The 144,179-nt window shown below is 43.0% G+C and overlaps 1 protein-coding gene across 2 annotated transcripts; it reads left to right on the forward strand.

Moving 5' to 3' along the window:
• The first annotated feature begins 28,116 nt into the window (after nt 1–28,116).
• LOC129814828 (protein TMEPAI-like) lies at nt 28,117–114,970 on the forward strand. 2 transcript variants are annotated; one of them, XM_055867889.1, is made up of 4 exons: nt 28,117–28,786; nt 100,976–101,130; nt 102,581–102,634; nt 103,381–114,970. In XM_055867889.1, the coding sequence occupies exons 1-4, from the start codon at nt 28,681–28,683 to the stop codon at nt 103,981–103,983; spliced, it is 918 nt and encodes a 305-aa protein (XP_055723864.1). In that variant the 5' UTR covers nt 28,117–28,680; the 3' UTR covers nt 103,984–114,970. The 2 variants fall into 2 exon arrangements, with proteins under 2 accessions (XP_055723864.1, XP_055723865.1); XM_055867890.1 differs by lacking the exon at nt 28,117–28,786 and adding an exon at nt 92,601–93,118.
• The last annotated feature ends 29,209 nt before the right edge of the window (nt 114,971–144,179 follow it).

Below are 144,179 nucleotides of genomic sequence, written 5' to 3' on the forward strand. Positions count from 1 at the left end.
GGTCTCCTCATTACGACGATCGTGACACTTACGAGGTTTGATGAGGAAGATGTCAAGGGTTTTTATACAGAAAGTAACTCCTCTCATGATTTTACAATATGCATAATACAAGTAATTATTATTTTCATTCTACTATGTCAATATTTACCTTTAAGGACATCCATTTCTGCCGACTCCATCCATGAAGTATCCAAAAGCAGTCGCTGCTTTGTTGTTGGCCGCAGTGTCCAGATAGAACATCTGAACAAGAGGTAACCTACGCTTAACACCAGACTGGTATTGTGGTTGTTCATTAGGTAATGGGAAATGTGCAATATGCATACAAAATAACATACTTACCTTCCTTCAAAATCCATCTATACCGCCAAAGATGACAATGTTGTATCTTGAAAAAAAGCATTGGAAATAAAAGTGAAATGTTTAACCTATTAACCGGCTTCATTTTTTTATGTATTAGCAGTTGATGAAGAACAACACCATACATCATTGAAAATTTGTCTATGAATAAGTAGGAATAAAAAAGTGAAAATAACTTCTTAGGTTTGATGGAGACATTATACATCTTAGTACCTTATTCATTTATGATTTGTATCAATGTGGACAAGAGACAGGGGAGCAGGAACAGAGTATTTTTGCCAAGCAATGCAACGAAGCTAGATCATTCTGGCAAATGATACCTGCACCATCTACACGCTGCAAAGACTCCCTAACTCATCACCATTGTACACGATGGCCCGTTGCTTGGAGACTTCCTTTGACCATTCTAAGGCCTGCATGGGACATCCTTGCCTTAATGACCCTGATTTTCTGGTCTAACTCTTCATCTGACATATCAGAATAGCATTCCCAAAAAGCTAACCGTTACACTGTCATGAAATATGATTATATATGAAACAAATAGGGCATGGCCTGCTTATGAGTTGCCATGAAGAAAAGTTAGATGAATTCAACTGAAAATGGCGAGAACAGGCGTTCGTAGCTAAATGTTTTTGGTTAGCTTGAGAATAATAATTGCATGATTTATCATTCTACGGTATGTATGTATGTAATATAGTAGAATGTTATGAACCGACACTGAATCGTAGGAGCTAAATACTAGCTATGTAGAAGTTGGACGGAAGAACGCCCAGTGCCGCTTACCTAAGATGCCATCATCACACAGTCCTTCGTAGGTGTCCGCTATGGCTTCCTTTGTGTTGAAAGAAAGGCTGTATTGAACAATATTGGTTGTAGCCAAACTGACACTCAAAAAATTGCCAAAATGGAGGGTGGTTGATAGCAAAATTAGAGTTTTGTTTACCAAATACATTTTTTGTTCTCTAAATATTTTTGGGGGAATAAAATGCTTAAAGATTTGCGGTCTATTACAAAATATTTGATTGCAAAAAATATCTGTTTTACTTTGAAGCCTCGTTTTTGCTTTCAGAACAATTATTGTTGATTGAAAGTAAAAAAGCTTTGCTCTCGACCAAAAAAACATACATTTGTTGCGAGTTGGGGAGGAGGGCTAATAGCTGAACAATAGACTATTCAACCTTTACTGAAGAATAGTCTAATAGCCGGGCTCGGTGTGAAAAAACCCTGTCCTATCACAGACCAGATTTGCCCTAATGACCAAGGGTGAGTTAGAGCACTGATTATGCTTTTGGGTCCCAATGCACTACTGTGTCTCTAACTGACAATGAATGGGCAATACAAACCAAATAATAAACGGATAATTGTGCACGACATCAATGGTAGCTGTGGTCAGTAGTTGTGGTCTGTAGTAGTCAGTATTTGTGGGGATTCTTTTTGTGATGGTGGTTAGAGCTGTTGCTGTGAGGTATTACCACCACACCGGCAGTCATGAGTCATGATTGCAGTAAAAGGTCAGGGTAATCTCCTCTGTTGCACTCTGGACATGTGTTGGCAGTATCCAACTCATTAACGGCCATCAGGTCCTAATGGGCTCGTACACAGAGCTCTATTGTACACTCTGACATCAATGCAAATGCAATCGGATATCACAGCAAACACTTACCATCAAAACAGTGTCCTGCTTTTAAAACTCACCTCACTGTGATGATTCATTTGAAAAAAGAAGTTCAACAGCAGGTTGAAACTGAGTGTAAAACATTGTAGTTGTGGATGTTGTTTTTAAAGCCTAACACAATGAAATGGACAGCACTTTCTAAGGGGATGATTCATTCAAAACATCCATATGCATATTAGAGCTTATGCATAGGCTTATGAGCCCAAGCCCCCCAAAAAATATGTATTAAAATGATGATTGTGCCATTATACAATATACATAGCCTACCGCATATTAGGCATGTCAGAAAAACAAAAAATAAAACTGATTTAAGATGTCTTTGATACATAATTGGTCTAGCCTATACTCGAGTAATCACCTTTGAGTGTGGACTGTATTATTATGCATACTGGATGGACTGGTTACATTATGCTACTGTCCAAAATTTATATCCATGAATATGGGAGAGAACTTATGTCCCTAGGTGATGCTGTTGGTTCATTGATTGTGCAGGGCGGCTCACAGTTAGCCTACAATTATAGTGCATTTTATTCTCATAATTAATTGGGTGACACATTACCTTTAGCTATAGAGAATAACTCACCGGTGTGTTTCCATCTCCTCCTTTCTCTCCTCTATTCATTTCTCGAGCATGCAGAGAGCCTGTCAACAGTTTAGTAAAAAATGCTTAATTGCAGATTTCACTTGGTTTCCCAAATGAAGCACTGGGTACCTGCAGGAACAGGGTTGGAGAGCCCATGGCATACAGAGTACTGGGTAGCTGTAGGAACAGGGTTGGAGAGCCCATGGCATACAGAGTTTGGGCGGAGTATCACCTGTCGTGCAGCGAGAGCATGCTCCACAAACAGTGGTTGATGCATGGAGTGAAATAAGTGTTGTTATATTTACATATCAGCTGTTCATATTAAGCATATACTCCACTATTAAACTGAAGTAGCCTATCCAGCATTATTGAAAAACGGACCGGCAGGAAAGCATTGGCCTCCATTCGCTTTTCGAGTGCATACCGATGACATGCGCACCAGAGACACATGCTCTGCGGGAAAATCTCGTCAACAAAGGCCTGGAAAACTGATGGAGCATTCATCAACCCGTACGGCATGACAAGGTACTCATAGTGCCCTGAGGTGGTACTGAAAGCCGTCTTCCACTCGTCCCCCTCCCGGATACGCACCAGGTTGTAAGCGCTCCTGAGATCCAATTTTGTGAAGAAGCCCCGTGCATTGACTCGATGCACTGGCAACGAGAGGCAGCCGGTAGCTGTACCTCACAGTGATCTGATTGATACCTCGATAGTCAATACACGGGCGCAGACCCCCATCCTTCTTCTTCACAAAAAATAAACTTGAGGAGGCAGGTGAGGTGGAGGGCCGAATGTGTCCCTGCCCCAAGGATATATTTCCATAGCCACCGTCTCCTCCTGTGACAGAGGATACACGTGACTCCTGGGAAGTGCTGCGTCTACCAAGAGATTTATCGCACAATCCCCCCGTCGATGAGATGGTAATTTAGTCGCCCTCTTCTTACAAAAGGCGAGAGCCAAATCGACATATTCTGAGGGGATGCGCACGGTGGAGACCTGGTCAGGACTTTCCACTGTAGTCGCACTGATGGAAACCCCCACACACCTCCCTGAGCACTCTCGTGACCACCACTTGAGAGCCCTCTGTTGCCACGAAATAGTGGGGTCATGACAGGCCAACCAGGGTAGGCCCAGCACCACGGGAAACGCAGGAGAATCAATAAGGAAGAGACTGATTCTCTCCTTATGACCCTCCTGCGTAACCATGTCTAGTGGAGCAGTGGCCTCCCTAATCAGCCCTGACCCTAATCGACTATCTAGGGCATGCACAGGGAAGGGTAGATCCACAGGAACAAGGGGGATCCCTAAACTATGGGCAAATGAACGGTCAATAAAATTCCCAGCTGCGCCTGAATCTACGAGCGCCTTATGCTGGGAATGCGGGGGAAACTTAGGAAATGAAATAAACACATACATGTGAGCAACAGGGGGCTCTAGGTGAGCCTGGTGCCGACTCACCAGGGGTGACACGATAGTGCCCTGCCTGCTGCCTCGACTCCCCGAGGAACCCCCCCAGCATCGACCAGCAGTGTGCCCTCTGTGGCCACAGATGGTGCAGGGAATGGCCCCTCCTCCAGTCGCCCTAAGCGCAACACCTCCCAGCTCCATGGGCGTCGGAGCGGAGGTGCTGGGGAATGGAACTGACAGGCCCCGATCCGGACATCCTCGGGCAGTCAGCAGGTTGTCCAGCCGGCTGGACAGGTCCACCAGCTGGTCCAATGTGAGGGTGGTGTCTCAGCCGGCCAACTCCCAACGGACGTCCTCGCGCAGACTGCACCGGTAGTGATCGATCAGGGTCCTGTCGTTCCATCCCGCGCTGGTGGCCAGGGTCCGGATGTCCAATGCAAAATCCTGCGCGCTCCTCGTCCCCTACCTTAGGTGGAACAGTCGTTCACCCGCCACTCAACCCTCAGGCGTGTGGTCGAAAACAGCCCAAAAGCGACGGGTGAACTCTGCGTAATGGTCCAACGCTGCGTCTCCCTCACTCCATACGGCGTTGGCCCACTCCAGGGCTTTGCCTGAGAGGCAGGAGACGAGGGCGGACACGCTCTCACGTCCCGAAGGAGCCGGGTGGACGGTCGCCAGATAGATCTCAAGCTGGAGTATGAACCCCTGGCCTCCGGCAGCCTTCCCATCATACTCCCTCGGAGCGCGACCCAAATCCCGCTGGAACCAGGCGAAGGAAGGTTGACAGTGGGACCTGCTGTAGTGGGGCTGGTGGAGGCGCTGGACGACCTCCTCCTCTCTCCCAACGATCCATCTTCTGCAGAACGCGATCCATGGCGTTGCCCAGATGTTGCAATATGGTCACGTGCTGCTGGACGCGCTCCTCTATCTCCACAGGGAGGGCGTCTGCTCCTGCTGACTCCATTCTTCGGGTGAGTGATTCTGTAAGGGTCCTGTGACATAAGGCCGGTGACGTCGACCGCTGAACGCCGCCCGAACAAGGAGAGGGACCGACTTCGGTGGAAGTAGTGACAGATATGTTGTCAGCTAAGTGAACAACCTAAAGCCTATGGCAGAGAGCATAGCCAGATAGCATACAGTAGGCCAACTCATATTCTGAAATACATATCTTCATATCATGTTTCTTTAGACCTGACTAAAATAAATAATGGATTTATTGTGATGATGTATTGTATATTAAATTGATTTAATATGCTTTTTATAAAAGGCGGCATCAAAGGCTTGTATAAAGCTTGTATGCTTGGAGGCCTGGATATGCTAAACCTGTTTACGTTAATTAATGGTCAAATACCTTGAGGCTGACGAAATGTCATGACTTCCACAGCCCTAGCTGCGGTCAGTAATTTTGTGGTTGTGGTCATTAGTTACGTGGTCCGGTAGTTGTGTGGTCAGTAGTTGTGGTCAGTTGTTGTGGTCAGTAATTATGGTAGTTGTGTTGTTGTGGTCAGTAATTGTGTGGTCAGTAATTGTAGTCAGTAGTTGTGGTCTTTAGTTGTGGTCAGTAGTTTTGTGGTTGTGGTCAGTAGTTGTGGTTTAGTAGTTGTGGTCAGTAGTTGTGTGGTTGTGGTCAGGAGTTGTGTTCAGTAGTGGTTAGTAATTGTGGTTCAGTACGTGTGGTCAATAGTTGAGTGGTTGTGGACAGTGGTTGTGGTCAGTGTCTAAACTACAGTTGTTGCGTGTGAAAACGAAGCGATCGGGTGAAATTAAGTGAGTGAATGAAGATAGCTTTGCTCTCTCCAATCAGAGCAGCAGGATCAAGGTACAGCCTGCCCTGCCCTCTTTACAGACAGGCACACTTCCAATTTAGTTATTTAGAGCACAGAGCATGATTTTGAGGAGGAGGATGAATCTAGTGAGCAATATAAATATTCTCTGTATCATTCCAGGTTATCCATACCGGGGAAGTATTATACATCTTAGTGCTATCTATTCGGTCTGAAACAGATTCACAAATCATGGGAATTTGTCGCGCTATGAAGAGTTGCTAGGCAAAGGTTACCATGGCACGCCTGCTCCCTACATGGCTAAAGCCAATGTGAGAAACATACTAACAAACGTCTGTGCTATGAAGATTTCATACTATAAAGGCACAGGGCGAGACTCAGATGCAGACACGGGAGGCAGATGGTTTGAGTCTCTGATATTTAATAGTATCCAAGGGGCAGGCAAGAGAATGGTCGTGGACAGGCAAAAGATCATAACAAGGTCAGAGTACAGGAGGTACAGAGTGGCAGGCAGGCTCGAGGTCGGGGCAGGCAGTATGGTCAGGCAGGCAGGTTCAGAGTCAAGCCAGGCAAGGGTCAAAACCGGTAGCCTAGCAAAAAACAGAGAAAAGGAAAAAGCAGGAGCACGGTGTAACACGCTGGTTGATTTGACAAAACAAGACGAACTGTTACAGACAAACAGAAAACACAGGTATAAATACCCAGGGGATAATGGGGAAGATGGGTGACACCTGGAGGGTGAGGAGACAAGCACAAGGACAAGTGAAGCAGAACAGGGTGTGACACATACACTAACTTTTTTCCTAACTTGTTGGCAGGGTTGGGGATTAACGGATTACATGTAATCCGTTACATGACTCCAAGTGTTTATTCAAATTGGATAATCTTAAAAGGAGCAACCTGTAGTTGCTACATCCATTTTTGAACTTATAAATTATATATATATATATATACAGTTGAAGTGTCACGTTCCTGACCTGTTTTCCTTTGTTTTGTATTTATTTAGTATGGTCAGGGCGTGAGTTGGGTGGGTTGTCTATGTGTGATTTTCTATGTTGGGATTTTGTGTTCGGCCTGGTATGATTCTCAATCAGAGGCAGCTGTCAATCGTTGTCCCTGATTGAGAATCATACTTAGGCAGCCTGGGTTTCACGTGTGTTTTGTGGGTGTTTGTTTTCCGTGTCAGTAGTTGTGCCACACGGGACTGTTTGTCAGTTAGATTCTCTTTTGTTATTTTGTTTCGTGTAGTGTTCAGTTTATTTGATAATAAAACATGGACACTTTCCACTCTGCGTCTTGGTCCAATCCCTACACCTCCTCTTCAGAAGAAGAGGAGGAAATCAGCCGTAACATGAGTCAGAAGTCTACATACACTTAGGTTGGAGCCATTAAAACTCGTTACTAGGATTAAATGTCAGGAATTGTGAAAAACTGAATTTAAATGTATTTGTCTAAGGTGTATGCAAACTTCCGACTTCAACTGTATATATCCATTGCTTCTTGAAGAATATAACTTATAAATGCCTCATGAGCTTAGTTCAACTGTCACACTCCGTGAAAACCCAAAATATAAGCTTGTTTTTTTTAACCGATTTGTTATTGTTTTATCTGTGGATTTGCCCTTTAAACAGCTGCATATTATCAAGATATCAAAGTGTCACCAACAAAAAGGTAAACAATAGGCCTATAGCAAATGCAGCATATGGCATTCATTTTTCACATGTAAATAGCACTTTTCAGTAGTGCTCAAAGCATGCCATTAAATGAGCGCAGCATTTATTTTAAAACTCAAATCAATGATCCCATTCAGTCCTCCATGACAAAAAAAATCATAAAGAACGGAGTAGGGCTGGCTAATAAATCCTTAGTTTTGGGGTCAAACTCAGGTAAAACAATTTGGCTAATCTTCCATATTTCCAAGTCCTATTCTTGAAGAAAAAGGGACATAACATTATTATTATTATTTATTACATTTATTGGAATGACTGGAATTCTAATAGAATGTAGTCGTATTATTATATGTAGTAGAAAGCGATGGGTTAGAAGAAGCCTACATAACCAACTCATAAAGTCAAATTGAACATCCATATATGGCCAGCGATGTCAACTTTAACATTGAGTTATCCTGCAATTGATGTCGTTCAATTGGTAACATACATTTGTGTCTCCTTCTAACATTAGCTCATCATATTCACTTTCAGAAATGTATTTTACATACATATTTATGCAAGAACCGGAATGCATTTTTTGTCAACAGTACCTGAAAAACGTGAACGATCCGGCACCTCTCAGATTTGACCTTGTTTGTTCCCGCACCTATTTACCCAGCTTCGGTACCTTGGCATTATTTATACAATTTGTTCACTGTCTGCACTGTCTTTTTTTTTTTAAACGATCCGAGTTAAATCAAGTTGCCTCCTGGTTATTTCTCCCGCCTCACAGAAAAACCATCATGTAAAAGTGCAGTGATCCTTCTCTGCAATCATCCTAATCCTTCCACACTGATTTCAGACCTGCTCTATTAGTTGTACATATAGGTTATGGAGCGGGCCGGTGAGGTAAGTAACTGATCTTGGAACAGGTCTTGGCAGTGGTGGTCAGCTAGTGAAGAGTGATCATGTCACGTAGCCTAGGATAGTCGTATCCATACTGAATTTGAAACTGAGGGAAAGCCAAATAAAAAAGGAATTAGAAAAGTGCATCCACGGACGAAGTGCCCGAAGCAGGTGCAATTTGGACGGGGCTGAGTTCAAGACTAAGAGAAATTATAACCCCTGGCTTGTCAAGCAAGATTCAACATGCAAAAAGATAGGGAATTTGGGCCCGGAAAAGACTGGAGAGATTAAACTAGCAATGGAGTGGGTGGAATGTACAGTAGCATCCTCTGCCTCCGATGTAAAAAAAGCAACAAAGAGCAGTTCGAAAAAAGGTTTTGTAACATGCCTAAATCAAGGCATCTAGCACCAGAAAGCATTGTAGACAAGGCTAAAGGGGACACCTTAACACAGGTTGTAGTTAACACTCAAAATAAAAACAGACACTACAGCCAGAGCCTTCCTGACAGCTTACAAAGAGGCTAAACGTCACTGCTCACGATTTTGAGCAATACATTGAGTCAGGAGTTAAATGGACTTGACATGGGGAGAATTCTCCATTTCAATGTTGCTTGCTCCAACATACAGCAACATACAAAGACTATTTGAAAGAATAGTACAGTGCTCTCCCGAAATCAGCCTAATGCTCGATGAGGCTACTAGTTTGAATAAAAAGTACCATGCTCAAATACATCAGCTCGCAGATCTGGACGTACCAGCAAACATTTTTGCTGATCTTGTGGAACTGGAGGATTTCTCTGCTGGGGGAATTGTCCGTAATCTGTTATCTACATTAGAGGGTGTAAAGTTTACTGAGGCCGTGTGATGGTGCGTCTGTCATGCTGGGACGCAAGAGCGGAGTAGCAACAAAGCTCCGGGCCCTCTTCCCTAATAACTGCTCTGCACACAGGCTTGAGCTCGCACTAGGTGATGTGGTAAAAGAGATGGGAGCTATCAATCATTTTAAAATACTTATGGACAAGCTATATGCGCTTTATAGCGTATCCAACAAAAATGGAATGCAGCTGAGGGAGCGCACAGAGAGTTTAGACATTATATATAGTTAAATGCACTAAAGAGGAACAACGGGTACATATCGAAGATACACATGCTGATCCCCAGAATCTTTTCTGGTGTCTAATTTCAAAGGATAAAGCTAAGACCATTAACCTGTCTAGGATCAGCGTGCCGCTAGCGGCACACCCCCCCCCCCCCCCCCCCCCCCCCCCCCCACTGAAAAACCAGTGCCGCGAAATTCAAAAATTTTTTTTTTTTTAAATATTTAACTTTCACACATTAAAGTCCAATACAGCTAATGAAAGACACAGATCTTGTGAATCCAGTCAACATGTCCGATTTTTAAAATGTTTTACAGGGAAGACACAATATGTAAAGATGTACATCTATTACCTAAAAACACATTAGCATAATCCACCATCTTTTATTTGTCCACCAACACCAGTAGCCATCACCAATTCGGCTAAACTAAGATATTTATAGCCCCTAACCAACAAAAAAACTCATTAGATGACAGTCTGATAACATATTTATGGTATGGGATAGGTTTTGTTAGAAAAAAGTGCATATTTCAGGTAGATGGCATAGGTTACAATTGCACCCACCGTCCCAAATGGAATAGAAAAACTACTTAGAGCAACGTGTTTACCTACTTACTAATCATCAAACATTTCGTAAAAATACACAGCATACACGAATCGAAAGACACAGATCCTGTGAATACAGACAATATTTCAGATTTTCTAAGTGTCTTACAGCGAAAACACAATAAATCGTTATATTAGCATAGCACATAGCACATAGCAGCCCAGCATTGATTCTAGCCAAAGTGAGCGATAAAAGTCAACATCGCCAAAAGATATTAATTTTTTCACTAACCTTCTCAGAATTCTTCCGATGACACTCCTGTAACATCATATTACACAATCCATATAGAGTTTGATCGCAAATGTTTATATTTAGCCACCAAAATCATGGTTAGACAATGTGAAATGTAGACAAGCTGGTCAGAAAATGTCCTTGCGCCACTTAGACAGTGATCTACTCTTATACATAAATACTCATAAACGTGACTAAAAAATATAGGGTGGACAGGGATTGATAGACAATTTAATTCTTAATACAATTGCGGAATTACATTTTTTAATTTATCCTTACTTTTCAATACAGTTTGCGCCAAGCGAAGCTACGTCAAAAAACATGGCGTCCTAAGCCACTAAAATGTTTCGACAGAAACACGATTTATCATAATAAAAATGTCCTACCTTGAGCTGTTCTTCCATCAGTATCTTGGGCAAAGGATCCTTTCTTGGGAGTAATCGTCTTTTGGTGGAAAGCTGTCCTCTTGCCATGTGGAAATGCCAACTGCGTTCGGGATGAACTGAAAAGCGTGCCCAGCTATTCACATCGTTTCAAAAATAAATGTCCCAAAATCGCACTAAACGGATATAAATTGCTATAAAACGCTTTAAATTAACTACCTTATGATGTTTTTAACTCCTATAACGAGTGAAAAGATGACCGGAGAAATATAACAGGCTAAACTAACGCTTGGAACAGGAGCGGGTCGGTGTCCAGCACGCGCGTTACGCACCAAGGAAAGACTTGCTAGCTACAGGGTTTTTTAATTTATAGGGCCTGTGAACGCGCAATCGACCCCATTGGAATCGTCATCACGTAAAGGCATCCAGGGGAAGACGTAAGAAGTGTCCATATAGTCATAGCAATATCAGTGCCCTTTTAACTGACTTCAGAACAGTGGCCAACATTTCTGAAATCTGACTCCATGTCAGGGAAATTGCTGTAGAATGGGCTCTGTTCCACTTAGAGACAAAATTTCAACTCCTATAGAAACTATAGACTGTTTTCTATCCAATAATAATAATAATATGCATATTGTACGATCAAGGATTTTGTGGGAAGCCGTTTCAAAAATTACCCAATTAGCATAAATAGTCTAAACAGCGCCCCCATCCCCAACAGGTTAACTTCATAGCTAACACTATAACAATATGGAAAAAAATTCAACATATTCTACAAGAACCAATATCACTGTAATGTGTACGCTAAGAATCGGGAGAGAAGTACAGGGAGTGAATTTAATAAATAACGGCACAAAACAAGAGCAGCGTACAGACATGAAACACAGAGCAGCGTACAGGCATGAAACACAGAGCAGCGTACAGGCATGAAACACAGAGCAGCGTACAGGCATGAAACACAGAAACAGAGTCAATAATGCCTGGGGAAAGAACCAATGGGAGTGACAGATAGGGAAGGTAATCAGGAAGGTAATGGAGTCATGGAGATAAAGTGAGTCTCATGAGGCGCGGGTGTGCGTAACGATGGTGGCAGGTGTGCGTAATAATGTGTAAACTGGTAACGTCGAGCGCCGGAGAGGGGGAGCGGGAGTAGACGTAACAATCACTCACTAAAAGCACAACCCTATGGAACAATTCTTGGTAAGCTTTTCAGAATTCATAAAATTGGTCCACATGGAAAACTAAAGGCATAGAAACCATAAATCACTTGGCAATAGGAAATACATTTATTTCCTTGACAGAATTAAAAAGCAATTTTGGGCAGACCAATGTAGATATTTTCAAATACATGAAACTTTAATATCAAGACATTGATTTGAAATCTTTTGGACCTCAGAGCAATCTTGAGGAAATCTAATTTGAGTCAGAGAAGGATATTCAGATGGTAAGATACACTACCGGTCAAAAGTTTTAGAACACCTACTCATTCAAGGGATTTTCTTTATTTGTACTATTTTCTACATTGTAGAATAATAGTGAAGATATCAAAACTATGAAATAACACATATGGGATCATTTGGTAACCAAAAAAGTGACATCTTTGCACACTCTTGGCATTCTCTCAATCAGCTTCACGAGGTAGTCACCTGGAATGCATTTCAATTAACAGGTGTGCCCTGTTAAAAGTTAATTTGTGGAATTTCTTTCAGTCTTAATGCGTTTCAGCCAATCAGGTGTGTTGTGACAGGGTAGGTGGGTATACAGAAGATCTAAAAACCATCAAGCGCTATGATGACCGCCACAGGAATGGAAGACACAGAGTTACCTCTGCTGCAGAGGATAAGTTCATTAGAGTTACCAGCCTCAGAAATTGCATTGCAAATAAATGCTTCACAGAGTTCAAGTAACAGACACATCTCAACATCAACTGTTCAGAGGAGACTGTGTGAATCAGGCCTTCATGGTCGAATTGCTGTAAAGAAACCACTACTAAAGGACACCAATAATAAGAAGAGACTTGCTTGGGCCAAGAAACATGAGCAAGAGCCATTAGACCGGTGGAAATTTGTCCAAATTAGAGATTTTTGGGTCCAACCGCCGTGTCTTTGTGAGACGCGGTGTGGGTGAACGGATGATCTCTGCATGTGTATTTCCCACCGTAAAGCATGGAGGAGGAGGTGTTATGTTGTGGGGGTGCTTTGTTGATGACACTGTCTGTGATTTATTTATAATTCAAGGCACACACAGCATGGTTACCACAGCATTCTGCAGCGATACGACATCCCATCTGGGTTGGGCTTAGTGGGACTATCATTTGTTTTTCAACAGGACAATGACCCAACACACTTCCAGGCTGTGTAAGGGCTACTTGGCCAAGAAGGAGAGTGAAGGAGAACTGCATCTGATGACTTGGCCTCCACAATCCCCCGATATCAACCAAATTGAGATGGTTTGGGATGAGTTGGACCGCAGAGTGAAGGAAAAGCAGCCTACAAGTGCTCAGCATATGTGGGAACTCCTTCAAGACTGTTGGAAAAGCATTCCAGGTGAAGCTGAATACCAAGAGTGTGTAAAGCTGTCATCAAGGCAAAGGTTGGCTATTCGAAACATATCAAATATAAAATAAATGTTGATTTGTTTAAAACTTTTTTGGTTACATGATTCCATATGTGTTATTTCATAGTTTTGATGTCTACACTATCATTCTACAGTGTCAAAAATAGTCAAAATAAAGTAGGTGTGTCCAAACTTTTGACTGGTACTGCATGTCACGGCAGCATCCCTTCCTCTGCATATACAGTGCCTTCAGAAAGGATTCATACCCCTTGACTTATTCTACATTTTGTTCTTTTACAACCTGAATTTAAAATGGATGAAATAGATCTTTTTTCCCCCTCACCAATCTACACACAATACCCCATAATGACAAAGTGAAAACATGTTTTAAGAAATGTTTGCAAATGTATTGAAAATTAAATACAGAAATACCTCATGTATTCACACCCCTGAGTCAATACATGTTACGATCACCTTTGGCAGCGATTACAGCTGTAATTCTTTCTGGGTAAGTCTATAATAAGTGCTCTGCACACCTGGATTGTACAATATTTGCCCATATTTAACAAAAAACAATCTTTAAGCCTTGTCAAATGGGTTGTTGATCAATGCTAGACAACCATTTTTAAGTCTTGTCATACATTTTCATGCAAATTTAAGTTAAAACTCAGGAACATTCACTGTTTTCTTGGTAAGCAACTCCAGTGTAGATTGGCCTTGTGTTTAAGGTTATTGTCCTGCTGAAAGGTGAATTCATCTCCCGGTGTCTGGTGAACAGCAGACTGAACCATGTTTTCCTCCAGGATTTCTCCTATGCTTAGCTCCATTCCGGAAATTATTTTTATTCTGAAAAGCTCCCCAGTCCCTAACGAATACAAACGTTCTCATAACATGATGCAGCCACCATTATGCTTGAAAATATGAAGAGTGGTATTCAGTGATGTGTTGTATTGGATTCATTTTCACTCTGTCTGTTTGGTTGGTATTGTGGAGTAGCTACAATATTGTTGATCCATCCTCAGTTTTCTCTTATCACAGCCATTAAACTCGAACTGTTTTAAAGTCACCATTGGCATCATAGTGAAAATCCTGAGCGGTGTCATTCCAGAATGTATTTAGGCTTGCCATAACAGAGGGGTTGAGTACTTATTGACTCAAGACATTTTAGCTTTTCATGTTTTATGAATTTGTTAAAATATTGAAAAACCTAATTCTACTTTGTCATTATGGGGTATTGTGTGTAGGCCAGTGTCATTATGGGGTATTGTGTGTAGGCCAGTGTCATTATGGGGTATTGTGTGTAGGCCAGTGTCAATATGGGGTATTGTGTGTAGGCCAGTGTCATTATAGGGTATTGTGTGTATGCCAGTGTCATTATGGGGTATTGTGTGTAGGCCAGTGACCCAAAAAATCTCAATTTAATCCAAGGCATGTGAATACTTTCTGAAGGCACAGTAAAGTCACTGGCAACTAGGAGTGCCGCCTCTTGATGTGCATTTTCCTGTTTGCTGATGGCCTTATACAGCTCATTGAGTGGGACCTTACATGCTGACCAGACTGCTCGCGCATGTGAGTCCTCCATTGCGCGCATGTTGATTTTGTCCACCCATACCAGGACACGCAGGTTGAAATATCAAAACGAACTCTGAACCAACAATATTCATTTGGGGACAGGTCGAAAAGCATTAAACATTTATGGCAATTTAGCTAGCTAGCTTGCTGTTGCTAGCTAATTTGTCCTGGGATATAAACATTGGGTTGTTATTTTACCTGAAATGGACAAGGTCCTCTACTCTAACAATTAATCCACAGATAAAAGGGTAAACTGAGTTCGTTTCTAGTAATCTCTCCTCCTTCAGGCTTCTTCTTCTTTGGACTTTATATGGCGGTTGGCAACCAACTTTAACGTCCATTACCACCACCAACTGGACTGGAGTGTGGATCTCAGTTCATCTTTCAATCACGCATGTGGGTATATGCTCCTGAAAACCAATGAGGAGACTTGCAGCGAGCCAAGCGTCACAAATAGAACCAAGTTATATTTTAGCGCCTGGCTATACAGACGCTAGTTGACGCGCGCGAGCAGTGTGGGTGCAATGATTGAATAACATGCATGTGTACATGTATTTTGCAACGCCCGCGCATGTGACACGAGCGGTGAGGTCAGCATGTTAGCGCCATCATCGGTTTGTGGTGGTAAATAGAAAAATATAGATAAACTCTCTTGGTAAATAGTATGGTCTGCAGGTTATCATGATGTATTCTAACTCAGGTGAACAAAACCTTGAGACTTCCTTAACATTAGAGATAGCATACCAGCTGTTGTTAACAAAGAGACACACACCTCACCCAAAGCTGCCGTCCGGTCTTGGCGATTTTTATTTTATTTATATTTAACTAGGCAAGTCAGTTCAGAACAAATTCTTATTTACAATGACGGCCTACCCCGGGCCAATTGTCAGCAGCCCTATGGGACTCCCAATCACAGCCAGATGTGAACCAGCCTGGATTCGAACCAGGGACTGTAGTGACGCCTCTTGTGCTGAGATGCAGTGCCTGCGCCACTCGGGAGCCCGATGCCTAGATAAAACAGCCAGATGTTTATTATCCATGTCCTTGTTCAGCCACGACTCCAAGAAACATAGGATATAAAAAACTCCTTGATTTACTGTGTACAAAGGCAAGAAAATGATCAGACATTCTGAAATGTATTTAAGCATTTTACCATTGTTGTTCTGCTATAGGTACATTTATCCACAGTTCCCAAAAAATGCTTGTACTTACTTGATTGAGAAAACTGTAACAATTATATATGTATGCATATCTTGAATCTCTGGCATGCATAGTGGATTTTAAATGAAGAAGACAACAGTTTGCCTTTAGGGGAACACTGGGGTGTGTTTGACCATTTCAGCCAAACCTACAAATTAAACATTGTACTTAATACCAGGGTTTGGAGGAAGCATTTAAATTGTCTAGACATGGTGTGTCATATGCCATATATAAACAAAGGCTGCGTCCCAAATGGCGCCCTAAATAGCTATTTTAATGCATTATGCAATGCTTTATTTGATGTTGGTTGAAGCAAGCTTTCCTTGCCTCAAAATATGAAGCAATGTTGACATGACTTGTGGCATTACTGGCCTAATATAAGAGGTAATGTCACGTTCTGACCTTAGTTCTTTTGTATTTTCTTTGTTTTAGTGTGGTCAGGGCGTGAGTTGGGTGGGTAATCTATGTTTTGTGTTTCTGTGTTGTATTTCTGTGCTTGGCCTGATATGGTTCTCAATCAGAGGCAGCTGTCAATCTTTGTCCCTGATTGGGAACCATATTTAGGTAGCCTGTTTTCTGTTGGGTTTTGTGGGTGTTTGTCTTCCGTGTCAGTGTTTGTCGCCACACGGTACTGTTTCGTTTGTTCACATCGTTTATTGTTTTGTTTAGTGTTCTGAGTTTAATTAAAAACATCATCATGAACACTTACCACGCTGCGCTTTGGTCCTCCTCTCTTTCTCCCGAAGACGATCGTTACAGGTAATGGTTGTTTATACTGCATGTGCAAATACTGTGTGCCTCTGTGTGAAAATAGGGCATGACAGAGATGGTTTGACATCCATTGCATTGCAATGCCGATACAGTACATCAATAAGAAAATACTAAACAACCAAGAGATGGCCATGCTACATTCTGGATGAGTTTCATTGTGTCAGAACCTGTGGTGTATTCATTAGTGCACACCATTGCAAACCGTAGCAAGACATTTTGAAACTGGAAATATTTTGTATCAAAAAGTTCAGGTTAGTCCCTCCCTATTTCGGTCTGTTTGCTTCCATTCGGTTCCTACTGAATACACCCCAGGAGATACTCTGAGCCTACAGGTAAGTAACATTCATACTTTTTGTCAGCAGTCAAAATGTTACACATTTCACTTAAATTCACATAAAGGATCAAAATGCATCATATTACATTTCCCCCTTAGAAAATGGTGTATGTAAATACCTTGTCTTTCCATATTCTCCATTGGAGGGCAGTTGTTCCTCTAGTCTGAAGTAACTCATGAGATTTAAGTTGAGCAATGTTTAAGCCCTACAACCTAACATGATCTGCAATGATAGTCTGTCTGTACATTACATACAGTGCTTTCGGAAAGTCCCCTTGACTTTTTCCACATTTTGTAAGGTTATAGCCTTATTCTAAAATTGACTAAATTGTTTTTTTTTACCCCTCATCAACCTACAGACAATACCCCATAATGACAAAGAAAAACGTTTTTTAGAAACCTCCCCTAGTACACTGGAGGTCGAGGCTAGGCCCCCCTGTCCATATACAGTGGCAAGAAAATGTATGTGAACCCTTTGGAATTACCTGGATTTTAGCATAAATTGGTCATCAAATTTGATCTGATCTTCATCTAAAGTCACAACAATATACAAACATAGTGTACTTAAACTAATAACACAATACTTTTTGTATTTTTATTGTCTATATTGAATACATAATTTAAACATTCACAGTGTAGGTTGGAAAAAGTATGTGAACCCCTTGGCTAATGACTTCTCCAGAAGCTAATTGGAGTCAGGAGTCAGCTAACCCGAAGTCCAATCAATGAGAAGAGATTGGAGATGTTGGTTAGAGCTGCCTTTCCCTATAAAAAACACTGACAAAATTTGAGTTTGCTATTCACAAGAAGCATTGCCGAATGTGAACCATGCCTTGAACAAAAGAGATCTCAGAAGACATAAGACCTTGATGCTCATCAGTCTATGGTAAAACAAATTGTCTATAAATGGAGAAAGTTCAGCACTGTAGCTACTCTCCCTAGGTGTGGCCGTCCTGCAAAGATGACTGCAAGAGCACAGCACAGAATGCTCAATGAAGTTAAGAAGAATCCTAGAGTGTCAGCTAAAGACTTACAGAAATCTCTGGAACATGCTAACATCTGTTGACGAGTCTACAATACGTAAAACACTAAACCAAAATGGTGTTCATGGGAGGACACCACGGAAGCCTGCTGTCCAAAAAAACCATTGTTGCAAGTCTGAAGTTTGCAAAAGTGCACCTGGATGTTCCACAGCGCTACTGGCAAAATATTCTGTGGACAGATGAAACTACAGTTGAGTTGTTTGGAAGGAACACACAACACTATGTGTGGAGAAAAAAAGCACAGCACAAAATGAATTCCCAAGTTTATCAAGACATTTTGCAGCCAATTGAAGCTCAACAGAAGTTGGGTGATGAAACAGGACAACGACCCAAAACACAGAAGTAAATCAACAACCGAATGGCTTCAACAGAAGAAAATATTCCTTCTGGAGTGTCCCAGTCAGAGTCCTGATCTCAACCCGATTGAGATGCTGTGGCATGACCTCAAGAGAGCAGTTCACACCAGACATCCCAAGAATATTTCTGAACTGAAACCGTTTTGTAAAGAGGAATGGTCCAAAATTCCTCCTCACCGTTGTGCAGGTCTGATCTGCAACTACAGAAAACGTTTGGTTGAGGTTATTCCTGCCAAACGAGGTTCAACCAGTTATTAAATCCAAGGGTTCACATACTTTTTCTTACCACAGTAAGAATTCAGACCCTTTACTCAGTACTTTGTTGAAGCACCTTTTGCAGTGATTACAGCCTCGAGTCTTACGAGTACGACGCTACAAGCTTGGCACACCTGTATTTGGGGAGTTACTGTCACGTCTGCTCGAGCATCATGCACTCCTATCATCCATTACGCACACCTGCCTTCCCTCGTCACGCGCATCAGCGATATTGGACTCACCTGGACTCACTCATCACCTGTTATTACCTCCCCTATATTTGTCAGTTCCCCAGTTTTGTTCCCCACTTCGGCATTGATTGTCTTTTGTTTGTGTTACTTGTTTGTTGACGCTGTTCCTGTCTCGTTCCATGTCCGTTCTTTATTAAATGTTTTAATCCCCGTACCTGCTTCGTCTCTCCAGCGTCATTCCATGTGACAGAATGCAGAAGCCACCACACGAAGCATCGGGGAGTACTGGCGTTTCGGTTGGTATGGTGGCATCGGCTCTGGGTCGACACCGATGGAACCGGGGGTGCCTAGCTCGTTGGGCTTCCACACCCTAGCTTGCTCGAGAGGTTTCCTTGTCCTGGTTGGTTCGGATGGCGCCCATCCCATGTCGGGCCTCAGCCGGCTCGCAGTTCTTGTTCGCCCAACTAGTCCAGGAGTTTTTTTGGTTTTGTTGGTGACGTCGGGGTGGATTCCGCCACCGATGGAACCGGGGGTGCCTAAGCCAGCCCGTCGGGCTTTCACGCCCTGGCTGGCTCGAGAGGTTTCCTTGCCTTGGTTGGATCGGCAGCTTCCCGTCCCACGTCACACTCCACCGGATCTTCGGGCCCCCTCTCTGCAGCGGGATCGACAGGCATCTTGCCTCAGCCAGATCGTTGGGCTTCCATGCCTAAGCCGGCTCGCCAGGCTGTCACGCTCCTGCCAGTTCGCTGGGCACCCACGCCCCATCCGGCTTGCCCAGCGCCCATGTCTCTGCCGGTTCGCCCAGGTGGGATGCCAGGTGGCGCCCAAAGAGAGGGGGGGGGGTCCTGTCACGTCTGCTCCCGCGCCCCCCCTCGGCGCTTGAGGGCACCAGGCTGCATCATGCCCTCCTATCATTTATTACGCACACCTGCCTTCCCTCGTCACGCGTATCAGCGATATTGGACTCACCTGGATTCACTCATCACCTGTTATTACCTCCCCTATATTTGTCAGTTCCCCAGCTCTGTTCCCCGATTCTGCATTGATTGTCTTTTGTTTGTGTTACTTGTTTGCTGACGTTGTTCCTGTCTTGTTCCATGTCCGTTCTTTATTAAATGTTTTACTCCCCGTACCTGCTTCGTCTCTCCAGCGTCATTCCATGTTTCTACCATTCTTCTCTGCAGATCCTCTCAAGCTTTGTCAGGTTGGATGGGGAGTGTTGCTGCATAGCTATTTTCAGGTCTCTCCAGAGATGTTTGATCGGTTTTAAGTCCAGCCTCTGGATGGACCACTCAAGGACATTCAGAGACTTGTCCCAAAGCCACTCCCGCGTTTTCTTGGCTGTGTGCTTAGGGTTGTTGTCCTGTTGGAAGGTGAACATTCTCCCCAGTCTGAGGTCCTGAGCACTGGAGCAGGTTTTCATCAAGGATCTCTCTGTACTTTTCTCCATTCAACTTTGCCTCGATCCTGACTAGTCTCACATTCCCTGCCTCTGAAAACATCCCCACAGCATGATGCTGCCAGGTTTCCTCCAGATGTGATGTTAGGCATTCAGGCCAACGAGTTAAATCTTGGTTTCATCAAACCATAGAATCTTGTTTCTCATGGTCTGAGAGTCTTTAGGTGCCTTTTGGGAAACTCCAAGCGGGCGGTCATGTGCATTTTACTGTTGGCCACTCTACCATAAAGGCCTAATTGGTGGGGTGCTGCAGAGATGGTTGTCCTTCTGGAAGGTTCTCCCATTTCCACAGAGGAACTCTAGAGAGCTGTCAGAGTGACCATCTGGTTCTTGGTCACCTCCCTGACCAAGACCCTTCTCACCCGATTGCTCAGTTTGACTGGGCAACCAGCTCTAGGAAGAGTGTCGGTGGTTCCAAGCTTCTTCTATTTAATAATAATAATAATAATAATTAATACTGCAGACCTTTTTTTGGTACCATTCCCAAGATCTGTGCCTCTACACAATCCTGTCTCGGAGCTCTACGGACAATTCCTTCCACCTCATGGCTTGGTTTTTGCTCTGACATGCACTGTCAACGGTGGGCCTTATATAGACAGGTGTGTCCCTTTCCAAATCATGTCCATTCAATTGAATTTACCACAGGTGGACTCCAATCAAGTTGTTGAAACATCTCAAGGATGATCACTGGCAAACAGGATGCACCTGAGCTCAATTAGAGTCTCATTGCAAAGGTTCTGAATACTTGTAAATAAGATATTTCTGTTTTAGGTTTTTATAAATTAGAAGAATATTCTAAAAACCTGTTTTTGTTTTGTCATTATTGGGTATTGTGTGTAGATTGCTGAGGATTGTTTTTCTTTTATCCATTTTAGAATAAGGCTAACTTAACAAAATTTAGAAAAATGCAAGGGGTCTGAATACTTTCCGAAGGCATCGTATAGCAACTAAAATAAGCTAATATCTTCAGAAATAAATTAAGCTATTATTTCTCTGGGTCACTGAACTGTTATGCAGCTTTTGATATGTTGCCAAGTCATTGTTAAAACCACAGAACGGTGACAATCTATTGGCTTTAGAGTAGACAAGAAGCAAATGAGGCTGTGGGAAAGTTAGATTTAAAAAAAGATACTTATAGCCTACCCATATGCGGTATACACTGAGTGTAAAAACATTAGAAACACCTACTCTTTCCATGACATAGACAGACCAGGGGAATTCAGGTGAAAGATATCTCTTATGTAGATGAAGGGGAGGAGACAGGTTAAAGAAGGATTTTTAAGCCTTGAGACATTTGAGACATAGATTATGTATGTGTGCCATTCAGAGGGTGAATTGGCAAGACAACATATTTAAGTGCCTTTGAACAGGGTATGGTAGTAGGTGCCAGGTGCACCGGTTTGAGTGTATCAAGAACTGCAACGCTGCTGGGTTTTTCACACTTCACAGTTTCCCGTGTGTATCAAGAATGGTCCACCACACAAATGACATCCAGCCAACTTGACACAACTGTGGGAAGCATTGGAGTCAACATGGTCCGGCATCTCTGTGGAACACTTGACACCTTGTAGAGTCCATGCTCCGACAAATTGAGGCTGTTCTGAGGGCAAAAGAGGGCGCGACTCAATATTAGGAAGATGTTCCTACACTCATGTTTTGTACACTCAGTGTATATTCTTGATTAAATAGCAGTGACGTGCAGACAGGGTAGGCCGTTCCTGAGTCCAGTCACTATCAATGGACAGGGTCAGCATGGACATCGCTGCTTTGTCTAGCCTTCTTTAGTTGCATTGAGACAATTTAATATTTTGCACATGTATTGGGAAAGGGGATACCTAGTCAGTTGCACAACTGAATGTATTCAACCTAAATGTGTCTTCTGCATTTAACCCAACCCCTCTGAATCAGAGAGGTGCGGGGGCTGCCTTAATCAACATCTATATACAGAATACTTTTTCAAATGTCACTGGACAGCTGCAGATTCCCCCAAATCTGGAAAAGAGCAACTATTGTGAATAATACCAAATACCTGAATGACTATCGTCCCCTATGCTTGACCTCGGAATAATCAAATGCTTGGAGCGCATTGTCCTTGGACACCTTCTCTGACACACGGAGAGCCTACTGGACCATTCCAGTTTGCATATAAACCAAGCCGTGGCGTTTAAAACCTGTTGAGGACAGAGGGCGCTGTTGTCACTTTGGGGGAAAATCGTGCCCAATTTAAACGGCCTCGTACTCAATTCTTGCTCGTACAATATGCATATTATTATTACTATTGGATAGAAAACACTCTCTAGTTTCTAAAACCGTTTGAATTATATCTGTGAGTAAAACAGAACTCATTTGGCACAAACTTCCTGACCAGGAAGTGGAAAGTCTGAAATCGAGGCTCTGTTCTAGGTCCTGCCTATAAATGGGCATGATACTTATTAGTATACATGCACGTCATACACCTGCCCCTGGATGTCAAGAGGCAGTGAGAGAAGAAATGGAGTGTTTATCTTGATCTGAAGTGGAATAAATCCTCTTGGAATGACGTGTCACCCATTTCCTGTTTCCAGGAAGGCGCGAGAAGGAACCGGGGATTGCTTTATGAAAAGCTGTCGTTATAGGCGACTACTATCTCCGGCTTTGATTTTATTTGATACATGTGACCATATCATCGTAAAGTATGTTTTTTCAATATAGTTTAATCAGATTATTGAAATTTTTTCGGGAGTTTTGCCGTTTTCCGTTCTCTTCCGTTTGTTGACATGGAGAGATTCGTGCCACTTGGCGAGTGTGCTTGCTAAATCGAGAGGGAAAAAGGCCATTCTAAATCCAAACAACGATTGTTCCCGACAAAGGACCCCTTGTCCAACATTCTGATGAAAGATCAGCAAAAGTAGGAAACATTTTATGATGCTATTTCATATCTGTCGTACATGTGAACTAGTCGTAGGCACCCAGCTTTTGGGTACTCTCTAGCTATACCGAAGCTGTATGTCACGTTCCTGACCTGTTTTCTCTTGTTTTTTGTATGTGTTTAGTTGGTCAGGGCGTGAGTTGGGGTGGGCATTCTATGTTATGTGTTTCTATGTTTAGGTCGCCTTATTAGCCTTATATGGTTCTCAATCAGGGACAGGTGTTTGACGTTTCCTCTGATTGAGAACCATATAAAGGTAGGCTGTTCACACTGTTTGTTTGTGGGTGGTTGTCTTCCGTGTCTGTGTATGTTGCACCACACGGGACTGTTTCGTTGTCGTTCGTGTATGTAGTCTGTTCCTGTTCGTGAGTTCTTTGTGTATTTATGTGAGTTCCATGTTCAGGTCTGTCTACGTCGTTTTGTTATTTTGGTAATCATTTCAAGTGTTTATCGTGTTTCGTCTGGATATAATAAATTCGTTATGTCAAACTATCACGCTGCGCTTTGGTCCAATCCCTACTCCTCCTCTTTCTTCTGAAGAGGAGGAGGACGACCGTTACACTGTATGTCGTAATGAAGTTATTTTTAGAATTCTAACACGGCGATTGCATTAAGAACTAGTGTATCTATCATTTCCTATACAACATGTATTTTTTAGTTATGTTTATGAATAGCTATTTGGTCAGAATATGTGTGTCAGAAAAAGTGTCAGAAAAATATCCGGACGTTGTGGGAAAAAGTAGCTACGTTAGCACAATGTATAACCACTGATTTCAGCTCTAAATATGCACATTTTTGAACAAAACATAAGTGTATGTATAACCTGATGTTATAGGACTGTCATCTGATGAAGTATATCAAGGTTAGTCAAAAATTATATATCCTTTGCTGGTTTGTTACGATCGCTAACTTTTGCTACTGGGAAATGGCTTGTGTTTCTGGCTATTGTGGTAAGCTAATATAACGCTATATTGTGTTTTCGCTGTAAAACACTTAATAAATCGGAAATATTGGCTGGAATCACAAGATGCCTGTCTTTCATTTGCTGTACACTATGTATTTTTCAGAAATGTTTTATGATGAGTAATTAGGTATTTGACGTTGGTGTCTGTAATTATTATGGCTGCTTTCGGTGCAATTTCTGATTGTAGCTGCAATGTAAACTATGATTTATACCTGAAATATGCACATTTTTCGAACAAAACATAGATTTATTGAATAACATGTTATAAGGCTGTCATCTGATGAAGTTGTTTGTTGGTTAGTTTGGTTGGTTCTTGGTTAGTTAGGTTGGCTTTGTGCATGCTACCTGTGCTGTGAAAAATGTCTGTCCTTTTTTGTATTTGGTGGTGAGCTAACATAAATATACATGCTGTTTTCACTGTAAAACATTTTAAAAATCGGACATGTTGGCTGGATTCACAAGATGTGTACCTTTCATTTGCTGTATTAGACTTGTTAATGTGTGAAAGTTAAATATTTCAAAAAAATATATTTTGAATTTCGCGCTCTGCCTTTTCAGTGGAATGTGGGAGGAGTTCCGCTGGCGGAACGCCAGAGCAGTACAGGTTAAGATGCACTGCTCTTCCTTCTTCATAAAATCTACATGGACCTGGATAAACCACATTCATATGCCAGAAAACGTTTTGATGATTTTTCATCTGCCTTCAACAAATTATATCCTGTTATTTTGGTGAACACACCTGCAACCATGGGCGTCAATGAGCATCTCATCAATTGGATCCGGTGTTTTCTCACCAGTCGGGTCAGAAGAGTGGTTCAATGTGAATACATCGGACCCACTAACCTACAATATAGGGGTACCCCAGGGCAGTGTTTTTTTCGACAGTTCTGTTCACCCTTTGCACTAACGGTGGCGCCCAAATAACATCAGAATGTGCAACAGTAAAGTATGCAGATGATACAGCAATTGTTGGTCTAATAGAGGGGTCAGAGGATGACTACAGGACAGAAATAACACACTTCACTGAATGGTACAAGGAAAACAGACTCATTCTTAATGTAAAAAAACAAAACAAGGAAATGACAAACTTCAGAACTATAAAAGACGACACCAGGCCCATCCACATTGACTCATTGAACTGTAATTGACTCAAAACTCTCCTGGACTGCAAACACAACAGATATACATAAAAGGACAACAACGACTGTGTTTCATGAGATGAAATAAATATCAGGTCAATAAAAGAATAACAACCATAGTCTACACGTCCTTTTTTTCCAGTGTTCTCACTTTCTGTTTCCAAGCCTGGTACAATCAGCTATCCATCGCAAATAAATATCAACTACACAAATAGTAAAGCTGTCAAGCAAAATCAGTGGCATTAATCTCAAGAACATGGAAGCGCTGTTCTTGGAAAGAGTGGTGAGGGCAGAAGCGAGAATTGCCACCGACCTGACAGTGCCAACTCCTACCATCAGGCCGTCGAAATAGAGTCCATCTTTACAAAACCGCCAGAGACCCATAAATCATTCATTCTCACAAGTATAAGTCAATTGAATAAATAACTGCTCAACCCCCCCCCCCCCCCCCTCCCTCCCAGAATTTACGAACTGAATTACAAACTGTATCCACATGTGTATTTTCCTGTAGTTATTGCTTGTGATTGATGTATTTATGCACCTATTGGGGATGCTGTACAGTTGTTTGTTGAGATGCAAGACAAATTTCCCAAAAGGAACACACAATAAAGAAATGGAGCAGTTGTTGGGGGTTAACTGCCTTGCCCAAGGACAGAACGGCAGATTTTTCCACCTTGCAACATTTCAGTTACTGGCCCAACACTTTTAATAGCTAGGCTACCTGCCACCCTTATTGCCTAAAGATGTTGTGTGGGTAGAGTAAGCTGTGCACATTTGGGTGTCTCTACTTAACTTGTCGCTCGCATCCTTTTAACTGAACAAAGCTAGCTATCTGCAAAAAAACCAACCTGACAAATGGACACTATTGGACCACAAAAAATATCCAAGAATAATTTAGTGCGCCGTTTTGAAGGTTTGAAGAGTGGAATGTCAACTATAATGAAAGTTTAGACCCGACAGAGGCAGAGGCAGTAAAAAGATATGTTTTATTGTCACATAGACCGGATAGGTGTAGTGAAATGTGTTGTTTTACCAGCTATAGTAATATTAGGGTTATGTGCCTTGCCCAAGGGCATATCGACAGATTTTTCACCTTGTCAGCTCGGGCTATGGCTTTAACCGTTAGGTTACCTGCAGCCCATACAGAGGCTCTACATACAACACGTGACATGACAGGAAACCACCATCTCCCTAGCTGTCAGGCAGGCGAACAGTGAGTACTGGACCATTTGTCTGAAACGTCATTACCAATTAATACTTTTCAACTGCACTTTTACACATCTTGGACATTTATTTTTGCTTTGTGGATGGAATGGGAATTACTTTTTGTGTCCGAGTGAAAATGGAACCAAAAGTGGCCTTGTGAATGTGTCTCCCTGCTGTGTGCATGCACAATAAATAATGGACATGGGGTTCTGCTGTGACTTCTACAACGCTCTCACCGAGAGATTCACCAGACGAATGGACTTAAGTAAAGGCCTAAATGCATTTTCCTGAGCAATTTGAGGGTTATTCTATGGTTGAATAATGAGAATAGACAGCATCCCTTCGAATGCATTTGATTCATCAAGCTAGAATTTAGTTTTGATGAGACACTGTGTTTTTCAATGATTTAGATTGTTGATATGGACATTTCGTTAGAACCTTAGTTATTAAATATGTGTTTAATAATATTTCACATAACAATATTATGTGCGTGTTTGTGTATTTGCAGGTGCTGCACGTTGGAAGAATTGTAAATCCATTGTGAAAGGGTATGGAGTTTGCAATGCGAATTATTCGGATTAAATGTGTCCATAAATTGGTATTTTAGTGCCGCCTTGTAACTCTGGATGCTACATCGGTCTATGGCTGACCTGAGCTCAGTTGAATAGTGTCATTTTTTCAGATTATGTGAAATATGCCACAATCGAAAGCTAGTGTATCTTGGCTACATTGGTATTTACATTTGTGTGTTTTTTACATTTCGTATATTAGCCCATGTCACTGGTTGTTGGAGCTATCTGTTGTATGGTGAATTTGGGCTTCATCAAGGTTTATTTGTGAGTAAATCTGGCTTTGATAATAGCCAGTGCTTACCCAGCCACCGACCTCACCGCACGTCATTGTTAAATAGAGCAAGTCACTACTGTATTTGAGCACTGAAAATATATTAAATAAATCAGCGTATGACTGACTGACTGGTGCAGTTTCCCGTTCAGATTGAGGGGATTCGATTAATGCCCCGGGCGGACCGGGCTAGCGTTGGTCGCATTCGCTTTGGAACAGAGCTGCCTCCTGGGCGTGAGCCAGGTGCCCCGTTTTGGCTGACAGCGAACTCAGCTCAAAGGAAAAGTGACGTAGAGTAATGAGTAAGATTCTGTGTTTTCACATGAAATTATAATTGCTTTTGATTAAAAAAGCCTTTACGTGCCATCCCAATGAAAACTAGTTTGAAAATTCTAAAAAATATTTTATGGAAAACGATGCAACGGGCTGCTTTGTTGACGCCATGACCGAGTGGGCAGATTACCGTTCGATTTGAGGAGGTCGCTCCTCCCTCACCACTTTTGCTAGTACGTCACAGGCCATAGCCCGGTGCACTTAATCGAAATCCCTCAATTGCTACGATAATAAACTGCGTCAACTTCAGATTTTGCGATCCGATTGGCCAGACATCCTGTCACTGTTGCCTGTTCAAGTCTGATGTTGACGTAATCCTGTCTGCATCCAAGCCCCGCCCCAATAGACAAAATGCTATTTGGATCTTCGGGACGTCCCTACCCTAAATCCTAACCCTAACTCCTACCCTTACCTGACCCCAACCTTAACCATATCAATATCCATAACCCTTACCTAACCCTAACCTTAATCCTTGCATTAACCTATTTAAATGTAAACTTCAATGGGGGGGTAGGGACGTCCCAAGGATCCCAGATAGCATTGACCCCCCCCCAATAGGAGCTCAGCTGACTTGGACTTGAATGAGGTGGTGAGCTCAGAAGCCCAGCAGACAGACTGATACAAAGTAGCACAAGCTGTCTGTTCACTAACATCAGGGATACTGGAGTACCGACGGCAGGCTGCGGTCCGGGTAGGGGGAGGGGGAGGACGAAGGCAACTGAGACCCTAGACAACTGACTTCCACCCGCAGAAGACTTTACCGAGAAATAAAATATCGTATGTTTTTTTGGTGATTCCTGCCCCGCCGCGCGCATGAAAAGTGAACTGGATAGATACTCGAGCCGTTTTTCGTTTAGATTTCCAGATGTAAATGTTCAACTTCATGGGTCTAATAAACGGTACAGCGGCCATACAGACCAATGTATCCTGTACATGTAACTGCAAACGCTCGACTTCATTCCAAAGCATGGAGATCAGTAAGTACTTTTTTTGTAATGTTCAAGCGAACTATTGCTACTTTTCTGCACGTTTCTTTCCCACTTGGACTGACCAAGCCTGATTGGGTCTATTAGCTCGCACAGGCTTCCATTGCGTGGCAGGTAGGCAAACTATTAGATATCCCACCTCTTTATACTTTCAATTCAGCACAATTTCTGGCTGACTGCCCTGTTTTTTGTGTGTGCAACGTTTGTCAGCCATATCATGAGTTAACTCCCAGCAAGCAACTTTTAGTCCTTATTAACATTGGGATTTTCTGAACTGAACGTCTCAACTGTCTGCCATTGTTTGACATGATGAAACGAACGCTTATCTGGTCGTCACAACAAAGTTTATTTTTGTGCAAGCCAGACGTCTGGCTATCTCTGATATACACTAATTGCCCCTAAATAAGGTCAATTACACTTCCATAAAAGGTGTCTCAGTGAATATGTTTTATACTACGAACCTTGTAAATTAATTGTGTATGTCTATAGGCAATAAAAGCAAATTCAGGTTATTGAAGTGAGCTCTATTCACAAGTGAAATCTTGTTCATACCATGTGATCCAAAATCTTCAACGGTGGAGTGACAGCGAACAGTAGTATTTTGGATATTTAAATCAATAGATTGATTTTTCAGACAGGGACGAATAATTTAATTAATAAACCCAATAACATTGGGTAATAACTATAAATATTTTTTTATTAAATAGTGTAATTAGAGTTGAGGGGACATTTATTAAACATTAACAACAATACTAATACAATTATTTCCCCATCTAAATCCACTTGGACATGTCTACCTACGTATGATGTGTGGTCTATTGATTGACTCATATTTTGGCAGGGGCAAGTGGAATTAATGTATCATCTTTGATGAATATTACTCTGACAGACCCTCTAGTCCCAAAAAGTAATTTAGGAGAAAAGAGGAATTTCCTCTGAAGACAGTTAAACTAAGCTCTGCCTGCAAGAGCTGTGTGATGTTTTGTCTAGAGATGGAAGGGATAAAAACGAGAGATGGAGATGCTCTTTCGTTTGATAAGAGTTTCCCAAAGGAGACAACCGGTCTATATATCTTAGAGAAAAATCTGAACATTTTGAATACCTCTAAGGAATGGACTGTGAGCTCCTGTCTCCTTCTGCGTACAGTCTCCTCTTTTCCAGAGAAATATTTTCTGCAAGGAACGAGCCAAAATGTCTGTATTTTTAGTGCTTGTGCAGCGATTATGGAATTTCGAATGTGATCTGCTCTTGGCTTCCCCATAATTAGGGTGCCCTCTTGTATCCTGTCTGAAGTGCTTTGTTTTTCTGTGGTAGGGCAATTTTCAATTGAAGATGAAGTGTAAAGTGCACGTCTAAATACACTGTGAAGTCACTTCCTTTCGTCTAGACAGCCTGCCAAAACAACGAGATGTGGTGGATGCCCAAGCGAGCTTCAAAATCAGAAAATCGAAATACCACTGCCAGAATGAGGATATTACCTCTGTTTGCCTCTGTTAACCAACAACTCAGTCTATTTGGGAATGCTCTCTGTCTTTCTCTCTCTCTCTCTCTCTCTCTCTCTCTCTCTCTCTCTCTCTCTCTCTCTCTCTCTGCGCATTTAAAATAATATGTTAACATCTATTTCAACGCTTATTATCTGACTGTGTGGGTGGGGTTGGCGGGGAGCTCATCTCAAGCTTTGATTTGGCGCTGTCTGGCGTTCTAAAGAGCACACATTTGGCAGGCCAGTCGAATGTACAGTTCTACATGGGATGACAGAAGTGAAAGCTATTGCGAAACGCACACTTTTCTCAGGATGGTATTTGGTCACATTAGGCCTATACAATGCAGTTATTCAGTACACAATCTTCTCTTTCCCCCCTAACTTATTCAGTAACGCTTTAGCCTATACACTGAGAATAGCCCCCCACCCCTTTTCCTCTCAGAACAGCCTCAATTTGTCGGAGCATGGACTCTACAAGGTGTTTTTAGTGTTCCACAGAGATGCTGGCCCATGTTGACTCCCAATGCTTCCCAGTTGTCTCAAATTGGCTGGATGTACTTTGGTTGGTGGACCATTCTCGATACACACGGGAAAGTGTGGAGCGTGAAAAACTCAGCAGCGTTGCAGTTCTTGACACAGACCGTTGCGCTTGGCAGCTACCGCCATACCCCTTTCAAAGGCACTTCAATATTTTGTCTTGCCCATTCACCCTCTGAATGGCCCACATACGTAATCCACGTCTCAACTGTCTCAAGGCTTAAAAATCATTTTTTAAACCTGTCCCCTTCCAATCATCTACACTGATTGAAGTGGATTTAACAAATGACATCAATAAGGGATCATAGCTTTCAGAGCAGGGGTTCTTAATGTGTTGTACACTCAGTGTATGTCTATGCTTCCAATACTGCTCAACACTTAGCCTATTCATTAGATGCAATGATGATAAACACTGGTGGAAAATAGCTTTTGATGCACTATACCAAATTGTCTATGTCTATCATAAATAAAAAGCTATTACCTTTTATGGCTATTTTGCTGTGCCCAGACTAGAAACCAAAAACATTGTGTGTTTCTTGATGTGACAAATTCCTGTTGATGATCATTTGATTCTGTCGAGGCTCTGATTCCTTCCCAGCAAGACAGACTCGGAGAGGAATCAAAAAGAACTTCCCTCAGTTCGAGATATCGACATCGTGATACTGTAATTAATTGTAATATGATACTCTCCCATTATACAAACATGAAGGGCAGAGGTTCAGGTTTTCTTTTAATCTGTTTCTCTCTCTCTCTCCCCCAAAATATAAATATGAGTTTGCCTTTAATAGGCATGGCAATGCTATCAGGGGTATAAGCTAGGGGTCGACAGATTATGATTTTTCAACGCCGATACCAATTATTGGAGGACCAAAAAAAGCCGATACCGATTAATCGGACGATATAAAAAATATATATATCTTTTTATATATATATATATATATATATATATATATTTGTCATAATGACAATTACAACAATACTGAATGAACACTTATTTTAACTTAATATAATACATTAATACAATCAATTTAGTCTCAAATAAATAATGAAACATGTTCAATTTGGTTTAAATAATGCAAAAACAAAGTGCTGGAGAAGAAAGTAAAAGTGCAATATGTGCCATGTAAGAAAGCTAACGTTTAAGTTCCTTGCTCAGAACAAATGAAAGCTGGTGGTTCCTTTTAACATGAGTCTTCAATATTCCCCGATAAGAAGTTTTAGGTTGTAGTTATTATAGGACTATTTCTCTCTATATCATTTGTATTTCATATACCTTTGACTATTGGATGTTCTAATAGGTACTTTAGTATTGCCAGCATAATCTTGGGAGTTGATAGGCTTGAAGTCATAAGAAGTTGCGAAGAGCTGTGGGCAAATACAGGAAAGTGCTGTTTGAATGAATGCTTACGAGCCTGCTGCTGTCTACCACCGCTCAGTCAGACTGCTCTATCAAATCATAGACTTAATTATAATATAATAACACACAGAAATACGAGCCTTTGGTCATTAATATGGTAGAATCCGGAAACTATCTTTTCGGAAACTAAACGTTTATTCTTTCTGTGAAACACGGAACCGTTACATATTTTATCTAACGGGTGGCATCCCTAAGTCTAAAAATTGCTGTTACATTGCACAACCTCTAATGTATGTCATAATTATGTACAATTCTGGCAAATTAATTACCGTCTTTGTTAGGAAGAAATGGTCTTCACACAGTTCGCAACGAGCCAGGCGACCCAAACTGCTGCATATACCCTGACTCTGCTTGCACAGAACGCAAGAGATGTGACACAATTTCCCTAGTTAAAAGAAATTCATGTTAAAGCAGGCAATATTAACTAAATATGCAGGTTTAAAAAATATATACTTGTGTATTGATTTTAAGAAAGGCGTTGATGTTTATGATTAAGTACACATTGGTGCAATGACAGTGCTTTTTTTGCGAATGCGCTTGTTAAATCACCCGTTAGGCTGTGATTCAATGATAAATTAACAGGCACCGCATCGGTTATATGCAATGCAGGACAAGCTAGATAAACTAGTAATATCATCAACCATGTGTAGTTAACTAGTGATAATGTTAAGATTGATTGTTTTTTATAAGATATGTTTAATGCTAGCTAGCACCTTACCTTGGCTCCTTGCTGCACTCGGCATAACAGGTAGTCAGCCTGCCACACAGTCTCCTGGTGGAGTGCAATTAATCGGCCATTCCGATTAATCGGTCGACCTCTAGTATAAGCCAGAGTAAATGCTCCTCTACAACCAACTAACAGCAGTTTGGTGTATACCTTGGAGGTGCAAAACCAACAGAGGAGTCTCGCCAACGCTAATGAGGCTTACAGACGTTAAATCCACCTTAAATGCTCCCGAGGTTTAGAAACAAGGAAGGGTATTTGGCAAGGGATGGTTGTCGCACTATTTTCAAAGGGAAATTAATTTCTCAATCAATTGTAAACTTTAGATACCAAATATGATATGCTGTGGGTTCTGTCCATATTCTCGGCCAAATTTTGAAGAAATGATGGCTCCAGTGCAGTGAAGATGGGCATAATAATTTGTAGCGAAATAATAAAAAAAGAAAATAGACTTAGTATTGTGCCCTCTATAATTCCATCTGCAGTTTGGACTTTTTTTTTTAAAGGCAAGGGCTTTTATTGTGAAAAGAGAACACACACACACACACACACACACACACACACACACACACACACACACACACACACACACACACACACACACACACACACACACACACACACACACACACACACACACGTACATACCTGTGAGCCAGGCTGGGAATCAGGCAGGCAAAATCATTATTCTGTAGCCTCACTTTGGAGATGGGCAGGAAAACAGAAGGTGGGAACGTACCCAGCCACAGACCGGATCCGGGTATTTGGCCGGATCCGGTACATCTCGTGGCATGAAAAATATTTGCTTACTTTTTTCAATGTAAAAAATGATAATAAAAGCGATCAAAGTTCATTCGTTAATTATCCTGCCCCAAAAAAACAATGTAAAGAAGTAGATTTTCAGGCCTGGTCTGATATTCTAAGAGTTGATTCGGGTTGGGTTGGCCCGGACTTATGGTTTGCGCTACATTGTAACTAGAGATGCACCGATATTACATTTTTGGCCGATACCGATAACTGATATTTTCCTTGCCAAAAAACCCCCGGATACCGATATTTAACATTTTAGCAGCCTTTTAAGCATTCCAGTACAGTTAAATAGTTGAAGCAAAGTGCCATATGTTAAGTTGTTCAGTTAGGAACAGATTGTTTAATAATTGGTAAATTAGAAAAATTACACATCCATGAATGTATTTTATCGCACAACAGACACATATTTCAGCTGCCCCGCATTACAAAGATGGTTAAGTGGTTGGTGGCTCGTCTTACTATCCAATCTTGACCGTATGGAGAAACTTAAAAGCTTTGAAATAAATATTGGTTTAAACTAAAATGCAGTTAATCATTTTAGCTTTAACTGCTTGAAAAAATGACTGTCTCTCGGCTGTCATAAACCCCTATAAATGGCACAACTTAAACTTTTCAAATGTGCTCAACTGATTTGACTAGTAAAATGAGAGCAAATGTACAACACATCTCATCTTTCATTTAGGAACAAAACAAAAACAAACACAACTGCTTTGTTTTAAATGAAATGAAAATCGTGACCTATACCAGCCATGAATGAACAACAGAAAAGCCATTGTGCTCAGTAAACATTTTTTCCAGTGACTCTAGATGGCTGGGTTACAATATGACTTTTACAATTTACAATTGTAACATTTGGGGGAGGTTTTTCTTCACAAAGAGGACCTGCTCGGCTTTGTCACAAGAGAGTCTGTTTTTTTCCCCCGTCTACAATGTGTGAAGCTGCACTGAAAAGGAGCTCACTGTCCACACTAGTACAGGGAGAACCAAGATACTTGCGCGCAGCTTTAGCTAGGATGGGGAAACCGTGCTTGTTACTTCTCCAGTATCCAAGTGCATCTTCATTCCTAGGAATAGTAGGTTCTGTCAGGTATCCTAGTATCTGCAAATAATGGGAAAGGGGGGGGGTAGTACATTTAATACAACATATTGCATTATTCTTGCATTCCAAAGGATCATTAGGCATAGATCAACATTGGAAATGTTGGCCGATGTAGTAACAGAAAATGAAAATACAATGCGTCTTTCTCTCACAGAGACACACACACACGGACTAAAAAGTTATTTTGTTGGCATTTACGTATGTCCCCATTACCAGTGAAACATCATCAAAAACAATTTCTTTCAATTTCTCCTCTCCTCGGGAAATAATAGCGTCACAAACATTGCAAATGGCCTTTTTGTTATCTTCCTTGGAAACTTCAAAATAGATCCACACCGCAGACGTTGTGGACTAGGTTAGGAATGCCGTGTTGCACGTGTAAGCGCTGTATTTTTTGTGACGTCATTACGTCACCTATCTACGTTATATAGGTATGCACTTCAGCTTTGACACCGGTTTTCCGATATTCTCACCGATATATCCCGAGACCAACGTGTGGCCGTGGTTATGGGAGAAGGAAAAAATGTCAAATAATTCAGAATAGCCTACTACACCATGATGAGGCCCATAATGTAGCCACAGAGGATCAATAGTTTCTTTAAAAAAATAGCCTAGCTGTGGATTGTGTGTAGCCCAATAACAGGGCATAGCCTACTGTCGGGAATGTGTGGCAAGTCTGTCAGTGAACAAACAACATGCAGTCAAAGCAGGCCTTTGGCAATATTTCACATACAATTGCGGGAAAACACAAACTCCCGCAGAAAAGAGAAGACTAATCTTTCTGCCGTAGACTACCAAAATATTTGATCAACTTCCAAATATTGTTTTGCAAAGTGAAACGCGTCAGCGAGTGGGTCAGTGAAACTGGAAAGTATTTTTAGGACAAATATGTCCTCCTCATATATGTAGCCGACAACATGTCTCCACACACCTAGGCCTAGGCTATCGATGGATTCAAGACAAGGTATTTTTTTATTGATATTAGATTCTCAGTTTGTCAGTGTCAAAGTAGCCTGTCATTTCGATCATTACTGCTGAATTAAAAAAGTTTCTGCCAAAGTAGCCAGTCATGAAAAACGACATAGTATTGCATGAAATGCATTTATAAAAGGCCACATTCTTCTCGGACCCTAGGCTACTAAAAATGTTCCCCATGTGTGCAACTTCTGTAAGTGCCTCTGCTCTATGCCACTATGCAAATGCAATGCTTTATAATAAAAGGGATTTTTTTCTTTTTTTTCTCATGTGTTCTGGTACCTCAGAGCTCCCCAGGTCAACTCCCTCTCACGCTCACTCTTTGTTCCGGCACCTCCCGATTTTACAAATTTAAGCACTGGGCAAGAAGCCGGTCTGTCTGACTAGCTCTCATAGGTCTGAACTTCAGGTGACTGTCTGCGCAGAACTGAGAACAGCAAAGTACAGAGAACAGCTGCAGGTTGGCAGGAGAAATAATAACCCATTCCCCCGTCTATGGAATCAAAGTGTTGCCGCTGAGAGGTTCAGATGATTTAGATTCAAATCTGTTCTGCTCTTTCTCATTGTGAACTAGTGTCTTGATTGTGATCAAATTAGACTTGGGAGAGGAACAAAGACTGTTATTTCTCTCTGTTTTTGGCGACCACTAGGCCTATTTTAGTGTGTTTCTTGCCATGCTGTAAATCTCTTAAATTATGTGGAAATACTTTTCAGTGTCTCCTGGGAACGTCACCACAATGGCTGAGAATTCTCATAAGAATATTTACCCTGTACTACATATAGCCTACTATTTAGAACATACTGTTAGTAAAAATGTATGCAGTAAGCTACTGCATGCTACTGTTATGTACTAGGTCTACATGCTACATGTTGTCAAGCGCCATTTTTCTCACTTTTCTTTTTACAGCCTGTCCCCTTTTCTGGTTGCATTCAATTGTGGGTCTAAAAAGGATCATTCCCTTCACAGAGAATTCCTGTGCAGTGAATTCCTACTTTATGAAAATACTAAATGTAACGAGTGACGCTCTCCTCATCCTCGGATGAGGTGAGGAGAGAAGGATCTTCAGACCAAAACGCAGGCTCAGGGAAATAAGCCATCTTTATTAACAACGATGATGGCAAACACGAAACGAAACAAAACACTTTCCAAACTACAAAATAACAAAACGACGTTGACGAAACCTGAACATAAACTTATATAACTAAACATAAACTTACGTACAGGAAACAGACGACATCGAAACGAAAACGAAACAAACAAACGCTACAGTCCAGTGTGGTACGAACAAACATACTGACACAGGAGACAATCACCCACAAACAAACAGTGAGAATGCCCTACCTAAATATGACTCTTAATTAGAGGCAAACGCAAACCACCTGCCTCTAATCAAGAGCCATACCAGGCAAACCAAAACCAACATAGAAACAGATAACATAGAATGCCCACCCAACCTCACGTCCTGACCAACTAACACACAAAAACTAACATAAATAGGTCAGGAACGTGACAGTACCCCCCCCACAAGGTGCGAACTCCGGACGCACCAGCACAAAGTCTAGGGGAGGGTCTGGGTGGGCATCTAACCACGGTGGTGGTTCAGGCTCGGGGCGCGGTTCCCACCCCACCATAATCCATCCTAACTTCCTCCCTCCAAGAATGTCCACCCTCTTTTGACCCCCACAAAATTCCCTTAACAACATATCTAATAGGGACAACACCGGGACAGAGAGATAAATCAAGAAAGAGGGATAGATAAGAATATAGAGATAGATGAAGATAGAGAGGGAGATTAGGATAGAGGGGCAACTCCGGACTGAAAGGCAGCTCCGGACAGAGAGACAGCTCTGGACTGATGGGCAGTTCTGGGTATCCAGCCTTTTCAGGCTGAAGGACAGCTCATGGCTGACTGACGAATCTCGATGCTCATGGCAGGCTGACGGCTCTCGACGCTCATGGCAGGCTGACGGCTCTCGACGCTCATGGCAGGCTGACGGCTCTCGACGCTCATGGCAGGCTGACGGCTCTCGACGCTCATGGCAGGCTGACGGCTCTCGACGCTCATGGCAGGCTGACGGCTCTCGACGCTCATGGCGCTCTGACGGCTCTGGCTGCTCATGGCTCTCTGACGGCTCTGGCTGCTCATGGCGCTCTGACGGCTCTGGCTGCTCATGGCGCTCTGACGGCTCTGGCTGCTCATGGCTCGCTGGCGGCTCTGGCAGATCCTGTCTGGTTGGCGGCTCTGGCAGATCCTGTCTGGTTGGCGGCTCTGGCAGATCCTGTCTGGTTGGCGGCTCTGGCAGATCCTGTCTGGTTGGCGGCTCTGGCAGATCCTGTCTGGTTGGCGGCTCTGGCAGATCCTGTCTGGCTGACGGCTCTAGCGGCTCCTGTCTGGCTGATGGCTCTAGCGGCTCCTGTCTGGCTGACGGCTCTGTAGGCTCATGGCAGACGGGCGGCTTTGCAGGCTCATGGCAGACGGGCGGCTTTGCAGGCTCCTGGCAGACGGATGGCTCAGACGGCGCTGGGGAGACGGATGGCTCAGACGGCGCTGGGGAGACGGATGGCTCAGATGGCGCTGGGGAGACGGATGGCTCAGATGGCGCTGGGGAGACGGATGGCTCAGATGGCGCTGGGGAGACGGATGGCTCTGGCCGGATATGGCGCACTGTAGACCTGGTACGTGGTGCCGGAACTGGAGGCACCGTGCTAATGATAAGCACCTTCCTACTAGTGCGGGGAGCAGGGACAGGGCACACTGTATTCTCAAAGCCTACTCTATCCCTGATGCGTGGTACCGGCACTGGTGACACCGGGCTGAGGACAAGCACATCAGGATTAGTAGGGGGAGAAGATACAGTGGGTTCAGGGCTCTGGAGACGCACAGGTAGCTTAGTGCGTGGAACCGGAACTGGAGGCACCGGGCTAGATACACGCACTACAGGGAGAGTGCGTGGAGGAGGAACAGGGCTCAGGATACGCACTGGTAGCCTAGTGCGTAGTGTATACACTGTAGGTACTAGGCTGGGGCGGGGAGGTGGTGCCGGAAATACCGGACCGTGGAGGCGTACTGGCTCTCTTGAGCATTTAGCCTGCCCAACCTTACCTGGTTGAATGCTCCCGGTCGCCCGACCAGTGCGGGGAGGTGGAATAACCCGCACCGGCCTATGTAGGCGAACCGGAGAAACCATGCGTAAGGCCGGTGCCATGTATGCCGGCCCGAGGAGACGCACTGGTGACCAGATGCGTTGAGCCGGCCTCATGACACCTGGCTCAATACCCAATCTAGCCCTCCCAGTGCGGGGAGGTGGAATAACCCGCACCGGGCTATGCACTCGTACAGGAGACACCGTGCGCTCTACTGCGTAACACGGCGCCTGCCCGTACTCCCGCTCTCCACGGTGAGCCTGGGAAGTGGGCGCAGGTCTCCTACCTGCCCTTGGCCCACTACCCTTTAGCCCCCCCCCCCAAGAAATTTTTGGGAGTTACTCACGGGCTTTTTCGGCTTCCGTGCCAGACGCGTTCCCTCATAGCTCCGGTTCCTCTCTCCGGTAGCCTCCGCTCTCCTCAGTGCCTCCAGCTGTTCCCATGGGAGGCGATCTCTACCAGCTAGGATCTCCTCCCATGTGTAGACACCCTTTCCATCCAGAACATCGTCCCAAGTCCACGAGTCCTGATTATTTGGTCGCTGCTCGTAGTCACACTGCTTGGTTCTGGACATTTGGTGGGTGATTCTGTAACGAGTGACGCTCTCCTCATCCTCGGATGAGGTGAGGAGAGAAGGATCTTCAGACCAAAACGCAGGCTCAGGGAAATAAGCCATCTTTATTAACAACGATGATGGCAAACACGAAACGAAACAAAACACTTTCCAAACTACAAAATAACAAAACGACGTTGACGAAACCTGAACATAAACTTATATAACTAAACATAAACTTACGTACAGGAAACAGACGACATCGAAACGAAAACGAAACAAACAAACGCTACAGTCCAGTGTGGTACGAACAAACATACTGACACAGGAGACAATCACCCACAAACAAACAGTGAGAATGCCCTACCTAAATATGACTCTTAATTAGAGGCAAACGCAAACCACCTGCCTCTAATCAAGAGCCATACCAGGCAAACCAAAACCAACATAGAAACAGATAACATAGAATGCCCACCCAACCTCACGTCCTGACCAACTAACACACAAAAACTAACATAAATAGGTCAGGAACGTGACACTAAATTAACTAGGACATCCTGGCATTCAACGCATATTCCATGTTGACAGAAAAACCGACTAAATAGGACATAGTATGACACATTGGATACACCCATTGTGTGTGAGGCATAATACTGAAGCTGTGGTCATCCTAAGCGTTGCCTCAGAACTATCAGGCGCTTTCTTTTCAGTGAGGCTAACTAACACGCCATCTTGTGTTTGTTTATTGGAGTGGCACTTCCTATTTACTTTTGGAGAATCAAACGATTATGAAGTGTACCCGTCTGGACGGCATAGAACTGGCCCAGGCAGTGACAAAAAAAAACGAATCTGCTCCTAATTAAAAGGAAACGACATGGGGAATATTCCTCCGGACAGGATACAGGTTTTGTCCAGTAACCCTTCCCTCCTGAAACGAAAATAAAGTGGTTGGATTGAAATGTTTTGAAGTGGCCAATCACAAGTGAATGGTTAAATTAGGCTACCATTAGATATTATGACTTCTCCTACACTTGTTCTTTTTAAAAATGGAAGAATATATTTTTTCCTTCAGAAGCCAGTCAAAAGTAACATATAGTTACAAAAGGCATCAAACAGGGTTTAATGATCATCAGGGTCATGTTCAGTGGGCATGGAACGTACGGAAACGCTCTGAAACGGAGAGGTACTATCTGAACATGTAGGACAGGGAGAAAGTAAGGGTGTTGTACGATCTCGTTTTTAGAGTGTTTGTGACTGCTTATTGGAAACCATTTTTAATCAAACCCTAATTTCCATATCGGATTCCAGGAGGCTAGATCGTTGACTCAAGTTGAAGGACTGTAACTTTGTGGAGTTTACTATTTGCTTATACCTTCAAATGTACTCCCTCCCCGGATCTTGTATGTACAGTAATTGCAGGGTAAGATTATTTTAGTCACTCTCCATAACCCAGAGTGCACACCCTTCCCAGCCACCTACCCACATATCCGTGGGTTAGCAAGCTAGTGGTATTGATGATCTCATCAATACCGTTCACTCCCCAGCCATAGAGAAAACACAGGCCTCTGCCCTTTGAAGTCTTCACTCATCTGCTCTGACACACTAGCTAGCCAAGCAGCTTCCATTTGCATTGGAAATGAGGTGAAGTCACAAGACCTGGCAAAACCTCGCAGCAACACAAAGGGGGGGGGGGGGGGGACGACGACTTCACAAAGGGAGTCCTGACCGCGTACCTTACTCATTCACTTACTCCCTCGCCCTACTTATCAAGCCAATCTGGCTTCTTCATCAACTCCCTTCAGCTCTCCCCTTACGGCTCTCTCCTTGGGTCCCATCGGGCACATGTGAGGACTTGCCTGTGAGGGATAAGGGTGCATTTTAAGGCTTTGCGAGCAAGCAGTTTGAGCTCCGAGATGTATGATGCTTTATATACCCCCCCCTCCATCCCGTCTGTTGGTATCAGTCTAGTCCCGGTAGGGCTCCAGAATGTGACCATTTAGTCGCATTTTGTGACCCTTTAACTTGGCTGTGCGAGTATCACATGGTGCGAGCTGCACATTCTACCTGGTCACCTCGATCAAAATGTCTATTTTTAGGGGGGATAAAACCGTGAACTTATTAAACAGTAAAGTGCATTATCCTCATGATTCCTGCAATAAAAGTGTCTGGCTTGCCTGTTTCGCTGGGGCCCGCGGCTGTAATGAGCGAGCCTCTCACATGCTCTTTCCACCCTCATGTGCCCCTCGTGATTTTATAACATTTCAAAAATGCAATTGCGGGGAAAAAACACAACTTTGGAACCAACTAGTTGTCCATATTAAAGCGTCTCAGCTTTATGGATAATAGTTATTTCTCTAGGGGATAGGCATTAACATGCATGCCCTTTGTTGTGTGATGCTGGCCAGAGTGCCAGACTGGAGACTCATTTGGGGGGAGTTAGCATTTATTTGGGTTATTCAGTTCTGGGAAAAGAGGGACAGGTAGAAGCGAGAGAGGCTATCCGTGTGTGTATAATGTTTGCGTGTGCATGTGTTCGTGTCACTTTACGTGTTTGTTTGTTTTGATTGTGTGTTTGTGAGAGTGCACGCACACACGTCATGTATACGGTACACATGCTAGTAAGTGAGTGTGTGTGTGTGTGAGTGTGAACAAGTGTTTGTGTGTGTGCACACGTGCTTGACAGTAAGTGCGCATCAAGCCCGCACAGTCAAACCCTTCTAGCTCACACACATCACCTCTCTCTCTATGACGTACTGTGGAATACCTCGTGTATTCTGAGAATCATGCCACTGTGTACCCCTTATCAACTCTCCCAACGGTCAATATCCACAGTGTGAAACTTTGTGCTAAAGCTCTTCACTGGAGATCTGCCTGGCAGCTTGCATGTCCAGTGTATAGCGGAGGCGTTGAGTGAGTGGGCACATGCCTAGAGTCATATCTGTTCCATCTTGTTTAAGGAGCTTTATTAAATGGCCCGTAAGTGGTTGCATGAAGCCAAGGCTAACGCAATTTGTGCAGTTGAGATGCATTTGTATTTATTAAGGATCCCCATTAGCTGCTGCCAAGGCATTCTTCCTGGGGTCCAGCAACATTAAGACAGTTATATACAATCACAAATATTCCATGACGTTACATTTCATAACACCTTTCACAATACATTAAGTGTGTTCCCTCAGACCACTACTCTACTACCACATATCTACAATTCAAAATCCATGTGTACGTGTGTGTTTTTATCGTGTGTGTTTAGGCGTGCGTGTGTGTGTCTCTTCACAGTCCCCGCTCTTCCATAAGGTGTGTTTATTTATTAGATTTTTTAAAATGTGATTCTACTGCTTGCATCAGTTACCTGATGTGGAATACAGTTACATGTAGCCATTGCTCTATGTAGTAATGTGCGCCTCCCATAGTCTGTTCTTAACTTTGGGATTGTGAAGAGACCTCTGGTGGCATGTGTTGTGGAGTATGCATGGGTGTCCGAGCTGTATGCTAGTAGTTTAAACGGACAACTCGGTGCATTCCGCATGTCAACACTTCTTACAAAAACAAGTAGTGATGAAGTCAATCTCTCCTCGATTTTGAGCCACGAGAGATTTCCTTGCATATTATTAACGTAAACTCTCCGTGTTCATTTCTGGGCCAGTTTGTAAAGGTAGTCATTGTTGTTCTCCCCCTTAGACGAGGAGGAGCATGGATAGGACCAAGATGCGGATTGAGGGAAATAAGCCATCTTTTAATGAAAACAGCAAACAAGACACTACAAAACTACAAAACAACAAACGCGACTAACCTTCAACCGTCCATGTGTGGACACAGGAACAAACACCCACAAAACACCAGTGAAACCCTGGCTGCCTTTGTATGACTCTCAATCAGAGACAAACGATACACACCTGTCTCTAATTGAGAATCATACCAGGCCGAACACAAAACCCCACATAGAAATAGAAAACCTAGACTAACCCACCCAACTCACGCCCTGACCAACTAAAACAAATACATAACAAAGGAAAACAGGTCAGGAACGTGACAGAACCCCCCCCTTAAGGTGCGAACTCCGGGCGCACCAGCACAAAGTCTAGGGGAGGGTCTGGGTGGGCGTCTGTCCACGGTGGCGGCTCTGGCGCTGGGCGAGGTCCCCACCCCACCATAGTCACTCCCCGCCTCCGTATCCCCCTCCCAATGACCACCCTCCAACTAAACCCACCTAAATGAAGGGGCAGCATCGGGATAAGGGGCAGCACCGGGATAAGGGGCAGCACCGGGATAAGGGGCAGCAGCTCCGGGCTGAGGGACTCTGGCAGGTCCTGGCTGAGGGACTCTGGCAGGTCCTGGCTGAGGGACTCTGGCAGGTCCTGGCTGAGGGACTCTGGCAGGTCCTGGCTGAGGGACTCTGGCTGGTCCTGGCTGAGGGACTCTGGCTGGTCCTGGCTGAGGGACTCTGGCTGGTCCTGGCTGAGGGACTCTGGCTGGTCCTGGCTGAGGGACTCTGGCTGGTCCTGGCTGAGGGACTCTGGCTGGTCCTGGCTGAGGGACTCTGGCAGGTCCTGGCTGAGGGACTCTGGCAGGTCCTGGCTGAGGGACTCTGGCAGGTCCTGGCTGAGGGACTCTGGCAGGTCCTGGCTGGCTGGCGTCTCTGGCAGCTCCTGACTGGCTGGCAGCTCCTGACTGGCTGGCGGCTCTGACAGCTCCTGACTGGCTGGCGGCTCTGGCAGCTCCTGACTGGCTGGCGGCTCTGGCAGCTCCTGACTGGCTGGCGGCTCTGGCGGCTCCTGACTGACGGACGGCTCTGGCGGCTCCTGACTGACGGACGGCTCTAACGGCTCGGGACAGATGGGCGGCTCTAATGGCTCGTGGCAGACGGATGGCTCAGACGGCGCTTGGCAGACGGATGGCTCAGACGGCGTTGGGCAGACGGATGGCTCAGACGGCGCTGGGCAGACGGATGGCTCAGACGGCGCTGGGCAGACGGATGGCTCAGACGGCGCTGGGCAGACGGATGGCTCAGACGGCGTTGGGTAGCCGGGCAGTTCAGGCACCGCTGGGCAGACGGCAGACTCTGGCCGGCTGAGACGCACAATCGGCCTGATGCGTGGTGCCGGAACTGGAGGTACCGGGCTGAGGGCACGCACCTCAGGGCGAGTGCGGGGAGGAGGAACAGGGCTCTGGAGATGCACTGGAAGCCTGGTGCGTGGTGTAGGCACTGGTGGTACTGGGCTGGGGCGGGAAGGTGGCGCCGGATATACCGGACCGTGAAGGAGGACACGTGCTCTTGAGCACCGAGCCTCCCCAACCTTACCAGGTTGAATGGTCCCCGTAACCCTGCCAGTGCGGCGAGGTGGAATAGCCCGCACTGGCCTATGCAGGCGAACCGGGGACACCACCTGCAAGGCTGGTACCATGTATGCCGGCCCGAGGAGACGTACTGGAGACCAGATACGTTGGGCCGGCTTCATGGCACTCGGCTCGATGCCCAACCTAGCCCTCCCAGTGCGGCAAGGTGGAATAGCCCGCACTGGGCTAAGCACGCGTACTGGGGACACCGTGCGCTTTACCGCATAACACGGTGTCTGACCAGTACGACGCCCTCTTACTCCACGGCAAGCCCGGGGAGTTGGCTCAGGTATCCAACCCGGCTTCGCCACACTCCCCTTTATCCCCCCCCCAAGAAATTTTTGGGTGAGCCTCTCGGGCTTCCGGCCTCTCCTATGTGCTGCCTCCTCAATCCACCGCTCCTGGGCTGTGGCTGCCTTCTTCTCCTCCCGCGAGCGGCGATTCACACCAACCTTAGCCCAGGGTCCTTCTCCGTTGAATATTTGTTCCCAACTCCATTCCTCTTCTCTCCATTGCTTTAGTTCCTTTTCTCTCTCCTCAATCCGCTTGGTCCTGTTGTGGTGGGTGTTTCTGTAAAGGTAGTCATTGTTGTTCTCCCCCTTAGACGAGGAGGAGCATGGATAGGACCAAGATGCGGATTGAGGGAAATAAGCCATCTTTTAATGAAAACAGCAAACAAGACACTACAAAACTACAAAACAACAAACGTGACTAACCTTCAACCGTCCATGTGTGGACACAGGAACAAACACCCACAAAACACCAGTGAAACCCTGGCTGCCTTTGTATGACTCTCAATCAGAGACAAACGATACACACCTGTCTCTAATTGAGAATCATACCAGGCCGAACACAAAACCCCACATAGAAATAGAAAACCTAGACTAACCCACCCAACTCACGCCCTGACCAACTAAAACAAATACATAACAAAGGAAAACAGGTCAGGAACGTGACACAGTTGTAATTCTCTGAGGTGCCTCTTTGTGGCACCTGACCACCTACGACTGAACAGCAGTCCAGGTGCGACAAAACTAGGGCCTGTAGGACCTGCGTTGTGGATAGTGTTGTTAAAAAGGCAGAGCAGAGCATTATTATGGACAGCCTTGGCTGGAATTGGGTCAGAGACCTTGTTTAATTGTGTGTGCGTGTGTGGGTGCGTGCGCGAGGATTGAGCTCAGCTGAGGGCAGCTGCAGCAAGCCCAGACGCTTGCTGCAGGGGTTGTCTGTCTGTCGAGCCCGCAGGATTTGTGTGTGCCTGTGCGTGCGTTTGTGCGTGCTGGAACTGGGTGTGTTGGGACGGGGTGGGGGACGGGGGGGGGGGGGGGGGGGGGGCTGTTTGACCACATCATGTAGGGTTATTGTGTCTGGTTCTAAAAACACACTTTTGCACACACACACACACACACACACACACACACACACACACACACACACACACACACACACACACACACACACACACACACACACACACACACACACACACCTTTCAAGCTCATCTTACTCTCATCTGGGAATTTTTATGACAAAAGCATTTTGGTACAGCACTGTATCAACCACGAAACACAGGTATTTCACCGTCCTGCAAAAGACCCTAAACAAAAACACAATTTCTTCTTTCCCCTCCAGTCTCTCACTCACCATCCTCCGTTTTTGTTTCTCTCTTTCCTTGCCACTCTGAACATTTTGTGCCTTTTTATGTGGCTGCGGGATCCAGAACTGTTCCATCAACACTGTAACCACAACACCGAGAAGCAGTGATCTGTGTGCTTCGCCAGTTGCCTTTCTCTCTCCATCTTACACAGCCCACTCCACACCATAACAGCCCTACTTTCTCTATGAAATAGTTGTCTCTCTCTTCAAAACAACCAAACGGAAGAAGAGTGAGAAAGGGAGGACGAAAGAGAAGGAAAGATCTCAACCAGGCGGCACATTATTGTTCTGCGAGGGCCTCCATTTTACCATCTTCTTTTTTGGATTACTATATTTATATAGCAATACGCAAACCACATCACAGGCTTTTGCAATCTCACCCCGGCCAAGGAATCTAGGCTCTCTGCTTGCTGCACACAGCTGTTTTACAGGCCGCTCTGCTCTGTAATTCTGGCTTTATTTAGCCTGCCTGCACACACACAAACACTACGGAGAAGCTCCCCAACCTGTTTGGAAGAGATCCATAATATTAAACAGAATGTTGCTCCTCTCTCTATATCCCCTGAACCCAGTGAGAGATAATGTAGCAGGCGTAAAATAAGTAGAGAAGGGGCAAGTAGAGATGCCTGCTGACAGTGGGCTTGTGAGATGCCGGACATAAGGCACTTTTTTGGAACGTCCCTCGCCTCCTGCCCTGTCAACAGACATCCCCCCCCAAACAAAAAAACCTGACTCACAGGGAATGAGTGTACAACTGGTAAATAGTCGCTGATATTCAGTCAGGTGGCTAGCTAACATTCCCTAGCTGGCTAGAAGGGGGAAGTTTATAGATAACGTTAAACAGAGCCTGACCTCAACAGGAGCGTTGTCTGAAATTAAGCTAGCTGTAGTCTTAACAAAAGAGGGTCATATACACTACCGTTCGAAAGTTTGGGGTCACTTAGAAATTCCCTTGTTTTTTAAAAGAAAAGCAACCTTTTTTTGTCCATTAAAACAACATCCAATTATTAAATTAACTAATTAAAAATTGATCAGAAATACAATGTAGACATTGTTCATGTTGTAAATGACTATTGTAGCTGGAAACGGCTGACTTTTTAATGGAATATCCACATAGGCGTACAGAGGCCCATTATCAGCAACCATCGCTCCTGTGTTCCAATGGGACGCCGTGTTAGCTAATCCAAGTTTATCATGTTAAAAGGCTAATTGATCATTAGAAAACGCTTTTGCAATTATGTTAGAACTGGCCTTCTTTAGAACCAGAATAGAACCCGCAAAACACCAGGCTCAACGTCAACTCCGGGATGCTGGCCTAGGCAGAGTTACAAAGAAAAAGCCATATCACAGACTGGCCAATAAAAAGAAAAGATTAAGATCGGTTAAAGAAATCAGACTCTGGACAGAGCAACTCTGCCTAGAAGGCGAGCATCCCGGAGTCGCCTCTTCACTGTTGACGTTGAGACTGGTGTTTTGTGGGTACTATTTAATGAAGCTGCTAGTTGAGGACTTGTGAGGCGTCTGTTTCTCAGTCTAGACACTAATGTACTTGTCCTCTTGCTCAGTTGTGCGCCGGGGCCTCCCACTCCTCTTTCTATTCTGGTTAGGGCCAGTTTGGCCTGTTCTGTGAATGTACCAGATCTTCAGTTTCTTGGCAATTTCTCGCATGGAATCGCCTTAATTTCTCAGAACAAGATTAGACTGACGAGTTTCAGAAGAAAGTGCTTTGTTTCTGGCCATTTTGAGACTGTAATCGAACCCACAAATGCTGATGCTCCAGATACTCAACTAGTCTAAAGAAGGTCCGTTTTATTGCTTCTTTAATGAGAACAACAGTTTTCAGCTGTGCTAACATAATTGCAAAATGGTTTTGTATTGATCAATTAGCCTTTTAAAATAATAAACTTGGATTAGCTAACACAACGTGCCATTGGAACACAGGAGTGATGTAGATATTCCATAAAAATAATTTCCAGCTACAATAGTCATTTACAACATTAACAATGTCTACACTGTTTTTCTGACCAATTTGATGTTATTTTAATGTACAAAAAAAGTAATTTTCTTTCAAAAACAAGGACATTTCTAAGTCACCCCAAACTTTTGAACGGTAGAGTACTTTGCTTTGCAGAAAGTATTGAGACAGACAGTGGTGTGGCAGACTGCAATGCAGGAGGCAAAGGATACACATAGAGAGGAAGCAAGCAGAGAGAGAGGTTAGTAATGCAGTGGTTCCCAATCTTGGGATCGGGGACCCATGTGGGGTCCCCTGCAATTGAATGGGGTCACCTGAGAGAATCTGTTATCTTAGCAAAAATATGAATAAGTAGTTTCTCTTTTAAATTGGTATGGAATGTAACATTTTCGAGTCAACTAAGGGCCTTTTGCACTGTAAGAATGAATGTCTTTATGTGTTGGAACAGCCTGCTGGACCTAATCTCATGTATATACATCTCTCATGTATTAAACTGCTTAAAATAGAGTAGTGACACAGTGGTGAGGCAAGCTGCAATGCAGGAGGAGATAGATGAGACAGAGAGAGGAAGCAGGGTAATATTGAAAGTTCGAAAGTGCTAGACCACCCAGGGGGTGAGATCTCTAGAAGTACTTACATTTCTATGTACTCACTCTGAAGGGCACATGACAAAAATTTGTTTGCACGGCTGAAGGATTAATAGACATCAATTAACTTTTTTGTATATTCCCTTTATACCGGGATATTTTACCACATTTCTTTAGTAGATCCTGGATCTCTGGAAGACGAGATAAGGGGTCAAGTAGCATGTCATCCGCATAAAGTGACACTTTATGCTCTAAGACCCTTCTGCTATAGCTAACGGCTTAATTGGGAAATAGCAGAGGGGACAGAAGACAACCCTGTCTTGTCTCACGTTAAAGTTGGAAATGTCTTCATATGGGAACTGCGCATTTTAAAGGGTTGTAGAAAAATATATAAAGTAAAAAAGTCAAACGACCACCCCTCATCACTGTCAAACACTCCCTAAAACACTTCTGCGAGCAGGCCTTTCTAATTGACCTGGCCCGGGTATCCTGGAAGGATATTGTCACGATCGTGTGGCGGATTGACGGACCAAAACGCAGCAGTTGGAAAATAAGCCATCTTCTTTTATTTTAAAAGATGACAAACAATAAACACGAAACACTTTAACAAAATAACAAAACGACCGTGAAGCTACAAACGTTGTGCACATACATACAGGCTACAAACGTTCTACATAGACAATTACCCACAACCAATGAGAGCCTATGGCTACCCTAAATAAGGCTCCCAATCAGAGACAACCGAAATCAGCTGTCTCTAATTGGGAACTCATTCAGGTAACCATAGACTCTCCTAGACAACTAAACATACATAGACAACACTAGACACATGCACTACACACAAACCCATACAATACACCCAACACCCCCTTTACCATATAATCACCCAAAACAACAAAACACAAACATTCCCCATGTCACACCCTGACCTAACTAAAATAATAAAGAAAACAAAGAATACTAAGGCCAGGGCGTGACATAACCCCCCCCTTGAGGCGCGAACTCCGGGCGCACCATACACAGTCTAGGGGAGGGTCTGGGTGGGCTCCCCTCCACGGTGGCGGCTCCGGCTCTGGTCGTGGTCCCCACTTCACCACAGTCCCTAACCACCTCCTTAGCTTCTTCAGAATGACCCCTCTCCACATTAACCCCATTGCATTAAGGGGCAGTTCCGGACTAAGGGACAGTTCCGGACTAAGGGACAGCTCCGGACTAAGGGGCAGTACCAGGGTAAGGGGCAGTACCAGGGTAAGGGGCAGCACCAGGGTAAGGGGCAGCACCAGGGTAAGGGGCAGCACCAGGGTAAGGGGCAGCTCCGGACTGAGGAATGGCAGCTCCGGACTGAGGAATGGCAGCTCCGGACTGAGGAATGGCAGCTCCGGACTGAGGGACTGCAGCTCCGGACTGAGGGACTGCAGCTCCGGACTGAGGGACGGCCCATGGCTGGCTGACAGATCTGGCTGCTCATGGCTGGCTAACGGATCTGGCTGCTCATGGCTGGCTAACTGATCTGGCTGCTCATGGCTGGCTGACGGATCTGGCTGCTCATGGCTGGCTGACTGATCTGGCTGCTCATGGCTAGCTGACGGATCTGGCTGCTCATGGCTAGCTGACGGATCTGGCTGCTCATGGCTAGCTGACGGATCTGGCTGCTCATGGCTAGCTGACGGATCTGGCTGCTCATGGCTAGCTGACGGATCTGGCTGCTCATGGCTAGCTGACGGATCTGGCTGCTCATGGCTAGCTGACGGATCTGGCTGCTCATGGCTAGCTGACGGATCTGGCTGCTCATGGCTAGCTGACGGATCTGGCTGCTCATGGCTAGCTAACGGATCTGGCTGCTCATGGCTAGCTGACGGATCTGGCTGCTCATGGCTAGCTGACGGATCTGGCTGCTCATGGCTGGCTGACGGATCTGGCTGCTCATGTCTGGCTGACTGATCTGGCTGCTCCTGTCTGGTTGGCGGCTCTGGCAGATCCTGTCTGGTTGGCGGCTCTGGCAGATCCTGTCTGGTTGGCGGCTCTGGCAGATCCTGTCTGACGGACGGCTCTAGCGGCTCCTGTCTGGCTGGCGGCTCTAGCGGCTCCTGTCTGGCGGACGGCTCAGTGGGCTCATGGCAGACGGGCGGCTTTGCAGGCTCATGGCAGACGGGCGGCTTTGCAGGCTCATTGCAGACGGATGGCTCAGATGGCGCTGGGGAGACGGATGGCTCAGATGGCGCTGGGGAGACGGATGGCTCAGATGGCGCTGGGGAGACGGGCAGTTCAGTCATCGCTGTGCAGACGGCAGACTCCTGCCAGCTGAGGCGCACTGTAGGCCTGGTGCGTGGTGCCGGGACTGGTGGCACCGGGCTGGGGACACGCATCTCAGGGCTAGTGCGGGGAGCAGGAACAGGGCATACTGGACCCTGGGAGCGCACATTAGGCCTAGTGCGTGGTGCCGGAACTGGTGGCACCGGGCTGGGGACACGCATCTCAGGGCTAGTGCGGGGAGCAGGAACAGGGCATACTGGACCCTGGGAGCGCACATTAGGCCTAGTGCGTGGTGCCGGAACTGGTGGTACCGGACTGGGGACACGCATCTCAGGGCTAATGCGGGGAGCAGCAACAGGACGCACAGGACTCTGGGTACACACAGGAGGCTTGGTGCGTAATTTAGGCACTGGTGGTAAAGGGCTGGAGACACGCACCATAAGGCTAGTGCGTGGAGGAGGCACTGGTTGTATTGGGCTGGGGACCGTCACAGGAGAGTTAGTACATAGGGCTAATATAGGAGGTGCAGGACTAGGGAGGCGTACAGGAGGCCTGGTTCGTGGGACTGTCCTTTCCAGACGGTTAGTACGTACATCAGGACGAGCATGGAGAGCTGACTCAGGTAAACTCACATCCCGCACACGCTCTGTCGGGTGGATCTTGTGCCTCACGCACCAACACAGCAGCTCCCTCATTTCACTCTCTTCCAACCTCCCCAATAAATCCTTAACAGTCTCTGCATCATTCCCATTGCTCCCCTCCAATCTCAGCCCGACTGGCTCAGGTTCCCTCTTAGAGGAAGCACGGGAAGCACGGGAAGTTGACGCAGTTCTCCCATCTGAACTCGCCACATTCCCCATGAGCCCCTCCCCAAGAAATTTTTGGGTATTACTCACGGGTCTCCAGCCTTGCTTCCTTGCTGCCTCCTCATATCGCCTCCTCTCGGCTTTCGCTGCCTCCAGCTCTTCACGAGGGAGGCGATATTCTCCCGGTTGAGCCCACGGCCCCTTTCCTTCCAATTCGTCCTCCCATCTCCAGAAATCCTGTGTAGGTAGGTCCTGTTGCCGCCTTCCATGCCGCTTGGTCCTATGGTGAGTAATTCTGTCACGATCGTGTGGCGGATTGACGGACCAAAACGCAGCAGTTGGAAAATAAGCCATCTTCTTTTATTTTAAAAGATGACAAACAATAAACACGAAACACTTTAACAAAATAACAAAACGACCGTGAAGCTACAAACGTTGTGCACATACATACAGGCTACAAACGTTCTACATAGACAATTACCCACAACCAATGAGAGCCTATGGCTACCCTAAATAAGGCTCCCAATCAGAGACAACCGAAATCAGCTGTCTCTAATTGGGAACTCATTCAGGTAACCATAGACTCTCCTAGACAACTAAACATACATAGACAACACTAGACACATGCACTACACACAAACCCATACAATACACCCAACACCCCCTTTACCATATAATCACCCAAAACAACAAAACACAAACATTCCCCATGTCACACCCTGACCTAACTAAAATAATAAAGAAAACAAAGAATACTAAGGCCAGGGCGTGACAGATATTGACCTCATCCCGTCAGTTGAGGATGCCTGGTCATTCTTTAAAAGTAACTTCCTCACCATCTTAGATAAGCATGCCCCGTTCAAAAAATGCAGAACTAAGAACAGATATAGCCCTTGGTTCACTCCAGACCTGACTGCCTTCGACCAGCACAAAAACATCCTGTGGGGCGGACTGCAATAGCATCAAATAGTCCCCGTGATATGCAACTGTTCAGGGAAGTCAGGAACCAATACACGCAGTCAGTCAGGAAAGCAAAAGCTAGCTTTTTCAAGCAGAAATTTGCATCCTGTAGCTCTAACTCCAAAAAGTTATGGGACACTGTAAAGTCCATGGAGAACAAAAGCACCTCCTCCCAGCTGCCCACTACACTGAGGCTAGGTAACACGGTCATCACGATAAATCCATGATAATCGAAAACTTCAACAAGCATTTTTCAACGGCTGGCCATGCCTTCCTCCTGGCTACTCCAACCTCGGGCCAACAGCTCCCCCCCCCGCAGCTACTCGCCCAAGCGTCCCCAGCTTCTCCTTTACCCAAATCCAGGTGGCAGATGTTCTGAAAGAGCTGCAAAACCTGGACCCATACAAATCAGCTGGGCTTGACAATCTGGATCCTCTATTTCTGAAACTATCTGCCGCCTTTGCCGCCTTTGTCGCCCCTATTACCAGCCTGTTCAACCTCTCTTTCATATCGTCTGAGATCCCCAAGGATTGGAAAGCTGCCGCGGTCCTCCCCCTCTTCAAAGGGGAAGACACCCTGGACCCAAACTGTTACAGACCTATATCCATCCTGCCCTGCCTATCTAAGGTCTTCGAAAGCCAAGTTAATAAACAGATCACTGACCATCTCGAATCCCACCGTACCTTCTCCGCTGTGCAATCCGGTTTCCGAGCCGGTCACGGGTGCACCTCAGCCACGCTCAAGGTACTAAACGATATCATAACCGCCATCGATAAAGGACAGTACTGTGCAGCCGTATTCATCGACCTGGCCAAGGCTTTCGACTCTGTCAATCACCATTTCCTAATCGGCAGACTCACAACAGCCTTCGTTTCTCAAATGACTGCCTCGCCTGGTTCACCAACTACTTCTCAGACAGAGTTCAGTGTGTCAAATCGGAGGGCCTGTTGTCCGGACTTCTGGCAGTCTCTATGGGGGTTCCACAGGGCTCAATTCTCGGGCCGACTCTTTTCTCTCTATATTTCAACGATGTCGCTCTTGCTGCTGGTGATTCCCTGATCCACCTCTACGCAGATGACACCATTCTGTATACATCTGGCCCTTCCTTGGACACTGTGCTATCTAACCTCCAAACGAGCTTCAATGCCATACAACACTCCTTCCTGGCCTCCAACTGCTCTAAAACGCTAGTAAAACCAAATGCATGCTTTTCAACCGTTCGCTGCCCGCACCCGCACTGTACGCTTGTTTATTCCATGTGCTTTGCTTTATCTTGGCCGGGTCGCAGTTGTAAATGAGAACTTGTTCTCAACTAGCCTACCTGGTTAAATAAAGGTGAAATAAAAAACAAAATAATAATAATAATAAAGTTGTGCAAAGTAAAGCACGCCCTTCTTTTGGGGTAAAGGTGCAAAGAAATTATTAAATAAATGCAATTTCAGTAGGAGCTCGCTAGCACCCCCAAAATGTCATATTTTGGGTCATATCGGTGGTTTTTCGTCTTATCTCGATCGCCCACTGGAGTTTATAGTTTACCCACTTTTTGGCCACTACATCACTGCTGGCACTAATAACAGTGGTGAGTGCTTGTGTGAGTGTGTGCGTGCGATCTGGGTGAGTAGAGTCAAAATTCCTGCTCGCATTAGCGAATGCCACCAGCACATCTTGCCAACTTGGAAAAGATCAACGTTAACTGACGGGCTTTTCTTTCCTTTAACGAACAAACTTTCACAGAGATACGTCTTTCTTTTATCTCCCATCACTCGGTTGCAATTATTCCCAAACAATACCTTCAAAGATGCCAGATGGACACAGACACTGTTGTTGCAACACATTTTGTAATCAAAACGTAATCACCCGGGGCCTCATTTTTAACCGATGTGTACATTTTAAACTAAATATCGGCGCATGCCATGCATACACGTTTCCCATTATCAATCACACACGTTTCCCATTATAAATCAGACCTGTCATAAAAATGTACGCCTATGTACAAGCATTAAAGAAAAGCCCTCCCGTTCACCTTTTATGGTGACAATAATGCCCTTTATAATTTGGTGCTATTGGATTTAGGCCACGCCAGTTTGTAAAATAAAGAACAATGGCATATTTGATCACATTCCTGTAGAGGTGTGAGCACAATGTTTTTATATTTTGCAGTGACTTTTTCAAACTAAACATGCATGCTGCCTATAGTAAGTGCCTGTCCGGGCATTCTGCAAGATTGATTGTTTATTGGAAACTTTTTAAAAGTAGGCTACTATATCCCCCTACGCGAAGGATAGACTTTATTGTTGTTCAATATTTTGTTCGTCAATAGATTATTTTATTTCTATGTCTTCCCTTGGTATAGACTGTGAGATTAAATAGGTTTATGGTGTTGTGCACCTATTGCACAGCAATACTTTAACCTACCCATACTACATAAGCTACCGGTCTATTTACTGTGTTGGCAGAATCTTGTATTTTTGTTGTTTTCAGCAGCACGTTTGAATTCAACAATGTTTTGCATCGACTTTTCCCTGAACCTAAATATGTTGGACTGCCCGTGAATTCTGAAACATTGTCTAAGCTACTCAAAACAAAATTTTTAATTACAGTAGGCTACATACAGTAGTAGCATAAATACTTCACAGTAAAAGATCACCTCTCGTGTTCACCAGTCAAATTCGTCTGTAGCCTATAAATGGCGCTGCCTATGGGATCACATACAGCAAAACTTTAAACACGTAGCCTATATGTTTACATACAGTGGTTATTCCTTTAAAAGTTGCGTCATACCATTGCACACTTGATGAGTGCTGCGGAATGGTATGCCATGTTGGAGTGCATGACGTCATAGGATTTTACTGTCAACCATTGTTGTTATTAATACTAGTTGGACGACCAGAGGGCATCTTTGAGAAGCTAAGTTATTGAAATGACATGGAGCTGTAGGCCTAAGAGTCTTGTTTTCTGTAGCTGTTTTAGTGTAACTTACTTATTGGCATAAAGGCCGACTACAATGTACAGTACATCAATCAATCATTCATTCATTTGTGTATGTCATCACACAGCATACGAGTCATCCATGTCTTTTAAATACAGTCAAGCATTGTAGTTATACAACAAAATAACAAAGGGAGTCTTGAATAATTAAACAATGAATAAACCGCAACGTGTCGGTTTAAGGGATTGAATTCACGAATGCCTTTGACTGTTTTTAATATTGGCTGTACTAGAGACTTTCAAACCTTTTTTTGTTAGAACAGACTATATGCGATTGATTATTGTGTTTGTTGTGCTGTTTATACTGTTATAAATGTAGCTGAATTACATGTATTAATATTATGGTGTTTCTATTCCAAGAAAAATGAAAATGCATTTTACAGTAGCCTAGGCTAAAAATATGGCTCTGTACAGCGTGACAGGTCGGGAGTAGGCCTAGGCTACTAATCGATTGCGAGTGAAGAGCAAAATAATAACAACGCTAATTGTAGTCTAACCAATACCCAAACAGAGATTCCGTGAAAAGAAAAATCTGTTTATCAAGACCATTCCCCATGCTGGTCTCAGAGCAGCGCGAAACGGTGCTGAAATAGTTGACCACACTATTGCTATTGCTTCAAATCCTATTATAACAAATGGATGACTTTGGGTGTTCCAGTAAGCAACAATTTGTTACCTTCGCTAGCCTACTTTGTTCCATATTTCTGTCATTCAGTCATATTTATTCCCATAGTAATTTGTTATGGATCCATCGAGATGTGGTTAGAAAACAATGCATGTGGTGGGCTGTGCAAAGAGATGGATGAAGTTACATGCCTCGCAAACATCCATTAATACACTTAAAGTCCCTAAACTCAGCAAGTCTATGGTCCCGCTGATAGCGCATCAAGGGTGGATGGCTTATTTTGTATTCCAATTTATTGGAAAGGCTGCTAAACCATTTACACCTGGCCCACAGCTTTGTTGCGTATTTACAGTACAGTGCACTTACACTCCATTATCCGCCTGACTCTCTACCAATGCCATCAGATTATTACTTTTATTGTTATCTATTCGGTAACATTCCACAAGTAAATGCAATAAATAAAACACCTACAATAAATAGCTCAGGTCTTGAAAATCTGGGAAACCTTTTAGATTTTTTTTGTATCTGTTTAGTTGCGGAGGCTGTATGGCTTCGCCATCAACTTGTTCATTTAGCAGATATCACTTGCCTATATTCAGTCAACACATATATTTGAAGAATATAATGGACTATAACAGACAATTTTCGTTTCTCTTAAGAAAAAACCTTACAGTGTAACAACAGTTTTAGTAAGTAATAAGCAATGGTCCAGTTACAGCTTCTTCTGATAAAGTACAAATAAAACCTTTTTTGTTGTTGTTGAGTGGACAGAGGAAGAGCAATTGTTACACTCTTGTTCTAAATTCAATTACTTTCTTCTTCTTCATCCTCGCCATTCAGTACATTCAAATTCAATTGTAATACATTTTGTCCTGTTCAACAACTCGAAATCGCTTTTGCATGTGCTCCAAAGGGATAACTTGAAATTACATGATTTAGGTAAATTAAATAATTGAAAGGAACATTTTGATTATTTATTAGCCTCATGTAAAAATCATTGTCAAAAGTGCAAGAGATATTTTTGCATGACAAACTGGTGCTGTTAGATTACAACATAATTTATCTGCCAGTTTGGAACAATGTAAACAATACTAAATCAAGTATTAGTAAAACCAGAGGGTCTGGTCTAATGAAACAAAATGGTAAAGCCTTGTACAGCACAGCAACGTTTGAAAACAGACGGATTTGTGAAATTGCTTTATCTGACATTTTGCGGTTGCATGAGGCTCGGTGATCACAGAATCAGTAGGATATTAAACTAACACTCAAACAAGCGACAGAAGCAGGAACAGCATAGAGCTGAGTGACTCACTCATTCCTGGCTTTCATTCAAAATAAGTTGTATTATAATGCAGGGTTAAAGACACATTCTTTCTGATTGTTCGTAGCATGCAGTATCTCATCTCCCTACAGCTCATTTTGTTTGAATTATTACGTGGATTATAATAAATGTATATATTTGTAGGGGTTGATGCATTTTCTGTTAGGGTAAATCTGGTCTGTGATACTGAATTAGAAGTAAAACTTTAGAGTACTTAAGCATCGAATACATTGCAAGTTTGCCCTTTTTTGGCCATGAGGCTACACTTTACAATAGGACTCAACTCTGACTGAGCACATCATCTATTGGTAGTCTAAACTGTGGCACAAATTGGGGGATTTTTCACACTTAGCCGAGCTATTAGACTACCTTTTGTAAATTAATGAAGGTGTGAATGTTTCAGTCACTCTCTCCTATCGCACTAGAGTCCTGCGTCCCGGAGTTGAGAGAGAACTTGGGTAAATACAATGGCGCAATTATACTTGACACGTGGACAGACGATTTTCGAAAAATAGGATACTTCTGCCTTACAGACCATTACATAAACGAAGAGTGGGTTTTATCCACCACGAAGTGGGACAGTGCAGCTCCAAACTATAGATAACATAAGGCCGGCTATTGTGAAATAATACGTGTGGATCTTGTTGTTTTTCTCGATCGTTTCAAGAGGCCTACTGTCCACCTGGTAATTGTGTGGTCCCAAAGGATATAGTGTCACCTTCAGATGGATGTGTGGTTTCAGAAAGAAGCTAGCTGCACATTCTTGTCTTGTGAGCCTTCTTCTGCGAGCCTATGACCAGGCACAGTGGATTACATCCTTTTACTGCACAGCAATTTGAAGAGATCCAGTCATGAATGGACTTTTTGAAGTTATTGTTTTAGCATATTTATTTGCTGTCTAATATTAGAAGGCTCTTGAAAGCGATTTGAGTTGTCAATGTGCTGCATTGCGTTGTGAAAAAATAATATTCATCTGTTCTTAATTCATGGCATGGTTTCTTTTTAGCCAAATGTTGAATAGACATGCAGGAAAATAGGAATAATATCCTGCTGTCTGTAGTCATAAAAACAATTAGGCAAAATAAATTGATATTATTTTGTTGGGTAACGAATCGGCTCTCTGAACTTTTATCTTCAATATAATCATTAATTCGGAAGGTTAAACCGATAGTTCTTAGCCCTGCAGTAAATTGAAATTAGATCACCAGGTTCATTTTTCATTGGGTTATAATAATCCCTGCCCTCTGGGAATGTTATAAACGTTATGGGTGGAGTTCGAAATGTTGCTGTCAGAAGTATTACAATGGAAATGAACTTTTAATCCAGCTGTCTGCGTTTTTCAAGACATGACATAATAGGGTACAGCGAGATGGGTTGGTCGATACTTTCCTCGTCAATCACCTTGAAAAAAAGATATATTTAAAAAACTGAAAATCAACCAATGTCAGCCTTTAAATGCTTTATTATCCAAGTGTTGAAAGTGCGTGTGGGCGACAGAAAGCAACAAAATGGTGCAGTTTGAGACCATGTGGTGGAGAGTGATGCTGGAGATGGGGGTGTGAGCAGGTGGGTCTGGGCAGGTGTGATGTAGTTGTTATTTGTATGTGTATGTTTTGTATTGTCTGAAAAGATCAAATAAAATCTTACCAAAAAAAATGTAATAAGGAAAAATTACAAGCTTGCAACACGCATCTGATTATTCTTTTTTAATAGAATTTATTCAATTTATTTAGGTGACATTTTTCATTGTAACCACAATGTCACAAATAATTGAACGCACACAACTTGTGCAGATTAACTTGGTCAAAATGTTTATTTTTTAAAGACCATCAGAATTTTTTTTGGTACTTATTTATTTTTGATCCAAAGCCACGAATTAGTTTGTCACTCAGTTTTTATGCTGACAAATATAGCTTTATGCTGCGAAATAGCATACTAAATTGACCAAGCCTAAGCAAATATATTAAATTGCCTAAATGAACTAGTACACTTCATAAATAAATGAAGTAGCTCAGGTCTTGAAAATATGGACAACCCTTTTCCCCTCCCTATCCTCTCTGGACTCTCTTTCATTCAGTTTTAGAAACTCACTTTATATAGAGGGCCTGTCATTCTTTCACACTGTGGTAAATAAAGCCAGTTTGTTATTTAGAATTTATTTTCGGTCTGGTTTTAGAGGGATAGAAACCGAAAGTCCACAGTGCCTATATTTTGAAAATCGTCAGTCCACATTTGTATTTACAAGTTCTCTCTCAACTCCGGGACCACCCGGCAGCTGATTTTTTTTGTTACTGCTTGATGCAGGACTCTAGTACCAGAGAAGAGAGACTCTTGGACTGAAATATTCACTCACATTTGCGAAAAGATATTTCAGACTACCCATTCCAAAAATCATCTAATGGCAAATGCCTGAATCTTGTTATTATGTTTCTATGAATAAGCGTGTCATCATATCCCCTATTTGCACAAAATATTTAGGTCTACTTGCCTGCTTTCAAGACAGTTCTTCAACCACCAGAAGACGTGTGAATGCATGGCTTGCTTGGAGGAAATTATATTATCACGTCAAGCTCAGTTTTATATATTTTTTTATACATGAGGCCCCTGAAGAATTTAACTATCGACAGGACAATTTTTTTGTGTCTGTCTGTTGGCAGTGCTTCGGCTCAGTCGAGTCCTTTCAGTACACTATCCACAGGATTAGCTTAGAAGCTAGTCTGCAAACCCAGAGTCCTTTGGCCTTGTTATATTCTGTGTAGCTAGGGCTCTTGGTTTAAAGGATTCTAGGTCGGTAGGACACACAAAAAGCACCCCCATGCGGAAAGAGTGGCAGCTGAACCAATGAGGACACAGGGGCACCTATATTCAATGCGGTGCCCCTTTTTAAAGCGACAAGGCCCACCCCTTTCTCTGTACATTTAAAACCCAAAGGATCCTTCACTGCCCATCTGGCACGAGTTCTCACACTCGTTAAGCAGAGGTTCTCCCTCTCTATAAATACAAACCCCCCCTGTCACTCCAACCCCCCTCCCTACCACCCCTCCCTCCTCTACAGTGTACACTCATAGTCACACTAACCTTCTCTTGCCGCCCAGTGTAAAAGTCACGGAGATCACATGGGGGCCCTCACTATTTTTATACCCATTTACAGGTGGTGTCTCTTTTTGTCATTTAGTTATTATCCACAGTGGCTGGCTGGCAGCCCCGTAGTCCTGTCTGAAACTGGCCAGAATGAATCAGACAAATGTCTACTAATTTAGGGTGGTGGTAAGGGTTAGGATTGAATATAGGTAAACTGAGTGTAGGCTACTGCAGATCTCTATTTAGGGATTCTTTCTACTTTATGTGCACAATGTAGGACCTTGTAGTATAGTAGATTAGGGCAGAAGATGGCTGCCGTTTTACGGGCTCCAAACCAAAGGTACTATGTTGTGTTTTTTTGCCTTGTTTTGTACATAATGTTTCTGCTACTGTCTCTTATGACCGAAAAGAGCTTCTGGGTTTCAGAACAGCGATTACTGACCTCAAACTGGACAAATATTTTTTCTTGAACGAGTCGGACGCGAATGATTTACACCAGATACCCGACAAGGCCTAGATCCCTGTCATTCGCGTGAAGAGAATACGCAGATAGAGGGGACGCAAGTCCGGGTGCCTTGTGAGAATTTGTCGGCGATTGGGTAACCCGCCTCTACCATCCGTCCTATTGGCCAACGTGCAATCATTGGATAATAACCTGGATGAGCTCTGTTAAAGACTATCCCACCAATGAGACATTAAAAACTGTAATATCTTATGTTTCACCGAGTTGTGGCTGAACGACGACATGGATAATATACAGTTGGCTGTTTTTTGCAAGACAGAACAGCTGCCTCCAGTAAGACGAGGGGTGGTGGTCTGTGTCTATTTGTCAATAACAGCTGGTGCGCGAAATCAAATATTAAGGAATTCTCCAGGTTTTGCTCACCTGAGGTAGAGTATCATGAGTATCATGATAAGTCCCAAGAGCGTTTTCATCTATATTTTTTGTACCTGTCTATTTACCACCACAAACCGATGCTGGCACTAAGACCACTCCCAATGAGCTGTACAAAGCCATAAGCAAACAAGAAAATGCTAATCTAGAAGCGGCGCTCCTAGTGGCCGGGGACTTTATTGCAGGGAAACTTATATCCGTTTTACCTAATTTCTGCATGCATTGTACATGTGCAACAAGAGGGGAAAAAAACTCTAGACCACTATTTTCTATACTCCCGATTCCTGCTTACAAGCAAAAACTAAAGCAAGAAGTACCAGTGACTTGCTCAATACGGAATTGGTCAGATGACGTAGATACGAAGCTAGAGGACTGTTTTGCTAACACAGGCTAGAATATGTTCCGGGACTCATCCGATGGCATTGTTGAGTACACCACATCAGTCACTGGCTTTATCAATAAGTGCATCGATGACATTGTCCCCACGTTGACCGTACGTGCATACCCGAACCAGAAGCCATGGATTACAGACAACATCTGCACTGAGCTAAAAGCTGCCACTTTCAAGAAACCCGGACACATAAGAAATCCCAATATGCCCTCAGACGAACCATCAAACAAGCAAAGCGTAAATACAGGACTAAGATGGAATTCTATTCGACTGGCTCCAACGCTCGTGGGATGTGGCAGGACTTGCAAACTATTATAGACTACAAAGGGAAGCCCAGCCGCGAGCTGCCCAGTGACACAAGCCTATCAGACGAGCTAAATTACTTATATGCGCGCGTCGAGGAAAGCAACACTGAAGCATGCATGAGGGCACACGCTGTTACGGACAACTATGTGATCACGCTCTCCGTAGCATTCTGTAACATTCACAAGGCTGCAGGGCCAGACGGATTACCAGGATGTGTATTCCGAGCATGTGCTGACCAACTGGCAAGTGTCTTCACTGACATTTTCAACCTGTCTCTGGACGAGTATGTAATACCTACATATTTCAAGCAGACCACCATAGTTCCTGTGCCCAAGAACACCAAGGTAACTTGCCTAAATGACTTCCGACCCATAGCACTCACGTCTGAAGCCATGAAGTGGTTTGAAAGGCTGGTCATGGCTCACATCAACACCATCATCCCAGAAACCCTAGACCCACTCCAATTTGCATACTGCCCCAACAGATCCACAGATGACGCAATCTATATTGCACTCAACACTGCCCTTTCCCACCTGGACAAAAGGACCACCTATGTGAGCTAAGCATTCAACACCATAGTGCCCTCAAAGCTTATCACTAAGCTAAGGACCCTGGGACTAAACACCTCCCTCTGCAACTGGATCCTGGACTTCCTGACGGGCCGCCCCCCAGGTGGTAAGGGTAGGCAACAACCCATCTCCCTGTTCCCAAAGCACGACTCCAACACCATCATTCAGTTTGCCGACGACACAACGGTGGTAGGCCTGATCACCGACAACGATGAGACAGCCTATAGTGAGGAAGTCAGACACCTGGAAGTGTGGTGTCAGGACAACAACCTCTTCCTCAACGTGATCAAGACAAAGGAGATGGTTGTGGACTACAGGAAAAGGAGGGCCGAGCACGCCCCCATTCTCATCGACGGCGCTGTAGTGGAGCAGGTTCAGAGCTGTCCACAACACCAACAAACTATCATGGTCCAAACACACCAAGACAGTCGTGAAGAGGGCATGACAAAACCTTTTCCCCACTCAGGAGACTGAAAAGATTTGGCATGGGTCTTCAGATCCTCTAAAAGTTATACAGCTGCACCATTGAGAGCATCCTGACTGGTTGCATCACCGCCTGGTATGGCAACTGCTCGGTTTCCGACCGCAAGGCGCTACAGAGGGTAGTGCGTACGGCCCAGTACATCACTGGGGCAAAGCTTCCTGTCATCCAGGACCTCTATACCAGGCTGTGTCAGAGGAAGGCCTTAAAAACTGCCAAAGACTCCAGCCACCCTAGTCATAGACTGTTCTCTCTGCTACCGCAGGGCAAGTGGTACCGGAGTGCAAAGTCTAGGTCCAAAAGGATTTTGAACAGCTTCTACCCCCAAGCCGTAAACCTGCTCAACAGCTAATCAATGGCTACCCAGACTATTTACATTGACCCCCCCCCCCCCCTTTTTGTTATGCTGCTGCTACTCTCTGTTTATTATCTATGCATAGTCACTTTACCCCTACCTACATGTACGTATTACCTCAATTACCTCGACTAACCGTAACCCCCGCACATTGACTCTGTGACGGTACCCCCTGTATATAGCCTCTTTATTGTTATTTTGTTGTTGCTCTTTTATTTTTTACTTTAGTTTATTTAGTCAAATAAAAGTTTTTCCTAACTCTTATTTTTCTTAAAACGGCATTGTTGGTTAAGGGCTTGTAAGTAAGCATGTCACGGTAAGGTTTTGTTTTCGGCGCACGTGGCAAGTAACACATAGTTAGAATGGCTAGGCTAAGTGTCGCTACACTCTCCAGCTCCCCTCTTTGAATGTTAGCCGGCCACAAAGACTTTGGCCTCTTAATCAGTGGTTTGCAGGTCCCCTGAGTCAAGCCAGCCCCACTATAAACAGAACACCACGTGTTACAAATAGAGCCCAGTGGTGCTATTCATCACACCACCTCCCTTATTCTTTCTCTCTCGTTTTCTCCCTCTGTTAGTGTTCGTCCCGTCCTCTCCCTGCCCTGTTGTAGTAGATCCTCCTTGAGCCATATGTTGTTCTCCCAGTGACTTTGGTTTTTGGCAGCCCGTGTTGAAGTTCCACGGAGATCAGCTTTGTTTCTGTGCTATTCAGCACTTTGAGCTGGCTGCTGGCATTTGCCTATGGATTTACAGTCCATAAGTCAACTTGAAGGCAAACCTAGTAGGTTTTTACAGGCTGGAGTTGGGGGGTATTTTTTTGGCACAGGCTTTTGACAAAGAAGACGTAACATATTATTTGATATTCCCATCATCTTTGATAAGGCACGAATAACTTAAGTTGTAGTTTTGGTATGGTGTCTTTGTAAGGTGTACCCTTAAGCGAATCTAAGTTGTGTTAGCGTTAGCAAGGATTTTGGCAAAGGTGTACTGTATATTTTTCCTGAAGGGTCATAATTTATCTTGGTCAGTCACGCCATTCATTGAAAACATGATTTTAAAAGGTCTCATGTCTCACCTGTATAAATATTATCCTAAACCTTAGTCGTTTCTCCTCACAAAGGGGTTATTCACTGCGGTGCCTGGACAGTGGAGTGGGTCATGGGAAGAAGTGGAGATGGGAGGGACGTATGTTGGCACAGAAGAGGGCACCTTCCCATCAGAACAAACCAACCCAACCCCCCTACCATTAGACCATTCTGGTAGTCACTCCCCATGACTGGTTGCCACCACTGTTTCAGGAGGGTCGGGGGTTGGGCTGTGGGGTCTGGGGTGGGGTAGCTGTCTGTCCCTCGGTCTCTGCCTCCCCCTCTCTCGCTCTCTGTGTCGTATTGAGCCATATTGGCCCTGGATAGTGCATATGTTCACTTCTGGGAAAGCCCGGAGAACAATGTCTAGCACTCCGGCATAAAATGTCTCTGGCATCCTGGGAGGCTCCTTCAGTTCTGAGTCATGGAATTGAAAGTATGATGTATCTTAGCAAAGTGCGGGCAATCCTCCTCGACTGTGTGTTAACTTTTGTCATCTGCATTGGGTTGTGTGTGTGTGTCATATTGCCCTGGTTTGCAGTTGAACATGTCCTGAGAAAGGATGTGGGGGACATTTCTCTCCCAATGAAAATATGTTGCACAACTTGCACTGGAGCTCGATGTATCTGAGCTTTGTAGCAACAAAAAAAAGCGCACGTTTTATTTTTTGGGGACCGCATTGTATCTGTTGTGGGGGAAAAAATTGGACCAACCATGCGGAAAAATTATATAGTTACATTCAGTTTAACAACATGTATGTGCATGTATTTATGTACACGTAAATCACAGATACAGTGCATTCGGAAAGTATTCAGACACCTTGACCTTTTGCATATTTTGTTAAGTTATAGCCTTATTTCTAAAATGAATTTCTTATATTAAATCAATCTACACACAATACCCCATAATGACAAAGCACAAACAGGTTAAGAATGTTTTTCAAATGTATATAAAAAAAAAACTTCAATATCACATTTACATAAGTATTCAGACCCTTTACTCAGTACTTTGTTGAAGCAACTTTGGCAGCGATTACAGCCTTGAATCTTCTTGGGTATAATGCTACAAGCTTGGCAGACCTGTATTTGGGGAGTTTCTCCCATTATTTTCTGCAGATCCTCTCAAGCTCTGTCAGGTTGGATGGGGAGTTGCTGCACAGCTATTTTCAGATCTCTCCAGAGATGTTCGATCAGGTTCAAGTCCGGGCTCTGGCTGGGCCACTCAAGGACATTCAGAGACCTGTTCCGAAGCTACTCCTGTGTTGTCTCGGCTGTGTACTTGGTGTCGTTGTCCTGATGGAAGGTGAACCTTCGCCTTAGTTTGAGGTCCTGAGCGCTCTGGAGCAGGCTTTCATCAAGGATCTTTCTGTACTTTGCTCCGTTCATCTTTCCCTTGATCCTGACTTGCCTCCCAGTCCCAACTGCTGAAAAACATCCCCACAGCATGATTCTGCACCACCATGCTTTACCGTAGGGATGGTGCCAGGTTTCTTTCAGACATGACACTAGGCATTTAGGCCAAAGAGTTCAATCTTAGCTTCATCAGACCAGAGAATCTTGTTTCTCATGTTCTGAGTCCTTTAGGTGCCTTTTGGCAAACTCCAAGCGGGCTGTCACGTGACTTTTACTGAGGAGTGGCTTCCGTCTGGCCACTCTACCATAAAGGCCTGATTGGTGGAGTGCTCCAGAGATAGTTGTCCTTCTGGAAGGTTCTCCCATCTCCACAGAGGAACTCTGGAGCTCTGTCAGAGTGACCATCGGGTTCTTGGTCACCTCCCTGACCAAGGCCCTTCTCGGCCGGGTAGCCAGCTCTAGGAAGAGTCTTGGTGGTTCCAAACGTCTTCCATTTAAGAGTGACGGAGGCCACTGTGTTCTTGGGGACCTTCAATGCTACCCTTCCCCAGATCTGGACACAATCCAGTCTCGAAGCTCTACGGACAATTCCTTCCACCTCATGGCTTGTTTTTTGCTCTGACGTGCACTGTCAACTGTGGGACCTTATATAGACAGGTGTGTGCCTTTCCAAATCATGTCCAATCAATTGAATTTACCACAGGTGGACTCCAATCAAGTTGTAGAACCATCTCAAGGATGATCAATGGAAACAAGATGCATCTGAGCTTAATTTTGTGTGTCATAGCAAAGACTCTGAAAAAGGTATTTCAGTTTATTTTATTTTATATACATTTACAAACATTTCTAAATCACTGTTTTTGCTTTGTCATCATTGGGTATTGTGTGTAGATTGAGGATTTAATTAAAATATATATATTTTAGAATAAGGCTATAATGTAACAAAATGTGGAAAAAGTCAAGGGGTGTGAATACGTTCCTAATGCAATGTACAAAATATTAGGACAGACTGACCAGGTGAATCCGGGTGAAAGCTATTATTGATTATTGATTGAAGCCTTATTGATGTCATCTGTTAAATCCACTTCAATCAGTGTAGCTCTGTAATGAACATGATGGGAGACAGAGAGCTGCTTTCAAGAGCGCAGGGCGCAGCAGGTGTGTATTTGTGAAGGACCACAGGAGGCAGCAGGTAGCTGGGTCCAGGGGCAGGCAGAAGGTCATACACAGGGGGCCAAAAAAGGCAACAGTACATGCAGGGAAAAGCCTAGTAACGTCGTCCGGGAGATCAGGCAATAGGTTAATAACAGGAAATCCGATAGGCTAAAGTACAGGTAGGGAATAGACAAAAGGCATCGTTAGTGAGGCAGGCAAAAACTATCAGACACAGGGGGATTAAATTACGGGAAACACAGCGCTCCGAATAGAAGTGAGTCACAAAACAAACAATACCTCACAATGATGGGGTGCAAAGAACTGAAATAAATAGTGTGTGATGATGACATACAGGTGTGTGAACAGGTGATCAGAATTCAGGTGATTGGGATCTGGAAAGTGAGCTGCGTTCAGGGGATCTATGTGTTTGAGAGTGTGAGCTGGAAAGTGGGCTGGAAAGTGAGCTGCGTTCAGGGGAACTATGTGTTTGAGAGTGTGAGTCTGAAGCAGACGTTACAAGATGAAGAGAGGGAAACAGGTTTAAGAAGGATTTTTAAGCCTTGAGACAATTGAGACATGGATTGTGTGTGTGCCATTCATAGGGTTAATGGGCAAGACAAACGATTTAAGTGACTTTGAACAGGGTCTGATAGTAGGTCCCCAACGCTGCTGGGTTTCTTCACGCTCAACCGTTTGCTTTGTGTCCACCACCCAAATTACATCCAGCCAACTTGACACAACATGGGCCAGCACATCTTGTAGAGTTCATGCCCACACAAATTGAGGCTGTTCTGAGGGCAAAAAGGGGTGCAACTCAAAAAGCCTTATGTACATATATTTAAATATATGTACAAACATACATGAGCATAGTGGAAATTGGCCTTTTCATATATCTCTGGGAAATATTTTAAATATTTAAGTACAGTGAGGTCGAACTGTATTTGGACAGTGACCATTTTTGTTCGTGCTTTGGCACTGTACTCTAGGACTTTGGATTTGAAATGATACATAACCTGAAAACTACTTATTGTTGGCAGAGAGGTTTGAAACCCTCTTTATCGTTCTATTAATTTCAGCGCCTGATGTCGCTAGACAGGCCAAAATTCCACCCACGCAAAACAAGCAGAAATTTCAGTAGTAGCAGTGCGTGCGTGGGTGGGTAAACTCACCGGGGAAGCCAAGTCAGGAAAAAAATAATAATATTACAACCCATGTGTGGTGATAATTGCGTTGTTTGCTCTAAAACCGGTTAGTTCATATCAATCAATCAATCAATCAATCAATTTTATTTTATATAGCCCTTCGTACATCAGATAATATCTCGAAGTGCTGTACAGAAACCCAGCCTAAAACCCCAAACAGCTAGAATGCAGGTGTAGAAGCACGGTGGCTAGGAAAAACTCCCTAGAAAGAACCATATGCCTTGCTACCGTGATACAGTATATAGGCCTAAGGCCGAGACAATAAGAAGACATAGTTGTAGAATAAATTCAACCACACCTTTGTTTCATCACAAAACCGGAGAACAACCTCTGTCAGGTGAAGTCCACAAAGCATGTTGCATGTAACAAACAGTTTCATGACCAAGCAAGTTAATGTTTCTGACATTTTCAGACTACTAAACAACTATTGATTTAGAACTTCATTGAGTTACCGCAAGTCTCAATTCCAGCACCATTTCAAGATCATCAAATCACCTCTGCTTAGTCTAATACAGTGACAACCAAAAGATACCAAAAATTATTTAGTCAATGTAAGCTAAATATGATGTGACTGTCCATGTTTCTGATGTGTGTGTGTGTGTGTGTGTGTGTGTGTGTGTGTGTGTGTGTGTGTGTGTGTGTGTGTGTGTGTGTGTGTGTGTGTGTGTGTGTGTGTGTGTGTGTGTGTGTGTGTGTGTGTGTGTGTGTGTGTGTGTGTGCAAGTAGAAAAACATGTTGACTCACCCTACTTGTCGATAAACGGCAATGCCATCCTTCTCTCTTTCATGTTGACCACACTTGTATTTTTTGTTGGCTGTATCATGTTATGGGTATATTTGTTATTGGCATGGACTAGGGAGTGTTTTGGGATTAAAAGAAATGGAATAGAGCTAAGCACAGGCAAAATCCTAGAGAAAAACCTGGTTCAGTCTGCTTTCCAACAGACACTGGGAGACAAATTGACCTTTCAGTAGGACAATAACCTAACACACAAGGCCAAATATACACTGGAGTTGCTTAACAAGACGAAATGGAATGTTCCTGAGTGGCCTAGTGACAGTTTTGACTTAAATCGGCTTGAATATCTATGGCAAGACTTGAAAATTGCTGTCTAGCAATGATCAACCACCAACTTGATCGAACTTAAAGAATTTTAAAAAGAATGTTGCAAATATTTTGTTGCAAAGCTCATAGAGACTTTCCCAGAAAGATTCACAGCTGGTATCGCTGCCAAAGGTGATTTCTAAAATGTGTGAATACTTGTGTAAACGAGATATTTCTGAATTTAATTTTCAATACATTTGCAAACATTTAAAAACAAATCTGAGTGCAACACAACAAAATGTGGAATAAGCAGTGACGTGTAGTCATGGATGTCAAGGGAAACCAGGCTTTCCCAAATCATTAACTAAGTAAAACAACATACAAAATAATTAATTTTTCGTCTCTCTGTGTTTCATACATTCAGCCTCTTGCAAATTGAAGGAAATGTATCTCACCGGGGAAAGCATCTGAATGAAACTGCGCCCCTCTGTCTCAGTATGTGTAGCCCAACTATCTGATGCTGTCTGGTCAAAAAGAGTATGACATTGTTGCTGCCCGTAGCATTGAATGCAAAGGAAGCCAGCGAGCATTTGGCCTCCCTTGATAATTTTTTCAATAAAATTATAGCCACTCAGTGTTGAGCTAAACTGAGTGAGCTCAGCTGTGATTGTTCCTGGCTCACCCCAAAAGAGTGTCAAGTGAAGCCAGTTTGGCTTTAGCTTTCACATCTATCATATCACCAGAATCCAAACATCATTGACACAAAAAAATAAAATAAATTGCATCCAGTGGTAAAATCGTCACATTCCTAAATTAGCCATGGATGGAGATAGGTATTTGGGCTTGTGGTTTTACTTAATTTGGCCAATGATTATAACGCCAATTCTGATGCAACCATAAATGTATACATTGTGCCCCTGGCCTGAGAGGATAGTTAAACATGTAGCTAGATGTAGTAGGCCTGGCGTGTCGTTGCCCATGAAAGGAAGTTAGGCTAGCATTTTAGCCAGGTAGCCCAGGACAATAAAAATGAATAGCGTGTACTGTATGACAGAGTCATAGACCGTTTAGGCAACCGGATAGAGGAGAAAAGCATTGCTGGCATTTCTCTACAAATAGGGTGAGTCAACATGTTTCTTTCTACTTGCAGGCATGCACGCACACACAGACAGAAATCCATAGCAAAAAAAAAAAAAGATACCAACTGTAACTGTATTAGCTGAGTTAGTGGAGGCAGCACCTGTTTTCTTTGCGACTTGCTGTAACTCTCCATGGTTCTAAATCAATAGTTTAGTCGTCTGAAAATGTTGGAAACATTACCTTGCTTGACCATGCTGTAGGTCATGTTTGTTACACGAGGACATCACTGGACAGATGCTGCTCTTGTAAGGGCTGTTGTCCTCCTCTTCCTCAGACGAGGAGAGGAGAGAAGGATCAGTGGACCAATACGCAGCAGTAGGAAAATAAGCCATCTTTTATTGAATAGGACGGCAAAACGAAAACAAAACACTTACAAAACTAACAAAATAAGAAAACGACGTAGACGAAATCTGAACATGAACTTTACATAACTACACGTAGAACTCACGGACAGGAACAGACTACATCAAACGAACGAACAGCCAAACAGTCCCGTATGGTACAGACATCGACGACACAGGAGACAATCACCCACAAACAAACAGTGAGAACACCCTACCTAAATATGACTCTCAATTAGAGGAAACGCAAAACACCTGCCTCTAATTAAGAGCCATACCAGGCAACCCAAAACCAACATAGAAACAGAAAACATAGACTGCCCACCCAAAACTCACGCCCTGACCATCATACACATACAAAAACAACAGAAAACAGGTCAGGAACGTGACAGCTCTCTGGTTTTGTGATGAAACAATAGCTTGGTTGAATTTATTCTGATACTGTGTCTTCTTATTGTCTCGGCCTTAGGCCTATATATCACGGTGTCGAGGCATATGAACAGGTTATAGGTGATTTTACCCTTGCACCGCTACTGGGAATAAGTCAAGGGGTACGAATACTTTCTGAAGGCACTGTGTGCCACCACCCCAAAAGGGCACTTGGTGAATGGGAGGGCAAAGCGGCAGCTGCTCGGGCACAGGAGGACTCCTATCTGTGCACGTGCCTGCTAAAGTGCAACCATTTTGGCTGCATATGCTCCTAGATATTTTTGTATTTAAAAAAAAAAAGAAATCACCCAGATAATAATTGTTGTAATGATAGGCTTCACTGTGCAGTCGTTTCAGAATGCCCTACAAAAAAAATTGGGGTGCAGATCTGTTTAATCCAAAGCCTACATGTAAAGAATATTAAAGATTGCATCAGTGATTTTTATTTCTTTCTGAAGACGTAACGGCATGGGAATGCCTGTGTCTACCACTTTTGCGTAGCCAGTTAGCGATGCCGAAACAGTCATTTTTAAAGGCTTTCCAAATGAAATGTTAACTGCAAAGTAGGTTTACCTGGCAGAGTGATATGATCTTATGAAGATTTGTATCAATCAGGTGGTCTTTTGTTTTGCAAACTACTGTTGAGCATGCAGTACAGAAATACCACCAGCCAAACACCAGTCTCTTGAGGTTCACAATTTAAAAAAAATTATTGTTTTCTTCCCCTGACCTCAAAAAGTGTCTCCTGATCTGGGTTAAGCATTGTTGTGGACTTACATAATCCAATTTAGTTGTTTTTCAATTTAAGAAAAATTGATTTTGAGAGTGAAAAGCTGTAAAAAAAGACTCCGAAACCTGGGAGAAAAAAAAAATCCAGTGTTTTCTGGTGTTATTATGGTGAATAAAATGATTGGTTGGTAGATTTTATCTGGCTGGTGGACCAAAACATTTGTTTCTAGGCCCTGTTCAGCCATGTCCCAGGAAGCCTAATATTCCACAAATGACTTTGTATTTTCAGTTACAGGTTTTTGTATCAACATTTTAGCTTTTTATAATAAACTAATGTCTTTACAGGGTTACATATTTGTTTCTAGAGCACAGCATGTCCTTCAAAAGTAACTACAGTTCAATATGCTATATCTCAATCAATACAATTATTTTTTTTTGTCCTGGTACTAGATTTTATGTTGTGCTCCTGAACATGTTCATTTAGATCCCTGATTAGAGCAACTAATGAGGTCGAAAACACGTCATGACTCTCATTTTAACTGGCTGCACACACAGAACTACTGTAATTCTGTTTTTCTTTTGTGTTATAACTTTGTATGAATGTATGTATATAAGATGTACACAGTCCATAGGACATATCCATTTTACAATGGTGTGCCCGTACATGCCACATTATTCTGTACTTGTAACTCAAAATGGTAGCAATAACACATATAGATGAGCGTTATAAGGCCTATCCAGTTTTACAGCCCTCTGATATAGTGTACTAGGCTGTGAACATTCTTCTCCTATGTGTGGCTGTGGGCTGTCACCTAATAAAACCCAGCTGGACACAAAGACCAGCTTGGAGACCCCCAGGTTACACCTCCCAGTCCCATCCACCATCCCCACTATAATGATTGGAATTCAGATTTATGTAAATGCGGTTTTGCATATGAAACCAGGCTTGGCGTGCATCTGCAGGGAGATGGGAAGGGCCGGTGGGAGTCTCCCGGCAACCTGGCGATGTCTGAGTGGTGAAGGTCAGAGGGGAAAGGTCATTGGTTATTAAGGGGTGGCACCCCTGCACACAAAGCAAAGGGTTCATTGTCACAAAGACTGGGGGTGGGGGCAAGCAGTGCTGGTGTGGTGGGGGTAGTTATTGTTGCCCCAAGACAACAGAGCTAGCCTGAAATCAACCCTACCACCCCCACACACCATCCGTTTTTTTTACCCCTGTTATTAATATTGCACTCACAATTGCGGCTGTCATTTCAGACACACTCTAATTTTAAAGGCATTCTGCCCCCCCCCCCCCCCCCCCCCCCCCCCCACACACACACACACACACTAAATGTCCCTTTCAGTTTGGTCCTCCCAATGGCTGCCAGTTATACATGACATGGGACCAAGTGTTCCTCGATACTAGTCTGCGAGAGATATGAGGATTATGGTAGTCAGTCGCTCAAGTTTTGCCCCAGCTTCCCCCCCCCATCCAAACTAAAGTCATCTGAACCTGAGTCTCAGGCGCCGACAGAGTTGAAAGTAAAGCCCCTTTTTCTCCTCCGCTCAAACTACGCTATAAAAGTAGAAACCCAGGAAGCAGTCCTCTGGGTCTGATGTGCTCTTCCTGAAAACTGCTTGATGTGCCTCCGTCTGGAGCAGAGCGGGGCTGCTGGCTGAGGTGTGTGTGTGTGTGTGTCTGTGTTGGTGTGTGTCCATGTCTGTGTTGGTGTGTGTCCATGTCTGTGTTGGTGTGTGTCCATGTCTGTGTGGGTGTGTGTCCATGTCTGTGTGGGTGTGTGTCCATGTCTGTGTTGGTGTGTGTCCATGTCTGTGTGGGTGTGTGTCCATGTCTGTGTGGGTGTGTGTCCATGTCTGTGTGGGTGTGTGTCCATGTCTGTGTGGGTGTGTGTCCATGTCTGTGTGGGTGTGTGTCCATGTCTGTGTGGGTGTGTGTCCATGTCTGTGTGGGTGTGTGTCCATGTCTGTGTGGGTGTGTGTCCATGTCTGTGTTGGTGTGTGTCCATGTCTGTGTGTGTGTGTGTGTGTCCATGTCTGTGTGTGTGTGTGTCCATGTCTGTGTTGGTGTGTGTCCATGTCTGTGTGGGTGTGTGTCCATGTCTGTGTGGGTGTGTGTCCATGTCTGTGTGGGTGTGTGTCCATGTCTGTGTGGGTGTGTGTCCATGTCTGTGTGGGTGTGTGTCCATGTCTGTGTGGGTGTGTGTCCATGTCTGTGTGGGTGTGTGTCCATGTCTGTGTGGGTGTGTGTCTGTGTGGGTGTGTGTCCATGTCTGTGTGTGTCCATGTCTGTGTGGGTGTGTGTCCATGTCTGTGTGTGTCTATGTCTGTGTGTGTCCATGTCTGTGTGGGTGTGTGTCCATGTCTGTGTGGGTGTGTGTCCATGTCTGTGTGAGTGTGTGTCCATGTCTGTGTGGGTGTGTGTCCATGTCTGTGTGGGTGTGTGTCTGTGTGGGTGTGTGTCCATGTCTGTGTGTGTCCATGTCTGTGTGGGTGTGTGTCCATGTCTGTGTTGGTGTGTGTCCATGTCTGTGTTGGTGTGTGTCCATGTCTGTGTCTGTGTGTGTCCATGTCTGTGTGGGTGTGTGTCCATGTCTGTGTTGGTGTGTGTCCATGTCTGTGTGTGTCTGTGTGTGTCCATGTCTGTGTCTGTGTGTGTCCATGTCTATGTCTGTGTGTGTCCATGTCTGTGTGGGTGTGTGTCCATGTCTGTGTGGGTGTGTGTCCATGTCTGCGTTGGTGTGTGTCCATGTCCATGTCTGTGTGTGGCCATGTCTGTGTTGGTGTGTGTCCATGTCTGTGTGGGTGTGTGTCCATGTCTGTGTGGGTGTGTGTCCATGTCTGTGTGTGTCCATGTCTGTGTGTGTGGGAGTGTGTCCATGTCTGTGTGGGAGTGTGTCCATGTCTGTGTGTGGGAGTGTGTCCATGTCTGTGTGTGGGAGTGTGTCCATGTCTGTGTGTGTGGGAGTGTGTCCATGTCTGTGTGTGTGGGAGTGTGTCCATGTCTGTGTGGGAGTGTGTCCATGTCTGTGTGTGTGGGAGTGTGTCCATGTCTGTGTGTGTGGGAGTGTGTCCATGTCTGTGTGGGTGTGTGTCCATGTCTGTGTGGGTGTGTGTCCATGTCTGTGTGTGTCCATGTCTGTGTGGGTGTGTGTCCATGTCTGTGTGGGAGTGTGTCCATGTCTGTGTGGGTGTGTGTCCATGTCTGTGTGGGTGTGTGTCCATGTCTGTGTGGGTGTGTGTCCATGTCTGTGTGGGTGTGTGTCCATGTCTGTGTGGGTGTGTGTCCATGTCTGTGTGTGTGTGTGTGTGTCCATGTCTGTGTGTGTGTGTGTGTGTCCATGTCTGTGTGTGTGTGTGTGTGTCCATGTCTGTGTGTGTGTGTGTGTGTGTCCATGTCTGTGTGTGTGTGTCCATGTCTGTGTGTGTGTGTGTGTCCATGTCTGTGTGTGTGTGTGTGTGTGTCCATGTCTGTGTGTGTGTGTGTGTGTGTCCATGTCTGTGTGTGTGTGTGTGTGTGTCCATGTCTGTGTGTGTGTGTGTGTGTGTGTCCATGTCTGTGTGTGTGTGTGTGTGTGTCCATGTCTGTGTGTGTGTCCATGTCTGTGTGTGTGTGTGTGTGTCCATGTCTGTGTGTGTGTGTGTGTGTCCATGTCTGTGTGTGTGTGTGTGTGTCCATGTCTGCGTGTGTGGGAGTGTGTGTGGGGGTGTCTGTGTGGGAGTGTGTATGTCCCAGTTCCTAACCTACCCAACTGGGACATTGTGCAGAGTGCAACTGAACAGACTCACCCAGCCCATCCTGTCATTGTACTGTACAGCATGTTTAGCTGGCTGTGTCCAGTGTGACAGATCAATCTCATGAGCAATAGTCATACGCATCCACTTCCTGTGTTCTCTGCCCTATGGGATTCACTTGGGTAGTTGACTTGGACCATTTGTGAAGGTTTACTCTCTTTCCAGTGATGCAACAAAACCATGATCCTTTATATATTTTTTTATTATAGCTTGAAACTATTGGAGGAAGCGACTGTGTGAACCTTTAACCCGGCACTATTTATTAAGTGCAACATGGTTGTTGAAACCTAATGAAGTTTAGTCCAGCCGCGCAAGGAGAACGTCCTCTGAAATCTTAAATGGCAAATTTTTGCACGGCACCGGCTCCCCGATGTCCTAGCTTGACAACTGTACATTTATTATCAATGGTTTTTTTTTTAGCACTGCCGGCTTTGCCACTGTCTAAATGAATGTCCTTGTCAATTACCATTTAGGCTGTCTGCAGTTAGCATCAGCAGCTAATGTGCCACCTAAAGAGGTTGGAGTACGTAAGGTAAAGTGCTTACAACATTATACAGTATGTTTATTTAGAAAGTAATCTCTCTAAATGTATTTTTCCTGGTTTTATTATGTCTTTTGACTTTCATGTCTAAAGAACTGTGCAGACGGAGGCCTGACGCTTGTTGTATCGAGTACTTATTCCCCCCCCACTTTTAAGCCGCTTAGTCTGTGTTGTGGCCAACTATAATAGACTTTCCAGACAGTCACAAAGGGAGGGAACTTTAGATCTGGGTTTTTGTTGCTTTCTGGGTGATTGTTATTGAGTAGGATTTTGAATTTGATGTCGATTGAATCAAGTCAATGCATGTATCACTCCTGCTCCCTCTGTGGAGTGAAACACGTAACTTCATACTTTGATCAAACGTTGTTGAATTCTGCATTGTTTTTTAAGAGTTTGGCTGCTGTCATCTAGCTGGTAAGCACAGTAGCACACACACACATCTTAAAGCCTGTTAATAGTTGGCTGTGAGGGGGAGGGAAGAGGTGGTGAAAATGTTGAATGTTTATGTCGGTGATGGTGTGTGCTGGGGCTACCCTCCGGTCTGAAGTGGTCATTGTTAGCGGCCTTGTCTAGACTGGCTGCCGGCTGGGTGTTCTTGCTGATGCATGCAGTAAACAATGCAGCATACTGGTCCTGAATGTTAATGTGTGTGTGTGTGTGTGTGTGTGTGTGTGTGTGTGTGTGTGTGTGTGTGTGTGTGTGTGCGCGTGTGTGTGTGTGTGGCCCCATAAAGAGGGGTGTGTCTCCTTTACCTAACCTCGAAATAGGAAACAGCTGGGTCTGTTCCGATTTAACAGTGCATTCGGGAAGTATTCAGACCCCTTCCCTTTATACACATTTTGTTATGTTACAGCCTTATTCTAAAATGGATTCAATACACATTTTTCCTTATCAATCTACACACAATACCCCGTAATGACAAAGCAAAAACAGGTTTTTAGATATTTTTGCAAAGGTATAAAAACAAAAAAACGGAAATACTTGATTTACATTAGTATTCAGACCCTTTGCTATGAGACTCTAAATTGAGCTCAGGTGCATCCTGTTTCCATTGATCATCCTTCAGATGTTTCTATAAATTGATTGGAGTCCACCTGTGGTAAATTCAATTGATTGGACATGATTTCGAAAGGCACAAACCTGTCTATATAAGGTCCCACAGTTGGCAGTGCATGTCAGAGCAAAAACAAGCCATGAGGTCATGTTATTGAAGGAATTGAAAAAAATTATCCTACATCTGAAGAACTTACAATGTGCAATATATTTTTTTACAAGAGACACACCTGCCAGATAGTGGTCACCTCAAGCTCAATAAAACCTGGGCTAATCAGGTGTTTTTTTTCATCACATAGTTCTGAGAGGAGACGGGAGTAGCTATTCGGATACACAGATCTACCCCGTTTTGTTTTGCATGATGAAGTAAAAGCTAAGGAAGGGAGATGCATATTATGGAACTGGTCCATTGCGTGAGTGCATGTCTCAATGTGTAATGTAGATGCACCTAATGAGGATAAACCTGAGTTAATAAGGCTGTTTGATTTATGATCATGTAAAGGGGTTGTTTTTGATGGGAGGAGACTAACTGCATTCTATCCGGTCCTGAAGATAAGGCTCCCCCCTCGAGAGCACCCATATACAGAATGAGCCACGCTTTAAGAAATGTCTCGATGGAGCTGGGCCTAGTGGATGTGTTGAGACATTTGAACCCCAATAGAAGAGATTTGACATTTTACTCCCACCTCCATACATGTTATTTTCATATTGATTACTTCTTTACACCAAAAATAAAGCATAAGGGCATGGATAAAAGTAAAGCATGGAAGATGACATTGAGAGATTGGAAACCGTGTATAAACATCCACAATCCCCCTCAATCCTCATCCAATTAAAAGAGGCTCGTAATGCACTTGATTCTCTGCTTACCGAAAAGATTGAGGGACATTTGTGATTTATAAAGCAGCTGTAATTCAGAAGGTTAAAACAAATTATGTTAATGCACTCCCTGCAACAAGACCCCAGGATATATCTGAAACCTTTTGCAGAGTTACATTTTTTTATGTATATTCGGATTTAGATGTCCTGAGCCTGATAAACTACAAGGATTCCTCCGAGGCATTGAAGTCCCTCATTCGATGAGCTCACCATGGACGGAACTGGATATACCAATATCAGAATGGTTATAAAAAAGATATATAAAAAAATTATAATAAGTCCAAGTTCTGATGGGTACATTAATGAATTCTATAAAACCTTCCCATGCCATGTCACTCCAATAATAGTGGAAGTGTTTTCAAATGTACTAGAAACTGGAGCGCTGCCTTACACTCAGTGTTATACATAAAGAAGGCAAAGATGCTACTGACTGTAATTCATATAGACCTATCGCTTTGCTCCAAAACTATTACAAACTGCTTACTTCCATCTTGGCAAAGCGACTAGGAAAGTTCATAACAGATATTATACATCCTGATCAAACAGGGTTCATTGCTGGTCGTCAATTCTCGGATAATATAAGAAGATGCCTAAATGTTATATCATCTGCCCAGACTCAGGGTGGGGAAAATATGGCACTGGCCCTGGATGCACAGAAGGCCTTTTGATTGGGTTTCAAGTGCTGCATGAATTTAGATTTGGCCCCAAGTTCATTAGATGGGTCCAAATCCTTTATTCGACCCCTCACGCTAGAGTCAGAGTAAGTTGACATTTATCTGCACTTTTTGTCAGTAAAATAGGGGTCTGGCAAGGTTGCCCACCGAGCACGCTCCTTTTTGACTTTAGTACTGAACTTCTTGAATTAGTTCACCCCCCATCAGGTACCCTGCCTGTCAGTTTTCAGGTGGCCTGACAAGGAAATAAAATACCTAGGTGTTGCTATCACTACCTCTCGAGGACCAGTCTAAAACAAACTATACCTAATTCATGTATGTGATAACCATAGATCTTAGATGATGGAAGATTTTACCTCTTTATTTACAGGAAAGGTGGAAACAATTAAGATGAATATTCTCCCCAGGCTGCTATTCCCATTTCAGACTCTTCCTGTTCTGGTCCCAGAATCCATATTTTAACAATTAGACTGTCTAAGGTTCCTATGGCAAGGTAAAAAAAAACAAGGCTGGGGTACAAAACACTCCAACTGCCAAAGGAATCAGGTGTCCTAGGATTACCAAACTTTAGGTGGTACTACTGGGACACCCAATTGCATCCAATGATCACTTAATCCAGATGGCGTAGTTGGCTAAATTGAACAACTCACTCAGAAAAATGGAGCATGACTCTCGAGTTAGTATAAAGTTGTAAAAAAATAAATAATAATGTTTGTGAACCGCACATCACTAGTTTAAATGCCAAATTATTGAATACAATAAACAATGTTAAACATTGTGTTTTTACTAAATATTTGTGTTACATCAACATATTTAATCATATTATCAGTAAATCCAACATGGCTATTATTATTTCTCTGGACTTTATGTTTTTAAATATATATATTTTTTTAAATACAAAAAAACATAGGAAATTAAATATACTCAGTAATATTACATGTTATTGTGTTACCCACATTTTTGTAGATTCATTTTTACAGTGTACTTTTATGTAGTGGAGTTTGTTTAGCTGGGGTTTGTTTGTTTTTTGTTTAGGTTTGTTTTGTCTAGTTCCCGCCCCAGACGAAAACTAACCGGATTCCTGCCAGGGCTCTTGTAGTTAGACGGGTTTGACTGTGGTGGTGGAGGTGGTGTTCTCACTCTAGACACAGTGTTATGTCTGGACGAGTGTTGAGTCTGTCTGCAGCTGTGGCTGACAGGCATGGCACGTTTTCAGTGCTGGAGAAACTTGGCAGCCAACTGTTTATAGATGAGGCTGCCATGCTAGCGAACGTCTGTGTTCCCTCCAAGAGACCGTTTACACAGCGCAGACCTGGAACATTAAACCTAGCACCTGTAGCAGCACCTGGAAATGGCCTCTCTCTATCAGCATTTTAGGCCCATGCAGTCATTAGTTGTTCTGTTCCCACAAGCTTTTAAAGTCAACAGTAGAGCAGACTGTTGGGTTTTTATTATCAGAGTGAAAGTGAAACATTTTCACTTGAAGTCTTGAACTTTCTATTCCCATAAGAATCCCTTCCTTTATATGGCCCGGTTATATAAATAGTAGTAGTATGTCTTCCCTGCAATTGGCCTGTTATGTCTTATGTCTGGACACCCGTTGGAAAGATTTATTGTAGGGAGGCACTCACAGTGGACAGGTTTTAGGTTTGGATGTCTATGTTTATGGATGTTGTTAGGGGAGACAAAGCAGATCCACCCTTTTCAGACTGTAGCCTATATAATAATTATATCTAGCACCACCCCAGCCCAAACCGGGAGTGACTGTCAGACAGAGCGAGGGGTGCTGGAGCTATGCCAAGCGCTGGATGACTTGCTCTTTGCTCCCCAGTCTGGCTCCTCTTTTATCTTATTCAAATGAAGGGGGGTGTGGATGAGTGCCCTTGGTGACAACAGATAAATTAGGTGGTGAGCCTGGGACCGGGGAAGGCGAACCGAGGGCTAGCTCCCTTTGGCTAGAATAACAATGAGCGTCCCCCCCGCTCGGCCCGCAGACAGGCCAACTGATAACAAGGTTAGATTTTCATACGCTTCAGACATCCAGGTCTGTGCGTACCTGCCGGAAGGTGAGGCAGACTCGTGCCTGCGGTGGGCAGAGGTGCCTGTGCACTAGTCGTCCGCTGAGCTGTGAAGGATGGCACAGAGGAGGAAGCTCCACTTGCGATTCCGCCATGATGCTTTGAAAACATAGGGCGCAGACGTGGCAGACGGCTCTTAAGCTTCCCTTTTCAATCTTTAGGAAGAGATGGTTATTTTTGTCTGTTTAGTACCACTATTGTCAGCTCCATATTGTGACGTCGCTGTCTATTCGTCCATGTTTCAAGGGTGGGGAATCACAGGGAGGGTATGTACTGTACCTTAGGACACAAACATACAGTACACACACAACTCCAGACTATGAAGGCGCTAACCAGCAACCTCCCCCCTAACCCACGGTCTGTCTCGCCAGAACCGGACCTTTTGAAACTCCCCTTTCTGTCCTGTAGCCACAGACTCAAGCAGCCCTATTCTTCCCATTTCCAGGGCTCCTTCACCCATCCAACTCCTATTTGCTTTAGGACACTCTTGTAGCAATGTGGAAGTAGTCAAGTTAATCCAGTGGCCCGGCTCGTCCTTTGTTCTTCCCCTCACTTGTTTGTTTCAGTAATTTGCCAGCCAGGCCTCCACTGTGTCTTATGATAGATGGGGTGGGGAGTTAGGGGCGAAATTAGGTGGGGCGGTAGATGGGGGATGTAGTCTAGGATTCCCTGAAGCTGCCAGCTCTGTCTAGTCTGAGAGAGGATAGGGAGGGGGTGACATCTCCCTTGGGACAAATCCGAGATGAGAGAGAAAATGTGCATTTATTTTGTTTATCCTGCCAGCGAGTGGTGAGTACCAGACATTCAACATATTTCACGAGTTTAAAGTGGCACAGACATGGTGAATATGGTAAAGATGGCACGGGTGTCTTGTTTTGCCCCTGGCACCTTGACCTGGTTATGACGAGACTCGAGCCCCCCCCCCCCCCCCAAAATGAAATTCACTCTTCAAAGCCTGACCGATTCAGACAAGCGTCGGCCTCAGTCACAGACCGAAAGTGGGTTAGCACAAGCTGTGCGCTGGAACAAACATTGGCCGTGCTTCTTCGGGTTTGCTTTTCTTCCTTATGGGTCATTCCACCTCGAAAAGCAGAAGAGGATCTCAGATTGTACTTTTATTATTGAAGAGGCCAACATTGAAACTATTAGAACTGCCTAATGGTTTGCTTGTTCATCAGGAAGGTTTAACTAATCCAAACCTTTTTTGAAGGAAATAAACCACACACACAGGGGCCGTTTCCTGGACACAGGTTAAGCCTAAGAGAACGACAAACTGAATTGCTTTCATGGAGAAATGCCTTGATTTGTGAGGATGCCCATATAATTGAATTTCATTATGTGCAAAAGCTGTTGGTTTACTACCCAAAGTTGCAAAGAAAATGTTGTGATCCATCTAATAAACACAAGAGACTAACAATATTAATAAAAAAAGGTGGGGCAGACATCTACAGTCGTGGCCCAAAGTTTTGTGAATGACACAAATATTAATTTTCACAAAGTCTGCTGCCTCAGTTTGATGGCAATTTGCATATACTCTAGAATGTTATGAAGAGTGATCAGATGAATTGCAATTAATTGCAAAGTCCCCCTTTGCCATGCAAATGAACTGAATCCCCAAAAAACATTTCCACTGCAACAAAAGGACCAGCTGACATCGGGATTCTCTCGTTAACACAGGTGTGAGTGTTGACGAAGACAAAGCTGGAGATCACTCTGTCATGCTGATTAAGTTTGAATAACAGACTGGAAGCTTCAAAACGAGAGTGGTGCTTGGAATTATTGTTCTTCGTCTGTCAATCATGGTTACCTGCAAGGAAACACGTGCCGTCATCATTGCTTTGCACAAAAAGGGCGTCACAGGCAAGGATATTGCTGCCAGTAAGATTGCACCTAAATCAACCATTTATCGAATATCAAGAACTTCAAGGAGAGCGGTTCAATTGTTGTGAAGAAGGCTTCAGGGCGCCCAAGAAAGTCCAGCAAGCGCCAGGACCGTCTCCTAAAGTTGATTCAGCTGCGGGATCGGGGCAACACCAGTACAGAGCTTGCTCAGGAATGGCCGCAGGCAGGTGTGAGTGCATCTGCACGCAGAGTGAGGCGAAGACTTTTGGAGGATGGCCTGATGTCAAGAAGGGCAGCGAAGAAGCCACTTCTCTCCAGGAAAAACGTCAGGGACAGACTGATATTCTGCAAAAGGTACTGGGATTGGACTGCTGAGGACTGGGGTAAAGTCATTTTCTCTGATGAATCCCCTTTCCGATTGTTTGGGGCATCCGGAAAAAAGCTTGTCCGGAGAAGACAAGGTGAGCGCTACCATCAGTCCTGTGTCATGCCAACAGTTAAGCATCCTGAGACCATTCATGTGTGGGGTTGCTTCTCAGCCAAGGGAGTGGGCTCACTCACAATTTTGCCTAAGAACACAGCGATGAATAAAGAATGGTACCAACACATCCACGAGAGCAACTTCTCCCAACCATCCAGGAACAGTTTGGTGACAAACAATGCCTTTTCCAGCATGATGGAGCACCTTGCCATAAGGCAAAAGTGATAACTAAGTGGCTCGGTGAACAAAACATCAATATTTTGGGTCCATGGCCAGGAAACTCCCCAGACCTTAATCCCATTGAGAACTTGTGGTCAATCCTTAAGAGGCGGGTGGACAAACAGAAACCCACAAATTCTGATGACAAACTCCAAGCATTGATTATGCAAGAATGGGCTGCCATCAGTCAGGATGTGGCCCAGAAGTGACAGCATGCCAGGGCGGATTGCAGAGGTCTTGAAAAAGAAGGGTCAACACTGCAAATATTGACTCTTTGCATCAACTTCATTTAATTGTCAATAAAAGCCTTTGACACTTATGAAATGCTTGTAATTATACTTCAGTCTTCCATAGTAACATCTGACAAAAATATCTAAAGACACTGAAGCAGCAAACTTTGTGAAAATTAATATTTGTGTCATTCTCAAAACTTTGGGCCAAGACTGTAGTGGGCAAAACCTACTTTCACAATAATTTGTATTAAAATTGCAAGTGACTACAATGGTTAATTTCTCTGAACAGGGTGGTAAAAACCACCAGATCCACAGGGAATACCTTACATAGGATGACGACACAATACTCCAAGCGGCAACTCGATACTACTTGTCCGACATGTAGAACTAATACTGTAGTAATACTCGTTCTAAGTATCTCCCTTTATGGTTTTGACAATTTAACGTCTTATCCAATGGTAAGAAGAATTTTGGTCCAATTCAGTTGTTCAGTATTATATCCAAACTGGATATTCAGTACTACATTTAGTGAATAGTAAATGGATCCTATAAATCAAAAGAGCCAATTTGAGTGCAATCAATTTCTCAGAGATCAAAATAAAGTATAAAGTAAATAATGTTGCAGGAATGCTAGTCTTATCTGTTTCTAACTACAGAAAGGATTTCAGAACAATCTGTGATGGTGGGTGTCATGGCTTGCTGAAAGGACATGGAAAGACTCTAATACCAGTCTGTGTGGGTTTTTTCTAAGCTGTACCTTGAAATCAAGAATCTATATTTATCTAGTTGCAAAGTCTGTAGGCATTCAGATTATACATTTCCTTCATTCCTGGTTTAGGACCAGTTCTTAATTAAGCCACAGCGTTGTGTTCCTTCGGTGGACAGACTACGTTGCACTTTGGAGAACAGTTGCTTTTTGCAATTCATTTGGTTCTTGAGGTAGTTTGTTGCCCTTCGTTGGACTGGGATTGTGTGCTGCCTGGCGTAACTTGGCATAGTGCATGAGGGTTCGTGTAGACCAGGGGTCGAGAACCTATGGCTCCCGAGCCAGGTGTGGCTCTTTTGATGATTGTATCTGGCTCGCAGATAAAACAAAATATTCTCACTTTTTTTTAAATTTGTTTTATTTTTTTCTCCCCTTTTCACCCCAATTTTCGTGGTATCCAATCGCTAGTAATTACTATCTTGTCTCATCGCTACAACTCCCGTACGGGCTCAGGAGAGACGAAGGTCGAAAGCCATGCGTCCTCCGAAGCACAACCCAACCAAGCCGCACTGCTTCTTAACACAGCGCGCCTCCAACCCGAAAACCAGCCGCACCAATGTGTCGGAGGAAACACCGTGCACCCGCCCCCCTCGGTTAGCGCGCACTGCGCCCGGCCCACCACCTGAGTCGCTGGAGCGCGATGAGACAAGGATATCCCTACCGGCCAAACCCTCAATAACCCGGACGCCACCCAGGACCACTGCGCCACCCGGGAGGCCTATTCTCCCTTGTTTTAATCCATCCATCGATTTTTCACTGCTCATGTCCTGTTCAGGGCTGCAGGAGCAATTGTCCATTATTTTAATTAAATGATACTGGCCTACGTTGGCCGTTGCCAGGTTAAACAGGTAAACGCCTCCTTTTGAATCAGTCTGCTCGGTCATTAGCTCAAAGCTAACCCTTCGACGAAGAAGATGGCGAAAAGAAAAAAAGATGACGAGTATCGTACATTTCAGGACGAATGGACCGAAGAATTCGCCTTTGTGGATAGAGCAGGTTCTGCGGTGTGTCTAATTTGCAATGACAAAATTACATCGATGAAACGGTCGAATGTAAAGCGGCACTTCGACAAATTCAGAAGCTTATTATACTGACATTTAGTTGAATTCACTTTTAAAATATATTATATGGCTCTCACTGAAATACATTTCCAAATGTTTTGCTTTCATGGCTCTCTTAGTCAAAAAGGTTCCCGACCCCTGGTGTAGACTAATGGATGGGCCCACAACCCCTGCATCTCGATGGCTCAGTGTCTCCCACACACACGAATGGAATGATGGTTCGAGTCCCTTCCCGGTGCTTCGTTGCAGTGGCTTTAGTTTCTCTCTCTCTGTTTTGCAATTCCGCTCTTGTGAAAATATATTGGTACCAAAATACATTATAAATCCATTCATGGGACAAGCGTGGTGAAATAAAGGTCAACTGAAAAAAGCACTGCACTGTGTGCTCTCCATATCATTGTGTCAAGTCTGCCCGCTTATCTCCCTTATAGTGTTTGTGTGCGTTATGTCCACTTAGTGTGTGTGTATATTCCCATGCTGTGTGTCCCGTTCGCCTCAGTTGGTAGAGCATGGCACTTGCAATGCCGGGGTTGTGTGTTCGATTCCCATGAGGGACCAGTATGAAAAATGTATACACTCACCTACTACTGTACGTGGCTCTGAGTAAGAGCGTCTGCTAAATGACAAAAACATTTGTGTAAACATGTGTTTGTGAATGTCTCTTAACTAGGCCTATGAGTCTCATATTCAGCATCTCAGTAAAACTGGGTTTGAACGGGGTGTGGTTTGCTTCTGAGTCCGGAAATGCTTAACAGACACGCCGGGCAGCAATTGAAAGTCGCTCTGAGGCGTTAAGCTAAGTCTGAAAACATAAAATACAGAGGCAGAGATTTTAAAGAGCAACAATTCTGGTTTTGTTTGTCTTAATGGCCCCCTTTCCTCCTGACTAGTTGACAACCATAGTTCCACGAGACCTGTTTTCCCGACAGCTCTTGTCTGGACTCACCGCTCGTTCTATCAAATCCATTTAGACTCCTTCATGCATGCCCCTGTTGTATGGGTTGAAATAATTACTATAACTTGAGTTTGATTAAAGCACAGTCAGCTTTGTTTATTGAACATTTTCTCCCCCCCCCCAAGACTTGTCCAAACAAAGACTCCAGGAAGGTTTCCCATTACTTTGGGCCTTTTCACCCTCTCTCTCTCTCTCTCTCTCTCTCTCTCTCTCTCTCTCCCTCCCTCTCTCTCTCTCTCTCTCTCTCTCTCTCCCTCTCTCCCTCTCTCTCTCTCTCTCTCTCTCTCTCTCTCTCCTCTCTCTCTCCCTCTCTCTCTCTCTCTCTCCCTCTCTCTCTCTCTCTCTCTCTCTCTCTCTCTCTCTCTCTCTCTCTCTCTCTCTCTCTCTCTCCCTCTCTCTCTCTCTCTCCCTCTCTCTCTCTCTCTCTCTCTCTCTCTCTCTCTCTCTCTCTCTCTCTCCCCCACCACCTAACCCACTAGACATGTGTGAACATACACTTAAACGCTCACAAACACCTATGAAGTTCACCAAAGCTCCAGCCATAAGCTGGGTGTTGGGTGGTGCCTGCTTTGCTTGCAGTTCAATTGGCTCTTCTAAGAAAGCGTAATCTCATAATTTCACTGAAAGCTCCACACACTGGTATTGATTTTTACAATATAGCCTTTAACAATGTTTAGATACAATGCCTGTCACGTTCCTGACCTGTTTTCTGTTATTTTTGTATGTGTTTAGTTGGTCAGGGCGTAAGTTGGGGTGGGCATTCTATGTTTTGTGTTTCTATGTTTAGGTTATTTGTAATTAGCCTTATATGGTTCTCAATCAGAGACAGGTGTTTGACTTTTCCTCTGATTGAGAACCATATAAAGGTAGGCTGTTCACACTGTTTGTTTGTGGGTGGTTGTCTTCCGTGTCTGTGTCTGTGCACCACACGGGACTGTTTCGGTTTGTTTGTTGGTTCGTTCGTTTGTTGTAGTCTGTACCTGTTCGTGCGTTCTTCGTGTTTTATGTAAGTTCTCATAGTTCAGGTCTGTCTACGTTTTCGTTTTGTTATTTTATAATCATTTCAAGTGTTCTTCGTGTTTCGTCTTTAATTTAATAAATTCATTATGTCATATACAAACGCTGCGCTTTGGTCCAATCCCTACTCCTCCTCTTCGGACGAAGAGGAGGAGGACAACCGTTACAATGCCAGCCAAAATGTAAAGTTGTAGAAGTCAGACGACTTCACTGTATGTTTTCTCCTAGTTTGGTTGAGTATAAATCAACAAAAATATTGATATATTATATTTGGGACATATCGCCCAGCCCTACTGACTAACCTCTATCTAAGTTCGCAACTTTTTGACTGAGCAGATCGGTGTTAGCATCTACGCTATAATTTCCCTATATAAGGCAAAAGGTGATTCCTCACAAAACTAAAACAAACCAAAAATACCATGCTTTTATTGGTTTTCACAAAACGTAATCCATAGAAGGGTCCTTTTGGAGGAAGGACTGTTGATTTACGTGACATTTGTAACTTAAAGCATAATTGTGAAATAATTAATTGAAGTTGCAATATTTGTGACATTTTGGCCTTACCCAGGCCTCCTTTAACACTCCATAATGTTTGAAGGTGCTAGAAAGATTGGTGTTTACCGTTTTCTCTGTAACCTGAGTATTTTTATTACATTTTCTTACATTTGATATTTGAATATTGAAAAATATATTTTCAATATTAATGTTTTTATTTTCCGTTATTCATAAATGAATGTAATTAAATAAAATTGTTATTGAAATCAAAATACTACTCCTATTACAGTGCAGGTGGCAAAGGTTCATATGACACAAATGTTTGCTTTGTAGCACCTACAGAAGAAGCATTATGTAGTCTTAAAGGAGGCCTGGGTAAGGCCAAAATGTCACTAATATGTCAACAATCCTTCCTCCAAAGGACTGTTCTGTGGATAACATTTTGTGAAAATCCCTTACATCATGACTTTTTTCCCCTTTTAGTTTTGTGAGAAATCACCCGAAAGCTAAATAATTCACTCAGCCCAACTTCCCCCTTGCCACTCCTTTTTTCCTCACCCGTATCAATAGTGTGAGTATCCCAGTCTAAAGTTCCCACACTTGTTGGTTGTGTGACTGTGGCTCCAAAGTCAATGAAAAGTGATGTGCTTTGTCCCCACTCGTGTCTCTCTATCACTCATCTCTGTCTAGGTCTCTCGCTGCTCTGCCCTTCTCAGTAACTCTGCACAGTGCAAACCTGCCCTGTCTGCTCTGAGCACTGCCGCCCCTTTCAATGCAGTCTTTTCTCATCTACAACCCCCTCTGTCACAGACACACACAGGCATGCATGCGCACACACACACACACCCCTCCTTCCTGCCCATGTGAACAGACAGTTTTACAGACTGATAACCCCCATCCTTCCTTGTACACACACACACACACACACACACAAACTGCTATCTGGCCACTCCCAACTTCCCACGACTAAAGGCCTCCACATGCTTCTGTTTGGCAGGCACCTAACACCGAAACGAGTGCGCTCGCTTACTCCCTTAAAATACCTTTGTTTGAAAAATGAGAAAAGGTACTGTTTGTCCATCTGTTTTTTATTTTTTATTTTTTTATCTGCTAACATTTCTAAAAGCCTGTTTTTGCTTTGTCATTCATTTTAAAATGAAGCTGTAACGAAACAAAATGTGTAAATAGTCAAGGTGTTTGAATACTTTCCGAAGGCACTGTATATTCTTTTTTTTCTTTAAAACAACAATAAAATACTATACAATACACAGACAATAAAAATGTCCGCTCCCATCCGTAGGTGCTCTGGTCAGTGTGTGCGCTCGCTCCCACCTTCCCAGAGACGCCGGCAAGGCAAGGCCCTGCTCCCGGCCCAAAGGGATTTTCTAAGGTAGGGGAAAAAACCAAGCTCCACCCGTCGCCCGGGCCGGCATGGAAGCGAGCGCACCCATAACTGCCACGACCAGAACACACACCGCTCACAGCATGAAACCAAACCATAAAACATAAATAGCAAAATGCAAAACATACAATAACCACATCCCCACCCTCACTCCTGATTTTAGAGGAACTCAAACATTTAGATTGTACATTCATGTATATAATTATTCCAACACTCTTCAATTCCACCCTTCAGACAGCCACAGATCAACCCATCTTTCCCAATAAATCATCCTTCTACCATTTCCTCTCGCAATACATCCCTCCATTCTCCCATGATGTCTTAATAGAGACTTGCACCTCCCCAGCTGCAACATTTCTTCCGAAAAAATAAACCCTAAAAATATTTTTTTTTACTCAAGAGCACAATGATATTTCCCATTGACTGACTGTGGTCCTTCAAATCCCCCAGCAATACAGTTTGCAGGTCCAACCGCACCCTGATATCATGGGATAACAACCATTCCTGGACCAGACTCCAAAAAAACATTTCCATTTGCATTCCTCAAGGTAAGCCAATCAGGAGCATGAAGGGGAGCGCGGCTGAATCAACGATAAGATGAATCACTTCCATTTCGCTTGCCTTTCTCATAACAATATTACTTCTCTCATGCCATGGTTTGTCTGTTAAAATTGACCCAGAAACGATAGATAGAAAATGGACTACTGGAATAAAGTGCATTATTGTACGTCAATTGTAAAGTCTTTTGTCTGTAATGTCTTTTTCGTTATGTGTTGGACCCCACTAAGACAGACTAGCTGTCTCCATTGGCATCGACTAATGGGGTTCGTAATAAATCAAATCAAAATATCAATTAATACCAACACAAAAAGACTTCTCACAAGACACAATGTTGGTTGTAGACGATGTAGCTGGCTTCATTGTTGCTTTGATATATAGCCTCTGATATGATGTAAGCCTAGCCTATGACATAGGGTACCCAATAACACCATGTCCCTGGATTCTACATAATATAATATCCCAAATAGACATGTCAGTGGAACCAGACATTTGGCTCTGTCTATGGAACCCCCAAGGGGGGGAGAGTGAGTGTTTGGGCTGGAGAGCTGAAGCCCAGCTGGATAGGGAGAGAGGGGGCCTAGGGAGGGGGGTGAAGAAAGGGAGAAAGCAAGCCAGTGGGCACTGCGATGCGGTCCTATAACTAGGCCACTCCGGAACATTCAATATCGTCTTGGTAAGCATCTCCAGTATATATTTGGCCTTGTGTTATATGTTATTGTCCTGCTGAAAGGTGAATTTCTCTCGCAGTGTCTGGTGGAAAGCAGACCGAGCCATTCCGTTTCTTTTTATCCTAAAAAACTCCCTAGTCCTTACCAATGACAAGCATACCCATAACATGATGCAGCCACCACCATGCTTGAAAATATGAAGAGTGGTACTCAGTGTTGTGTTGGATTTGCCCCAAACATAACGCTTTGTACTGAGGACATAAAGTTAATTTCTTTGCCATTTTTTCCCACGCAGTTTTACTGTAGTGTCTTATTGCAAACATGATGCATGTTTTGTAATATTTGTATTCTGGACAGGCTTCCTTCTTTTCACTCTGTCATTTAGGTTAGTATTGTGGAGTAACTACAATCTTGTTGATCCAGCCTCAGTGTTGCTCCTATCCCCGTTTTAAAGTCACCATTGGCCTCATGGTTTCCTTCCTCTCCGGCAACTGAGTTAGGAAGGACGCCTGTTTCTTTGAAGTGACTGGTTGTATTGATACACCATCCAAAGTGTAATTGATATTGCTAAAATGATTTTCACCATGCTAAAAGGAATATTCAATGTCTGCTTTTTTCATTTTTTTCCCCCATCTACCAATTGGTGCCTTTTATTGGAAAACCTCCCTGGTCTTTGTGGTTGAATCTGTGTTTGAAATTCACTGCTCGACTGAGGGACCTTTACAATTATCTGTATGTGTGGGGTACAGAGATGAGGTAGTCATTCAGAAATGTTAAACACTATTATTGCACACAGAGTGAGTCCATGCAACTTATTATGTGGCTTGTTAAGCAAATTTTCAGGCTTGCCATAAAAGTGTTGAATACTTATTGACTCGAGACATTTCAGCGTTTCATCTTTTATTTAATTGTAAAAACATAATTCCACTTTGACCTTATGGGGTATTGTGTGTAGGCCAGTGACACAACATTTCAATTGAATCCATTTTAAATTCAGGCTGTAACACAACAAAATGTGGAAAAAGTCAAAGGGTGTGAATACTTCATGAAGGCACTATATTTGTGTTTCTTTACCATAACATTTGACTTTAATGACTTGAGGAATTCTAGTAACATCTTTATTATCTGCAGTTTTTTGTATTTAAGGTTGTAAATCACCAATTTGTAAGTCGCTCTGGATAAGAGCGTCTGCTAAATGACTTAAATGTAAATGTAATGTAAATGTAAATAAATGTGTTATGAAGAAGTGTAATTTACAGGAAATTAATAAATATATAGGAATGTGCTTTGCAGTGGTAATGCTGGTAATTTCCTTTCTCTAATTTCAAGTCAAATTAACTCGATCAAAAAAATCAGTCTAGACTCAATGGCTTGGGCCACATCTGATCTCTCTTTTTTTCAGCCTCCTCATCCCTCTCCCTCTTTCTGTCTTTCTCATATCATTATTCCCTCCATCTTTGACCCATCTGTCTTTCTGTGGTCTGTCCTACCACTCCCCCTATCCCGCTCTCTCCCTCTGGAAAACGAGGTCTGTTTGTTCTCTTTCGTTGACTCCTCCCTCTACTTGCCCCCCATATTTCTGAGCGAGGGGGGAGGGGGGTTGCAGGAAGTCAGCTGTTGTGTCTGTCGAGGAATGTGTGTGAGAAAAAGTGGGGACAAGGCTGCAGACCTTTTGTGAGTCGCAGTGTGTGTGTCGTCTCGCTCTCGCTCACCAAAGTTCAGGTTCAGGGGGGTAACACGATGCAGCCGGTTTCAGGAGGTCCCCACCACCACTATAACTGCGTTCAAACTCCATGTAGAGGTGAGTTGTGCATTCTTGGATTTGGGATTTGAATATTTGTGTATCTTGTATTTTAAATGATTGTGTAAAGTTCATAATGCATTTGGAGTTTTTATTCCCAAGTCAAAAGTGTAACGCGATGAGTCATTGTGCTCTCTTTCTAGACTTTCTCGATTTTCAGTACCTTTTCCAATTGTGTGGTTGTCTGTGTTTAACTACTGCGATAAAAGCCTTTGTTGATGTGTGAGGATGGCAAACTCTCCTTGAATGCAGCTGCAACTCAGACAACGTTGTGTAATAGTTGCTGGTAAGAGTTTTATGGAATTTTGGAACAAACTATTATCAAGTCTGTCCAGCCTGCGAGAGCATTTCAGTATCTGGGTTATGTACACACTCTTTGCATAGCTTGGTCTCTTTGTCATCTTGAATAGAATAGGTTAGACGGTTTCATAGAGGAAGCTACTGTGTTATCTTATGCTTTGCTTATCTGTTTAGTTAGGCTGTCTGTGTTTGATGGAAGTAGTTGCTTGGGGCAAAAGTCCCTGCTGGTTTTTTGTATGTCGGGCTGTCCGTGAACTTTCTCTCTCTTTCTCTCTGACTGCTGAAGTGTCACCAAGTGTGTCTGAGTTAGAAAGAGTGTGTGTGTGTGTGTGTGTGTGTGTGTGTGTGTGTGTGTGTGTGTGTGTGTGTGTGTGTGTGTGTGTGTGTGTGTGTGTGTGCATGCTCTGTCTGTCTGTCTGGGGTCACATGGGGGAGGGGAAGGTCAGGCTGTCCTGCCCTGTCTCCAAACAAAGATTGCTCTGTCTGTCTGCATCGACACTGTTGTGAACTCTGCTGGGGAAAAGAGCTCCCATGGCCTCAGGATCAATAGAGCCTCTAAGCTGACCAATAACTTCAATCTTTTCACTTCACATGCACAGACAGACAGACAAACGGAGACGCACAGGCACAAACATACTGTACACACACACCTTTTGGAGTGTATCACTATGGTGATAATCACTAGTGATATTCAAACATAAGAATGTCATAAGCATTTCACAGTAAGGTCTACACCTGTTGTATTCGGCGCATGTGACAAATACATTTGATTTGATTTTAAAGGATTCTGTTGGTATTGGGCAAGATGTCACCCAAGTTGGGATTTTCCAGGAAGTAAATAACACACTTTTCACTGGAAGCAGCCAATCAATTTAAATAACATTTTATTTGTCACGTGTTTGTCACGTATTTGTCACGTGTGCCGAATACAACCTTACCGTGAAATGCTTATGACATTCTTAAGACATTCTTTTGTTTGAATATCACCTGCCCATGTAATGCTTACTTACAAGCCCTTAGCCCTTAACCAACAATGCAGTTGAAGAAATAGAGTAAAGAAAATATTTACAAAATAAACAACTTTTTTTTTTAAATGTAATAAAATCAAAAAGTAACACAAGATTTACATAACAGTAACAAGGCTATATACAGGGGGTAGTCCGGGTGGCCATTTGATTAATTGTTCAGCAGTCTTATGGCTATGCGGTAGAAGCTGTTAAGGAGCCTTTTGGTCCTAGACTTAGCCCTCCGGTACCGCTTGCCATGCGGTAGCAAAGAGAAAAGTCTATGACTTGGGTGACTGGAGTCTTTGACAATTCTGTGGGCCTTCCTCTGACACCGCCAAGTATATAGGTCCTGGATGTCAGGAAGCTTGGCCCCAGTGATGTACTGGGCCGTACGCACTACCCTCTGTAGCGCCTTATGGTCTGTAGCGACTTAAGCCCTCTTCACGACTGTCTTGGTGTGTTTGGACCATGATAGATCATTGGTGATGTGGACACCAAGGAACTTGAAACTCTCGACCCGCTCCACTACAGCCCCGTTGATGTTAATAGGGGGCCTGTTTGGCCCGCCTTTTCCTGTCGTCCATGATCAGCTCCTTGGTCTTGCTCACATTGAGGGAGAGGTTGTTGTCTTGGCACCACACTGCCAGTTCTCTGACCTCCTCCCTATAGGCTGTCTCATTGTTGTCGGTGATCAGGCCTACCACTGTTGTGTCGTCAGCAAACTTAATGATGGTGTTGGAGTCATGCTTGGCCACGCAGTCGTGGGTGAGCAGGGAGTACAGGAGGGGACTGATGTTTTTATATATTTTTTTATTTCAACTTTATTTAACCAGGTAGGCCATTTGAGAACAAGTTCTCATTTACAACTGCGACCTGGCCAAGATAAAGCAAAGCAGTGCGACATAAACAACACAGAGTTACACATGGAATAAACAAACGTACGGTCAATAACACAATAGAAAAGTCTATATACAGTGAGTGCAATGAAGTAAGATTAGGGAGGTAAGGCAATAAATAGGCCATAGTGGCGAAATAATGACAATTTAGCAGTTAAACACTGGAGTGATAGATGTGCAGACGATGAATGTGCAAGTAGAGATACTGGGGTGCAAAGGAGCAAAAAAATAAATAACAACATGGGGATGAGGTAGTTGGGTGGGCTATTTACAGATGGGCTATGTACAGGTGCAGTGATCTGTAAGCTGCTCTGACAGCTGATGCTTAAAGTTAGTTAGGGAAATATGAGTCTCCAGCTTCAGTGATTTTTGCAATTCGTTACAATTCGTTACAGTCATTGGCAGCAGAGAACTGGAAGGAAAGGCGGCCAAAGGATGAATTGGCTTTGGGGGTGACCAGTGAAATATACTTGCTGGAGCGTGTGCTACGGGTTGGTGCTGCTGTGGTGACCAGTGAGCTGAGATAAGGCGGGGCTTTACCTAGCAAAGACTTATAGATGACCTGGAGCCAGTGGGTTTGGCGACGAGTATGAAGCGAGGGCCTACCAACGAGAGCATATAGGTCGCAGTGGTGGGTAGTATATGGGGCTTTGGTGACAAAACGGATGGCACTGTGATAGACTGCATCCAATTTGTTGAGTAGAGTGTTGGAGGCTATTTTATAGATGACATCGCCAAAGTCGAGGATCGGTAGGATGGTCTGTTTTACGAGGGTAGCATGAGTGAAGGATGCTTTGTTGCGATATAGGAAGCCGATTCTATGTTTAATTTTGGATTGGAGATGCTTAATGTGAGTCTGGAAGGAGAGTTTACAGTCTAACCAGACACCTAGGTATTTGTAGTTGCCCACGTATTCTAAGTCAGAGCCGTCCAGAGTAGGGATGCTGGACGGGCGGGCGGGCAGGTGCGAGCAGTGATCGATTGAATAGCATGCATTTAGTTTTACTTGCATTTAAGAGCAGTTGGAGGCCACGTAAGGAGAGTTGTATTGCATTGAAGCTCATCTGGAGGTTTGTTAACAGCGTCCAAAGAAGGGCCAGAAGTATACAGACTAAGCACAGGAGGGGCCCCAGTGTTGAGGATCAGCGTGGCACACGTGTTGTTGCCTACCCTTACCACCAGGGGGCGGCCCGACAGGAAGTCCAGGATCCAGTTGCAGAGGGAGGTGTTTAGTCCCAGGTCCTTAGCTTAGTGATGAGCTTTGTGGGTACTATGGTGTTGAACGCTGAGCTGTAGTCAATGAACAGCATTCTCACATAGGTGTTCCTTTTGTCCAGGTGGGAAAGGGCAGAGTGGAGTGCGATTGAGATTGCGTCATCCGTGGATCTGTTGGGGCGGTATGCGAATTGGAGTGGGTCTAGGGTTTCCGGGATGATGGTGTTGATGTGAGCCATGACCAGCCTTTCAAAGCACTTCATGGCTACCGACGTGAGTACTATGGGGCGGTAATCATTTAGGCAGGTTTCCTTCGCTTTCTTGGGCACAAGAACTATGGTGGTCTGTTTGACATGTAGGTATTACAGACTTGGTCAGGGAGAGGTTGAACATGTCAGTGAAGACACTTGCCAGTTGTTCCGCGCATGCTTTGAGTCCACGTTCTGTATATCTGTCTGGCCCTGCAGATTTGTGAATGTTGACCTGTTTTAAAGGTCTAGCTCACATCGGCTATGGCGGGCATGATCACACAGTCGTCCAGAACAACTGGTGCTCTTATGCAGTGTTGCTTGCCTTGAAGCGAGTTTAAAAGGCATTTAGCTCATCTGGTAGGCTCGCGTCACTGGGCAGCTCACGGCTGAGTTTCCCTTTGTAGTCCGTAATAGTTTTCAAGCCCTGCCACATCCGACGAGCGTCAAGAGCCGGTGAAGTAGGATTCAATCTTAGCCCTGTATTGATGCTTTGCCTGTTTGTTGGTTCGCCTGAGGGCATAGCGGGATTTCTTATCAGCGTCCGGATTAGTGTCCCACTCCTTGAAAACGGCAGCTCTGGCCTTTAGCTCGGTGCGGGTTTTGCATGTAATCCATGGCTTCTGGTTGGGAAATGTACATATGGTCACTGTGGGCACGACGCCGTCGATGCACTTATTGATGAAGCCGGTTACTGAGGTGGTATACTCCTCAATGCCATTGGATGAATCCCGGAACATATTCTAGTCTGTGCTAGCAAAACAGTCCTGTAGCGTAGCATCCATGTCATCTGACCACTTTCGTATTGTCACAGGTACTTCCTGCTTTAGTTTTAGCTTTTAAGCAGAATCAGGATGATAGAATTATGGTCAGATTTGCCAAATGGAGGGCGAGGGAGAGCTTTGTATGCGTCTCTGTGTGTGGAGTAAGGGTGGTCTAGAGTTTTTTTCCTCTGGTTGCACATATGACATGCTGGTAGAAATTAGGTAAAGCGGTTTTAAGTTTGCCTGCATTAATGTCCCCGGGCCACTAGGAGTGCCGCTTCTGGATGAGCAATTTCTTGTTTGCTTATGGTCTTATACAGCTCGTTGAGTGCAGTCTTAGTGCCGGCATCGGTTTGTGGTGGTTAATAGAGGGCTACGAATAATATAGATGAGAACTCTCTTTGTAGATAGTGTGGTCTACAGCTTATCATGAGGTATTCTACCTCGGGCGAGTAATACCTCGAGACTTCTTTAATATTAAACATTGCACACCAGCAGTTGTTGACAAAGAGACACACACCCCCGCCCCTCGTCTTAACAGACGTAACTGCTCTGTCCTGCCGATGCACGGAGAAGCCAGCCAGCTCTATATTATCCATGTCGTCTTTCAGCCACATCTCGGTGAAACATAAGAAATTACAGTTTTTAATGTCCTGTTGGTAGGATAGTCTTAATTGTAGATTCTCCAGTTTGTTTTCCAATGATTTCACATTGGCCAATAATACAGAGGGTAGTGGTGGTTTACCTACTGGTCTGTGAATTCTTACAATACACCCCGCCATTCTCCCCTTTTTTCTCCGTATTTTCTTGACACTGACGACGGGGATTTCGGCCGTGTCTTGACAAAGCAGTATATCCTTCGTGTCGGACTCATTAAAGAAAAAATCTTTGTCCAGTTTGAGGTGAGTAATTGCTGTTCTAAAGTCCAGAAGTTATTTTTGGTCATAAGAGACGGTAGCAGCAACATTATGTAAAAAATGCGTTACAAGCAATGCGAAATAAACAAACAGAATAGTACAGTTGGTTAGGAGCCTGTAAAACGGCAGCCATCCCCTCTGGCGCCATTACTATTGATAATCATGATGACAGTATAGGTTGTCAGATCAATAACATCATACCTGTCATAAATTATACTTGAAATGTGTTTCATGTCATTGTGATGATGTTGTACCCCCTAGAGCAGGGGTGGGCAACTTTGATAGGGGTGGGGGCCTCAAAAGATCTGAACTCAAATCATGGGGGGGCTGCAGTGGCTCACGGGTCTGCGTATCCACATCCATACTCACACGTAGTCAGAGCCGGTCCTAAGCAAAAAATAATACTTTTTTCACGTTTCTCCATATTTTGCCATGGGGTATAGAGAAAATGTTGCAGTTTTAAAGCAAATTTGCAGCAAATCTAAACATTTTGCCAGTAGGTATGGATAAATGTTTGCATTTTTTAATATGATATCTGTGTGAGAGTGACTAACAAAAGTCGGGGCCCCCGGTCAGTAATTCAACCATGATTACTACAAGTTTAGATAGCTGGCCGCTAGACTAACTTATCAGTCTTTTTTGTTGTTGCTGACATAGGCTCATTGAGTGACTGTCAGTGACTGACATAAGAAAACAACTGCTGATGCACTACTATTCTAATGTTCCACATTAAGTTGAGACCCTGACTGAGTCCCCCCCCCCCCCCCTTTGGAAATTGATCTGCGGCCCAGTTGCCCATCCCTGCCCTAGAGTCTGCAAAGCTAACATAAGGAATTGTTTTAAGATGGTCATACCAAGTGTACAAAACATTAAGGACACCTTCTCTTTCCATGACATAGACTTACCAGGTAAATGCAGGTGAAAGCTATAATCCCTTATTGATGTCACCTGTTAAATCCACTTCAATCAGTGTAGATGAAGGGGAGGAGACAGGTTTAAAGAAGGATTTTTAAGATTTGAGACAATTGAGACATAGATTGTGTATATGTGGCATTCAGAGGGTGAACGGGGTATGGTTTGTGTCAAGAACTGCAACTCTGCTGGGTTATTCACGCTCAACAGTTTCCCGTGTGTTATCAAGAATGGTCCACCATCCACAGGACATCCAGCCAACCTGACAAACTTGTGGGAAGCATTGAAATCAACACGAGCCAGCATCACTGCGAAACGTTTGCGACACCTCGTAACCTTGTAGAGTCCATGCCCCCGACGAATTGAGGATGTTCTGAGGGCAAAGGGGCGGGGGGGTGCGCAACTCAATATTAGGAAGGTGTTCTTAATGTTTTGTACACTCAGTGTATGTACAGTATATATATTTAATGAAACATACTTTTGACCAGCTATTATTAGCCCATATAAATGCATTGAATAACATATTCATATATGGCATAACAGATAGTCAGTTCAATTTTGTCTGATAAATAAATATAAGAAAGCTCAGGAAATAGTTTTTATAAATGATTTACCCATATGCCTTACTTCCATACATTTTTGAAACTGATACTGGGTTGTCTTCAGACGAGTCTTCTGAAGCTTTTTGGGGGTCATAGAGCAAATCAACCGACATGTACGTGCTTGTGAGTCTCAGCTTTCCATGGTGGGGTCATTGTAGTCTGTAGCCCAAACCGTGCGGATGCTACAGACAGAAGTTGGCACATCGGCTGTACCAACTTCTGACGAGTCCCGTGACACTTGTAGGGGTCGTAGATCACGGAAAACAGCACCGTGTTTGTGAGAGTCTCAACTTTCCATAGTGGGGTGATATTAGTTTGTAGCCTAAACCGTTCGACTGATTTTCGGGATGTCTCATGGTCGGAAAAACACCACTCTAGCTCTGCCACCTTCCACCACAGATGCGGAAGGCTGACATAGGTGGATGTGGTGGATTGAGAAGCAGCCCATGCAAAAAAAACTGCTTAAAACAGAGAGATTTTGGATGGGACATGTCTCATTTTGCAAATTTTTTCCCCCACCTGGTTGCGGACATTGACTCTAGTTCATGTTTTATGCTTTATTACATAGTTATAACCTCATAAGTAGTGTAATTGATGTAGCTAAACGTACAGCAAATTATAACATGCAATGAACTGAGACATTCCTAATCTGACATTCCTAATTAGCCATACGTGCTTACATTTCAGTTGAGTTGTGAAAACTCATGGCCGCAACAAAATCATTTCTACAATATTGGTTTCTAGGCCATCAGTAAAAACGAGCTAGTTGCTTTTCGTAACACCGGATTAAGTCGTCATGACCTTCAATTACCATGGTCCCAAAACTGTCCCAAACACCCATTCCCAATAAACTGTGCAATGTGCATATCCTTATATCTGTCCACTTGGGTTCTCTGCTCCAAAATGTGATATTTTGATGAAGCTTAGGTGATGCAATCAGAACGTCTTCCACTAGTTCTAACCTGTCCCCCCTCTCTCTCTCTCGTCTCTCTCCAGCCCAGTTGGAGTTTGTGCAGATCCTGGTGATCGTTGTGGTGATGATGGTGATGGTGGTAGTGATCACCTGCCTGCTCAACCACTACCGCCTGTCGGAACGCTCCTTCATGTCCAGGGACAGCCAGGCCCGCAGGCGCCACCTACCACTGCCCTCTGTAAGTACTCTACCCTGACCAGGGCTGTGAACTAACTTTGCAGTCTTCATACAGACTAAGGGGTAGACTTACAGCCTCCACACAGACCAGGACATAGACTTTACTTTACAGCATTTACTCCACACAGACCAGGGTGTAGACTTAATATGAAACTAAAACCACCATGTTTCTACTTGGAAATAGGCAAGCCATAGTACAGGGTCCTATTTGGACATCATGGCAGGCCCGAACTAGCCATGTCAGAAAAGCAGATCATTTTTTACTAATGCAAGCACACGTGATAAACAGACAATGGAATTCAGTTGGACCTGTATACTACATACAGTATATGGGTTGATGTCGGTGTTTCTTTCTTTGTGTCTCTTTGTGAGACAGAGGCTCACTGGAGACGGGTTGTCTGCCACATGTCTGCCACATCGCTCAGTGCAGTGATCTGGAGATTCCAGGACCATATGACTGCACTGCTGCTTTCTGAGTCACACACCAACACATACTGTTGCTTTCTGAATCACCTAGCCCGGCATTCATCTGTTAGGAAATATGGGGCAGGATGCTGTGTGTGTGTGTTATCAGGTTTGGGTTTGATTCAGAATTGTGGAATTGACTCCCATTCAACTCAGGAGTTGGAATTAGAATTGCATTGGCCACACCCCACGGGACATAGAATTTGAGTTTAAGTGACAGGACATAGAATTGAATTCAGTGCAATTCAATGAAATTCCACTCAGTTATCCAACATGAGAGTTTCATTGAATCTGACAGGTTACACTTCAAGATACCAAATAATATATCACTTTACTCCAGAAACAATTTTCAAATATTATTTTAACCTCAGTGCTTACAATAGCTAATTCTATTTCCACCATTAATTTCATTGGTTTGGCTTCTTTTTGAAGGCTTTAGGGTCAAAAAGAAGGGCTGACCTAATGCATTCCGGGAAATTTAGTCTTTCCCCCATATTGAACTAAATTTAAGTGATTCATGAAATATAATAACTTAGAATATTCACATATTTCAATACAATAGGCTTACACCTAATGTAGAATAGACGAATGCATTTGAATTTCACTGAGTTCAATTATATTTCCTTTAATTCAAATTGCAATTTTGTATCCTGTTTACGGCTTCGATTCAAATTCAAGAATGTAATTGGAATTTATGAGGCATTCTCAATCCAATTCTGAATTGAGCACAACCCTTTGAGCTATGCAGACTTCTGCGTACTCTGCAGGAGGGGGTATGAGTCATAGATGACAGAGCGTCTCCCCCCCCCCCCTCTCTCTCTGTGTGTGTTGGGATTGCTTCTGTGAAGAGCACAGGGATTAATCTCATCCACCCACCCTATGCTCTGTGGTTGGCTCTTTGGCTGGAAAGGGAAGACCTCCACCTAGTGGCACAACATGGTATCCATTGACATGATACATGCTCTCTGTCTCTTTCTTTCTCACAGGACGGGAGTCTGTGGTCCTCAGATGGCCCAGGGCACACCAGTGGAATGAGCGAGGTAAAGTGGATTATGGGTGGAAGTGGGCAAACTACTGCCCGTTCAATTTGTCCCACAGGAGTTTTTCTTTTGGGCAATAAAAACGGGCAATAAAAACATTCCAAGCCACTCCTGAACGTCTAAAACTAGATAGTAAGAATGTAGAAATGGTAATGGGCCTATATATTTAAAAATAACTGCACATTTTCTGACAGCAAATTGATTTTGACTAACAAATCGTGACCAAAAAAATCTTTGCCACCCTCCGTTCAACTACAAAATCCCGATGTGGCCCTCGAGCCAAAACATTTGCCCACCCCTGTTTTAGGTCTATAGGGGTCATCCCTAAACACAGGGACCTTGTCTGGGCCTTATTCCCTTTAAAGTGCACTACTTTTGACCAGGGCCCCAAAAGTAGTGCACTGTATAGGGAATAGGGTGCCATTTGGCCCGTAACCCTAGACTTGAAGAACCTACCCAGGAACCTGGGAACACTACTTGTGTTTGTCCGGAAATTAATTATGGATTTGTCCTTGGATATTAGAGCAGATGGGCTATGAGAGTTTATTGATGTTCATAGCATAGCAATGACAACAATGGTGCTGTATCAATATACCCTCACACTAAGTCACTGTGGATAAAAGAGGGTTCTGAACAAGGAGATGACATTGGAAATACCTTGTTAAACTTTTTTTGTGTTGTCCTCACGAAGATAAATGACCAAATATAAATGTGTGTGCTACTCTTCCTGTCCTCCTCCCTTACAGCAGCAGGTGTACACCACGCGTCCCCCGGACCGCATCCCCTCCTATCTGCAGAGGGAGCGTCTGGCCCGCTTCCAGCCCACCTACCCCTACCTGCCCCACCCCATCATTGACCTGCCGCCCACCATCTCGCTGTCGGACGGCGAAGAGCCTCCGCCCTACCAGGGCCCCTGCACTCTGCAGCTCCGCGACCCCGAGCAGCAGATGGAGCTTAACAGGGAGTCGGTGCGCGCGCCCCCCAACCGCACAGTCTACGACAGCCACCTCCTCGACACCTCCCTGTGCCCACCGCCCAGCCTCAACCCCGGGGTCAGCACTACCACGGTAGCCACGGCTGCCCAGGCCTACTCCAGCCGAGTGGAAGGGGCACCGCCAACTTATAGCGAGGTGATAGGGCACTACTACCACCCCTCTTCACTACCCAGGCACCACCACCAGACTTCCAGTGGCGGCAGGGGCACGGGGCGTGGAGTCGGGTTAGGAGGCCCGGGTACCTCGTCGCCGTCCTTGCTACTCCACGGGATTCTCAAGCAGGCCCACCTGGGCAGCCTGGAGAGCAGGAATGTGAGCAACAAAAAGGAGAAGCAGACGCCCGAACAGGTGTGACGACAGTGTTGGTCTCGGGCGTTGTTTCCGAGGCTGCTTTCTCCTTCTCGGCGCACTTTAGCTGAACTGTTGGTGGCAAGCAGGGTTGGAGAGGGCGACATGCAGTGGCAGGGGGGGGGGGGCAGGCGCACAAAGACAAAGGACTGCACTCCCCTCTTAACTTTACCCACGGTCACCGTCTTACTGAAACCCGTCACTCCTTAACTTACGTTGTATAAATATTTACTTGTTTTTTTTCCTTGCTTTCAGCTTTTTTTCTGTACTGGCAAATGCAAAAACAACAAAACAAAACAATATTCTCTCCAAGTAATTAGGTTTATTTTGTTTTTGTGTCCCTTTGCATTGGGCTTCACAACAAACTGCATCATTTTCTAGTTACTTATCTCCTCGTAGTTTATCCTTAGTTCCTCCAGGGTCTTTCAGAATGACCAGGACTTCCTTTTTTTGAGATGCAGATGGTTATTTTAGTGAGCCTCCCCCTAACCCCTTTCTGGCTTTGAATACTGTCTGTGTACCTGGCTTGTACAGGGAGGGCCTTGATAGCACTCTTGTAACAGGTTGACAGGTTCAGGCTCTCACGGGTTCCAAGATTTAGATTCATACGTTAGCCCGAGTTAGCCTCTCAGCTCATGACCCAGTTAGCCTCACTGCCAGACAGATCCCCGTCGCTCCTCATCAATCCGCATCAGAGGGTGCGGTGGTCAACGTTGGCATCTATGGAAACACGTGATTGACAGCTGACTGGGTTTGTGATGTCAGGCCATGTGTGTCAACATGAGTACTGGATTAGAGTCCTGAGTCTGGGTCAATTGAGTTCAGCACTGTGCCCACTGAAGTGATATATATCCATCGTACTATCTGGACCCATCTGAGGTTAGTACTGTACTTTAGTTCTTTGTCTATTTGAGTTTAGTACTGTCTGTGTGTCTTTGGCCAGAGAAGTTCAGGAGTTCCTCTGTGCAAATACTCTTCTTGTTTTTTTATTATTATCTTTTTTAAAGAGATGTTTGCACAAGATTCAAGACTGTTGATCTGGAGAAAAATAAAATCAATCTGCAATATGTATCATAAGAGAGGAGAGCGGCGGTATTTTTGTAAACAAATGGATTCTAAAGATAAAAATACGTTTTTTTTTTATGTTTTGTCTCCTCTAGAAGAAAAGGTAAAAACGGTAATCTGTTGGTGTGCCAACTCAAACGTGTTTAACATTGTGCTATCTATACATATACAAATTATTGGCACCCTGATAAAGATAAGCAAAAAAAGACTGTATAAAATAAATAATACAATAATTATTTATTGTATGCAACAACAAAAAAAGATTATTAAGTTATTTTATACTAATACAATTGCTCAGAGAAAGAGATTTTGTTTAACAAGTACTTTTTGGCACCCTACAGATTCTTAGAAGTAAAAACAAACAACATTTTATCTGTAATATCATTCTACTTTTTAAAATGAATCTCAGTTTAAGGAACTTTATTATGGCCTTCCATGAATTCCTGTTTCACCGGGGTATAAAAATGAGGTAACATGCATGTAAAATCCCTTTGTCATCTATCACCATGGGGAAAGGCAAAGAACTCACAAATGAAAAGAGACAAATGGTTGTTGACCTTCATAAATCAGGCAATGGGTACAAAAGAATAAGCACACAAAAAACAAATATACCACTTACCACTATTAGGGAAACAATTAAGGAGTTTAAAACCACTGGAGCAATGGTCAACTTGCCTGGTATTGGATGCATGTGTATCTTGTCCCCATGCACAGTGAGGAAGATGGCTTAGGAGGCAGTGAACAATCTAAAGGCCAAAATTGGAGAATTACAAAACTTGGTCGCATCTACGATTATACGCCACTTCCATGCCAATATGTCTTTGGGAAGGGTTGCTAGAAAAAAAGGCTTTATTGAAAGCAATCGACAAATGTAAACGCCTGGAATTTTCTAAATGGCATTGGCACAGATTGGTACCTGTGCTATGGTCAGATGACATGAAAATAGAACTCTTTGGCCATGCACACCAGTGGTGGTTTGGCATTGAGAGAAGGATGCATATACAGGAAATAACCTCATTCCTACTGTAATATATGGTGGTGGGCCTTTGACGTTAACTTGGCCGCAAGTGGACATTCAAGCAAGACAATAACCCCAAGCACACATCAAAATCCACAGAGAAGTAGTTAATTGACCAGAAAATCAACATTTTACAATGGAAATAAAAGTGTCCGGACTTGAACCCCATTGAAAACCTATGGTTTGAATAAGAGGGCAGTCCATAAGCGCAGGCAAGATATATCAAGGATCTGTAAAGATTCTGTATGGAGGAATGGTCTAAGATCCCTCCCAATGTGTTCTCCAATCTCATAAAACAGGGGTGAAAATAATTTTGCCACCTATCTTGCATCTCTGAGCTATTGTATTAGTATAAAATAATGTAATTTCCCAACTTTTTGGTAGCATACAATATAGCGCAGTATTTGCAGTATTTATTTTAGTAAGGTTTTTGCTCATCTTTATCAAATGTGCCAATCATTTTAGACATGACTATATATGTATCAATGTATGTGTGTGTGTGTGTTCTATAAACAGTACCAGTCAAAAGTTTGGACACACCTACTCATTCAAAGGTTTTTCTTTATTTTTTACTATTTTCTACATCGTAGAATAATAGTGAAGACATCAAAACTATGAAATAACAGATATGGAATCATGTAGTAACCCAAAAAGTGTTAAAGAAAACTACATATGTTTTATATTTGAGATTCTTCAAAGTAGCCGACCTTTGCCTTGATGACAGCTTTGCACACTCTTGGCATTCTCTGAACCAGCTTCATGAGGTAGTCTCCTGGAATGCATTTTAATTAACAGGTGTGCCTTGTTAAAAGTTAATTTGTGGAATTTCTTTCCTTAATGCGTTTGAGCCTATCAGTTGTGTTGTGCCAAGGTAGGGGTGGTGTGCAGTCGCAGAAACCATCAAGCGCTATGATGAAACTGCCTCTCATTAGGACCGCCGCAGGAAAGAAGACCCAGAGTTAGCTCTGCTGCAGAGGATAAGTTCATTAGAGTTACCAGCCTCAGAAATTGCAGCCCAAATAAATGCTTCACAGAGTTCAAGTAACAGACACATCTCAACATCAACTGTTCAGAGGAGACTGTGTGAATCAGGCCTTCATGGTCGATTGCTGCAATTAAACCACCACTAAAAGACACCAATAATAAGAAGAGACTTGCTTGGACCAAGAAACACGAACAATAGGCATTAGGTGGAAATCTGTCCTTTGGTCTGATGAGTTGAAATTTGAGATTTTTGGTTCCAACAGCCGTGTCTTTGTGAGACGCAGAGTAGGTGAACAGATTATCTCCGTGTGTGTGGTTCCCACTGTGAAGCATGGAGGAGGAGGTGTGATGGTGTAGGGGTTCTTTGCTGGTGACACTGTCAGTAGTGTATTTAGAATTCAAGGCACACTTAACCAGCATGGCTACCACAGCATTCTGCAGTGATACGCCACCCCATCTGGTTTGCACTTAGTGGGACTATCATTTGTTTTTCAACAGGACAATGACCCACCACACCTCCAGGCTGTGTAAGGGCTATTTGACCAAGAAGGAGAGTGATGGAGTGCTGTATCAGATGACCACAATCACCCACCCCCAACCCAATTGAGATGGTTTGGGATGAGTTGGACCGCAGAGTGAAGGAAAAGCAGCCAACTAGTGCTCACCATATGTGGGAACTCCTTCAAGACTGTTGGAAAAGCATTCCAGGTGAAGCTGATTGAGAGAATGCAAAGCGTGTGCAAAGCTGTCATCAAGGTGTAACTACTTTGAAGAATCTAAAATATATTTAGATTTCTTGTAACACTTTTTTGCTTTCTAAATGACTCCATATGTGTTATTTCATAGTTTTGAAGTCTTCACTAGTATTCCACAATGTAGAAAATATTAAAAATAAAGAAAAACCCTTCAATGAGTAGGTGTGTCCAAACTTTTGACTGGTACTGTGTGTATACAGTTGAAGTCGGAAGTTTACATACACTTAGGTTGGAGTCATTAAAACTTGTTTTTCAACCACTCCACAAGTTTCTTGTTAACAAACTATAGTTTTGGCAAGTTGGTTAGAACATCTACTTTGTGCATGACACAAGTAATTTGACCAACAATTGTTTACAGACAGATTATTTCACTTATAATTCAAGTCTGGTTCATCCTTTGGAGCAATTTCCAAATGCCTGAAGGTACCACGTTCATCTGTACAAACAATAGTACGCAAGTATAAACACCATGGGACCACGCAGCCGTCACACTGCTCAGAAAGGAGACGCGTTCTGTCTCTTAGAGATGAACGTACTTTGGTGTGAAAAGTGCAAATCAATCCCAGAACAACAGCAAAGGACCTTGTGAAGATGCTGGAGGAAACAGGTACAAAAGTATCTATATCCACAGTAAAACGAGCACTATATCGACATAACCTGAAAGGCCGCTCAGCAAGGAAGAAGCCACTGCTCCAAAACCGTCATAAACAAGCCAGACTACGGTTTGCAACAGCACATCGGGCCAAAGATCATACTTTTTGGAGAAATGTCCTCTGGTCTGCTGAAACAAAAATAGAACTGTTTGGCCATAATGACCATTGTTATGTTTGGAGGAAAAAGGGGGACACTTGCAAGCCGAAGAACACCAAGGTGTTTAAAGGCACAGTCAATTTAGTGTATGTAAACTTCTGACCCACTGGAATTGTGATACAGTGAATTATAAGTGAAATAATCTGTCTGAAAACAATTGTTGGAAAAATTACTTGTGTCATGCACAAAGTAGATGTCCTAACCAACTTGCCAAAACTATAGGTTGTTAACAAGAAATTTGTGGAGTGGTTGAAAAACAAGTTTTAATGACTCCAACCAAAGTGTATGCAAACTTCCGACTTCAACTATATATATATATGTATTTGTATGTGTATATGTGTATATATATATCTATGTGTGTATATATATGCGTGTATATATGTGTATATATATATTTACACATATATGGAAACAAATAAACTAACTTAAAAATGGCAATTTTAGAGTTATTTATATAGCCTAATTGTTCAAAGGAATTGCACTATTTTTTATTATAATGAAATGGAACGAGAAATAAAAATTCACCTCTATTGTCAAGGAAACGTGGGGCCTCATTTATAACCGTTGCGCATATTTTACTCTGAATAGCTGCGTGCTCTATTTCTGAAAAAATAAATGAAAATGATACACTTGGAGCACGCCATACATGTGCATGTTTTCCATTAAAAATCTGACCTGTCGGAAAAAAAACTGTGCACATGTGAACGAGCATTATAACTGTGCCTGAATAACACTCATCATTCACCTTTTATCGTGACAATAATAGCCTTATTTGCTGTATAATTTGGTAGTATTGAAATTAGGCCAATACATTATATCTAAAGGAAATCTACATTTGTGAACTTGATCAAATGTCTTTGGAGGTGTTGTCAAAATGTCTTTTTTTTTCAGTGACATTTGCTGTTTGACCATTTCTGAACCACAAAAACAATTGCAAATTGTTGTGGACTTGTAAACAGATTGTTTTTATTCAATAATGTTTCGCATTTACTTTCGCACGAACCTACATGTGATGCACTGTCCACGAATTCGGAAAAACATTTAAATTACAGTAGGTCTACTTACAGTGGTAGCCTACACACTTCAATGCAAAAGATCAACTGTCTGTGCACCTGTTAAATTCTACTGTATGTTATAAACTGCGCTCCATTTCGGCTGCATTGAGCAAAAACGTATACAAAAATGAAATTATAATAGCCTTTCTAATAGGCCCAATTAAATGAGAGATGTACTTATCTTTTTACTATTATGAAGTGGTCCAATTAAATGAGAGATGGGACGAATGGTAGCCCATCCTATCTTGTTGTAGACCTATAGGCTATTTCGCTAGTATGAAACCATCACAGTCAGAAAAGGTGAGGAATTTATTCTGCGATTATCATGGAAACTAAATGAATAATCGGAAATAGATTTCAAATTATTTTAGAATGCAAAGATGAAGAAAAATTGAATTTTGCTCTTCTCACTAACAGCAAATGATTGCATCTTATTATTATATTTACCTACCTGTTTTTTTGTTATGAATAAGTCATTATATATTCCCAATTTGCACAAGGCTACTAGGGTACATTTGCCTTCTTGCAATGCAATACTTCAACCACTAAAAACTGTGCTTACCCATGGTCTAGAGTTTGTGGGAGAATAAGCATATTCAATTGTTAAGGTCAGTTTTTATGAATGCCAACTTTTGCGTGAAAACTGGCGCATGCACATTTTGTACACGCACAATGTTTGTAAATGAGGTTCCTGGAGGTTTGTGTACATGTGTGATCATGAATGACAGAGCCATCATACCTTTAAACTCCAGTTCGAGTCCTTTATCTGCAGAGAGCCCAGATGGTCTGACCAGAAGTAGGGTGAAATTGCCCCAAGACGCTGAGGGAGAGAGGTAGTGAGGATAGGAAAAGAAAGGGAGAGGGAGAGAGATTAGCAGGCAACTGTACGCTGGACACATCCGCCTACTGTCTGGGCTTCTCTCCAACAGGCATCTCTTAGCACTTGAATTAAGAAGGAGAGAGACACAATCTCCCTCTGTCAGCATTGGTCGCACTTCTCTATTGACGTGATTCAACTTCTTCGTCCGAGGCAAGACTCAAACTGCAAGGTGTCCCAACTGAAGCTGGTATCACAGCAAAGAAGAGAGAGGGAGGGAAGAGAGGACAGAGGTCGACAGGAAAAAAACACCAGACAAGGCTGTCCGCTCGCCCCTCTCGCTTTCTTCCCATCGGCCCTGCTTAATTTATTTTGTACTGTATCTTTACATTCAATTTGAGGACAAATACCTAAATCAAAAGAAAAATGTCTGACCCCTCATAAGCAAGCAGCTAAAGGATTGATCTAAGAGGCGTGGCTCTTTGACTTCTCACCCCTGGTGACATCTCATGATGCAGTTTGATGACTTCAGAGGGGAGCTTGTGTAGGTTTCCTGGTTGGATTCCAGTCTTTTCTTCAGGGAAACCAGTGCTGACTGATAACTATGCAGGCAGGATGGGGATTGACCCATTAGAAACGAAGAAGGAGGACCCACTATTGGCATACCAAACCATACTGCTTTGTAATCTTGACATAACACTTGGCATTATGCCCGTCGTAACATTGCATGACTGTTCATTAACAACAACCTTTTTTCGGGACTTGAAATGAAATGTCATGGATAATGACGACAGACGTTAAGGAATGTTAATGAAAACAACATAATGTGGGTATCATGTCAAGTTGCATCAAGTAAAGAGCAATTTTTTCCTCAGAACTTAACTTTTCAACATATCTGCTAATACAATGTACTTCATAGAGAAATTTAAGTCATTGCGAGATCCAATGTTTTTCATTCTCCCATAAGATGTTTGTTTGTGTTGGTAATGTACGCTGCCTTGCCCCGCTAATGAACTGTACCCTCTAGACCGGGTGCTCAGATGAAAGCAAACCAGAACCACTCAGACAAAACAGATAATCCCAAAGATTTCAAATGGTGTGCCTTTAGGGTTGACTCGATCACCCCCGTTCCCTGTCTGTAATGAGCTCTTCCTGTTCCATAGAGATGCCTGTGTTCAATGAGGGAGTCCCACACAGACCCGCTTGTGCTGCCATAGGCTGGCTGTCGGTCCCATTGAAAATGTTCGGTGTTTGTGTGCCTGCCTGTGCTGACAGATTGGGCTCCGTCTGTACTATCAATCTGCCTAGACTGGCCCTAGACTGACTCACATATTGAGAGAGACTTATAGTTGATGATAACAATCATGATAATGTTGATAGAGGTGTCAAGGAGAGCGTTGCAATATACCTAATCTTTGCCTTTTGATAATGTAGTTGTTGTTTAACTTGGAGAAATGTAATGATTGTTTTCTATGTTGTTGTAAAAAAAAAAATATATATTATACATTTTGCTCCAATTCATTGTACATGTGTATGAGGGTTTTGCTGTATAACTCGCAAATGAATAACAGAACATGTATTCCATGGTGTGACCACCAGGTGTCTTCCCAAGCAATACTGTCTACCATATTGAGTCAGGCTTTGGAGACAATTGCCCAAACTAGGTTGGGCATCACTTTGTTTCAATGTATCCAGGACCACAAGTTTCTGCACTTAAGTCAAACTGGTAGAGTTGATGGGAAGTACTATTAGGTGATCGATCAGGTGCCAGAATGATGCCTTTGCTACTATTCACCCTTGCGTTGTCGTCAACATGCTCTGTAGTTTTTAATGTGGAAAATGTTCCTCTAGCTTTTGGGGGTGCCATTTTGAAAATGAGTACGAGGAGAAACCAGACGGGGTCAGGTGTAGAGGCATCACCCTGGGTAAGAACTTTCTTTACCTTCCTCCACCCTTCCAACTACAGTCTCCTTGACCAGTGTGAATAGTACGGTGTCCATAATAGGACAGCAGCGATTGAGGCTGTCCTAATATTGACACTGTAGAGTGGACCTGACTGGGTTCAAATCTGCCATATTACCCAATGGTCTACATATCCAAATCACGATAGATTCCCTTCTCCACCACATGCTCAGTTCTAGATGTGTGCCTTCTGTGGTTGAGACATTTTTTGTCGTGCGTTATAGTGCCATTTTTCTGGCTGTGGATTCTTTTGCTTTTTCACATGAAACAAATCGCCCTTCTTATTTGCAATACCAAAAAAAATACAATAAAGAATTGTCTCCCTGTTCTATCATAAGATGATCATTTCCAACTCCACTGCATACATACCGATAAGAGTAAATGTCAAACTTGAAGCACTAAAGTAAACCAAAAGGGAGAAGCGTGGGATGGACAGGTTCCTATGGGCACAGCTCTATGAATATACAGTAGAACATAGCAAACAGAACTTGTACTAGTATACAATACATGTCCCTCTACTGCATTATTTAAAAAAAAAATGTACTTAATCATCTGTTTTAGATTGTTATTTGCATTATTTCTTTCAATAAGTTACTGTTGAGGGTTTCAGTGTGAAAAAAAAGGCATTTTCAAAGAAGGAATAAACCTAACCAGAATCTTTTGGACTGGGCTCTTTTCCTTTGTTTTGACAGTTAACTGTTCTGTTGCTTTGTTTGTTTCGCCCTTCAAATCAGTGTTACTTTGCGACTTTAAAAAATAGAAATACTTTTTTTTTTTACACGAGTGATGATTGTTTTTTTTTTTTTACATAAGGTTGCAGTTTAAGCATATTTATAAAACTCTTAAGCAACTTATTAACTGTACAGAAAAATGGACGATCCTGGTGCTTGTTTTGTTATGACGCTTTGTGTACTGATGAAGAGGTAATACTGTCAATATAAAATCAGTTCTATTCTATAACAAGCTCCATGCCGAGATGTATTGCAGTAAATATATAGGTCCTACAATTGTCGACAATAATTGCTTACGTGTATCAACATTGTTTATTTTAATATACAGTACCAGTCAAAAGTTTGAACACACCTTCTTATTCCAGGGTTTTCCTTTATTTTTTACTATTTTCTACATTGTAGAATAATAGTGAAGACATCAAAACTATGAAATAACACATATGGAATCATGTAGGAACCAAAAAAGTGTTAAACAAATCAAAATATATTTTATATTTGAGATTCTTCAAAGTAGCCACCCTTTGCCTTGATGAGAACTTTGCACACTCTTGGCATTCTCTCAACCAGCTTCATAAGGTTGTCATTTCAATTAACAGGTGTCCCTTGTTAAAACTGAATTTGTGGAATTTATTTCCTTCTTTCAGCTAATCAATTGCGTTGTGACAAGGGAGGGGTGGTATCCAGAAGATAGGCCAATTTGGTAAAAGACTAAGTCCATCATTACTTTAAGACATGAAGGTCAGTCAATCTGGAAAATGTCAATAACTTTTTGCTGCTAAGAAACCACTATTAAAGGACACCAATAATAAGAAGAGACTTGCTTGGGCCAAGAAACATGAGCAATGAACATTAGACCGGTCTTTGGTCTGATGAGTCCAAATTTGAGATTTTTGGTTCCAACCGCTGTGTCTTTGTGAGATGCACAGTAGGTGAACGGAAGATCTCCGCATGTGTGATTCCCAGGTGAAGCATGGAGGAGGAGGTGTGATGGTGTAGGGGTTCTTTGCTGGTGACACTGTAAATTATTTATTTAGAATTCAAGGCACACGTAACCAGCATGGCTACTACAGCATTATGCAGCGATATGCCATCCCATCTGGGTTGTGCTTAGTGGGACTATCATTTGTTTTTCAACAGGACAATGAACCACCACACCTCCAGGCTGTGTAAGGGCTATTTGACCAAGAAGGAGAGTGATGGAGTGCTGTATCAGATGACCACAATCACCCACCCTAAACCCAATTGAGATGGTTTGGGATGAGTTGGACCAAGGAGAGTGATGGAGTGCTGTATCAGATGACCTGGCCTTCCCAATCACCCAACCTCAACCCAATTGAGATGGTTTGGGATGAGTTGGACTGCAGAGTGAAGGAAAAGCAGCCAACTAGTGCTCAGTATATGTGGGAACTCAAGACTGTTGGAAAAGCATTCCAGGTGAAGCTGGTTGAGAGAATGCCAAGAGTGTGCAAAGCTGTCATCAAGGCAAAGGCTGGCTACTTTGAAGACGCTAAAATATATTGGTTACTACATGATTCCATATGTGTTATTTCATAGTTCTGATGTCTTCACTATTATTCCACAACGTAGAAAATAGTTTTAAAAAATTAAGAAAAACCCTTGAATGAGTATGTGTGTCCAAACTTTTGACTGGTACTGTATATTGGATCCTTAAAGTTTTGGTGGGTTTGTATCTATATTTGATAAGAACAAGAGACAATGTATATTACAGAACATGCTATGAATCTGACACATTTCAATTATACCCCAATTAAACTAATAAAAACATTTTATAAAAACTGTCTGCTGGTCTTTTTACTCTCACTTTCACATCACTGACCATGAAGAGTAAAATACAGACATTAGTCCACAACTACACAATTTCTTATGAGGCATAATGTCAATGTACCACCTCCCTTATGGAAAGTTTTGACATACATTTTTATGAAGTAAATCCTATGAGTATGGCTTTCTATAAGAAAACACAACATATATGATTATTACGCAATTCCTATGTTTGTCAAATATAGTGAGCTCAAAAAGTATTAGGAGAGTGACACATTTAACCTCATAGTCATTGTATCATTTCAAATCCAAAGTGCTGGTGTAGAGAGACAAAACAACAACAAAAGTGTCATTGTCCCAATACTTTTGGAGCTCACTGTATATGTGACAACATCATAAGGAAAACATATGGTTCTTATATTATGGCTGTGTATGAATGTGCCCTACTTAATTTAAGACATATACCAGTTATGGTTCTTGCTACATGTTGCAGGAGTACCCATATAAGAATTCTTAAATTATTCTTATGGGATGACAATTTCTCAGGTTGCATTTCACTGTTTAGAGGCTATAGAATATGAGTAAAGTCCTTTACTCAACCTGTTTAATTAAAGTCTCGCTCATTTAATAGTGATAGTAAATACTACAAAAAAATACTTGCACACTTGTCTTTTCTGTGGTATGTGGTTGTCTTACCTACTGTAGCTACCTTCACAGTTGACTCTAACTCTGGATAAGAGTGTCTGCTAAATGACTAAAATGAGAATATTTACTACCACAAGATGGCAGTCATACACATTTGTTGGAGCATTACTCCACTGCAGCTTTCCCGCCATGCTTGTGTAGATAGAGATGGTCCATTATGTGGACCAGATACATCATTGGCCGCTCCAACAATGAAAAGCCAGTCGAGGGGAAGCAAGATCAGGTGGGACCATTCTAGCCAATGAGAGGGTAGATACATGTGATAAGTTTCCGGGATGTCACGTGTCCTACTTATATCAGTACACTCGTAACAATTTAAGCATAACGAAACATATGTTTGATTAAATAAGCCACACTTGGCAAATAAGCAATTACATTTATTGTTTACAAAATTTGACTCTCATTGACCATACAAAAACTGGTTGATTGGTGAGCGAAACATTTGTTTTAATCGCCACCTGCTGGAGAAGACAGATTTTTGGCACAGTTATCCCTCTCGTTGTGCCTCTTCCTCTCTGGTGTAGGCATTGACACTCAGTATCCAACAGGAGGTAGGTAGGCTTTTATAATGTATTATTATAAATAGACCACACACAGTAGCCTACACAGAGACTGAGGACTAGTTGGATACTAATTCTATATTCCAAATTGACCTGTAGCCCCTACTCCCCAGCCAACCAAACAAAGAGAGCATAGGTAACTAAACTAAATGACAATTGTCCCATAGCACTCTCTTCTGTCATGAAGTGCTTTGAGAGACTAGTCAAGGATCATTTCATCTCTACCTTACCTGACACCCTAGACCCACTTCAATTTGCTTACCGCCCCAACAGATCCACAGACAATGCAATCACCATCGCACTGCACACTGCTCTATCCCATCTAGACAAGAGGGATACCTATGTAAGAATGCTGTTCATTGACTATAGCTTAGCATTAAACACCATAGTACCCTCCAAACTCATCATTAAGCTTGAGGCCCTGGGTCTGAACCTTTCTGACGGGCCGTCCCACGTGGTGAAGGTAGGAAACAACACCTCCACTTCGCTGATCCTCAATACTGGGGCCCCACAAGGATGTGTGCTCAGCCCCCGCCTGTACTCCCTGTTCACTCATGACTCCGTGGCCACGCACACCTCCAATTCAATCTTCAAGTTTGCTGACTACACAACAGTAGTAGGCCTGATTAACAACAATGACGAGACAGCTACAGGGAGGAAGTGAGGGCCCTGGGAGTATTGCCAGGAAAATAACCTCTCACCCAACGTCAACAAAACAAAGGAGCCGATGGTGGACTTCAGGAAACACCAGAGGGAGCACCCCCCTAAGCATCCCCCCATCGACAGGACCGCAGTGGAGAAGGTGGAAAGCTTCAAGTTCCTCGCCGTACACATCACTGACAAAGTGAAATGGTCCACCCTCATAGTGTGGTGAAGAAGGCGCAACAGCACCTCTTCAACCTCAGGAGACTGAAGAAATCTGGCTTGGCACCTAAAACCCTCACAAACTTTTACAGATGCACAATTGAGACCATCCTGTCGGGCTGTATCACCGCCTGGTATGGCAACTGCAACGCACGCAACCGCGGGCTCTCCAGAGGGTGGTGCAGTCTGCCCAACGGATCACCGGGGTCAAACTACCTGCCCCCCAGAACATCTACAGCACCCAATGTCACAGGAAGGCAAAAAATATAATCAAGGACAACAACCACCCGAGCCACTGCCTTTTCACCCCGTTATCATCCAGAAGGCGAAATAGTACAGGTGCATCAAAGCTGGGACCGAGAGACTGAAAAACAGCTATCTCAAGGCCATCAGACTGTTAAATAGCCATCACTAGCACATTAGAGGCTTCTGCCCTATATATATAGACTTGAAATCACTGCCCACTTTAATAATTGGAACACTAGTCACTTTAATAATGTTTACATATTTTGCATTACTCATTTCATATACTGTATCCTATTGTCCTATTCAACTGTATCTTAGTCTATGCCGCTCTGACATTGCTCATTCAAATATTTATATATTCGCAATTCCACTATTTTACTTTAGATTGTGTGTATTGTTAGATATTACTTGTTAGATATTACTGCACTGTTGGAGCTAGAAACACAAGCATTTTGCTACACCTGCAATAACATCTGCTAAACACGTGTATGAGACAAATACATTTTGATTTGATGTCTAAATATTTAATTTAGCTGAAATGTAACTTTAACCTGACAAACTCTAGCAGTTACAGCTACACTGAAGCATATAAACCTCCAGCATATTCAAATTCACAATCCTGTTTCTGGCTATTTCAATTGACAATATACCGTGGATTCTTAACCTGTTAAGGCTGGGGGCGCTGTTGTCACTATTTATGGTAATCGTGTAATTTTTGAAACGGCTTCCTACAAAATTCTTGATCGTACAATATGCATATTATTATTATTATTGGATAGAAAACAGTCTATAGTTTCTATAGGAGTTGAAATTTTGTCTCTAAGTGGAACAGAACCCATTCTACAGCAATTTCCCTGACATGGAGTCAGATTTCAGAAATTTTGGCCACTGTTCTGGAGTCAGTTTTAAGGCCAATGTTATTCCTATGAGTATACGGACACTGCTTACGTCTTCCCCTGGATGCCTTTACGTGATGACGATTTGAATGGGGTCGATTGCGCAATCACAGGCACTATAAATAAAAAAACCCTGTAGCTAGTCACTCTTTTCTTGCTGCGTCATGCGCCTGGAGGACATCGACCCGCACTTGTTCCAAGCATTAGTGTAGGGAGTAATATTACTCTGGTCATGTTTCTACTCGTTATAGGAGTTAAAAACATCATAAGGTAGTTAATTTAAAGCGTTTTATAGCAATTTATATCCGTTTAGTGCGATTTTGGGACATTTATTTCTGAAACGCTGTGAATCGCTGGGCACGCTTCCAGTTCATCCCGAACGCAGTTGGCATTTCCACATGGCAAGAGGACAGCTTTCCACCAAAAGACGATTAGACCCAAGAAAGGATCCTTTGCCCAAGATACTGATGGAAGAACAGCTCAAAGTAGGACATTTTTATTATGATAAATCGTGTTTCTGTCGAAAAATGTTAGTGGCTTAGGACGCCATGTTTTTTGACGTAGCTTCGCTTGGCGCAAAATGTATTGAAAAGTAAGGATAATTTAAAAAATGTAATTCCGCGATTGTATTAAGAATTAAATTGTCTATCAATCGCTGTCCACCCTATATTTTTTAGTCACGTTTATGAGTATTTATGTATAAGAGTAGATCACTGTCTAATATGGCGCACCAACATTTTCTCACCAGCTGGGCTACTTTTGTCATTGTGTAACCATGATTTTGGTGGCTAAATATGCACATTTTCGAACAAACTGTATATGTATGTTGTAATGTGATGTTACAGGGGTGTCATCTGAAGAATTCTGAGAAGGTTAGTGAACAAAAATAATATATTTTGGCGATGTTTACGTTATCGCTCTCTTTGGCTAGAATCAATGCTGGGGTGCTATGTGCTATGTGCTATGCTAATATAACGATTTATTGTGTTTTCGCTGTAAGACACTTAGAAAATCTGAAATATTGTCTGTATTCACAGGATCTGTGTCTTTCGATTAGTGTATGCTGTGTATTTTTACGAAATGTTTGATGATTAGTAGTTAGGTAAACACGTTGCTCATAGTAATTATTCTAGTCCATTTGTGACGGTGGGTGCAATTGTAAACTATGCCATCTACCTGAAATATGCACATTTTTCTAACAAAACCTATCCTATACCATAAATATGTTATCAGACTGTCATCTGATGAGTTTTTTTCTTGGTTAGGGGCTATCAATATCTTAGTTTAGCCGAATTGGTGATAGCTACTGTTGTTGGTGGACAAAGTAAAGATGGTGGATTATGCTAATGTGTTTTTAGGTAATAGATTTACATCTTTACATATTGTGTCTTCCCTGTAAAACATTTTAAAAATCGGACATGTTGACTGGATTCACAAGATCTGTGTCTTTCATTAGCTGTATTGGACTTTAATGTGTGAAAGTTAAATATTTAAAAAATATATATTTTTTGAATTTCGCGGCTCTGCCTTTTCAGTGGAATGTCCTCCTAGACAGGTTAAAGGCTATAACTTACACATCTTAACCCTAAATCAAAAGTTGTATACTTCCATTGTTGATTTTTTTGTTGTCATTTGAGTCATTGGAAATAAAATGTATAGCTTCAAAATCTGTTTAAAACTATCATTTTGATATCATGGACTGTCAGTCAATGCATTCATAGCTCTGTGGATTTTAGTTCCCGGTGGTACTGTTAAGATCGATAAGAGACAGTACTGTGCAGCTGTATTCACAGACCTGGCCAAGGCTTTCGACTCTGTCAATCACCACATTCTTATTGGCAGACTCAACAGCCTTGGTTTCTCAAATTACTGCCTCATCTGGTACACCAACACCTTCTCAGGCAAAATTCAGTGTGTCAAATCGGAGGGCATGTTGTCCTCTGGCAGTCTCTATGGGGGTGCCACAGGGTTCAATTCTCGGGCAGACTCTTTTCTCTGTATACGTCAATGATGTCGCTCTTGCTGCTAGTGATTCTCTGATCCACCTCTACGCAGACGACACCATTCTGTATACTTCTGGCCCTTCTTTAGACACTGTGTTAACTAGCCTTCAGATGAGCTTCAATGCCATTCAACTCTCCTTCCGTGGCCTCCAACTGCTCTTAAATGCAAGGAAAACTAAATGCATCCTCTTCAACCGATCGCTGCCCGCACCTGCCCGCCCGTCCAGCATCACTACTCTGGATAGTTCTGACTTAGAATATGTGGACAACAACAAATACCTAGGTGTCTGGTTAGACTGGTAACTCTCCTTTCAGACTCACATTAAGCATCTCCAATCCAAAATTAAATATAGAATCGTCTTCCTATTTTGCAACAAAGTATCCTTCACTCTTGCTGCCAAACATACCCTCGTAAAACTGACTGTCCTACCGATCCTCGCCTTCGGCAATGTCATTTACAAATTAGCCTCCAACACTCTACTTGAGTTGGATGGAGTCTATCACAGTGCCATCCGTTTTGTCACCAAAGCCCCATATACTACCCACCACTGCGACCTGTATGCTCTCGTTGGCTGGCCCTCGCTTCATATTCGTCGCCAAACCCACTGGCTCCAAGTCATCTATAAGTCTTTGCTAGGTAAAGCCCCGCCTTATCTCAGCTCACTGGTAACCATAGCAGCACCCACCCGTAGCACACGCTCCAGCAGGTATATTTCACTGATCACCCCCAAAGCCAGTTCCTCCCTTGGCCGCCTTTCCTTCCAGTTCTCTGCTGCCAATGACTGGAACGAATTGCAAAAATCACTGAAGCTGGAGACTCATATCTCACTCACTAACTTTAAGCACTAGCTGTCAGAGCAGCTCACAGATCACTGCACCTGTACATCGCCATCTGTAAATAGCCCACCCAACTACCTCATCCCCATACTGTTATTATTATTATTTTTTGCTCCTTCGAACCCCAGTATCTCTACTTGCACATTCATCTTCTGCACATCTATCACTCCAGTGTTTAATTGCTAAATTGTAATTATTTCACCACAATGGCCTATTTATTGCCTTACCTCCCTTATCTTACCTCATTTGCACACACTGTATATAGACTTTTTCGGTTGTGTTATTGACTGTATGTTTGTTCATTCCATGTGTAACTCTGTGTTGTTGTTTGTGTCGCACTGCTTTGCTTTATCTTGGCCAGGTCGCAGTTGCAAATGAGAACTTGTTCTCAACTAGCCTACCTGTTTAAATGAAGGTGAAAAAAAACACCCTTCTGACTTTAGAGCTATTGTTTGCTGGTGGGACTAAGCCTCGTGCACCTTGGCGTTTTAATACGCGCTTGCTGTCTGATGAATGTTTTGTCAACTTTGTGACTGCTCAAATTTATGTTTTTATAGCTACTAACGACATCCCAACATTTCAGTTTAAGGCCTACATTAGAGATCAAATCATGTCATATGAGTGGCAGAGCGATCTAAGGCACTGCATCTCAGTGCTAGAAGCCTCACTACAGACCCTAGTTTGATTCCAGGCTGTATCACAACTGACCGTGATTGGGTGGTGCACAATTGGCCCAGCGTCGTCTGGGTTAGGGCTTGGCCGGGGTAGGCTGTCATTGTAAATAAGAATTTGTTCTTAACTGACTTGCCTTGCTTAAATAAAATGAATAAAATATAAAAATATACTAGTTTTGAAAGCAAAAAAATTGAAAAAAGAGACTCTGAACTGACCGAGATTATTTTGCATTTAGACAATACATACGCTACCTCACCATCCCCGAATGTGTACAGGGATCGTCTCTCTTTACAAGCTGAATTCGATACCTTGTCAACAGGCCAAATTGAGGAACAGCTGCTTAAGTCGCAACATACTCACTATGAGTATGGTGACAAGGCAAGTAAATTGCTTTCTCATCCACTTCACTCTGCTCAACACATCATTCAAACGCCTACAGGTGCAACAATAGATCCCCACCTAATGAGTAACCTCATTAGGATAGGGGGTGCTGTTGTCACTTTTTCTGGAAATCGTGTAATTTTTAAACGGCTTCCTACTCAATTCTTGCTCGTACAATATGCATATTATTATTATTATTGGATAGAAAACAGTCTCTAGTTTCTATAGCCGTTGAAATTTTGTCTCTGAGTGGAACAGAACTCATTCTACAGCAATTTCCCTGACATGGAGTCAGATTTCACACATCTTGGCCCCTGATCTGGAGTCAGTTTAAAGGTCCCTGTGACTGCTATGAGGATACAAACACTGCTTACGTCTTCCCCTGGATGTCTTTACGTGATGACCCTTTGAATGGAGTCGATTGCGCAATCACAGCCTCTATAAAACAGAACAACGTGTAGGTAGTAACTCTTTTCCAGCTGCGCCGGACGCACGGTGGACACCGACCTGCTCTTTTTCCAAGCTTTAGTGTAGCCAGTAATATTTCTCCGGTCATGTTTTTACTTGTAATAGGTGTTAAAGACATCATAAGGTAGTTAATTTAAACCGTTTTATAGCAATTTATATCCGTTTAGTGCGATTTTGGGACATTTCTTTCTGAGACACTTTCAACCTCTGGGCACGTTTCCAGTTCATGCCGAACGCAGTGGGCATTTCCACATGGGAAGAGGACAGCTTTCGACCAAAAGACGATTAGACCCAAGAAAGGATTCATTGCCCAAGATTCTGATGGAAGAACAGCTCAAAGTAAGAACAATTTATTATGATAAATCGTGTTTCTGTCAAAAAATGTTAATCGCTTATGCCGCCATTTTGTTAGATGTAGCTTCGCTTGGCGCAAACTGTATTGAAAAGTAAGGATAATTTAAAAAATGTAAATCAGCGATTGTATTAAGAATTAAATTGTCTATCAATCGCTGTCCACCCTATATTTTTTAGTCACGTTTATGAGTATTTATGTATACGACTAGATCACTGTCTAATATGTCGCACGACATTTTCTGACCAGCTGGGCAACTTTTGTCATTGACTAACCATGATTTTGGTGGCTAAATATGCACATTTTCGAACAAACTCTATATGTATGTTGTAATATGATGTTACAGGAGTGTCATCTGAAGAATTCTGAGAAGGTTAGTGAAAAAATTTATATATTTTGGCGATGTTGACATTATCGCTCTCTTTGGCTAGAATCAATGCTCTGGTAGTGTTTGCACATGTGGTATGCTAATATAACGATTTATTGTGTTTTCGCTGTAAGACACTTAGAAAATCTGAAATATTGTCTGTATTCACAGGATCTGTGTCTTTCGATTAGTGTATGCTGTGTATTTTTACGAAATGTTTTATGATTAGTAATTAGGTAATACACGTTGCTCTATGTATTTATTCTAGTCTAGTTGTGACGGTGGGTGCAATTGTAAACTATGATTTCTACCTGAAATATGCACATTTTTCTAACAAAACCTATCCTATACCATAAATATGTTATCAGACTGTCATCTGATGAGGTTTTTTCTTGGTTAGTGGCTATCAATATCTTAGTTTAGCCGAATTGGTGATAGCTACTGGTGTTGGTGGACAAAGAAAAAATGGTGTCTTTTGCTAAGGTGTTTAGCTAATAGATTTACATATTGTGTCTTCTCCGTAAAACATTTAAAAAATCGGACACATTGGCTGGATTCACACGATCTGTATCTTTCATTAGCTGTATTGGACTTGTTAATGTGTGAAAGTTAAATATTTAAAAAATATATTTTTTTTTTGAATTTCGCGCTCTGCCTTTTCAGTGGAATGTGGGAGGAGTGGCGCTAGAGGAACCCCTGTCCTAGACAGGTTTAAGGACTGTTTATACACTTCGGAAACAGTCTGCTGACCCCTCGGCTTTTGATACATTTTTTAAATTCTCTGTCGTGACTTGACTTTAACATTAATCTGAAGACTATTGTTTATCTAATTAACTATGTTTAATTGTTACCCAATTAAATTAATCATGTAACAATGAACTCATTAGGATCCGGAGCACCACGAGAGTGGATCTTTAAAGAGTTACCATCTCCTGAATTACTATAAACTATAAACAGTCAACTTATTAATCATAACCTCAAATCAAATCATCATTCTGAACAGTCGTAACCTCCTTCCATCTGCAAAAACCCGAGCCTTACTTATGATTCAGTACTACCCAAAATCGGTTTAATTATTTATTTACTAGCTAATTAAATGGGAACACAGGATAAACATACACACTTTGCATCGGTTATTGACTGGAGAAGTACTACGCTGAAAACAGGTCCCTAGGGGAATGACAACAACATGGCTGCATGTTAAAGAAGAGATGGAGAGGGAGAGAGAGGGACATTGACACTTAACATTGGTACATTCAGAAAATACTCACATACAGTAACCATATACTTTGCACATGAACCACCTCCTGCTTTGAGTAAGAAATCATGACTGTATTTACGTAAAATGCCTAGGTTTGCCGGGGATCTCTCTCGGTGAACAGGACAGCCTTGGAAAGGGAGTTGGCATTTTCACGGCAATCTTGTAAGGCTTTAATTGTCCAAAATGGTTCCAACCTTCTCCGGTATCCGGTGACTTGTCATGTAGTCCTGAACAGAACTACAGAGTTGACTTTCCTTTCATTCACTCTTGAAGAGGTTTCTTTGAAGATAGGCTAGCCAGCCGTATCGATGGTTTGACAGAGTAACAGGATGGTCCTACTTAAATTCGCTTTCGAAGATAATTTACTTAGGACAGCTAATCAGCCATACCTTTGATTTTCCGGGAGGGGAGTTTATCATCTCCACCTCGTGTTGAGATGCAAAGTTCAAACCAATTTAAACGTGCAGCTGCAGCTTCACGTCTTTCTGGTATGGTATGTTAATTTCTTAACCCATCATTTATACAGTTTGCAGGAAAGGGGTGGTTTTGGCAGGCTGATACGCTCTCTGACCTCACTCAGGGGTGGTGACTACTTACTGTGCAAAGTTATAAAAACAATTATCTCTTATAGCTTCTCAAATCACATCCCTCTCTTAACAAAAACACGTTCATCATTTTCATTTTACATGCACAACGCATAGTATGGAAACTTCATACATGCCGTGGGTATACTTTCCAAGTTACAGTATTTACTTTATAACAAAATAACAAAATAACAAACAAAATTACATTAGTGTTCTATAGATCGCTTCTGACCATTCCCCATGTTCTATGTTAGAACTATTGTTCCGGTATTCGCTTTTGAACGTGTTAGAGTTTCAGCTGGAAAAAGTCTGTTGAAACAAAGCTCATTCCTTTGGTGAATCTTGAGTGCAGACCGGAATCTTCTGCCTTGATTTACACAGGGCGTGAGTTGTTAACCCCTCCTAGTTATTTACTTTCCCCTCTAGGGTAAAAGGAGGTCTGATTTAAGTTTTTCATTGCAAACCTGATCTGACCTATTTGGATTCTTGCGGACTGTCATGACAACTCTAACTGTCCCAACAATTGATTCAGTCTCCAAACTTCAATTGGAGGAAACTATCCCCATGGAAGAGATTTTGGAGGTGGCACATGCAATGCAAGGTGGTAAATGTCCTGGACCAGATGGATACCCAATATAATTTTATAAGAAGTTTCTGTATAAATTAGACCCGCTCTTGAATAGTATGTTTATTGAATCCTCTGAATCAGTCTCTCTACTTCAAACCTTAACACAAGCCTCCAGTTCATTTATATTGAAAAATAATAAAGACACTCTCTCCTGCAGGTCCTATCGCCCAATCTCACTGTTCGATGTGGATGTTAAGCTCTGAGCTAAACTACTAGCTATGCGTTTGGAGTCTTGTTTTACCATCTGTTATTTCCTCTGACCAAACAGGATATATAAAAAATAGACATTCTTTCTTAAATATCAGACAATATATGTAGAATCCTTCAATCTCAAAGTAGCCAAAGATTCTAATCTCTCTAGATGCTGAGAAGGCTTTTGAGAGAGTGGAGTGGGGCTACCTTTTTCATACTTTAGAAAAATGTGGCTTCGGTAAAAAATGGATTGCTTGGATCAAGTTACTATACACTTCTCCACTTGCATCTGTCAGAATGAATAACACCAACTCACACTATTTCCCTCTCTTCATACGCTCTAGACAGGGGTGTCTAAGGTCCCTCTCTTTTTTCCATTGCCATCGAGCCCCACGCTATTGCATTTAGAATCAACCCACATATAAAAGGAGTGTTCAGAGGTGACATCGAACAAAGAGGCTAATGTTATGCTGATGACTTGCTTCTCTATATCTCAAACCCCTATGTATCCTTACCCATTGTGCTATCTGGTCTTAATGCATTTGGCCTAGTCTCTGAGTACAAGGTGAAGATAGAATCTTCCTCATGTATGCCATCCTCAGCTTTGGCACATTCTCCTATTCAGTCTGCTACTTCAGGTTAACATTTTGGTAAAAACCACTCTCAAGATCTGTAACCAGTTTAGACGTCACTTTCGTTTGCAAACCTATTCTTTAAAAAAAAATGTATTTAACCTTTATTTAACTAGGCAGGTCAGTTAATAAGAACAAATTCTTATTTTACAATGACGACCTACCCCGGCCTTACCCTCCCCTAACCCGGACGACGCTGGGCCAATTGTCCACTGCCCTATGGGACTCCCGATCACAGCTGGTTGTGATACACTCCAAGATTAAACCAGGGTCTGTAGTGACGCTTCTAGCACTGAGATGCAGTGCCTTAGACCGCTGTGCCACTCGGGAGCCCCCTATATTAAGGGCCCTTTCTACTCAGAAATCAAGTTTTCCATCACTTCCCTAGTAGATGTAGCCATCTCCATGTGGTTCAGCCTTGGCATCAAATCATTTACAGTTTTTTCAATTGCTAACATGCATTGTCAAAACTCTTCCCACAGTCAGCGAAACAGAAGTGTATTTGGACCAAACATTCACACAAAATGCATTCAATGACAACATTCTCCGAAATCCATGAACTCTTTTCTCATTCACACTCCACCACCTGCTAAACTATTTATTTGCAGCACATGTTTTCAAATGCTGACACACTGTTTCCAAAACTGTTAAAAACACATTGAAAACAGAATGTGTATTTCTGCAGTAACCAGTTTGAAACATATAGAAATATTTAATCATTCTGTCACAATCGTTATAATGAGTGGACCAAGATGCAGCATGGTATGGTTTCATCCTATTTATTTGGAAGTGAAACTCAAAGAAAACAATAAAGTGCAAAACGAACCGCTAATGTAGTGCTCGCAGGCAACTATACATAGACAAGATCCCACAAAGCACAATGGGGAAATGGCTGCCTAAATATGATCCCCAATCAGAGACAACGATAAACAGCTGCCTCTGATTGGGAACCATACCAGGCCAACATAGATATATAATCACCTAGATAACCCACCCTAGTCACACCCCGACCTAACCAACATAGAGAATAAAAAGCTCTCTATGGTCAGGGCGTGACACATTACAAACACAGCTGATTGAAGTTTCAGCTGAAAGCCTACCCAGTTGTGCTGTTTTTAGTTTCGTTGGCAAACAGACAAAATAGTACGGCTTCAGAATTATTTTGTTTGGAAAAATGGATCAACGAAGACAGGTTGGTGGGGAAAGAAGAGTGGCAGAGAGAGGGGGACTGCGTGGAGGACAAAAGAGAGGAAGACCAAGAGCGGTGGTCTCTGATGAGATAAGGGCCACAATTATTGACCATGTTCTTAACCATGGTCTCTCTTTGAGAGAGGCTGGTTTAAGGGTGCAACCAAATCCGCAGCGCTCAACAGTTGTATCAATAGTACGAATTTTTCTGAAAAACAACAGGTGACATCCTTTAATGATAATTGAACTACATATTACAGTAAAATACAGTATATTCACATTTTTACATGTACTGACATTTTGAAATATATTGATTGTCTTATGTTTTCAGTAGGATCCAAAGGTTGTCTCCCACAGGAAGGGGAGGCAGAATATTATCAGATGCGCATGAAATTGCCATTGTTGACATGGTAATTGGCCACAATGCAATAAAACTGCGGGAAATTCGGGTCAAAGTGCTGGCAGACAATATCACTTTTGGGAATGTGAATACGGTCAGCACAACGACAATTGCCAGAGTCCTAGAGAAACATAAAATAAGGATGAAGCAGTGGTACACTGTACCCTTTGAGAGAAACGATGAACGTGTGAAAGAACTCCGGTATCAATATGTCCAGGTAAGATGTCTGTTCATTAACCAAACAGGGTACATACACAGCTATGCATAATGTAAAGTGCTGTAAAACTGTGGATTTACTGTATTTTAGAGTAATGGAGATGGAAGCCAGGCAAACTGCACATACATTAATCTTTGTGGATGAAGCTGGATTCAACCTGGCAAAAACACGCCGCAGGGGAAGAAATGTGATTGTCCAGAGAGCAACCGTGGATGTCCCAGGCCAGAGAGGAGCTAAAATAACAATGTGTTATGGTGGAAAAATTGCAAGATTATGTTATAATACTTTTATTGCATCAAATGGTTGTTTTATTCAACAGAATAGAGTATTCTTAACTATTGTGTATGTGTTCTGAGGTTGGGCCTCTGGGAGATAACACTGACAGGAGAGGTTTACGTTGTCTTTTGGGTGATAAAACCTAAAGAGCATTCTAGAGCACGAGTTAATGTTTCTGTCCTATACCGTACCAGGGAGAGATGGCTCCAGTTTGGAGTCGGAGGGCCGGACACTGGTCTACACAATGAAAACTGTTGACGCAGATACTGCTGTGTATTATAGGTATCTTTCATACAAATCTTAACCTTGTGACCCATTCTATATATCTGTTGTTCGTCGTTTACAATTGGCTCATTCATCCCCCTCCTCTCCCCTGTAACTATTCCCCAGGTCGTTGCTGCAAATGAGAACGTGTTCTCAGTCAACTTACCTGGTAAAATAACGGTAAAATAAAAATAAATAAATAAATGTAGGTTGAGCTCCGAGACAAAAATACAACGGTATTTTATAGCCAAGATACACCCCGGCTATGAAATTCCTTTGTATTTTTGTCTCGGGGCTCTCAACAAATCATCTGAGCGTGAATTGTCGACCAGCCATGACCAGCCATCATTATCGTAGAGCACTCAATCGATTCACTTTATGTGTGGTTTGTATTGACCTGCTCCCTTATTAATAAGTGATTAAAAATTTAGTTTAAGTATTGTGTGATAAGTTTGTCTCTCTTCATTTGATAGTAAAGAAATTAACCACCAGGGTGTGTGGCACTGTCCAATGATGGTTTGCTCTTACACAAACCACTCATTAGCCCCTACAATACAGAGAGGCTAATTTATTTTCTGGATGACCTGCATAATGGACTTGTGCCAGCAGAGGAGAGAGGGGCAACAAACTCCCCTACTTTCGTTGTTGTGTGGGATAATGTTGCATTCCACCACTCTGCTGCAGACAGACTGGTTTGCTGCACATTCCAGGATGTCAGTACTATTCCTGCCTCCATACTCCCCCTTCCTAAACCCCATAGAGGAGTTTTTCTCTGCGTAGAGGTGGCAGGTTTATGACCACCATCCACATGGCCAGATGTCCTTACTGGATGCCATGAATGCGGGGTGTGGAGACACTTCTCCTGAAGACTGCCAGGGTTGGATTAGACATTCCAGAAGATACTTTCCAAGATGCATCGCCAGAGAAGACATACGATGTGATGTTGAGAACGTGTGGCCAAATGCAGGAGAGAGGGACAACTAGAACACTCAAAGTACTGTACAGTATGAGTGATTATACTATACATGTTGTTGATGTTTTTTGTTGTGATTATTAGTGCAGACCTGGAATTTCAGGAATTTGTTTCAACTTTTTATTTTTCACAAGTAAATTACTATATGCAAAGATATAGATATTTGACTTCTGTGGAAATCGCCTTCTCCTCCCGTTCATTTTGTGCAGATTAGAGATGTCTTACACTAGTTAATTGGAGAAGATGATCAAATATAAAAGACTACCAAATGTGGCAGCCTTTCTTTACCTATGTAGAGACAATGCAATATCCCTCTACAGTAAACTGCCTAACTAAGCCTTGTATACAAATGTATTTTAACATTAATTTAACTAGGCAAGTCAGTTAAGAACAAATTCTTATTTTCAATGACAGCCTAGGAACAGTGGGTTATCTGCCTTCTTCAGGTGCAGAATAACATATTTTTACCTTGTCAGCTCGGGGACTCAATCTTGCAACCTTTCGGGTTACAAGTCCAACGTTCTAACCACTAGGCTACGCTGCCGCCCCATTTATCTACCTTTGTGAGTGTTTAATATTAGCCTGTCTTATTATCATCATTTTTCTATTCATTTTGAAGACTAGCCATTTTTTTTGGTGCACTTTCTTGTTTGTAATATATGTTTTGTTATGAAAGTATTGCATTTGGAATGTATTCAGACCCCTTGACTTTTTCCACATTTTGTTACGTTACAGCTTTATTGTAAAATGGATGAAATAAAACATTTTCCTCATCAATCTGCACACAATACCCCATAACGACAAAGCAAAAACAGCTTTTATTTTTTTTTGCAAATTTATAAAAAATGAACCACAGAAATACCTTATTTACACAAGTATCCAGACCCGTTGCTGAGACTCTAAATTGAGCTCAGTGTATCCGGTCTTCATTGATCATTCTTGAGATGTTTCTACAACTTGATTGGAGTCCACCTGTGTAAATTCAATTGATTGGACACGATTTGGAAAGGCACACACTTGTCGATATAAGGTCCCACAGTTGACCGTGCATGTCAGAGCAAACAGTAAGCCATGAGGTCAAAGGAACTGTCAGTAGAGATCCGAGACAGGATTGTGTCGAGGCACAGATCTGGGGAAGGGTACCTAAACATTTCTGCAGCATTGATGGTCACCAACAACACTGTGGCCTTGATCATTCTTAAATGGAAGAAGTTTTGCACCAATCAATCAATCAATTTTATTTTATATAGCCCTTCGTACATCAGATAATATCTCGAAGTGCTGTACAGAAACCCAGCCTAAAACCCCAAACAGCTAGAATGCAGGTGTAGACCACCAAGACTCTTCCTAGAGCTGGCCGCCCAGCCAAACTGATCAATCGGGGGAGAAGGGCCTTGGTCAGGGAGGTGACCAAGAACCCGATGGTCACTCTGTCAGAGCGCTAGAGTTCCTCTGTGGAGATGGTTGTCCTTCTGGAAGGTTCTCCCATCTCTGCAGCACTCCACCAATCAGGCATCTCCGGAGAGACCTGAAAACAGCTGTGCAGAAACGCTCTGACAGAGCTTGAGAGGATCTGCAGAGAAGATTGGGAGAAACTCCCCAAATACAAGTGTGCCTAGCTTGTTTTTTAATTTTTTATATAAATTAGTAAACATTTCTACAAACCTGTTTTTGCTTTGTCATTACGGGGTATTGTGTGTCAATTGATGAGGGGGGAGGACAATTTAATCGATTTTAGAATAAGGCTGTAACCTAACAAAATGTGGAAAAAGTCAAGGGGTCTGAATACTTTCTAAAGGCACTGTACATGTAGCCTGTTAATATTTGTCATGGTTTTACAGTCCAACCATTGTTATGCTACTTTGTAGATAAATCAACACACACAGCATTTAAATACTTTGAGGGCTCATAACTTCCTACAGCTAAATTAAGACAAGAACGAGGTACTTATTATTGGAACCAAAGCACAGAGAGAATCTGTCTGCACATTTTAATTCACGGCCAATAAAGATAAAACACCAGGAAAAAACATTTGGTATAATTTTAGATTCTGAAGAATGTGACCAAAATTGCTTTTTACCACCTGAGGAACATTGCCACGGTACATCCGTTTCTATCTCAGGCTGATATAGAGAGACCCATCCATGCTTTTATCACAAGCAGGCTTGACTACTGTAATGCTCTCCTATCTGGTCTACCCAAGAAAGCCATTGGTCAACTGCAAAACATACAGAATGCTGCAGCATGGATACTGGCCAAGACCAGACAGAGAGCACACATTATATCGGTTTTGAGGTCTCTGCACTGGCTGCCTGTAAGTTTTAGACTTAATGTTATGATTCTTCTACTGGTTTTCAAATCAATCCACAATTGTGCACCCCCGATACATATCACAAGCATTTCGCTACACTCCCATTAACATCTGATAACCATGTGTATGCGACAAATAAAATGTGATTTGATATCAGATATGCTTTTAGGTTATGTATCCAGTAGGGCCCTCAGGTCCTCTGGCACTGGCCTTTTAACTAGGCCAAAGCCTAGGACCAAGAGGCATGGAGAGGCAGCTTTGAGTTACTATGCCCCCTGCCTCTGGAATAGCCTGCCAGAGAACCTGAGGGGGGCTAAAATTGTGGACACATTTAAGAGATCTTAAAACACACCTTTTTAGTTTTTCCTTAGGGTTATTTTTTAGTCTTAGTTTTAAATTTTTTTTTTTATTTTTTTTTATCCTCTTGTGTAGTAAATATTAAAGTTTTTATTTCATCGTTTTTTCCTGTGAAGTGCATTGTGTTGTATTCATGTCTGAAATGTGCTATATAAATAAAGCTTGATTTTATGTATTACTCTGTTCCAGAATAAATGGTCTTTGGACTAACTCTGGTCCTTCCTTCACTGCAGTCTCCTCAACAGTTTATTAATTTCTTTGTAGAAACAGGCTTTGTGGCTTGGAAAGGGTAGTGACTATTAATACATTCCTCTTATACAGTTTCTCAGTCGCTTTGGTGCATTTCTTAGATCAAAAGTGCAATTCTTGATACTACTTGTACAAATTCCAAATAATCTATTCACTTGTGCACATCATTAAAGCAATTTCTTATTCCTTTGAACAAATTGCAATTGATAATGTACAAGTGTCAGCTTTTTTCCACATTATCAATTGCTCATGTCATGTTGATCAAAATATAGTAGATGGTTCTCTGTTGTATAGTCTTACCCCTCAAAACATCTAGGCATTAATTCCTTGCATAAGCCATTACATGCAAAATTGTTGAACTATTTGTCATAAACTGTCAAGCATAGTTTTACATATTTCTATTAGACCTTTTGTACAAAAATGTGAATTGATGAATCGTGCAGGTGAAATTGACCCTCACTCATGAAGGAATGTAAAGTGTTAGTTCAACCAACAATCAACCAGTTGTCTAAATTGCTCAAAGGTGCATCTCATGAAGAATCAATTGGCAAGCATATTTAGACAGACCACAACACAGAGTTGCAATTTTCCAATAATGGATGGACCAGGAAATGAACAGGGTCAACAGCCAAGAGGAGGAAGAAGAGGAGCAAGGATGCGTGGTGGAAGGCAAAACAGAGGAAGAGGCAGAAGAGGACATAGGCGCATATCTGATGACATAAGGGCCACTATTGTAGACCATGTTGTCAATCATGGCCTTACACTGGCTGAGGCGGGTCGAAGTGTGCAGACGAATATTGGGAGATCAACCGTGTCCTCAATAGTTCAAACGTTTCGAAGAGAGAACAGGTACGGAGCATGGTGTCCTAACCCATATCCCCCTTATAGGGCCATACAACACCCAGCATCTACTCAACTTTTTAGAGACTCTCTACAGGGCTCTCATCCCTGATGATGAGAGGGGTCTGTTTCGAGAGGATTTGCCAAAGTATGTGGTCATTTGTGATAATGTGAGTTTCCATCGATCAAACATCATAAGGCAATGGTTTGTGACCCACCCGAGGATGCTCGTAGAATTCCTCCCACCTTATTCACCATTCCTTAACCCAATTGAGGAGTTATTTTCAGCATGGAAGTGGAAGGTGTACGATCGTCAGCCACACACACAGATGACCCTGCTGGCTGCAATGGATGCAGCATGTGAGGACATCAGAGGATGGATAAGGCATTCCAAAAGATTCTTTCCACGTTGCATTGGAAGGGAAAATATCCGGTGTGATGTGGATGAAAATATGTGGGCCGACAGACAGGAACGTCTGGATGTGTAGAGACAGCACAACAGTGCTGTGGGCAAAGCTGTGCCTTAGGGGTGGTTTCCTGTGTTTCTTTCTAATTTACTTTTTTTTCCCTTTGTGCCCCTTGGGTTGTCCAGTCTCTTTCAATCAATAACCCACATACAGTAATATGTAAATAGTACTGTTGAAATTGATATATGCCATAGAAGTGCAGCCTTGTGCATTTTCAATACAGTAACTGTCATCCAAACTGTAGCCTAAGTTTACATCAGGTAATACTGTCAAAGTACACAGTTACATTGACAACATGCCTCAACATTTGGACGACCTTGTTCGTGAACAATGACTCAATGACTTATCATTCTGATGACACTGACATGATCATTGGCATGAATATTTACTTTTGAGAGACGTACTAAGGATTTTTAGTGACTGACTAGCTTTAGAAACATATCTATTGTATATTGCAGTTTGTACAAATTGTTCTGAGAAATGCACTTATTATTTTGCACATGTTAGGGATGATGTGAAAAATGCACCAAAGCGACTGAGAAAATCTGTTTGATTACAGTTTGGGTTTTGGAAAAGTAGGTACTTTAGTTAACACAATCCCATCTAGTGGTTGTATAGTGTCACTAGAACGAGGAGGAAATCACTATTCAAGACACAGGCTGGAGGAACTTAAAAGAATGAATAAACGATGGAGGGGATTTGTTTTCACATGGATTTATAGCTTGTTACTTCAGAGGTGAGTTGTTGATATCCAGACAATAGAAATGTAAAAAGGTCAACTGTAATCATCGCATTGAGCTCTAGAATTTGCATTTGTTTGTCGTCACAGGGAGTCGGTGTAGTGCAGTGAGTCAGTTTGATCCTCAGCTACAATCTGTAGGACACTTTTCTGATGTCAATGACAACAGAATTTGGTTTTATTGCTCACAGTTAAAAAAAAAATGAAATGCATTCTGAATTTACAATGGAAATTGCATATAAAAACACACTAAGAGCCAAATATGGACTACACAATGATTGACACAGTATGCATCCCAAATTAGTCCATGGGCCAGAGGGCCAAATTTCCCCACTTTGCTGTGGCAAAGTCTAATGATGATTTTCATTAAGGTCCATGTCTGTGGGTTATATTTTGGTTGATAATCACTTATAGGAAATAGCTAAATGTGGTTATTTGGGCCAACCGGATTGAGGATATTGAATCTAATTTTGTATTATCAAGGAACAATCTTTGCAAATTAAGGCAAATGACATGTTATGAATTTGAGGAATGAAATAAGCAGTGGCGATTGTAGCATGGGGAAAAAAAACAGCTGATGTGGCTGACTTGGTTAAACAAATGTGGTTTCTACAGACAATAGAGATGTACAAACTATGTCATAAGTGGATAGGAGGCAATCCACCATTTCGATGTAGACGTCAATGAGCAGCACTTTTGAAATGTGCAGCAACAGAATTCAGAACATGGTCCGTTCTTACATTGTACTACTGTCAGTAAGCACTGTCAAAGCTATACAAAAAAAGTTTGCAAACAAGTACACACCTGCCACGAACGATGTGTTTACAATACCGCGTTGGTGAAAATAGACCAACTTATTAGGGTGAGGCATATGGGCTACTAACAGCTTACTACACAACAAACACTTAGTATTACTTTCTTAGCTACAGTGTACATAAACTCAACAAAAAAAGAAACGTCCTCTCACTGTCATCTGCGTTGATTTTCAGCAAACTTAACGTGTAAATATTTGTATGAACATAAGATTCAACAACGGAGACAAACTGAACCAGTTCCACAGAAATGTGACTAACAGAAATGGAATAATGTGTCACTGAACAAAGGGGGGTCCAAATCAAAAGTAACAGTCAGTATCTGGTGTGGCCACCAACTGCATTAAGTACTGCAGTGCATCCCCTCCTCATGGACTGCACCAGATTTGCCAGTTCTTGCTGTGAGATATTACCCCACTCTTCCACCTAGGTACCTGCAAGTTCCCAGACATTTCTGGGGGGAATGGCCCTAGCTCTCACCCTACGATCCAACAGGTCCCAGACGTGCTCAATGTGATTGAAATCCGGGCTCTTCGCTGACCATGGCAGAACACTGATATTCCTGTCTTGCAGGAAATCATGCACAGAACGAGCAGTATGGCTGGTGGCATTGTCATGCTGGAGGGACATGTCAAGATGAGCCTGCGGGAAGGGTACCACAAGAGGGAGGAGGATGTCTTTCCTGTAATGCACAGCATTGAGAATGCCTGCAATGACAACAAGCTCAGTCCAATGATGCTGTGACACACCACCCCAGACCATGACCGACCCCCAGCCAAAAACGATCCCGCTCCAGAGTACAGGCCTCGGTGTAACGCTCATTCCTTTGACGATAAACGTGAATCCGACCATCACCCCTGGTGAGACAAAACCGCGACTTGTCAGTGAAGTGCATTTTTTGGCACTCCTGTCTGGTCCAGCGATGGTGGGGCTGTGCCCATAGGCGACGCTGTTGCCGGTGATGTCTAGTGAGGACCTGCCTTACAACAGGCCTACAAGCCCTCAGTCCAGCCTCTCTCAGCCTATTGTGGACAGTCTGAGCACTGATGGAGGGATTGTGCGTTCCTGGTGTAACTCGGAAGTTGTTGTTGCCATCCAGTACCTGTCCCGCAGGTGTGATGTTTGGATGTACCGATCCTGTGCAGGTGTTGTTACACGTGGTCTGCCACTACGAGGACGATCAGCTGTCGTCCTGTCTCCCTGTTGCGCTGTCTTAGGCGTCTCACAGTACGGACATTGCAATTTATTGCCCTGGCCACATCTGCAGTCCTCATGCCTCACGGCAGCATGCCTAAGGCACGTTCACGCAGATGAGCAGGGACCCTGGGCATCTTTCTTTTGGTGTTTTTCCAGAGTCAGTAGAAAGGCCTGTTTAGTGTCCTAAGTTTTCATAACTGTGACCTTAATTGCCTTCCGTCTGTAGGCTGTTAGTGTCTTCATGACCGTTCCACAGGTGCATGTTCATTAATTGTTTATTGTTCATTGAACAAGCATGGGAAACAGTATTTAAACCCTTTACAATGATGATCTGTGAAGTTACTTGGATTTTTACGAATTATCTTTGAAAGACAGGGTGCTAAAAAAGGGACGTTTCTTTTTTTGCGGAGTTTATACATATATATAGTATTTAGAAATTCACCACATTTATGATTTTCTATGGGAATAAAAAAGCTTTCATGAATGTTCACCATGTGCTGATGTACTCAGCACTGTCAACAGGCCCCATTATGACATCACAATGTAACGGACGCCTTGCCATGATGTCATTGCTGGTTCCATCTGACAAGCAACATTTCATTTCCCCTAATTTCATGATAGATCTCACAGAGATAGGTTAAGTTCTTATTTTGAGAGTCTTCATATTCATCATCAATGGCTAATCGAGGAAGAAAATCAAGTGAGTTTGACAAACTCCAGAAGGAGAATTCTCAGATGAAGAGCATCATCGAAAACTTGAGGAAGCAAAACATGGCTTTAAACCAACAGGATGACCAGGACAAGTTTTCAAGTTTTGTAAGGCTCATCAGTTTTTCAAACGTTTTTCAAAAATATCACTGTTTATTTTGTGGTTTCATAGACATACAGTAGGCCTACATCCATAAAATCTTTAGCTTAAAAGCTTTTTGACACACTGTAGAAACTATTTTGACTACTTCACTTCTGCTATTCATTTCATATTGTCCAGGGCTATCAGGAGAGCTACCCAACCCCAGAGGGCCATCGTGGCTTCATCAGTGATGCCAGACTTCTGCAGATGCAGAGAGCTGAGAGAGAGGCCATGGAAGTAAAGCAAAGAAAGATAAGTGCTATCCATGAGAATTATGTCCGGACTGCTCTCATCGGGGTTGGCAGCACCTTCGCGCACCACTTCGTCCCCTCTATTCAGTGCATTCCGCGGCCGAAAGCTCCACCGAGGCCTTTGCCACGAAGGCTTGAACACATAGCTCTGGCCCCACTGAAGAACGTGGTGGGGGTGGACGGAGCCCAAGTTCGACCCGGATCTCACTCTCTGGAGTCCATCCAGGTAAATGAGTCATTCAGCAGCAGTAGCGTGTGGCCTGTTCCCGTCCCTCCCACTGGAGCTCCCTCCAAGAGGGGCAAGAAGAAGAAGGGCAGGCGGGGAGTCAAAGCCCTGAAAGTCCAGTCAGACCAGGGCTGGGCTGACAACAACGGACCCATTGACATGGAGGAGGTGAGGGACATCGAGACTCACCTGAAGGAGGAGGCCTGGAAGGTAGGATGGACTTCGAATTTATTGTAAATGTGAAAATTTGCAGTTCAGAATTATACTTGGACTGATAAATTGCCAAAACAGATAGTGGTTCCATGTCTTAAAATCAAATCAAACTGTATTTGTCACATGTGCCGAACACAACAAGTGTAGACCTTACCGTGAAACCAACAATGCAGTTCAAGAAGAGTTAAGAAAATATTTACCAAATAAAATAAATTAAAACATAATAATAATAAAAGTAACACAATGACATAACAACGAGGCTATATACAGGGGTATCGGTACCGAGTCAGTGTGCAGGGGGTACAGGTTAGAAAGGATACCCTCTTTGACAGCATGATAGAATAGATCCTAGAATACAGGATCTCTCTGTGTATTAGTTTATGTATATACTAGTTCTATATGTATTTCTATGATGGAAGCATTCTTTTCTGGTCTACGCCAAAGGTGGTACATGAGGTGAAGGCCATGGGCAGGAGAAGTTTGGGCTCGGCCATGTCCATGGGGGAAATAGCCACCAGCTCTCTGGAAAGCCTGAGCTCAGTGGATATGAACACCCCTGCGGAGCTCCGTGGCTACTTGGATGTCGGGACCCCGGTCAAGTCGCGTGACAGCCCACCCAGGCCTGCTCCCCCTCCTACCAAGCCCAGGAGCAAACTGCCTCGGCCTATAAGGTTCCTTAGCCTGCCAAAGGCTGCCACCGACTCAGGTCAGTCCCTCTCATGTACTCACACTAATGTAAATTAGACAGGGAGATGAAGCTAGGTAGATTGATAGAAAGACAGTAGGAAAGGAAGGGACACAAATGGCTTTAGCCCAGGGCTAAGACATTTTCCCACACTAGCTTTGCCTGTTTCTCAGTGAGATAACCTTTACTCAAGGCTAATTGGACCCTGCTTCTGAGCAGGGTGAGCACCAAGATGTTCTAGTGTGAACTAAGATGTTCGAGTGTTAAAAGCTACAAACAGATATGGAAATTAGTAAATAAATAAATACATACATACATACAGTTCACAGAGAGATAGATGTCTGCTGTCAACCCATAGACAAGGCAGCCAGTGAGCCAAAGGGCCAAATAAAGAAGAGTCAGGACCAGGCCAGATTGCAGCCCCTGTCCAACCCAGAGCAGGCCCTGACTAAGACCTTCAAGCTGCTCCACTCTGCCTCTGATGACTGGTGAGCATTCACTGTAGACAAGACCAATGGAGCTAGGCTAAAGGAAGCACAGTGTAGTGTCCTTGGAAATGTAGGTTTGAGCTACAGAGCGTAGAAACTTCTGAAATTAAGAGACCAGAGTCCTAATTGATGAACATCATTATAATGTTTTTGGAAAATGTTGTAGAAATTGCTTACGTTTCTTTCACTGATTGCAGGGAGAAGAAGATCGAGGGCTTGACCTCTCTTCGTGTGATGGCTCAGAACCACATGGACATACTGATGCCTAAACTCCATGATATCTGCCTTGCCATTATAAATGAGGTAGCTGTATTCATTCACTGCCCTATTCATTCATCTGCACAAATCTGCTACATTTGGAGAACAAGTCAAATGATTGTGTCATGTTTCTGATGTTCGTAGGTTGTACTGCTCAACATTAATAGCTGGCCCTGTGCGTGTTATTATGATTCAGGTGAAGAACCTGCGCTCTGCAGTGTCCTGTGCTGCCATGGCCACACTGGGTGACATGTACGTCCACCTCCAGAGGGCCATGGACAGTGAGGTGGAGGGGACGGCACGCGTGCTGCTGCACAAAGCCAGCGAGGCCAACACCTTCATCCGGCAGGGCGCCAACTTTGCCCTGGGTCACATGGTGCAGAGCTGCACCCCTACCCGTGTCATGAATGCCCTGCTAGTCGGTGGGCTGAGGTAAAGAGGGAGAGGGGTCAATTAACACTCACTAAGGGGTAGATCCGGATTTCCACAAATGTTCACTTTGTCTCACATTGAAAGTTTGACTCGAGTGGAAGTTAGGATTCATTCCAAACAGCCCTAATGTGACAAAGCAATAGATAATTGATATGTAAGTGAACATTCTGGTGCAAAATGGTCACTGCTCGGTTAGGTATGACACACATTAGATTAGATTCAACTTTATTGTCATTGAACAAGCACAAGTACAGTACAACGAAATGCAGTTAGCATCTGACCAGAAGTGCAAATTAAAGAGTGCAACAAAAATGTACAAGTAAAACAATTAAGTACAATGTATGTTATTAAGTGGGATGTATAAATGTGCCATGAAGGCAAATGGCAAGTCTAAATGTGCAATGAAGGCAAATTGAAAGTGCAAGGAGGCATGCAACTGAAATGCAGGGAGAGCAGCAATGAGGTTACCGAGGTAGACATGTACATGTACAACTAAATTATGTCCTTAATCAGATTTTGCAAAGCAATGTCAGAGTCCAGTAGTACCGTGAAGAGTGCAAAGAGAGTAGTGCAACAAAGTCCCTGAGAGGCAGTACTAAGATGTGGGCGGGTGGATATGACTAGTGCCGTGTCACAGAGTTCAGCAGGGTTACAGTAGCTGGAAAGAAACTGTTCTTGAGCCTGCTAATGTGGGAATGTAGAGACCTGTACTGCCTGCCTGATGGTAGGAGGGCAAACCGTTTGTGGCATGGATGTGAAGGGGCCCATGCCGCTTGCGCTGGAGGTCTACGATGGCAGGGAGTTGGGCACCAGTGATGTGCTGGGTGGTTTTCACCACTCGTTGCAGGGCCTTCCGGTCGGCCACGGAGCACCCGCCAAACCACACTGTGGCGCAGTTAGTCAGATTGCTCTCGACCGTGCAGTGGTAAAAGTTCACCAGGATCTTGGGAGACAGGCAGTCCTTCTTCAGCCTCCTCAAAAAGTACAGGCACTGTTGTGCCTTTTTGACCAGGGTTGAGATGTTGAGGGTCCAGGAGAGATCATCGGAGATGGAGAATGGACTTAAGGTAGGCCAAAACCAGTCTTTCGAAGCACTTCATGATCGTGGGGGAGAGTGCAACAGGTCGGAGGTCATTCAGGCTTGATGCGGTTGACTGCTGCGGCACTGGTACAATGGTTGCGGTCTTGAAGCATGTGGGGACAACCTCCTGCGCCAGTGACAGATTGAAAATTAGTATTAGGGCCGGGACAATACCGGCATCGCAATATATTTTCAATGGCAAAAATGAGAACACAAAGCAGATCTCACTCTTTGGTCCTTTATTAAAAACCTGCTGTATGTAAAATAGTGTGTGATATAAATTAATATTACTCAGGATGACAACATAATGATATTTGTTTCCAACATTACGTCTATTTTCCTAAAGAAGTTAATCAGCTTCGTGTTTTGGATACTGGTATCATCCAGGACCTAATTAGCAGTGGATGTGTGTCATCTCTACACAAGAAATTTGTTAACACTTTATATGCCAGAGCAGGGCCGGCTCTAGCCTCTTGGGGAGATTTGGTTGGGAGCCCCCCCCCCCCACCAAGTGGGCCCTCAAAAATGAATGCACCCTTCTTGACGGCGGAGAGAAACATGAGCATATTAAAGTTAATTTCCTGTAATTCGACACTACAGTAATGGTGACCCCGATGTGATATATCTTACAGATACTCTGGACTAAATTTGAGTTTGGACTAAATTTGAATTTGTCCTATTTAGCTAGCTTGCTGTTGCTAGCTAGCTTGTCCTGGGATATAAACATTGAGTTGTTATTTTACCTGAAATGCTCAAGGTCCTCTACTCCAACAATTAATCCACACATAAAACGGTCAACCGAATCGTTTCTAGTCATCTTTTCGCCTTCTAGGCTTTTTCTTCTTTGGACTTTATATAGTGATTGGCATCTAAACTTTCATAGTATTACCACAACGACCGACAACACAGTTCGTCTTGCAATCACCCGCGTGGGTTTAACCAATGAGGAGATGGCACGTGGGTATCTGCTTCTATAAACCAATGAGGAGATGGGAGAGGCAGGACTTCACAAATTGAACTGACTTCTATTTTAGCCCTTGGCAACTCAGATGCCTGTGCACACGATGCAAGCTGTGTAGTCAGGGTATCAGTGTGTCGCACTCGCAAATGCTTCACAACTGATTTATTTGTAGGCTATCGACTTGAAATAATTTAAACATAATAGCCTAAATAATAGATTTCGTATTAGGCTACATGTCTGACTCCTGATCTATTTAGAGTGTTTATATGCTGTTTAATACGACATGTAGCCTATTTGAAATTATGAGTGCTTCTTACAGTCACTTTTTCCTCAGTGTCCACCCCCGCGGGACGTTTACCAGATCTAATGTGTTATATTCTCCTACATTAATTTAACATTTCCACAAACTTCAGTGTTTCCTTTTACATGGTATCAAGAATATGCATATCCTTGCTTCAGGTCCTGAGCTACAGGCAGTTAGATTTGGGTATGTCATTTTAGGTGAAAATTGAAGGGTCCGATCCTTAAGAGGTTCTTTCAAAATAACAGAATAGCATATTTTGAGTTTAATTATGTTACTGTGCTTAGTTAGCCAAGTTCAGTCTGCCATCAAGTCGAAACGGTCCTATGGCAATATGTTATCACTGTGGTGACGAGAAAAGGGATATGGCTTGAAAAAGTATCTCAATCCAGGGATAGAAGCTGTACTCCTAATTGTCCCATTATCCAAGCCTCGAAATCGAGAAGATTGAAATACTGCTGAAATACTGTTTTTAATTAGCTGCCTTTTTCATCAGCATGCTAGGTTATTCCACAACACTTCCGGCAACAACTCACCCGACGCTAGACGTCACATTTGAATGGAATCACATTTTTTTTGTTATGTCTTATACTTCCTTGTGTTGTGTACTTCTTATTTTACTATTGCGTTATTTAGATTATTTTTAGCCATTGGTGGAGAGGTACTGTCTACTGATGTGTGCAAGCCTTTGGGGAGTAACAAGTCATTTATAAACATTTATAAAGTATATATAGTGAACACTTTAGATCAGGGGCTATTAGTGAGGCACTGAGGTATTAGTAAGTGCATGTACTCACGTTCATAAATACACCATTCGTGACAATTATAAATGCATTTAAAAATATGTATATAAATGGTGAGTCAAACCATTAATCAACCAATAACAAATGCCTTGACAATAACTTCTTTATAACTGGTTTATAGTACATTAGTAGTACATTATTAATCATTTACAAATTGTGAACATACTATGATCAAACACCTTATTAATTATCTGATAAATCAGGAACAAATCATTTAAAATAGCATTTATAAATGTGTAAATAACTATTTATAGATTTCTTATTGACATTTACAAAAGTAGGAATAATGATTAATAAATGGTAAGTAAACTCTTTACAAACAGTTTATAAATGGTATATTAAGGGACCTTAATATAAAGCCTTACCGAACATTTTGATCCATCGATGAGACTTCATCAATACAATCCATTATCATTTGTCTCCTAACTCATGTATCTCTATGACATGTAACTGATGTGCTCTGTTTTTCCTTCCTCAGCCACCGTAACGCTGCGGTGAGGAGCTGCACTGCTCAGCACCTGGAGAGACTGGCTGAGGTCATGGGGATGGCTCGTCTCCTGTCGGGGAAGAAAGACCTCACTGACCGTTTCTTGATTGCCGTCAGTAAACTGGCTGTGGACCCTGCACAGGAAGCCAGGTGGGAAGTTCCTCCTGTAAAGTAGCTTGCTTCAACATAACAGTTAAGGCCGGGATTCAATCCATGGCTTGCTATAGCACTAGATCGCCGACAATG

The sequence above is a fragment of the Salvelinus fontinalis genome, chromosome 18 (genome assembly GCF_029448725.1).
Source record: "Salvelinus fontinalis isolate EN_2023a chromosome 18, ASM2944872v1, whole genome shotgun sequence".
In the NCBI taxonomy this organism is placed as follows: Eukaryota; Metazoa; Chordata; class Actinopteri; order Salmoniformes; family Salmonidae; genus Salvelinus; species Salvelinus fontinalis.

Bases quoted from the DNA above. Each gene is read 5' to 3' on its own strand.
- LOC129814828 (XM_055867889.1), top strand. From the start codon at position 28,681: ATGTTCAACTTCATGGGTCTAATAAACGGTACAGCGGCCATACAGACC. The intron at 101,131-102,580 runs GTAAGTACTCTA...TCTTTCTCACAG, and splicing joins GCCACCTACCACTGCCCTCT to GACGGGAGTCTGTGGTCCTC. The intron at 102,635-103,380 runs GTAAAGTGGATT...CCTCCCTTACAG, and splicing joins ACACCAGTGGAATGAGCGAG to CAGCAGGTGTACACCACGCG.